Raw genomic sequence first — 113139 nt, 5'->3', positions numbered from 1 at the left:
AAATCTTTACATTTTATCTTAAAAAAAGAAAGAAAGGCAAAAATCTCAGGCAGCAAAATTAGGAAAATCACAATGAGAAGTGCCACCTTAAGACTGTACTTCTATTGAAATTCTAACCACCACAAATTTGTTTTCCATTTATCTGAATCAAGACTGGAAATATTTTCCCAACGTACTAGAATTCTGCATTTCTTTCTTTTTTGTTTTGTTCCTACAGCTTTCAAAGCAAACAGTCCAACTAGATAAATTCTGATACTTTAACAGTCTGTCAAATACAGCAGTTGTGTCACTTACCTTTCAGGCTACTGCATTCATAGGAATTTTTTTTTGTAGCATTATCTCATAAAAATACACATGTAAGTTTAGCACAAACCATAAAAATGTGTTGTACACTTCAGCTAATCTAGTATCTTTCATTTCTAAGGAGGATTTGGGTGGAGGCCAAGTTAATTAAAACCAGAATAGAAATGGGTTCTATTCACATGAGTCATATACCTCTGACTCACAATGGAGCCTGTGCAGCTAATGGGTTAATTTGAACTGATAACAGAAAAAAATAAGCTGGAGGTTATGACTGTTTGGAGTGAGTGCTGGTTTCAGACAGTAGATGTACAAGGTTTTTATGCCATTGAGAACACAGACCTGCTCTAATGATGTCCTTTCTGTCTATTCAAGTGCTGTGACAAACAGTTCAGAAAGATCTGGAGGTACAGAAGGCTCAGAAAAGCAGGACTGACGCCTTCAAAGCTCTATTATTGTAACAATACGCACATGGAAGTGTTTAAGTTACTGTCACAGAGAGGGAAGTCTGAGCCACATGCAAGCAGCTTGTCATGCAGGCAAGAGGCTGATGGCCCTGCAGCACTGCAAGGGGAAGGATTCCTCCCCCAGCCCCCTGGGAAATCCACACACTCACCCACCTCTCCACCACAGAAATGTGGAAATCATCTAAGCTAACAGCTTTCCTACCTCCTCTAGGTCCCCGTGTCCCCAGGGACTGGCACCCACCCCAGCCTCACAGGTCACTTTTTAGCTCTTCGTTTTATACCACAACTTAAAGGTAGAAAAGGGCACTGGGTCCCTAATCCACACCTATTGTTCCTATCATGAGATGGAGAAGTTCACAGCTCTTCTCCTCCTGCATTCCTGCAGGACTGTGGGCCTTTCAAGACAAGTACTTCATCACCATTCCTGTATTCAGGGTATCATTACATATCTACTATGCAGTGTCCTGGCAGAGAGGAGTGAAAGAAGAAGCTCAGCAGGAACCTTGCACTGAAACAGAGGCAAGACAGAGGTCAGTCTGTTTTCTCTTCAAAATTATGTTTGGGAATTTTAACACCTTTTGATTACTGAAATACAGAAGCAGGTCTTACAGGAGGCCCAGAAGACAGGTTCATTCCCCAAATCCTTTTCCACCTTTTCAACAGCTTAATCACCAGCTACACTCCTTCTTCTGCTCTCCTTCTGTCCCAGTTAATGTGGAATTACTCTACACACTGAGTTCAGCTTAGGCATCAACAGTCCCCCCCTCCAACAATAGTAAAAACACTGTTTCACCTTCATTTTATACTGCAGGATTCTAAAAAGGAGGAGGAGTAGCTCCCATGGCTGCAGAAGGATATTAAAGCCAGATATTTTGCTTTCTGTGTGAACAGCAATGAGAAGATTGAGGCAGCCAGACCGTGACCTTTGTGTTCTACTGCAAGGTTTGAAGAAGAGCAAGTCTACTTGTTCTTCTGGACAAAACCCACAAATTCAGCACAAAAGATCCAAGTGCCCATGGTGGGGGTTGAGAATGTGGCTCCTAAGCAAGCAGAATTGCTTCTATCCAGCCCTGAGTAACAGACTGGGATTGAAGACTGGCATTAAAACTCACCCTGTCTTTAGTGCTCCCTGTTGATTAGGCAGCTCTGCTTGGTGGTTTCAGCTTTACAAGCAGACCTAAAGATCAAACACCTGCTTCTGGACTCCAGCCAGTAATTCAGTGGCTATAAATGTCGATCTGGAGCACTTTAGATGCCTATATTTTGGACTGGTTCCAAGCTCCTGCATTAAAGGGTAGCAACAAAAACAAGTTTATACAAAAATAGATCTCAAAATCTTCCTAAATGCAATTATTTTCTGACACAAACAACATAATTTCAATGTTTTGCTAACATTTTGTTAGATTCAAAATTAACAAAATTGCTCTGCAGAGAATTGCATTCTATCCAGCTGGGATATCCCCACTGAAGTTCTCAGCACCACAAAGTTAAAAGTAAAGGTGTTCTTTGCTACTTTGAGTCAGAGACAGCATTTTCCTGACCTGCTGCTGTTAATCATTTCAAACATATGTTTACATGATTGCTTTTGCCAACCCACGTTCAGCTGTCACCAGCCCCCACAGAATATAATAATAAACACCTTGCACACCCACAAAGGGGTTACTGGAAAAGGGCTGGGTGCATGGAGAGGTCTGGAAGTTTCGAGAACACAAAACACACAGCTTTCCTCATTTTTCGTCAGACAACTCATCCTTCGACCCAACAACAACATGCAGTGTTGATTTTCAGGTGCAAATTTTATTGTGGATCATAACAAAAGGTTTCAGGAAAAGCACAGAAAAAAAAGAGTGTGTCTTTTACTTACAGAGTACATATATTCTGTGAAAGCTACTAACTCTGCAGTTGAAGGCAATGCAGCTTAACTTTAACTAATAATTATTAATTTTGGATACATGTTTAGCAAATTTTGAAAACAGTATTTTTTCTCAGTTAGTTTGATACTGAAACTGAGGACTAAATGTTCCAATGACTCTATTTTTGTTGCAGCAGGCATGGTATTAAATTGTTAGACAGAAAAGAAAATCTCATTATTGCAGAAACAATGTCAGACAAAATATTTTTAGAATACATTAAATTAGCCCTTGTAAATGTTGAATGACTCAAAACATCTTTGGAAAAATCCATGGATACTGAGGTATGCCTAATTTTAAAATTTTGGTGGTGCTATGTCAATTTTTCATGTGACAAATCAAAATAAAATATCTTCAGGCAAGCTAATTGTAACTTTTTACAAAGGATTTCTTCAGTCTGTAATTGTACTTTGACTGTGAAGAGAAAGCCCACACTAATTCTTACAATAAAATGACAGAAGCCTTCTACAGGTAACAGTGTAAAAATCTTGTAATTGGTCTTCAAGGCACTGTTTTCTCTTTGGATGCTTGGTCATTAATGAAGGTTGTTTTGAGAGGAAAACAAAAATAACAAAAACTAGACCTAAGGCTGGCATCTAGTATATTAAATATTACATATATATTTTTCTAATGAAATAAACTCTAAAAGCCATTCTGCTTTATAACACCGTGGCTTGCAGTAAGGTGTCTGCTAAAATAATCTGAAACATGAATTTAAAACCATACTTCCAGAATAGTAAGTACAAAAGAACAAGAATAAAATAAAAAGAACAAAAGCCAACCAAGTGCCCCAATCATCATGGTCTGCTTGAATGCAACTTTCCCCAGCACTGCAATGCTCTGTAAGAGAGGCCCTGGTGATTTCCTGCCACTTGTACAATTCACTGCAGTAGATTAGGACCGTATCCAGCTCCTGCTGGTCCACTTGAATTCCTGAGCTATGGAGCTGCAAGGGCTGCTACCCTCTGTAACATGGAGCTACTCCTGACTAGGAAATGTAAAGAACTGCACATTCTGCAGTCAGCACATTTAATAGGAAACTTGGTTTACAAGTGTGTCTTGGGTAAAATTTTGTAAAGGTTCCTTTTTATAGGATTTGTTCTTTATGACAAATAACAGCCAGTCAGCTGAGAAGGAAATCTGAAAGGAGCTGACCTCGAGCTATTAGGATTTTAGGTATTTATTTTCACAACACCTTATTGACACACTATGAAAAATCTGTAGTTCCTCTTTAAAAAAACCCGAACAATAAGTTGTGTTTGAAAGAGCACGCCAGGATCCATCAAGAGGGAAAAGATGCCCATCTCCAGCCACAGAAGAAACCTAGATACCATATTGCTGGATGCAAACGAGTCAGAAGCCACAGAAAATGGTTCTTTTGGGGGTCTCACCATGCCCCAGCAGCAGCCAAGTTCACTGCTTGACTGCTACTCAAGGCAGGCCAAGAACTGGCCACTTTTTGGTGGGCTCAGCTGCCTGTGGGCCTTTGTGTGCCACAGCACAAGAGACAGGCACATTGGTCAGGTGGGTGAGATCCCAAAACCACCACGAGATCCTCAGGAAGGGCCTTGGATTTACCCTAGCTGGCTTTAGGATCCAAAGTGCTGAGACAGCAGCCTTGAGACCACAGGCTCCCTCTGGGACCAGGAGAGGAACTGGCCTCTCCAGGTCTCACATGAGCCAAATCAATCCATTTGGATCCATTTAATCATTTTAAGTAATTATACATAAAGCTGGTTTGACTAAAATTTAAACAACTTCTATCTCGATATAAAGAGTGAGGAGAGTTCTGCTTCCAGCAATATGTCAGGGTGCACTGCTGTGTATCAAGAATAAAAGAAATGTAGGTGTGGCAGAATTTGGCCTAGATAATTTTTCCCTTCCCTGGAGAAAAGGGCTGGCCTACACCAACTGCTGAAAAGCAAGCTGTCTATTCTATAGTAGTATTCTATATTTCTCTTATATTCTGAATCAAAGCAATAAATACTAGATATAATCTCTATATTAGATTTTGTATTTATCTGATAGCTATTTAAATCTATACTGTCAAAAATATAAGCAGTGACCCACTCCTACAAGGCAGCATATACTATTTGTGTGTAAGTGTTAAAAACTATCACATGGATCTATATTTACATAGGACACTGTTGTTTATATAGCAGACTTTAATTTACATAAATTCTTACCATAGGATAGATAATTGTGGAAAGGTTGGATATTGTTTAAATGCTTCTACGGTTCTGCATAACAGCATTTCAGCATGAGGATTTAATAATTCTGTCTCAGTTTTATATGTTTTATAAGGATGGAAATGGAGGCTGACAGATAAATCTCCAATAATGTTATACCAATATAGCACAAGCAATACTTATTTGCAAGCCCAGGCAAAGAAAACTGCTTCAGTGTTCACTTTACCCATACAAATCTCCTCTTTAAAGAAAGTGCACTCCTGAAAATAAAGGCTGTCAAAATCTTTCATCACTGTTGAAATGTAAAAGTGTTGCAGATGAGCATGTTCTGCATAAAAAACATCATTTGTTTTTTAGTTAGCTATTACAATTACTACTAGGTGTGCAAATGAAAAACTTGCACGTTAAACATTAAAATAAGCTGAAATTGCTCCTGATATGTACATGAGAAGTTCTGCCTCAGTTTGCTCAAAAAAAAGTTTGGTTAATTTCTATTGTTTAGCTTCTCAGATACTAAAGCAATAATGAAAATGTTCATTTTCATTGAGGTCAAAATGTCCAGCTATTTCTTCCTGTAAAGGGCAAATAACTGCTGTTTTCTGTACCTCTAGTTTCACAAACTCCGTTAAAAACACACAGGTAAGAAAATATTTTAATAAAGATATTTAGAGTGCTTCTTACAATCAGATAACTTCTGAGATCAGAGAACACCCAGGTATTGTCCTTTGAATTGAATACTGAGACTTTCCCTTGAGAAAGTTTGCATTATTTCTCAGGAAAATAATTTTGCAGGCCCCCCCCCAGCAGAAGTCAGTATCACCTTATCACTAATCATCAGCTGGCGTTTAGCAAAGACAGAAAATAACTGCTGGAGTTCCCTCTGTGCTGATGTTGTACTGGAAAGCTCTACATAAAAGAAAAATAAAAAGTCTGGAAAATGGAAAAATGTAATGCTTTACATCATGAGTAACACCCAGCTGTTACTGAGTGACCTTGCCAGCTCTGCCTTTCTCCTGGTGAGGATTCAAGCACTGACAGATCACTTTTCCTTTGACCTAAGCCAGCTCTGCTGTAATTGGATGGCTGTTAACAAGTCTCCTTCCTGCACTTAAGCACTCCCAAGATTTCTGAAGAGTTATCAAGGAATTTCAGCCTGAGGAATTTTTTTCCTGACTGTGTAAACGAGGATCCCAAGAATTTGTGGTTGCAATGGAACACTTTGTTTCAGAAGTGATCCAGACAGCCTCCACCAGCCTCCTCTGGTGCTTGGTACCAGTCTAAGGGAAGAATCGACTCCTATTTCCTTTTTGTGTCTTTGTTAAAGCTAAAACCAAAGAGATAACAGCTCAATTGGTGGAAACTGAACATAAAAAAAATCTTTGTAGCCATGTAAAGTCACCAAAGAACTTTATACACTAATGGAATCTTTGCAGATGGAAGTAGTTTTGACCATTTCTAGAAAATGAATCTTAATTTTTTGTGTTGAACATTATGCAGCAACATACATTCATTACAAAATCAACCAAAGGGACAATTCTAAATTCTATTTAGCAATCAATCTAAACTTGCAATCTGATAGTCCTATGGTTAAACTGCAAAAATAAAAACAAGCCATTCTTCTACTTTCTAAAATGATGTAATAATACAAATATTATAGAAAAGCTGTATTATACAGGTGTGTCTTCCTGAAAAGTGTTCTTTGCAAAAAAGATCCCTTCCTTGAAAAAAAACAAGTGACAAGCTGCAAAGTGTGGTTCTGTGGAATGCTCAACAGCACATACTGAAGCAGAGTATCACATCACAGTAAGTCTGAAGGAATGAGTAGCCACTTCAGTTTGTACCCACAAAATTAAAGCCTAATAATAGCACTGGAACTATATATTCAGCAGGTTGTTTCTTCTTCTTAGTTGTCATGTGAGCAAGTGTATTTAACTGTTTCTCCCCATTCACATTCCTCACAATTAGAATGGAACTATCTTATCATGGATGGAAAATATTCTTCCCCTTCCCAGATTAAAAAAAGATATAGGTAAAAAATAATTAAGTACTCAGTAAAGAATATTCCTATGATTGGCCCCAAAGGCTGATTTGAATCAAACTTACTACATTTTTTTGCATTGTTGCTTCACCTATTAAAAACAATGCGAAGACAACCAATACATGAATTCTCCCAGAAAATACCCAGATACCTTCCCCAAACCCTTTTTCTTTATAAGTTACATTAGTCTTAAATCTACCGTGAAAATAGCAGTGCCAGAATAATCAACTAATAACCAAAAATTCTTCAGGTAAATGGTTTTGTTCCTTTCAGGACAGAGATGCAGAGGAATACCGACGGAAGATATACAAGTTATGATGTTTTCTTTGTTAACACTGCTTTCTGACTCAAATCAATTCTTCACTCCACATTCCTGTATTTGGAAAACAGATTGTACAGTACTCTCAGCGTGGACTTCAAGTCACAATTTACAATATCTAGAAAAAAGACAAGGGAAGACAAATTAGTTAACTTCATTAGCTCCAAATGTTTTCCAGAGAAAAAGTGCCCATTCTCTACTCCTTTCCCTTGCTCACATTAGTAACTACGAACATTAGATCACAAGGATAGAAAAAAAGAGTAAAAGTATCAGTAAAACACAATTTTCAAACTGGCAACTCAAAACTTGGTGTTTTAACCACTTCTAGTTAGGCATATAAATAGCTATTGCTGCTGCTGACGAAACGTAGCCAAACTCAGATGCTCCTGAGCCAAAGTGTGCCCAGGATTACACATGCTTCTATGACTTCACCTTCACACAGTTGTGGCTGGAAAGCAAAGACTTTGAAAAAAAGTCATCAGTAACCAATGGAACCTTCGTGTTATGTAAGAATTGTAGGACTTGGCACATTGTGGGCTGCAACATCCTTCACTAGGCCTAATTTCAGCAAGATACCTAGAGGCAAGTTTAATTTTCCAGAAGATCTAAGGAAGCTAGGTATACAAGTGCTCCTTGAACAAACATCTGAAAATTCTTTGAGTTAGCTGACATTCATGGCTGAATCAGTCCTCAGAAACTCAACATCTAAAGTAAAGGATTTATATGAAACAAAAAGCTAATGAATACCTTCTGTTTCAAAGAGCAGTTCTTGAGAAAGTCAATATTATTTCACAAGAAATCTATAAAACAAACTGACAAGTACTACTGCAGCAGTCTACACTGAAGTCTACAGTGCTTTACTCAATCTCAAAGAAGGATTCAGAACTGCCCTCAGAAAGAGCAGAGTGGAATCAGAATTGTCCTATCTCTTTCTGCTGAATGCATAGGAACTCAAATTCCTAACTGTGGTTCTTGGAATTGGCCAAAACCTCCAAGTAAGCCCAGTCATCAGAGTTTAGCCATTATACTTATCTACATTAAAGTTTCTCACAGATTGTGAAGGGGTCACATTTAAATAATTAATCAAATAAAACCTATATTTATCTACATTAAAGTTTCTCACAGATTGTGAAGGGGTCACATTTAAATAATTAATCCAATAAATAATATGCATGGTGTCCTAAAGTGGGCTAACTAAAGATATTGAATTTACATCCATGGACAAAGGGTGGAAACACTCAAGGCTAGACTTTATTCTGGGTGTGTGCATGGTCATATAACCAGAGGCAGCATTGATTTGTGGCTCTTGATAAATCATATGAAAAATACTTGGTATAAAATGAAGAGGAAATGCCAAAAGCTGCAGGAAGGGTGCACTGCCACCACAACATCCCACTGCAATCTGTAATACTGTTTGCATGCAACATTGCAAGTTTCCTCTTTCAGGCCAGCAGCAAGGTGCAAAATTATTTTTTTTTCCAAATACAGAACTTCTATTATTAAAGAAGTAACTTTGTTAGGTATTGCAAAGACACCACCAAAAAAAAAAAAAAGATACCACCACCACAGCAAAATCCCACAGAAGGGCTCAAAGTAAAAGAAGCACACTCCCAGAGAAAGATGGATTATTTCCATTGCTACATGGGTTTGACCAACACATGTAACATTTTACTGGTTGTAAGTTTCTAAAAGAGAAACTTGAGTTTGGCTTTGATGTACACATTGCAAGGAGCTCTGAAAAAGCTCAAACTGCAAACGAATTCGTTATAGATTCAGCAGATTAATGTTCCAGCCATTTTTAAAGTAAAAGGTCACAGAAAGCTTTTTAAGACCTTTTTGATTATATTGCAAATAACCCAAATAAACTGTTGACCCCATAAAAATCATTGGTTTTCATACTCATTTATTTAACTGCATTCTTTTTTTTCCACTAAATATGTTTTTCATATTCTAAAGCACTTTTCAGCATATTTTTTCCTCAAGAACCTCAAAGAAACAGTGTAGGAATTCAAAGAGTATTTAGTGTACACATTTAGGTTAAGATCCTTTTCAATACTCTTTTGCTCACTGGAAATTTTAAGTATGGGCATTGTGCCCAATGTAACAACACATAAAACAGATGTGTTTTTCCATTCACTTTGGGCAGGAAGTTTCATATTAAGCATTTCAATAATTGCACAAGAAATGTCTTATATATGCTGAAATATCCTTATGGCTTGATTTATACTGGAAAAATTAGCTGTCCCCTAGAGCAATAAATACCTGAAAAATTAAATGCCATAAGAATTTTAAACCATCCATGGGGAGTAAGGGATCACAGATACTCTGTGTTTTACTTGGATCCCTCCATTTCACTGTTTCCCCATTCTCACTTTGACTGTTTCAGACATAAAGGCTTGTGACACACTCACCAGTGGTACAGTTAAGCATGACTGTGGATAAGAGTTCAAGCAGTCAAAAGAAGTAAAAAACCCAGGCTAGGTAGGTCCAGATTTAATGCACAGGCTCGATCCTGAGATACATTATTTTGTGTGTGTGTGTCTCTGTGGCTGTTATAACCTGGAAGTTGGAAGGGATGGAGAAAGCCCCGAATGGAGCAGAACCTGATTCAGCAACGAGTGCCTGAATTTCCCAGGAGCTCTGACTGTTAGAAGCAACACCCTGACCTGAGCTTATGTCAACTCCTCAGGGAATGACAATCCAATACTGTGGCAGGAAAAGACTGTGTGCACCACAGAATGTAAGCTTGAAATTGGTCTTGAAAAGACACAGCTAGGTTGATTATTGTGGCAGGTAACCAGGAGCCCAGATATCATTCTTGTTGGGAAGAGGGGAAGAGAAGCTGCACACCCAGCTCCTGCAGGGTAAGAAGTAGTAACTCCTCACAGGAGGAGCTACAAGAAATACCCATTACTCTGGTGAGTGTCTCCAGCCTGAAAAGCTGGATTTAAACACTGTATGCGTATGAACAAAGAGGAGTGGAATCCCAATGCTCCTAAAGTCAGCAGCAAAACTTCTAACCTCCCTGAAGCGCATTCTACTGTCAGTCCCCAGCTCCACATCTAATTTAAATATGCATTATTAGGTTCTGCATTCAAAGGCATGCATGGGGACATTTGAAATTCTTCTTCCACAACACTTCCTTCATTTGTGAAAATCTTATAAATTACTGGAATACTCAAGGTTTAGTGTGAAAATGTGAGATGGAGGAAAATTGACCAATTGAAATCTGCCAGTGACACCAATCACAACTGTGTTCCCTTTCTTTCCGGGAATATTGGAGTATTACTGCATATGTTTGGCCAATGAAGAAAGAAAGCATTGCAACCTTTGAAAAAGTGCATTTAAAACACAGAGTTCCTTGAGCACTACAAAATGTACCTTGCCTTTTGCTGCTGGATACCTTCATTTAGCCACCCTGAAACCTTGTAAGATCTGGAGCCAACACAAATTTTTAAGGAGATACAAAAAAGGTAGAATAGGTACCTTCTGGTCTTGGCTTTGGTTTTTCCAATCCACCATCCTGCATTAGCTCAAATGCAAAGGATACATTGACAACCTGGCAATACAACAAAGGCAGTCACTCTTGTGAACTCTGTACAGTGCAAATGGTCAAGACAAGATGTATTTAAAGTTGCAGACCCAGATATTCAGAAGGAAAAAATAGTTAGGGCTCTGTATATCTGGTCTTTGGAATTCAGACAATTCATTGTTTTGCTGATTCTGTGTGATGGTGGTTGCAGAAAGATAAAGGTAATTGAAAGTTAACATGAACTAACACAACCCTCAATAAAATTACTTGCAAGTAAGCACAGCCCACTTTCTACAAGTTCAAAAATTGGAACATGATGGCCCCTGAAGTTCTCTTGTCTTGAACAGACAGATGAATTGCCTGGATAGCTGCAGACACTGATGTAATGTTGGTCTTAAATTGACACATTGTACATATATGCCTTTATGCTTCCAAAACCCATGAAACCTTTCCAACATTAAATTCTTGGATTTTGGACACACAAAAAAAATCAATTCCGTCATCAGTGCCTGTGTGTAATCCTATATACATTAATGAACAGTAGGTCTGTTTATTAACATATAACAATGACAGCACCACACAATGGCTGCCAAAATCTGTTAATACTTGCTAACCACCCCATCATTAATATAATTTTCTGGTTCATTCCAGCTATGTATTAATACTGATAAAATTTAATATACTTTTTTGATACTAAAAAAATCAGTATTAATACTGATTTTTACAATACTTGGAAATGGTTAGCAGTACAGTCCTTTCTTGATTTCAGCTATTAGCATCAAACCTATGCACGAAAGTTTGTGTTATCCTTCTACAACTAGACATAGTTACATGTTTGTTTTTAACAGAAAAATGAAATCTAGTTACCTTTTGCTCAAAACTATCAGGAGTCAAGAAAAAGCTGTGCAGGGGAACAAAATAGCCTTCCAGGAGACCCATTAGCAGGACTAAGTACACTCCATCTGCAAACTGTGAAAAAAATGTTTTTCAGTACATTTTCTGAAAAATAGCTCACCACTTTTCGTATTGAACAACGGAGTCCTGGAACAGGATTGCCCAGGGAAGTGGATGCCCAACCCCTGGAACTGACCAAGGCTGGATGGGGCTCTGAGCAACCTGGTCTGATGTGTCCCTGCAGGAGGGGTGGAACTGGATGTCTTTAAGGTCTCCTCTAACCCAAACCATTCCATGTTTCTTTGGTTTTGTCACAGGCCTCTCACTGTGGCATCAGGTCTATAGCAACCCATCAGCTTCCTGAGGCAGGTGATTTTCTTTCAACTGCTGGAAATACCACCTCTCATTTCAGGGAATGCTGTTTCAGATAAATGCTTAAGGAGTTTCTAGGTACCTTTGAATGTTTCCCCCAAGATAAACAATGCAATGAGCAGAAATAGGGAACGCCCCTTTGAAAGCCTTTACACACAAGTTCCATCTAAATCTTAATTTTACCTTTGAAAAATCTCTATCAGCTTGGTAGGGGTGTAAATAAAGCAGAGATTCTTAATAACATGAATCAAGACATAAAATAAAGCCTGACCTGAAGACACCTGGGGTTTTTTGATAGTGCAGATCCCATCCCTTCCTGCCTGACCCCGTAATTTTCTTATGATAACTGCTGCAATTGTTCACATGGGGAGGTATTAGTACAGCAGGATTAAGCTTTTCTTTTAGCTTCTTTTCAGCCAATTTAGCAGCTGAGAACAAGACAGAAGAGCATGCAGCACATTATTTCTGTGGTGCAATCAAGCCTGCAGCCCAGCTGTACAGCTGCCTGTACACTTGAGCAGCTTTGCTCCCGAGAATCCCCGAATTCCCCCTGAATAGAGGCATTGTGATCCCATGTGGCTGCGTGCTTGGGCAAAGGTAGGCAGGAAACAACTGCTCAGCCTGGCACTGGAGCAAACCAAGTGCACACAATTCCTTCCTGACCAAAACAAGCAGGTCCTCCTTACAGCACTTGGCAGCACCCATTGGGTAATTAATTTTTATGCTAATGGAAGTACAAAACTGTTTTAGATGCTTAATTGGTGAGGGTCTTCTTTTAGAATAGTTAGAAATGAAGGGTTTCCTGCTGAAATAACATCTTAGAGCTCATTCAATAATAATTCAGTGAAATTTCTGGATAAAGCTGAAGGCATAGTGCACAACATAGTGCAACTACCCCTCCCCTTTAAGAAAGGCTATAAAATCCTACCTGTGTGTCCAGTTCAGTCACCTCTAAATTCAATTTATTCAGATGCTTGTTCACAAAGGTGATGAGAGTCTGAAATATGAAAACAGTGCAGTGAAGGCCTACTCAGCAGCGCAGCATTTCAACACCAGCAGTATGAACTCCACTCAGAAGAGAATCCGTGTGAGTAAAGAGACTGCAACACAATCTCCACGTTTTGAAATTGAAATGTGACATTAAAAATTGTTTTAAAATTATTTTTACAAGAATTAAGAACAGAAATAAAATTAATGTGATATATATATATATATACATTGTTAAAACATAGAAAACCCCTAAATTTTTAGCAAACTAGGGAGAGGTGGGTAATTGGACTCCACCCAAATCTGACAGCAGCCAAAATACTCTAGGATCAGACCTCTGGCAGCTGTAAACTGGATATCTCGTTGGCATCAGTAGTCAATGTACCAGTTGGGTTCTACTCAACACACACTTTGTGAGAACTTTCCTGATGGAAACTTTGATAACTATATGTAGTTCCATGTCCCAAAGTTAAGTTTGTGCTGCTGAACATTAAATAAAAAGTAACATTATAATCATGACTTTGTGTATTTAAGCATAAAGCTTAATTGTATTTCATGTATGCAAAGCATGCCAGTTATACATTATATCCACACTCAGCACATCCACACCATCTGATACATGCAAACATGCACATGAACACATTAGGTATTTCAAAAATAAAAAACCTTCCAACCTTTTTCACTACATTGAGCTTGTCTGGGGCATGGTCAAATAAAGTGTCGAATGCATCTCTTTCTGAAAAACATTCAGGGCCATTAATATACTGAGCAGCAGTTGTTCCAGTGCAGAATAAACACTTCCTGAGACACACATTCATTTGAGACAACACAGTCAGCAAAACAGTTCAATATAGTCTCTGTATCCCAAGTACCAAGTAGTTTGCATACTTCTCTCTTTCTGTGAGCTGCTATTGACTTATTCTCTATTGTTCACAAAAAAGCATCATTTTCAGGTGGGATTTGGATCACCTAAAGACCCTGCTTCTCAAAAATGAGCGAAGAATAGCATCCTTATGCATGAGATCTTAAACAGCCAGATAGAGAGAGCCAAGTAACCAAATAATTTTCTGCAGAAGAACATGACTTTACATTAGTCACTATATCTACAGAGGAAGAATTCCCCCAAGGGCCACTGACTGCATTACTAAGCATCTCAAGCAGGTTTATGACTACACATCTGCAATACAATCCTTTGTACAGATGTTTTTGGCCATTCTCAGATGCAATTTAGGGCACTACCAGCAGGACAACCAACCTAAGGTAGCATGACTAGAGTGCTACTGCAGTCACCTTCCAAAGAAAACAGAAAAATAAATTAAAAAGGCACTAGAGCCTTTTCTGAGCAATTTGTGTTTCAACAGCCACCTGAATAACAGCAAATGACTCAACAAACATTCATATTCCTCAATTTAAGAAAAACTCCAAAAGCTAGAGTAGATCCAAAGGCATTTGTAGAAGGCAGACTTTACACCAAGCCAGACTCAGGGGAGTGTTTTCTGTTGGCCAGCCTCAATCCTGGCAGTGAGACACAGGAGGCACAGGACCTTGCATGGCCTGCAGGCCTGCTGAATAATGACTCAACATCTTTTAAGTATAAGTAGGCAATGGATGTAGAATATAAACATTCACCAGCTGGTTCATGATAAGACACCATTTCACATTATGCTGGGAACTCAGGACCATTAATACCACTGCAGTAATGTTCTGGAGGTTAAACCACAAAGCATATGCAAATTAACAGGTGCTGAAAAGCAATGCAATGTATTTTAAAGATGGTCTGAGTGATTTTAATGGTTTTTTTCCTCCCTTTTGTTAACTGCCACAACAACCTGTGGTGCATATTTGCCAGGGCAACTTGAAATCCTTTCCTTTCTTGCCACTTGATCAAAGTGACCATTGGAGAACTCATGTACCCTCTGGCTGCCTCAAGAAAAGAGACAATAATCAAATGAACTTACCATGCCTTCCTGATAATGCCCTGTGGGTTAAAAAAAAAAAAGGAAAATAACAAAACGGTTACATACAATTCACCTGCAGATATTGTGCTGCAACAAAGCTCAGCACACGTGGTAAGATCTTCAGCTTGGTGAATAATGGAGTAGATCCACAGAATTAGGAGAATTTTGTGAATAACTTCACCAAGATAGTCCAGGGTTAGTCTGGAGTCTATCAGTATAATATCTCTTGTCTCCACCAAAGTCTCACAAGAGGCCAGATCTCATATTCCCTACTTTGAACCAAATCAGCACACCTTGCCTGAGTAAAGAAGGCTTTTTCATGTTGATTTTGTGAAAACTTTCCCCTCTGCTTTGAAGATGCATCTACCACACCAACCTCAATAGAAAACCAGCCCAAACAAGGTTTGGGCTGTGGTATGAAGGACTGCAGGATTTTGCTCCAGTTGATCCTTCACATAACTATCACACATAAATCCACACAGATTAATAATAAGTCCGTAGTGCAGCTTCTCTCCATTCAATTAGAAACCTGGATATTCTACTACTGTTCCCTTTTGGTTTGGAATAGCTTTTCTGTTATGAAATGTTCAGTGAGATGGCACATACAAGGCTTACTGCCATCATTTTACACACCTAAAGTCCTGCTTTTAGTTCCCCACCTCTCTATTTCCTCCCCCTTTTGTATTTTTAGATGCTTGTTTGCAGCTCTTGAAAAGGCTAAAATACAGTCACTGGCTGATGCATCATCTTCCCTGGAACCCCAATACTGAAAGCTAAAGATCAGCAAATGTTTGAATTTCTGAGACACATCTGTGTTCAATTACTGAACTGCTGGCAAATGTGGTGTTGACATACTCAGTGTTACCAGTTATTTCCTCTTGGATTTGTCGAGACTGGAGGATTCCTTCTCGTTTCTGGAAAAAGGAAAAAACCGACATTTTTCTCACTAAAGTTTAATGCTTAGGGTACAGTAAAAATTTGTGATCCACAAACATAATTAGATAAGAAACATGCAAAATAAGAACTTCTCTTACACCAACTTTCAGTAATATATCATTTTACCTTGCAAGTATTTCAGAGAACTCTTTTATACATTAGCAAGAAACCTGAAACTCCACCTGTAGAAGGAAGTATTTATTTTCCTTTCTCCATTGTTCTTAATTCACTTTTCTTTTAAAGGTCCCAATTCAGCGAGACATTTGAAACACCCAAACACATATGTAAGTATTTTAGTGGAGATAGGTCTAGGTGAGCCGAATTAAGCCCTGTATTTCAATGAACAGCTTGGCAGATGGTGCCCATGCTTCCCTTTTGCAAAAACCTTGCTCCCAGGCTATTTTTTTTCCTCAAGTGTTTCCTTTCTGTGCAGACAAAGAGCTCTATTGGCTTCTGACAGAAACCAAAATGGAGCTTCCATTCATACTCCTATCCTGGTCCAGCAGTGCTCTGATGTTTGTCAGATGGCAGAAGCCCTTCGTTGCTTTGTCCAGAGGCTGTGCCCAGCATGGCAGAAGCCAACTCCAATCACTGCTGTTTGAGTCAGCTGCAAAATGCAGCACTTGAAGAGTTTGACATTGTTTCAGTTTGCTGATCACACTCATCTAGGGCTGGTGTAAATACCACACATATGTTTTGCCTCTCTTTGTGCTCTCTCTGTCAATTCTGTTTGCTGGTATTACCAAAAATTTGCAGTACACAGAGAAAAGTCAGGCAAATGCTGACAACAGCATTTCAAGTCTAGACATCAGGCAATTACTCATAATTCTTCACTCCCTGTCATACAAGGAAATGAGAAAAATAGATTTATGCAGGTCCTAGATTCATCTTCTCTGTGGAAAAGACAAAAGGAGAATAACCTTTTAGAAAAGTTCTTCATGGCATCTGAATTGGGGCTGCTGCTTTTCCCTTCCTTGGAGAAGACAGCACATCCCTACCTGAAGCAGTCCTCAGTGTGTGATGGGCTGAGGACTGAGACAGGCTTGTCTATTCCTTCCACATGCATTACTAAAATACATTTCTTGATATATTTTTCCTTCTATACTGTATTACTAAAATATATAAAGAAATATATTTTTATTTCTGCAACAAATAAATGGGTCACTCCAGACTGGCACTTGGAGTAATGTGAACTGTCCTTGCAGCTAGATGATAGTTTCAGGGGGTTTCTGTGATATTTTTTAAAGTCCAGCTTCTAAGTATCTTGCACATGGTGAAAAATGCATTCAGGGAGGGCCTTGGAGCACTTAAAAGACAGAGGGTAGTCCAGGGTGCTCCATTGTGGAAGAGGGGGCACAGACCAGCTGCAGAGAGGCATTGCCTGTCACACACCTTCAAAGTCTGGAGAAGAATGACATAGTTTAGGACCAACTCCACTTCCAGCTTGTGCAGACAGCAGTGAGAGCTGTCTCCAGTCCTAACTGAAGCAACTCCAAGTTACTATCTAGTTCATGCTAGCACAACTTGGAATTCCACTCTGTTTGGTATTTTTGTTTATTTTTCCCTTTGCTGCAGGGTGAAAGGAAACCTTTATTTCCTCCTCATGATGACTCTGACATGGCATCGATGCCTTATGCAGCAAGAACCCTGCTGCTCCCATCTCCCACAGGGGCTGAGCACCACAGCAATGCCATCTGTATTTTTCAGTGATCACACTGGGAATAGGAACAGAAAAAGGTTTCTAATGCTCTACTCCTTCTCTCTGCAAGCACACAAAAACTGCCTGAAATATACTCCAGCACTGATATTAAAAATATTTCCTTTTTTTTATAAACTTCAGCTAATATATTAAAATCTAAAAATCTGCACGTTAATCTTGTCGCTGACAACAGCAACAAAAACAAACAAAAAAACCCAAACCAAAATGATCCCAAGCCCTTATTTTGTGTCTGGCACCTGACCACTAACACTGATGGGATTTCCACACTAACTGCCCAAATACAATGTGCATGCCCTGGACACTTATTTGACCAGCACATGTCAAGACAGACTTTCCTGTACTTTTAATTTGTAAAAAACGGGTGAATTCCCAATGGAATGGACCTTAAAACATTGGTCTGAGCACCTTCTCTGAAGGCTTCTTGCTCTTTAAAAACTCTTCACTCAAAATTGACCCTAACACTGATGTCACCTATTGTGAGGTTTGTTTTATACTAGACAGAGAATGACACAATACTCCTGAAAACACAGAGAGGTGCTGCTGAGGACTGAAAGACTGTGCAGCATGTTCCTTAAAGGCAACAGTGGCTAAAATTGAAACAACAAGCCATAAAAATCAACATCAACTATTTGAAAGTCCCTGAGAAAAGAGCTATGAATTAAGATTCCCCATAAAAAAGAAAAGCTGGACATGCATTCCAGTGGTGACAGAAGACCTTAATGAACAGGCTTGGCATTTTCTTCCCTCACAGCTGAAAGACTTCACAGAAGGCCCTGAAGATATTCCTAATCACTTGCCATTTAAAATTGGCAACTCCCTAGAACACAAAAAAAAAAAAAAATAATCTGAAACTAGGGTAGCACATCTGGAAATAGAAAAGATCTCATCTTATCTCCTCTTGTGTCAGCATTTTTATGTAACTGAGGGCCAACTGCTTAATTTCCCCCCAAAGTCCCAGTCTGAAAATCTTGCCATAATTTGGATGGCTTTTTGCCTATGTCTTGTTACAACTCATTTCACCTGGAGGACCATTTTTATAACTGCCCCACCAAAGTGAAATGCAGAATTATTCTGGAGCTTGAAAGAACAAATACATTTGTCAGAGGTCCAGAGAAGATTTCATTGGAACCCGTAGGCAGTGCTGCTCCCAACCATTTCAGACCTTCCCAGGTAGTGGTACCAATGATCTCTGATTAAGGTTGTGATTTACACACTCATCACATCTCAGTAATTTCCTAGCTCTGCCTAAGAGGAGTTTATGCACCCCAGAACTGCTGTCCCAGAACATGCTGAAGCCATTCTGGCTGCTCTGCAAGTGCATTCTTACACTCTCCGATTTCCATCTCCTGGACACAAACAATCTGTCATCTAACAATTCGTGGATGGTAGAAATACATAATTTTTAGGAAGAGGCAAAATGATGACAAGACCCAGCTCTCCAAAAAAGCTCTCAGTCATTTCAGTAGATACGATCAAACAAAGCCTGGGTTTTGTTCAAAGTTATTTATTCTACTGTTATGGCAGGAAAAGAAAATAATAGAGTAGCTACAAAAGGTCCAACTATCACATTTTTTCCTAAATCAGCTTAAACCCAGATTTCATATCACTCTCATTGCTAACAGCTTTTGTACAAAACAGCCAAAGGAAACAAGCTTTCATAAGAACTAGGCTGATTACCTGTTGGACATGAGCACATTTTTTGTTTCACAAATATGTTTTTTTCTATTTCAATAAATGACATCCAGCCAACACAGCAACCCTCACGTTTTACGTGTTTCTATGCCTAACAAAATCATGAAATTAATTAAGGGAGTCTTTCTTAAAAGACTTCATAAAAGTACTTTGTTCTTTTACTTCTGTCTCTCCTGTTCTCTTTATCAAACCATGCACAGCAGAATTTTAAAACAGCTACTGCATATATGGTCTGTTAAGCTTCCCTAGGCTTGATCTTTCTTTACAGGATGCTTTGCATCCTGTAAAGAAAGTGTTTAGAATGTTTAGAACATGAGGTGTGCAAGTCTGGCCACTAAATTAGGCATTAGGATCTGCTGATGGTTGATTAAAACTTTTGTGAGTTCAAAGGGTACACAATGCATGATACAGAATCAGTCCCACAGGATATCAAAGACAGATTTTAAAAAACCAAAAACAAAACAAAAAAAAAAAACAACCCTCACCCACCATAAAATAAAAAAGAGAAATGTCTCAAACAATTACAGTAATTACAATTACAGTAAATATACTGGCCCCCACCCTCTGTTAATAGGAATCAGCAGAGCTCTGGAGTTCCACTGACTGGCTGTCACCAAGGTCAGGGTCTGCAGGACAAAATCTCCTTCAACATTACTTGGAATATTATTCTGGTGCAACTGCTTCCACTGCAAACCACTGGTGCCTGAGCTGCAGCTGTGTAACTAAGAGTGAGCCAGATTCTCCCACTCCTTATTGTTTTAAATTGGTTTATCTCTACTGACTTCAGTGGATTTGCTGTTGAACTACATTAGCCTGTTTAACAAGAGGACAATTATGCCCACTTATTTCAACTTGTCTGGAGGTATGGAATGACAGCAGAGGTTTTGGTTCTTTTTTTAAGGACTGTGTTATTTTTCTTATTTAGTTTTTCATCATAATGATGCCCTGCTCACTGTACTCCAGATTTCTTAAGCTGGTTGTGGTGGAACTTTGAGATAAACCAGTGTAAATAATACATTTATAATAGCCAAAGGAACTATGTTTCTTTGAAGCCTTAGTCATGTTAGTGCAGATTCCCAGAGATTCTCCTTCACCATCTGTAGAGAAACCCATGAAGCAGAATCTGAGCCAATGAGTCACTACCAGACATCAGCGACACATTTACCAGAGACTCTCCTTCAGACTTCTCCCTAAGTAACAAAACTTGTCCTATTTGAATTCTAGAAGAGAGAATGTTTACTTTCTCAGATCTGTCTTGCAGATTTTCAGTCACACAAAACTTGAGCAATAGCTCTTTCACCCAGTTACTTCAGGGTAACATCAGTTAAAAGACATAAATAAAGGCAGTTGCAGTGTGAAAAATAAAGGCAAAGTTAATTGAGAGAAAGAAAAGCAGATTAAATGGGAAGAGGACAAATAAGATAAAGAAAGCACAAGTTCAGCTGAAAGAAAAATGATGAACAGAAAAACATGAATTTGAATGGATGAGGCTCTAATAAGGAAACTGACAAAAGATTTAGTTGATGGGGATTTTTTTGCATGCTTTTGAGAAAACCAACACTATAATCAGACTAAATTAGCATGCACAGAGCTGAAAAAGAAGTTAGTCACCTAACATAAATGTGAATGTAATAAACAGTGACAATTCATCATTCAGTGCCAAGAATAATTTGAATCTCTACACAAGTGAGAAGAGCATCAAAAAATGGGGAAAATAATAATTCTAGCGATCATTCTGGGTGATAAACACATTCCAACAATAATAATTCATATATTTTTACTGTCACAGTCTGGCCACTTCACAGTAAAAGTAAGACATTGTGAGCCACAGCTCAATCTGGGAAAGCACTGGTGCCTTTTTCTGGTGGAAGCATGGACAGCAGGGAAGATGCACGTGTACTCCCTGTCAGCCACAGAGACACACGCGTGCCTGCCCAATGCATCTCTCAAGACACCCCTCAGTCAACTTCACAGCATTACCAAGAGCTGTTTAAGGCCCCTCTTACCTGCACAACAACCACCTGAATGGACACATGGTCAGGGAGTCGGATTGGTGCTCGAAAATACTGAGACAATGCAACCAGAAGGTGAAGGATCGCTACGAGACTTTTAGCATGAACAGCTGAAATACACATTAAAAGCACAGGTTACAAACTGCAAAGTAACTAGGGCAGAGATTTTTACTTCTGTTTAGGATGTAGGGATTATGGGACTCTTTTCCTCTTGCCACCTGGAGCCAGGGGGCACCTTTAAAGCATCCCATCTGTAAGTGGTCTCCTGCAAGATGTGTCAGCACCAATGCACTACTCTTTGCAACATCTGAGTGGCACAGGCTCATGGAGATGGAAATCTAAAACTAATCCAAAAGCCAGATTTTATGTACAACAGTTTAAATGCTGTCTCTTCATTCTCTTTGCCTCTCTTTTATTCTCTTTATTTCAATAAGGATTTATGGACTATCAGAAAGATATTTTTGTACTCATAACATGCACTTATTCATTTTTAAGTGTCACAATGTCTGCAGGATGATAAATGAGCCTGTTTTGGCACAAGCCTTAAGCAATAACTTATTAAACTCAATGACTCAAACATTCCTCATGAAGTTGTTCTAGTTCTGTTATTGAAGCTTTTTTGCAGAAGGTTTCATATATGGGTAGTTAACACTAACACAACTTAAAAGACATCAAAAGCCAAACTGTAGGAAATCCTTGATCAAGTATCAAATCACTGCCATGCATGTGGATAATTTCCAATCCTTATTATTCCCTTTCTTCTTCTATTTTGTTTTTGCACCCCCAAAGTAGTATTCCTAAAAGATCTTTGACACTGCCGCGCACTTAGGTTTTTGTACTTGAACTGATCATTAAGTACTACCTTACTGCACTGCTGAAACATGATCAGATTCACACAATACCCTTCCTCATAATCTCACAGTGCAAGTCTCAGCTATGCCATGCAGATACACATTCATAGAAAACGTGGCATTGCTGGCAAACGCTGTGGTCAGGGATGAGGTGTTTTAGCAGAACACTACAAAAGATGTCTGTCTGCCTATTCATAGAAAGTGTGGCATTGCTGGCAAATGCTGCTGGAGTACCTGTGGTCAGGGATGAGGTGTTTTAGCAGAACACTACAAAAGATGTCTGTCTGCCTACCACCAGTGTGTGCTACAGCTGGACACAGCTGCTGCTCTCTATCTCTACTCCAGCTCTAAAACACATGTAAAACATTAAATTAAAAGTAGGAGTTAAATTGTCAGGCCACTCCAAACACCCCACCTCCAGCTGCATAACAGAGAATGGAAAGAAAACTCGGGGCAGGTTGAAAAAGGAAGGGGACAAAAAATTCAGTAGGATTACAGAAAGGGGAAAGTCAAATGGCCAAATGTTCACTCTTCCTCCCTTGAGAGATTTCTCTCCTTCTAACTAATTTGTTGTGAATGGAACAGGATACAAAACTGCTCAGCACAAGTCAGGTACAGGAAACAGGGAAAATGTACTGGTCAAGGTATTCACCAGCATGAAATGATTCTGAAAACCAAACTTAAAACAGATTAAGAGGCCTAATTTTCCTAAAACTGATAATCTGCTTTCTGCAATACATATCCACTGAAGTGTCTCGTGTTGGGCCACTGAAGACATTTCTGTTAGATACTTTTATGTTCATTCTTAATATGATAGAACAGGAAGGGCGCAGAATTAGTCTTGATTAGAGTTTTGTAAGCAAAACTAATGTTCAGACTTTGCCCAAAATGATCAGAAATATTATTGATATCTATGTCATAAATTTCACAGAGAGTTCTAGGACCTAACTGTCCTTATGTCCATCTACTGCATTTCTGCAGGTACTTGTCTGTTTCAACAAACCCATTTACCAATACAAAACTTAAGTTGGCATGAGCCAGCAAAGCCACCACACTTGGACAGACTCTGAGAAGACACCTAACTGAAACTGAAGGCTGAGCACCACTAAAGAGGACAGAGTGGCACATCTGGAAGTGTCTCTCAGAGCAGGTCCTACCATAAATCCCAGGTTTCAGCCCTCCCTTACCAATGGATATTTCAGAACCCCAGATGGCACCTACAACCTCCCAGCTGTCAACAAATGAGAACAGTATAGCAAACACAAAACTTACAGTCAACATTCCACTTAATGCTTCTTGGAGGGAGTTTAAGGGTTTCATTGATCTTTTCAAGCACGGTCTGTAGCTTCTGTTTCTGAGCAATTTCAGACTGAGTAACTTCTGCAACATTCAGCTTCTCACTTTCAAGCTTCTCTGAAGTGATAGAAGAAGGAACAGAGGAAAAAAAATTGTCAGCTCCATGAAGAACACAAAAGACATTCCATACACCCAGAGCTACATTCAGAAGACATCAGACTTCCTAATTTTGTATCTAAGTTTTTTCCAGAGCCACTTTCCCTCCACACTTCGGAGCTTCTAAAGATAAATTCACATTTTGCCTTTAGTTACACACTGACAAGGAGAGGGCCAAGTACTGCTCTATGCCGCACCACTGGCTAACAAACATTTACTGCAACTCCCTTTAGGGAGCACCAGACTTGAAGATAAGGCAAATTACTTCTGTTGCTTCTTCTTGAAGGTTATTCTGCCTGCAAGTGGCTTGTACAGCAGACCATCAAACCTAGGAAACAGACACCAACTTTATTTCATCAGTCTCAGCTTCCCAGCTTCTACCTCAGATACAGGAGATAAAAATTTTACTTGGCCTAGTAGTTATAAAACGGAAGTGATTCCCTATTCATAGAGCAGAGGATGCATCAAAGAAAGGCAAACAAGTTTTCATGAAAACAACTAAAACCTCAGGCAATTTCTCTCCATGAAACCACAGCCATTTTCTGCACTCAAAATTTGCAGTAGATTTTAGAATACTTAATGAATTGGTTTGTTACAATTAGTATAGTTACTATGTATATACATACATGGTTTATTGTTTACCCTTAAAGAGTAAGCAAAGAAAATATAGCATCTCCCTGGTGACAACACCAGAAACAAAATGCTTGGTCACTTATCAACCTACTTCTACAAGAGTATCTTGTTAAGATTTACCTTATCTGGTAAGAGCTGATCTTGCTCCCATCCAAGCCAGCTGAATATCTTCCCAAAGCGAGTGAGCCTAAACCACCATCCTAAGAGACTGCTAACCCCTAATCCTACCTAAGAGACTGCTATCTCCCAGTCCTGCCTAAGAGACTGCTATCTCCCAATCCTGCCTAAGAGCTGCTATCTCCATAGGTTTCTCGCACCTCCTCAGAAATCAGTTTGTGCATAGTCTCACCACAAGACTGAAGATTTAGTAAGCAGAGACCTGATCCACAAGGAATTAAGGGTAATGGAAAAGATTCCTCTGAAATCAGTAAGTGCTAGATCAGTGTATGCATATTTACAGTCAAGCTGCACCTGATACACATTTTTTGAATTTTAGGTGAAGTCACTGGAGGTCTGCCCATGACAATCCAATTGCTCAGTCTGGGCATATCCAGTCCATTGCAATATATTCAACAGCTTAACCATTCATAGAAGGGAATAGTCTGTGAAGTCTTTATTAGAAGTGCTCACATGATGTTTCAAGATTCATTTAGGATACTGGAAAGAAATTTACTGGAGACTTTATGAGCTGTAATAACTACAAAAATGGCTTTCAAGCCAACAGTGTAAAAAGCACGTGCCAACTCTGCATTAGCAGTTTCTTTTCTCTATCTGTTTCTCAGCTGAAGCTCAGATTGCAGTCCACTGGGCACCATTACCTCAGTCATGTTAAAAGCCAGACATCAAACCAGAAAGAAATTCCAACTTTCCAGAGGAACCTTGCGATGAAGAAACTATAGCACGGAACGAGCAGAGATTAAAAACATCCACCATGGTACTGAGACTGCCCTTGCCTTCAAACTTACTTTCCACTTGTAACATGGTGAAGTTTGTGCAGCCCATATGCAGGTAATAAATTTAATAGGAGTGAAAACTGTTGCCAAGACAAGAGCCCTCCCTCTGCAGCAGCCCAGGTAAGCTTTGTGCTGTTCTCATCAGCTGCAGAGCACCACGCGTTGCACTGCAGCCACGAGGGCTGTGCATACAGCCCATTGCTCAGGAGTCTCATAACACAACGCTATTTTTGTATCACTTAGTGGCATAAATGTAAGATGATACCAAGGCTCCTGGGCAGGAACAAGAGATCCACTTCTTGACAAAGTGCCTCAACACTGTGCACGTGTATTTTTTCTTACCAAATAATTTCTGCAATACTTGTCCATCATACAGGTCTTCAGCCAAGTCTTTCACAATAATCCTCTCTCCTACCAACACATCATTAATCCAGTCAATTAATACCTATGTGGGAAACACGAATTTGGCAGTATTATACACTATTCATTTGCAATTTAAACCACATGTCATTTTTCTTAGCAGAAAGAATACCAAAGCTGCAGTGGCTCAAAATACAGTTTGACCTACCTTCAGGAGCAAACAGGAAAGACTCAGGAAGGACTCACCTGAGGTGGCTGTGCCAATGCACCACAAGGTCTACATAAACACTAATTGATGCAGTATTTTCTGGAGTGAAATCATTCTCTTGCTTTCAGTAGCATTTCAACATCTTATTGTGAAGCAAAAGGTGCTGAAGTTGATTTTAATGAAGCATCCTGCTGCAGTTCTAGCTCCAAGAATCAGACAAGGGAAGATCAGCATGATCTTTGATTGGGGGTGGGATGGAACTGAGAGTCTGGACTCAGGATTTTAATAGAAGTTTTTAAGTGTCCCTGTGTCACATCTAGAGAAAGATACTGCCACAAATTACCTCCCCATTTCACTGGGATGCACGCACCACATGGTTCCAACTAATTAATATCTAACTAGTGCTTCCAAGTGTTCAAGTGAAAGAGGCAGGGATGGCATTAAAAATAGTTCCACTTTCCTGACAGTGTTTACATGCTTTCATTACCTTCATTAGTTCTTGCAATTTTGGATCATTTCTTGAATTTGGATCCACCATTGTTCGGACTTCATTTTCCTCTGGAAGGTTTAAAAGAAAAACATTAGAAACTATCCCAGGCACAACACTTCATTTTACATCAAGATTTCATGTTGAGATGTAAAACTTTTGTGAATTACCTAGCATAGTGTCCTCGGGGTCTAGTTCGAATGGAATGGGACTGAGAGGTAAGTTAATGGCATTTATTCCTTCTTCCTGTAATTCAGACACTAGGAAATAAAAAAAGAAAAGCTTGGTCAAAATTCAATTTAATTTTACTTACCATTTCACTCTCACTACAAGTAGCATTAATTGTCTTAGTTTCTTTATAAGAACATGACTCTATTAGATAAGCCACTGCGTGTAATTACAGAAATAAAGTAAAGCTAACAAAAATGGGAGGCCCAGCCAACAAACCTTTACTTGTATGAATACATTTTTCATGGATAATGGCGCTAGAACCAACACAATTACCTCAAATCTCTTCCAGGACATGGCCCATTGTCCTCAAATTTTTAAAAGGCTCACTTGCATGTTAATGGTCCTGACATTTTAACACTAATGAATCATTTCAGCTGAGGGAGATAGTTATTGCTCTCAGTACACCACTGTGGCTCTGGAGATCCTTCAAGTTTAGCTCCTTGGGAAGAGCTGGTGTGGCTGTGCACCCACCCAGGAGTCACCAGGCTGAGGAACTGTTCTGGGCTGAAGGTGTAGCTGCAGCACATTCCAATGTCCAGGATGCTGATGGGTCTGCACTGGAGCAGGCTGCAGGATGCTTCTGGCCTGTGTTCCTGGCCTTTCCTCAGCAGAAATCACAGCAGCAAGACACAGTGCAGGATGATGAACCCACAGAAGGGTTCCCTTAGTGGGCAGTTGAGGTTGAAAAAGAAGTTCACAGAGGAATGGGGAATTGATCTGAGACCCCACAGTCTGGAGATGTTCTCAGGAAATATGGACAAGGTCTTACTCAGCTATAGTCCCCAGATTCTGCAAAAATCAATGTTCTTGAGAAGAAAATACGAGAAAGATTCAGAGAAGTGGTGTAAAGAGAAGCCTGTCACTTGTTCTGTACCCAGTACTTTGTTCATTCCTCTGGGTGACCCAGACTTTAACAGGTTGCAAAGACAAACCCCCCCCTTCACTGCCCAAACATGCCTCCCTAACAGAGGGCAAGAAATACCAAGAGGCCAACACACCATCCTGTGCTGGGCAAGGACTGCCAGCACTGAGCAGGGAGGGAACCAGAGCGGGATCACACGAGTTTGTACCTTGCTTTGTGAACAGTGCAAAGCTGATTTACCAAACCAGGAAAGGGGCTCACTGTCTCATCCATGACCAGGAAGTAATGCTGCTTTGACCACTCAACTTCCAGTGCACACACCCTAAACAGCACCGGTTGTGAGCTCATCTGCTCCAGTCAGAGTTTAAACTTAAATAACTTAATCCAACAATCCCACACATGGCCTGAAGATTCAGGCAGTTGTCCACAGCTTCTGACATGTACTGAATTATCTGACTTATGTGCAGATGCAAGATTCACCATCCAACAATTCAGATTTACCAGCTGATGCTTTCCTCAGTTTATTCTGAAAATCACAGAGACAATTTGGTTTCTAAGAAAACAGAGAACCACTCTAAAGATCTGTTTTGTCTCTGCCCTCATGGCTGCATCATAAGTTAGCTTTACTTCCTTGGTGCAGTAAGTATAGCTAAATTCACATGAACACTGTGATCATCAGTCAGCTGGGGCAATAACAGGACTTAGAAATTTGCAAGTGTTTTCTATGCTTCATGAAATGTTTTGTGGCTGATGAAATGTTTCTATGCATGCTTCAAGGACCTGTGTAGCTGTATTCAAGCATCTATGTAAGACTCACAGCAATAATGGCTGCTAGAATGTTTATTACTTTTAATGGTACAAAAATAATTCTGAAAAATCCACTACCTTCAACACTGACCCCATAACTTCACTCCATACACTCACCCTGCTTATGTATCTGTAACAGACAAATACTGAGCAGCTCTGAAGAGTCATAAACTGATGCTGACAATAATAGTTCCCTCGATTGTTGTATATTCTCTAAAACTGATGGCTGAAAGCTATAGACAAATTAATCCCTCATGTAACTCCACTGAGTTCTGAGGAGTTATAGCAAGGATGAAGTTGGTCTAGCATGTACAATCTCGGGAACTGCTTGCACATTAAGTAATGGCAATTGTTGAAACTGCTAGCACTCCTTAGAGAAAATCACTGTTGGTTTCTTGCTTTCATTAACCTCTTTGATTTTTTTGGGGGGGGGTTCAAAATGATTATGGGCAAATGTCAGCGGGTAGAAAAACTTCCCTGTGGAGGTCCTTCTGCTCTGAAATGTTTAGCTCATGGAGGACTACACACAAAGCTTCCTAGGCAGAAAACGTGGGATTTTTTCACATCAGTCCCAAGGGGGAACATAGTAAGTAAAATCTATTCAAGCTAACTGCCTCCACTGAGCTCTCCTGTCCCAAAGGGCTGGATGCTCTGCTTGGGTGAGACACACTGGGAAAAGCAGCCAGCTCATTTTCCAAGTGAAGGACAGTAGTGAAAGCTTTTGGTTTCTCTCTCCTGCAGGCAGAGCTTGCTGACAATTCTCCGAGGACACTGAGTGGACCTTTCAAGGTGGAAGGTTATGTAAGGAATTCTTTACAAGGCCCACTGAACCTTGCCATACCTGTCCTCTAACATGCACAACATTCTACCTTGAATAACACGACCTCAAACACATTCTCAGAGAAAATAAGAGAAAGCAAACAAACTCCTGCCACATCTTTGCGTGAAAAGTGAACATAAAATACAAACACGACAGTAAGAAATATACATGGGGAACTGAAACATTGACGTGTTCCAGAATGCAAGTGTTCTATTTACTGCCCAGCAGGGGCTCAGCTCTGCTTTCTGTACACAGCTGTAAGCACAGATATTCTGCACACCTGCCAGAGCCATTTGCAGAACCTACCCACCACATCTCCAGATGATCCCAAGAGCCCAAATGGATCCAGTTTTTAGAGAGGACAGCTCCTCATCACCTTTGCTTTCTGCAGTGAACAACCCATGCCCCAGGCTGGTATTAGTCCCATAATAAAGGCTCCCCCTGCCCTCCTGTCCCCCAGGAGCAGAAAACAGGATGGAGAAACCCTGAGACTAACATCATCTTTTTCATTTCTTTCCCAATACTGAAGAGCAGAGAACTGCAGATTAGTAATACTACTAAACAGAGCAGGTAAGCACATGCATTATATCAAGCTGTATGTAAACTGAGAGAAAATGTGTTATGTACTATAGCCTCACTTTCTAAGACTTTAAATCAAGAAAATACCATGACAAATCACTGCTATACACTTAGGTGTTTATAGAGCAACCACAAATATGTGATTGAGGTTAAGAGTTTGCATACCACAGTTTCAGTAGAGGAGTCCATTTTTCAGCTGCTTTTCATTAATTTGTTTTAATTAATTTTCACGGAAATCACTTCAGCAACTTAGTATTTTACTAAAAAGAAAGAACACAGTATTGGGGCAATTTTTGCAGCAGCAGCAATTAACATAACATAATCTAATTTCTTGAACTACTTTGAGAAGTGGCTTTGGAGCATCATTAAGATCTGCACTCCAAGCCTTACAATGTAAGGCACCAGGAAGGGAGGAGGGGATGGGATGTACATGCAGCAGCATGTGGTAGGATGTACCTCTACCACACAGGCTGCCAGGAGCCAGAGCAGTGCACTGGGAGCTGTGGCAATTCCTGTGAAGGACAGCATCCAGAGCTGTGTGCTGGACACAGGGTGTGCTTGGCCACTGGACAAGGCCAGCAATTGGAGCTCAGACCCCCCTGTGTTCCCACCCTCTGCTGTGACTCAGACCCAGCCCAGTTCACCAGCTACCAAGGGGCTTATGCTCATTGTGCTGCCATTGGGAAGATTAGGAACCTCATCCCTTTGGGCATGACAGCAAAATCCAGTCCTTCAGGGCTTTTTTTCAGTCACCATGCTGAGTGGAACTGGGGGAATGCACTTTTAAAGCAAGACCCTGAAAAGCAAGAGCAACATCTGGTCCAGACAAATCTCTGTGGATTGGCAATGTGGAAGTCCCAGTTTTAACTCTGGATGAGGAATGGACATTTCTGCTCAGACTTCTGATTCAGATCCATGTGCCAAATTTCTTATGATGTAATCAAGTGCAACACCACTGCTATCAGCTGTCAACAGACTTCCTCCCATCATGCCAGCACCAAATTTGGCCCCAGAGCCAGGGAGCCCTCGAGCCTGTATCAACAGCAACTACAGCAGCTATTTTAAGCTGGATGGAATTCTTACTGTTTTAGATGCTCTAGGATTACGAGGTCATAAACCTATGCTATCAAATCCAGGCGTGTGCTCCGAGCCAGAGCCTGCCCTGTGATGTGTGCATCCAACTGCCATTGGAGCTGCACATCTGAGAGTGCAGCACTGCCCATACGGCTCAAATTGCCTTAATTCCTCCAGTACATGCAGCCTGTTGCTCCACATTGTATTTATTAGACAGTTTCATTTGGGTTTTTTACTCATTTATTTTGTGTGCTTGAAGGCTTTTTGCTGCCCTATTTAGTATTCAGGGCTTAGAGTTATTCTGATTTGAATGAAACACATCTCATTATTTAACTGAGCTCAGCAATGCCACATCACCCAGTGCACTCTGTGGTTTAGATGTATTTCATATCCATCAGAAGAATCATGAAACAAATACAGCAAGATGCAGAGTAAAACAGCCTCTCCTCTGAGTGCTGCAGCCATGTCTTCCCCATGTAACTGATTCTGTACTTACAAAATTAAAATTACTGAAGTGCTACTTTCAGGAATGGATGAATCCTGAAATCATGCAATTCACTAGAACCAAACCATCATTTTGGAGGAGCACAATGCCACCCTGCTTCTAACCTCAATCTTTCAAATCCAGGACATTTAGATAGGTGCATATACACCTACAGACATATATACATGCGTAACATTTCTGCAGGTCTTCAACTGCCTTTCTTTCTCTAGGTTTAGATAGATGCATATACACCTACAGACATATATATATATGCATAATATTTCTGCAGGTCTTCAACTGCCTTTCTTTCTCTAGCATAAGGGTTTTCCATTCAAATTCCCCAGCATTTTAAGGTTTCACGTACATTGGGTTGGGGGTTTTTCTGTTTTGGTTTGGTTGTTGGTTTGGGTTTTTTTTGGTGGAAGCTGAGATTTGCTGACACTCACATGACTCCAAGAGTTTAAGCTTTCTATAAGAAAGTCAAAATCTCCCTGATATTTTAAACTGCTACAGCAGACAGCAGCTTTACATGTCATCTTAAGCTATTTTTTCCTGGAACAAGCACCTTTTGGAAGGCTAGCTGCAGACACCATATTGCCAGAATAACCCCAGATATTTGTATGTAAGCCCACATTCAAACATGCATGCCTATGCTACATACATTTAGATATGTAGCCAGAAATTACAGCCAGTTTAGAAAAATACTGATTTTCAGTACGAAATGTCTTTACTGCTCTTGTATAAGACAAACAATTATAGCTGAGCCAAATTTAGATGAATCAGGCTTTGGTTTCACATTGCCTTTATTGGGTGCAAATTTCTGGTAAATACCCATGACCTCGATGGTTTGCTTTTGTAACCACTCGTGCACAACAGCAGCTTTAGTTCTACTGCCTTGATAGCCTGTAATGCAGACTTGAGTGTAAATGACTGTATCCACACAGATCTCAGTGGATTTGTGCTGATTTATACCAGCTCACTGGCTCAGCATGACTCCTGTTCCCTCTCACATAATCCAGTTCTATAAACTGATATAATTCCAGTGGGGTAATTCTGGATTTGTACTGGTAAATTAGAAAACTGACCAAAATTACTTAAGACAGCTAGAGAATGAGCGGGGAAAAAAAACAAAACAAAACCATTTTCAAAACGTCATAGTTCAGGCTTCTATAGAATTATATTATTTAGTCAAGCAAACTTACATAATTGCTTTCTGGGCCATCAATCCAAAATGTTAATTTCTAATACCTGTGCATGTGCATCCAATATGTACACAAAGGGAAAAGAAAATATTAATCTAAAATAGTACTGACTAATTTTCTGCAATACATAATTCATTAAACATGGATTCTGGCAGCTCAACTTTAACTCTGAAACAAAAGAAATCCACACAAAAGACAATAAATCTGCATTACACATGGTACTAAAATGATCCAATGGATTTATAGATGTTTACAAGTTTGCAGAGTGTGACACAGCGTCCACCAGAAATTTGATATTCACAGCACAAAACATCATAAACATATGTCTGCAACTACAAAAGGGCCTTTTTATGTGGGGATCATTGTTAAAATTGTCTTCAGAACATAAACCTTAAGTTGTAAATGCTACTCCCCATTTATTCTCCAAGACATAACAAATGAGGGAAGAAAAGCAGAGATATGTTTGTAATTGAAAATGTTTCTCAGGAAATGATCTGTACAGGAACATCATTCTCATTCCATTAACTGCTGACTCCAAGCCAACCATTTGTAAAAGTAAATAAATATGCAAACTGGCTGACAACAATGTGCCTGCCTTTAATGTTTCTGCATTAGTACTCAGTCTCCAAAAAAGAATCTATTTTCTTTTCTCATTTCTCCATTAAACCAAACATGGCATGCACACAAAAGGAACAGGAGTAATGCTGTTCACAATAAAAGATGGGAGAAATGCTATGATTTGATTTTCATGTATGCAAAACAAATTAAATGCCTTTTGCCTTGAACTTTCTCTGAAGTCCAAAGCCACGCTCAAGTACCTCACTGACTAGTTTGCTGTTCCTTTATTTTTTTTGCAATTGGCAGGGGAAAAAAAACCTCCACAGACAGACAGATGTCTGGTTTGGGTAGGTAAAAAACAATGAACCAGGAAGCAAACTCAGTCCTTTTTCAAAAGAGTACATGTGATTCTCTTTTGCCAGCTTCATTAAGCCTTCCATGCTTTCTCATTTCATTTGGGATGAAGGCTCTTTCTCAGAATGTCCCTCTAGCTTCTAAGAGGTAATAAGCAGTGAAGTGCCAAGCTAACACAGATGCCAATCATTCCATTCATTCCTTCTACATATCCTCTCAACACATCTTTTAAAATACCTAAGCAGTATCTGCAGACATTTTGAAAATCCTGTTACCCTACAGGAGTGTTTAAGACCCTACTGAAAAATCCCAAAAGGCAATTTTGGGAACAAATACAGACAAGAGTTCAATTGATGCTGATTCTTATTCCCACTGAAGAACAAACCATGCATATGAGAAATGCTGAGACCATTCCAAGTTCTTATCAAAATGTGCTGTGTGGAATCTGATCCCAAAACAAACTCCAAAGAGCATCAGATACTTTGGCAGGGTGTTTGTGCAACAGAAACATGCAGGTTGTTAGCTGGTCTGCACGTGGTATCCCTACATGGAAAATACTTTATTGAAACATATCCTTTGACAGCAAAGTACTGTTTCCATCAAAATCCAAAAAGGATTTGATGGAAACAAATCTCCTGACAGCCAAGATTTCCAGCTTACTGAGATAGGTACGGAGAGATCTCTGAACTGATTTACTGAGGGATCTCAGAATAACACAGAGTACTTGGGGCCATACAGAGAAGAAGGGAAAGCATTTGTATCCTCCTCACTGACATCTTGATATTCCTCAAGTTACAACAAATCTGCAGGTAGCAATACCCAGAAGAGAAGCAGACAGACCTCTTGGTGCAAGTGGAGGCAATGGCTCTTCTGCCATGCTCACCAGCTTGCTGCAACAATTTTTTCCAAACATTATGGAGTGGAGAAGCAGATTTTACAGGGCTGACTTGCCTCATTTTGTGAATCACCAACCAGCTAAGAGCAGCTATTCCAACATCAACAAGAAACATTCATGCAGAGAAGACAAAACCAAGGATCTGTTCCAAGAAGTCTTTCCCAGCTCAACAAGTTCTAGCTATTCCTAAGGGAAAACCCAAAAATAGTTCTCAGGAATGTGAGGGCACACTAGTAGCAGGCTGAGGATTTCCTGAATTTCTTGCTCTTTTCTTCTTGTGTATATAAGCCTGGTTTCTGAAGGAGAAAAAGTTAAGAGAGACCCACTGCATCTCAGTGATCTAGATTTCTTGAAAGAAATGGAAAAAAGACTACTTTTACTGGAAAGTTAAAGCTCCTTCTCAGAGACTAGAAACTGGTTTATGGGTCACACATTGTCCCCATTTTCAAACTGCAGTTACTAGAACTACTTGTGTTTTGAGATAGGCATCTCATCATCTTCAAGGAAAGACTCTGTAACAAAGGACTGAAAGATTTTTAATAAGTGGTCAAGCATTTCTACATCTCAGAAGGAAAAAAACCCAAAACCATGTTAGTATCTTATGAGAGCTTCTCATGCTTCAAGACCTTTCTTTACTATCAAAATCAACCAGGATGAAGTCTGGGGTTGACTCCAAGGCAAAGCAGCAAACACAAGAAAGACGGGATAAGAGTCACCTGAAGAAATTAAAATAATAATGAATTCAAATATGTAGATATATTACTTATTTGCATAACTGGTAGTTTGCAGTCGACTTTTTGCTACCTTCTGTGTCAGTCCTGAGTATCTAACTGTGGTTCTCAGATTCAGCAGCAGAATTGACTTGCAACATCTAATTCTGTTTTTCCCCTTGACTTTAAAGATTTTGAATTGCCTGCTATGTTTAATATTTGTGCCTAACACACAGATTGTTTCTTAAAGTCTCTGCAGTATGTCCTAGGGAATTGGAGTTTATAGTCAAGGACAGAATCAGGATCTAATTTGGGAATTGGGATCTACAGGCAGGCCTTCAACATGGCAAAAACAGGCTGTGGCTTTGGCTGGATCAACAGAAACCCAGCTACATTCTGAAAGAGAAAGGGGTGGATTTGGTAAAAGATTGCAAAATGAAACCTTAAAATGGAAGAAATGTATCTTCTAGCATCCTGAAGGCTAAACTGCCCTTCAGGGCTCTCTGGGCCAATGTAGAGGTTAACATGCCCTTGACAGCAGAAAAGCTTCAGGCTTTGACTGCTACAGCAAGGACCTGAGAAAAGGGAAACTTCCTTATCTCACATGAGTGTGCATTGTCAGGCTGCACACTCATGTGTGGAGCCCCTCTGCTTTTCCCAGCCATACAGCACTAAGAGCTAGTTCAGGGATGAGAAGGATATATTAGGGCTGTCTGTGGAAATCCCTGGCTAGAGGGAGGACTTTGGTCAGCTGGCATAAATCACAGTGTGGTGTGATCAATAGTGTGGCTGTCCTATCCTCCTAAAACACATTTACACAAAAGTGTAAGATGATGATGCAAGACAGGACTTTGGTAGCACAAACTAGAAATTGGGTTGGGCTTAGGAAAGCAGAATTTGTTCTCAATTTGCACAGGAAATAAATCAACACTTTCCAGCCTAGGTTTTCAAATCCCTTAATCAGAATTAATTCATTTAACACAAGAAAACAGCAGTATCCTCATTCTGCTGCATAGGAAAAAACCACAATTCTAGTTTAAGGAATACATCTACATGTTTCCTTTCTGGAAACAAATTGCACTTGTAAAATGGTAGCCTAGCACTTAAAATACAGCCTTAAAAGCTCATCTGTAATGTTACACTAGCTTGACAGAGCAGACAGGAATACCTGTACCTTTTGCTTTCCAAACCCCTGTCATGGCAAAGAAAACACCCTTTTTTCCCTATAAACCTGTAGTAATGACTTTCATCCAGCCCTGTGGCTTGCCCTTCATGGCCCTGCCTGGTACCCTCTGTGCATTCCTAATTTTGCTTATTTCCTTATAAAATCAAAGCTGCTCCAACTTCCAAATGCCCTGTCTAAAACAAACCACCTGCCTGAACTGTCCATCTGATTGAGGTGTTCCTGTGAAGATCAGCATCCTAAGGGTAAAGCCCCAGCTCTGAACTGCACATGCACTGCCACTGTCTGCTCCCAGAGATCTCAAACACACGGGAATTTCGGAGCAGCGCCTGGTACACCTGTCAAGAGCTGTCAGAAAGGGAAACATCCCTGTGTGAACTCCTACCTGCTGCATGCATTTCCTGGGTTGCTGTCATTGTCAGTGTATCAATTTCATCACGAGGAACAATCACAGCAACAGTACCTGTGGCTGTATTTCCTGTCCCACTTTGCAGGTGGGCATACCTAAACCTGCAGCTCAATCATCAACATAAATAACCTCAAATGGGTTTTACTGTACGGCACTAACACATTTGGAGCTTCCCCAAAATAATCTGCAGCCTTCAGCTTTGATGTTGTGAGTTTGTGCTCCTGTTCCTCTTAGAATGTGCATAGTACCATGAAGTTTTCATTTTAATAAGCATGAATATTAAAACTTACTGACTGCATAACACATAGTCCGTTTGAAAATTTCTATCCCAAGCATGCTTTTGACTACAAATGACACCTCGCCCTGAGTGGAAATTCAGCTGATAAAAATCACTATTTTCACATTGGAGCCAGTGTTACCCAAAGAGAGTATTTGTACCAAACCAAAGCTAATAGAAACACATAATCTTATGAAACACCACAGGATGAAACAGCTAATTCTATTTTATATTGCAGAAATACTTTCATGGAATAACATTAAATATTAACAGACTGCTGTATTTTCTTCTTCCTTTACCCAGGAAAAACAAAGTCTGACGCGAGTAAGAAGAAAATAAACTCTCATTCTTATCTTCAAAATATTGCAAACCAAAAATAACTACCATTGTAAAAATACAGGTCAGAAAGCAATAACCAGAAAAGCAAAACAAGCAGATGAGTCGGTCTGGGCTCCTACCTTTAGGGCAAAATGCTCCACAGCCCATCGTAGGGTCGCTGGGCCACCCTCATAGTGCATCCCAGGGGGAACTGCAGTCCTTGAGGTGCTGGAAGCCCCTGGCAGGGCCCTGGGCTGCTGCTCTTCAGAGGAGCTGGTTCACTTTCGAGCCTGTTTTCCACCAGAATGGTCCAAGCACATCACAACTCCTGGCTCAGAGCATCGCTTCAGAACAAGCGACTGACTGCCTATATAATTTAATATGATGCCACATGAGACTCATAGACCATCTGCAAAAGAAACTAAATCTGCTTTTTGCAGCTTGGTGAGTTGCGTTCTGAAGGCTGGGATGCAGTTTTGATTGTGTGCTTTTGTTATCAGTCATACAACTAAACAAAGTGCTCAAAGGGCAAGTGCAAAACACACGTTTTTAGCAATCCCAGTCTGTTTCTGTTCTGGGTAACTTGTACCTTTTCCCCTTGTAACTGAATAAAGTCACAGGTCCCCTCAAAGCACAGGAAAAATCTACGCATAGACACTGCAACATTGGATGGGAATTTCTTTATCTTTTTTTTTGTTTTTGTTTGTTTTGTTTAGTTTTCGTTGTTGTGAAACAAAGTCTGATCAACAGGAGTTACTTGAACCCTGTTGTCTGAATTGAGATGCACATATGATATTACCAAATATTACCAAATTCAGATCCTGATCACAGTATTCTTTTCTCTACAAATAATTCCCTACTGAAATAATTAGCAACACTCACATGGAACAAGGACTAAGCCCTGAAACAAATGAAAACATATAAAAAAAGCTAAAAAGCAGAGGAAAGGAGAGGTATGAGCCATCAAAAAAATAATAAACTACTGGTAAGAAATAAACTAGTTTTATGGTCTATGGGCTCTTCCAAAGGGGGACAGTAATGAAAATATAATCTAAAGCAATTACTTACTTGGGCTAAAAATCAAATTCCTATGAAATTTTCTACAGACTAAAACTTTTCAGAAGATATAAAATGTCTAAGTGCTTGTTTCAACTTGGAGCACAAGGAGGGAACTGACACATCCCTGGCTCATTTCTAAGTCATGGAAAGTAGTTACCTTTCTAATTTCCAATGGAACTCCATTTAAAATACCTGTGCTAAAAGACAAGTATGTTGAATGGAGTGGTGTTTACTGTTTAGGGTTATTCAGCTGTGCTACACAACATTCCTCCCCCAGGTTTCCTATCAGATGTGACTCCTTGCAGAAAAAGTCTCAGAGCTCTCATCAGTGTTCTGACAGCACATTCCTTGCCAGTTTGAAGGAGTCTCTGATACACACTGGTCTGAAGCTTTTGGGTCACTCCGAAAAGCAGCTTTCCCTTCCAACATTTCTATTTCATGCTGCACTCACAAGTAGTAATGGGGCTCTCCATTCTCACTCCTGGAGTCCCATTGCCTTCTGGCACTGAAAACCTGCATTGCTGGACTGCTGAATAACAGCTTTCAGTTACAGACAATACTGAGCTGGCAGTTCTTTACCAAGCTTTCCTTTCCTTAATTTCTGAATAGAATCATAAGTGTCCCACATACTTTATTATGGCAATCCTCTTTGGGACACAAGTACAGCTAAAGGAAAACAATGCTTCACTTGAAATGTCAAGAAGGATGCTGAAAATTATTATATATTAAGAAAACTGATGAAGTCTGAAGTCACAGCCACCTGCATCATCAATTAAATAACTTATTTTATAAGTGATTATTTACATCTGTTCATAAAATAGTATTTTTTTGCATGCACAGAAGTAGTTATTTTACAAAAAATAGTAAATGAAATTTGTTTCTTTTATGCTGAGTTTTTATACCTACAGAAGCAGACAAAAGATCATGCCCAGGAAGTAGGGGAGGTTACAGCAGGGTAAGAAGGCTGCAAATTAGCTAAAGCAGAGCTCTTTCCTCAGAGGGTATAACATGGCAAGAAGCTGAAAACTTCAGCAGGTCTGAAGTGCACAGCCCGGGGACCCAGTAGAGGAATTTCTATTCCTTCTCTCTGTAATTCATTTTCACTTGCCACAAACATAAACTCAAGCAGGGCTTGATTTCTAATTCCTGTAATACAACAACAACAACATCACCTTTCAAAAAGCCTGTGCACTTCTCCCTTCCTTTAGCAGAGACCACTGCAGGGAGAAAACCCAGCACACTGGCAAGACGCTTTGGGCCTAGAGTTTCCCAAACTGTTCCTAAGGGCTCATTCTCAACCCTGCAATTTTCAGCTTTGTAAAAACAGAAATACAGCCAGGGAGGACTAAAGTCTTATTCAAGCCGTTTTGGCCATCAATACAGGAAACAATTCAAAGGCAACATGACACTGATAGCTTAATTTGTGAAAATGGATAAATACTGGATCTGCCACATAGCACATTAACCCATGTAACAAATAAATACAGAAATAGCACTGCAATACTTGGTTAAAAGGTTTTGGTTCACAGAGGAGGAAATTCAATTAAAGCATGTAATGTCAATTACTGTCATTTGTAATTTTATTTTGCTTCCCTAGAAACAATACAGATGCAGGATTCTAAAGTTACCTGCATGTTTGATGCAAATGGGATAAAATTATCTAGGTTCTGAGAAAATCCAGATAGTAGTAGGGAAAAAACCCACAGTTTTACCTAACCTCACTCGTGGATCTTCTTCAGAGTGCTGGCCACATGAGAACTGACAAGCCTTCCATTTAAACACATAAGCCAACAACCCAGACCTGAAACAGGACTTTTATATTTCAAAAATGAGGTTAAGTCATCAGAAAGGCTGGGAGGAGAGCAGCTGCTTAATTCTCAGCTACTGCAAAGGGGCACAGCCTTACTAAAGGGTACAGAAGAGCACTGACTGATATCAGAGAGAATTCACCTTACTGTTTACACTGATTGATTCCAATTGGAAGATTACAGGCTCACGTCCTTAATGTTTCTGTCTCCTTCACTCTGCTCTGTGTAAAAGTGACAAAGACTAAAAGCCACGTGGAAGACTCCAAGCATCTCACCAGCACAGAAACAAACACTGCCAAATCTCATCAGTCCCTTTTTCCCTTTGCCACAGGAAATGTGCTGCAGCCTCAGCACCCAGTTCTATTTCACACCAACAGCTGTGCAGCAGCAGAGCTCAGTGCTGCACAGGAGCATCCTACCCACAGCACATTCTGCTGAAGTCAGGAAAGAACATAAAAAATTAATTAATTAAAGTAATGTTGGTGAAATAAATGCCAGGCGTCTTTCTACCTTGCAAATGATGATATGAGCTACACCAGAACTAGCAGAAAATCTGCTGTAAAGACCTCCAAGCCATTTTCCTTCAAGCATCCCTGCTTCTAAATATGGAAGCATCCTACCTTTGAAAACCCATACCTTCCTCAATAGTGTAATGCTACAGTAAAATGATGATTAGAATGATAGGAAAGAGCTAACAAAAGAAAGACGAAATCAATCAGATGCTTTCTTATGCCTCTAAATGATACACATAAATCGTGTCTATCAGGTTTCCCCAGGCTATTTCAGGAGCAAGCAGAACACAAAATGATGCAGATTCATTACAAAAAGTCTAAGTCTAATCTACCTGAATTTAAAATGCCAGGAATCATGTAAATGGAAGAAAAGATGACAGACCTTGCATGTTATACATAAGCAGAAACAAGAGTCATATGAACTGGGAGTCACACAAAGTACTCATTTACCAAGAAATGACAGGTGAGATCCCTGGCAGTGTCAACATCTACTGGTGTAACTGCAGTGAGAACAGACGTGTCTCCAAACTGCCCTTGTGCCTTCCCATACCTTCCAGAGCATGCCATGACCCTGGCACTTGGGACTTCAGGGGTGGCACGGAGGGTATGGGTGACATTTAACCTCCCCTCTCCACTCACCAGGTAAAATCCAAAAGAGAAGAATTCCAGCACAGGCTGTGTGATGCAAAGAGAGCAGGTAGATACCAGAGTTATGTTTTTGGACATAAATTAAAACTGTGTTCTTCCCAAATAACACATACATGCTGACAAAAGTAATTTAAAAGGGTCAATCCCAACTAGATCTAGGTGGCAAATGCAAGAAAATGAGACTCTTGAAAAATAAAATGCTCCTGATGTGACACAGTTAACCTCTAATATAACTGACATATGGCAAAAAATGCATTGACAAGAACCTGAGGAACCCCAGCTTTCCCAGAATGTTAATATTATTTGCAATGCACCTTGCAAGGTCCAAGTGTTACTCAACACAGGCAGGCCCATTGCCTTTTTCCCTAAACACACAGGAGAGTGATGTTATACCTATAAATACACACACTATTCTGTGCCTCGTATCATAAACAAAATCTTTACAACAGCCATACATGCACACAAAATTGGATCATTTGGAACACTCCGTGGTACAGCCTCTCTCTCCTAAAAGGCCAGGCTCATTCCCTGCCATTAAATCAAGACACATTCAGGTCTAAAACCTTCACCTGGAGCCAACTTCTTGACTTGCCATGTGCTGACATTTTAAACTGAATGCAGGAATATCTCTCCTCTCATTTTCTAAGCTATGCTGGATCAAAATCTAAACATCAGCAACACTCCTGAAAATACAATAAGAACCTCAAAGTCAACAGAATCTCAGCAGCATAAACCCAGTACGCAGATCAGACCTAAATCATAACTCCTGCAGATTTCTCTTGTGGCACAAAAATATTACTCAGCAACAGGCAACAGAATTGATTACCAAATAGTTTACTCAGTTTTATGTCATTATTTCTCAAGTGGAAAAAGTACTGACTTTCAGGGATGCACTAAATTGGCTCAAAGTTTGTGCTAGAGCAAGAGGAAAAAACCCTTGATTTATAGACCTGCACATTAACAAGTGCCTCTTTCTTGTTACTCTCTCTGCCTTCCATTTAGAGTTCAAGTTACTGGAGTTGGATTTCCTCTAGGCCTGGGCCCTATTCAGTGCCTGCATTACTACCCCAATTCCACTGGAGATTCCATTTCCAGAATCCTGCCAAGCTGGCAATATGGTTCCTGAGAGACTACTTTGCCTGACATGCAGTAAGCTATTTATTGACACACCACTGTTCCCATTCAGCTCTGCACCTAAGCACTGAACTGGATAGCAGTTCCATATGTTGGATCTGTTACACTTCTCTGGAAAATTATATTACTTTGGGTAAATAAAAAGCTAAGAGCAGCAGGAAAAATATCATAAAAATGCAGCCGAATTTGTTTCATCCTGCCTCCATCAGCAAATTTGGTCTATGACCTCTGCATATGAGTCATGCAAGTGCTTTAAAACTTGCAGTGATTTATATTTTCAGGATAGGAAGTTCAAGGCTTATATTTCTGCTCCCCTACCATACATTATTATTCTTTATACACAATTTCTTGATAATTATCTATCTAAAATATATAAGCATCTTTTTTTCCTACTTTGTGGTGCACATTAACCAAAACCATTCATCTCAATAACCAGTCTCTGGGTTCTTGGCAGAGCAGAGCTGAATGTGTAGGTTATTCCTGGAACCATTCTAGGCTGATGCTCTCATCACAGTTTTAGTCATGGAAACAGGCATCCACCGAGACAGGCATTGTTTGTTAAAAAGGAAATTCCTGGCATATCTGTGAGAAATGAGGAGTCATACCAGTTAAAAATATAATATTTGCATAGGGGTGTTCATTAGAAGGAAGGCTTCAGTCTGCTCTACAATTCAGGTGATGCTTTTTGGAGATTTGGGCTCGTGTCCTGCTGAAAGGCCACTCTGTATTCACAGTCACTCTGCAGCACAGCTTTGGTCCATGAAACTTCCCTTCATACAAGAGCAACAAGTTCTCTTCAAGCTTTGAGGAGATCTAGTAAAAGAGCTGACTTTCCAGTTTCTCTAAGCATTTTTAGTGGGGCTTTTGGATCCACAAATCTGCATTTTCTACAGCCCATTTGACCTTTACCACAACATTTGCGAGGTTATGAGGAGGGTCTCACTGCCTTGAAAGGGATAACTTGCTCTCCTTGTGATTCAGCCCCATGAGAAGCACAGTGCAGCTCTAGCCATGGATATGTGACTTCACCATGAGGGACCAACTCTGAATTGCTGTAGTGGTGAGCTGCCACTTATCAAGCACTCTTTGCCTGACTTCCTGTAAAATTCAGCAAAGAGTCCCTTCACTCAATAACAATGTAAAAATCAATCTCCACAGATAAATTTTTTGCAGCTCTGTGTCTTCAGCACTTGCCTCTGTAGGATATTTCAAGACAGCAAAAGCAAAGTGTCTCACTCTTCAGAGTCTGGGGAGTTTGTGTGACAATGGTGTTTATCCTCTTTGCTCTCGTGGATTGGTCCTGCCCAGACAATGAAAACCTTTTCATCTCATCTCTCTGGAGTACTAACAGAGATCAATAATTCTGCTTTATCAAATGGAAAATCTCTGGGGTCTTGTGAATCATGTGCTGGCAGCTTTATTTAGATGGAAATCTATGTTCATCCCTGGGAAGCCTTGCTTTATAAAACGATTTTCTGTAACATTCAGACTTCAGTTGATCTTTCAAATAATTTCTAGGCTGAATGAGTTAAAACACAGGTGAAGTTTCCCTGCTGAATGATCAGCTCAAGCACAAAACCTGACCTGACAGATCTGGATCAGTTTTAGAAGTCGGCTGCAAAATGTTACATCAGTGAGCAAGTTAATCCTAACGCAGGACCTGAAAGCTTCTGTTTTTCTTCAAATGTTTCCATTTTCATTAGTACTACAGGGCATGTCAGGCGAATCCTGCCCTTTGTTACTTGTGCAGCCCGATTGCAATTAAGCTAACAAGTCTGCCGTAGTACAGGATGGTGTCCAAACCCTTTTCATAGCTGTGGTAGCTCAGGAAGAAGAAAGCAAACCCTTAATTTGTCACTGAGGTAAGCATTTATCGACTGTGGGACCAAAGCAAGGTCAACACATCTCTGCTGTTTCAGAACTACAATGGCACTTTAAGCCTCCTGATACCACTTTGATGCACACAATGGCCATTATCACTATTTCATGAATATGAGAACGGACACAAAGAAAAAAAATGAAAGAGAATTTGCATGCAGCCTCAGAGCAGAACAGGATTAGTGCTCAGAGGCTGCTGCTCCCAGGCACGGGCTCAGTCCCCACATCCATCACTCTCACCCACATCCCTCTCCCCTCACCCACTGTCCTGATTCAAGTTGATCACCTCCTCAACGCTGCTCTCCCCTCCCAAGGCCCGTGTTTGTTATCTCCTTTCCAATCTCCCACTCTGGTGCTGCTCCTGCCACTTCATCCCCACGGCTTCCCCCTTCTGCACCCTGCAGCTGCAGGCATAGAGCCAGAGCTGTTATGTCCAAGTGATCTTGTTTTCCAGACCCCACAGGGAGCAGAACCAGATAGGTAAATGATGAAAAACAGTGCCCCATGTTGCCAATCTAATTTATCATATTTTGAATGCAGGTATTAAAAATATGAAAATTATCACTGACTCCCTCTTGTCCCATTTAGTGGCACCTTAGACTGGTCATTTGAACTTTGCCTTAGAAATCTGTTTCCAGAGTTAACTGCTGATTTTACATTACATCCTAGATTGAGTATTTCTCACCATTATCTCCAGCCCTCTCTGTTCCCTGTGAAACATTGCTTCCTGTCAGTTTCTGAAAAGTCTTTAAACAATATTATGAAGATAATCTGATAGTCTGTGCTTCTAGAAACCAGTGTAGGCAGAACCAAATTCAAAAGCACTCCACAGGCACAAAAAAAAAAAAAAAAAAAATTAAATTCCTGGATCAATCAAAGCTTAGTTCAAGAAAGGGAAGATGCTGCCTTCAGTAGTGAGAGGAATCTAGCACCTTGTGAAAGAGCACGGGGCAGGCAAGCCGTGCTGCAGAGCAAAGAGGAGATTCTCAGCTCCCATCCAGGTTTATACAATTGCAGCCCAGGGCAGGGGAGGCCAGGGCTGTGCCCCACCACAGAGCACCTGCATGCAAATGCAGCAGCCCCAGCTCAGGGGCTCCAAGGGAACCACTTGCCGTAAGTAAATGCACTTTGACAGCAGCTCCTAATAAGAGGAAGGAAATGAGGGAGAGAAAGAAAAGTGATAGGAGACAAAAGGACTTCATAAAACAGGGCTTTATTGCTTTCATTTGCAGCATTTTCCCTTTGTTCTGTTGAGCCTTCCAATTCCAGATACTGCACAAAAGAGATACCTGTCTAAAAAAGTTTATTTCAATCTGAAACTGACTTGTAAGATGCTTCACTAATTCAACAGCCCATTATCAGGAGTAACAATGAGCTACCTCTAATTAATTTGGTGCATCCTTTGCTTCTGATACCAATCAAATCAATATTAATGGGGAGTTTGTGCTCTCTCATTACAGCACAAAAAGGGCACCAATCTTCTCATGAAGATTTTTTGGACCATAAACTGTGTTTGAGGTCAGCATAGCTGGCTTCTTCCCACACCCTTTTTTTCAACCAGGATGGAAAAAATATATAATGACGTGCTATTTAGTACCTGGATAAAAATCTACACTCAGGCTGCCTACACCAAAAGACTGAAACCAGTTCAATATGAAGAAATCTCAGTCTAAGAAAATAAAGACTTTAGTAGCTCGCAGAGCTCAAATTAAACACTTAAATAGGTAACACTAGATATTTCTCATGCTGCCTCACATTTCTCTATTTATTTTTATCTGCAGGATCAGGCGTGTTAGAGAGGGAGCCTGGTAAGAATTGCCTCAGCCATCATTCTTGGTTACTTACATCTGTGGTCAATTTTCCACACTTTCTTCCATAAAAGGTAAACGAGGCACTGTACTTGCAACAGGATAATCTAAACAATATGAACAATGTTACTGTTGAAGACCATCTGGCTCATCAAGCACAGCTCCAGACTTTTAACTCCTTGAATAAAGTGTGGAACCCCGCAGTGGTTTGATTTTTTTTTATCCAAAATTCATTTTTAAAATGGTAAAAGTTGAGGTCCTGGGGACATGAGGGATTCGGACAGGGAGAAAATTTCAGTTTCTGGTTTTATCCTTTTTGTATCTATGTATGTTGCAATCCAGGCTACATAGAAACACTCAGACGTCAAATTTTTTTATTAAAAAAGCCCTCCACGAGTAACTGGTATGTGTGCGGTTGGTGTTTCAGAGGGGAGGCAAGAGGGTTAAGTATTTCATAATTCACTTCAACTTAATGGCCTGATTCTACCACTTCTTAAAAGGTAATAAAAGTCAAAGAAGGGTCACCAGGAATTAGAGGAAAACAGGGGGGAGGGGTAAGGGTGAATGCGACCAAAGAAGGCTTTTGCTAATTGTACACACGATTTCTTATCTGTAGATAAATTAACAAGTGGCTGCTCTCTGGGAGAAGAAGGAGACAGCAGCGTAGGAACAAAACAACCTGGAGGAGGGCGAGCCAGCAGGGAGAACACAGCGATCCCCAAGGTCCAAAGAGCAGAAGAAGCACTGCAGCTGGCTGTGCCCCATCCTCCAGGGGCCAGCCATGGCTCTGTGCCTCAGTTTCCCCAGGCAGACACTCCCAGGGGAGCAGTGCCAGGGCTCAGCTCTGGGAAGGGCAGCCAGCTCGTGGCTTACAGCACAACAGACACACAGGAGTTAAATATACTTACACTGCCAAAAGGCCACAGACTTCAAAACACGCTTGGTTTTCAACCGAGCAACAGAAAGAATTAGATTTTGTCGTGGGCCTCTGCTCAGTTTTTGCCTAGCTCCCTCATTTCTCAATTCTGTGATTTCTCTGTGCACAGAGTGGGTTAAAAAGCCCTGTAAGTGTTGGCTGTAACAGGGCAGGGCTTTGGTCCTCAAGAGGGTTGTTATCCTCCAAAGAAGTTTTAACGGCATTATAAAAACCAAAACAAAACAAAACAATAAAAACATCCAAAACAAAACCAAAAATCCACAACCAACTGGTTGTTGAAATACTTCAATGCTTTTTATTTAATTTCTAAACATATTTTTGGAAAGGAAAGCAAAGAAAATGAATTAGACCATAGTTGGATTTTTTTTCCTTTTGGTAAACACAAAAATTAATTTTCATATTCAGCAGTTTCTTGCTTTAAATTCTGCATCTTGCTTTAACTAGAAACACCAGCCTATCTGATTTCTAGGTAGAGCATACACAGGGCTGAACCTTCCCCTACAGTAAGTTCCTCCAGCCACTCCCAAAAACATGTGCCCACAACCCTTTTTCAAAGTCTACTCTAATTTAGATCTAATTTTCATTGAAGCTAATATATCATAAGCCCACTGCAATATGTACTGACATACATATGTTGAATTCTTGACTTACAAAATAATTTTAAGATGCAAGAAGGACTTTTAAAAATTATTTTTAAAGAAATTGTATTTAATATATGCTCATGACTCATCAATTGAAAAGAAAAAGCAATGTTACAGTAAGCAAGATCAGGCAGTTTTATGATTAATGGGGTCAAAAAGTTAGAATTCATGTTTAAAACTTTGGTTACTCACACTGAAACAATTAACCCTATCTACAGAGCATCAGGCCCCAAAAAACAAAGCAAAATTTCAGAAAGAACACCACTTATTTTGGTGTGTGCTCCTTCCCTTCAAAAACAGAGCAACAGATTTCACCCATTTATCCAGAGATTCTCTGGGTGTAACTCTTCCAAAACAAACGTTGCATGGAAGCCCGAGTGTTCGAGTACAATGTGGAAACTAGGCTTGCCCCAATGGCTATTTTGCTGCAAAAGCATCCTGTTTTCTGCGGTCCCAACTGGAAGTCCCTTTCCTCCTACCTGAGCTAATATTAGGATTTGAAAAATGAAAACAGAAGTCAATTGACCAACGAGGAATCTGCTGCCGAAACCTCCCGTGCGCCGGTTACAAAAGCGCCTGCCAACTGCGTCGTAGCACAGAGGAAAATCATTCCTTTCAATTTATTTTGCTGCTTACTCGACCGAGTGCTCATGATAGCGAGCATCAAATGCACTGTAAGCAGCTCCTGGATTTTAATTAAGAGCATTCCACAGGAATAATGCTAACACGTGCTGAGTGATAAACATATAAGCACTAATACTGTTCTGTAAAGCCTTAAATTGTACGCTCCGCTGCGCTGGATTTAAATCCTAGAAGACACTGGCACCAATTGCTGGGATTACAACTTTCAATTAAACCTAGAACTAAATTACTGGATTTCAAACCATTTCTTTAATCCACACCTGTCTGCTAAGCCTTTCACCACATTCACACTTAATAACCCTTAACATTTTTCATCAAGAATGCTCAAAGGTCCTTCCAAATTTAATCCCCATCACCGCTCCACTTCACACATCTGGAAACTGAGGCACACAATAATTAAATATCCCAAACTAATGCAGGAACCTGTGCCATGACCACTGCTTTTGAAAGGGGCAACTGCACCTTGTTCCAAACTTGTTGATCAATCTCACTCCCACATGATCACCATCTCTTGTGCAAGTATTCACGTGGCCTTATGGCAAATAATGCCAGGAAAGAGCTTCAGATTAAAACTGAGGGATAAAAGGAGTTACATGCATGTAACTGAACACAGCTAAGTCTGTAGCCATTATTTATGAGGCACCTCTAGGCTAGGTGGGCACCTTTCTAGACTTTTTCTAGACCTTTCTATATTGACTCAGCACAATGAGAGCCTACAGCTGCCTTTGAAAATCTCAGTCATGTTCCCATCTATTTGAAAAGAGATAAAAGAAGAAAACAAAACCAAAATATTTTTCCTCCTGATTCAGGACTGTTCTCTATTTGAAAAAGTAGTTAATTGCTTTTCTAAATAATGTTAAGGTTACTCAATCTCATCAAGAAGCATTTAGCCAACATATGAATTTCATATAGCAAAATACTCAGATTTTCTTAAAACCTCATGCCCATACTCTTGTCCACACCACAGCTGAAGAGCTGCATGGATGCTGTGCATGGTGGAAAACTATGACACTGGGGAGAACTTTGCACCTGCATTTCCACACCTAGAGTGCTGTGCCCAGTTCTGGGCCACAAAGGTGCTTAGGGACCTGGAGCATCTCTCGTGAGGATGAGACCCAAAAGTCCCAAAGCTCTGGTGCACTCAGAGATTCTCCAACTCAGACATGTTGAGATTATTGAGAGAACTGGAGAACAGAAGCACAGAACAGGACAAAGAATCTGCTCAGCCATGCATACCCTCAACTATTCTCTACATGCACAGACATCAAATAACTAATTCAAATTAAAGAAATCTAAGCCAGATGCACATACACAAACACCTCATTCCTTTCCTGCACTCCTACTAGATTCATTTAGTAGCCTGGTAAAAAGTAGTCAATTGAACAAATATGCTCTGGGCATAAGACCTGTCACAAATCAAAACTATTGAGAATGATTCTGTCTTTATCCCGATGTTTGATATATTTAATTAGGTTGAAATCCTTGTAAACACCAGGAAGTAAATGGCCCGAGTATTTTGAGAAGTGTGAAGCTAACATGCATCACTTCTGAGGAAAAAAATTATCCTCTCCTTTTCTGGTTGTCATTACAAAGTAGCTAGTAGTTTCTTGCAGGTGAAATCCCTGAAACTGCATACTCTAGACTACTACTCTGTAGTAACTGCTTTGAAGCAAAAATAAAAATTCTTGGGTTGCAGCTTCTTGTGCTAAGGTTTCCATATCAGTAACAATGTATGTAACACTTTTAAAGCCTGATGAACTGGAAGACAAGGAGGACTCTGCTAGCAAACACAATATCCCTTACAGTGCCTGGATAAGACAACTGAAGAAAACCACTGCAGCTGCTTATACTGTCTCTAGGTTTTGGCATTCATTATTTAAGTTCAGTGGAAACTGTTCAGCCTTGAAGTAGACTGACTCATGCACTTTAACTTCCAATTTCCTGCAAACAATCCATTAGTTTTTGGCAAGTTTCATACTGCACAGTACTTCCCTGAAAAGGGCAGCTCCCAAACTCTTCTGATTTCAGCAGCGTTTTTTCAGCTTAATGAAAGTAAAATTTGTACTTGTGCCCTCACAATACTGAGTATGATCCCCACCTGAGCATGTCTCACACACTTATCAAAGGCAGATGAATGAGTTTGCTCAGAAAGATTCTTTTCAAATGTACTTGCATAAATCCTACTGGGCTGTACTGATGGGCATTTCTCAGAGCTTAAATGTGCACTGTTAATTTTTACCTGACAAGGAAAGCAAAAGAAATATTTTCACACTACCTACACCTCTCCCAGAAGTGCACTACCTACTCTTACACTTCTCTGCTTTTATAACAGCTGAAATGAGCTACTTGATAAGTAATGCTAATTCTATCATTTGTAGCTACAAGGGTTTTAAAATTTACCATTTCCTTCAAATATTTTGTCCCCAAGTAATATCTGAAATATGTCAGTAACTCAGAATGGAAAATAACTGTGGTATCTCCATCGCCACCAGTTGGTAACTGTATATAAATGTGGTCTAGTAAGCAGGGACTAGTAAAATAATTCTTCCATCCCCAGGATGCAATTATTTAAAAATGAGAAAAGAGATGAAAGAATTAACATAAATACATGTGCATACAGCTTTCAAAGTACTCAGTGGGATTCCAAATCTCCAGTTTAGCTGACACAGTAGAAGAGCTTTCCGTGTTAAAATTAAGTTTTTTTACTCTGTGCACCTTGCAGAGTGTGGTGCTAGAACCTTGCATTTATCCACATTCTAAAAAAGCTACAGTAAACAGCAGCACAGATTTTCTCACCTCAGCATATCAAATCTCCATCTACACAAGGCAAACATAAATAGGCTGCACAGTTCCATAGGTTTCATGTACATTCAGGTCCTCAGCCCTCTCTCCTGGGACTGTCAGCAAGCACAATTTAATAACTGAGATGTGCAAACTGCTCCACTCTTTATAAGAACCGACCCCAGCTCATCCATGGGATTTCACTTCAGTGACACAACCATCAAACGGGGAGTGGCCATCGCGGGAAAGTCCATACGCAACAATCTAGGCAAGGCGGCCTAGTGACAAAAAAGTTTGCCAAATGTAGAAGTGAGCTCTAGAATGTTTTGAAAGGTTTGTTTGTAAGTGTTTAAAAACACATTGTGACTACCAGATTTTACATATTGTGGGAACTTAAGTGGCTATGGCTGTGGAATTTAAGCACCTAGATCTGCCGTGTTATTTGAGTGTTCAAAAAATACCTACCAGTTAAAAATGAACAAGACAATAAAGCTCTACAGGTGCCAGCATTCCAGCTGAGAAAGTCCAACAGGTATTTCATTCCCTACTGCAGTACATGAGCACAGGCATACACCTGACTCAAACAGCAGGAGCTTATTTGCCAGCTTCCTTTCCCCAGCTAGACTATGCACAGGTATTGCCACTGTAAATAAGATACACAAAGATGGCAGACAAAAGTTGTAATAATTATTACTTACTGCTGAGGATACCTTCTTTTCTGCACAATTATGTGATGCTTCATAGGAACTCTAAGTTTGTATTATTTCTTGGTACGTGTGTTGCTATCCTCCACCTCTGAAAGAACACTCTCCTACCTTGCTGAAGCCTCTGGGAAGTAGCCCCAAAGACTGGTTAAGAGCTCAGACAACTAGCAAAAGCCTAATCTCTCCTTCCTTCCTTTCTCTCCTTCCTTCCTTTCTCTCCTTCCTTTCTCTCCTTCCTTTCTCTCCTTCCTTCCTTCCTTCCTTCCTTCCTTCCTTCCTTCCTTCCTTCCTTCCTTCCTTCCTTCCTTCCTTCCTTCCTTTTTTGTAATAGACTCTCATTTCCCCTCTTTTAAACAGATGCAATTTCTTGCAGCTTTCCTTAAGGCTGTCTGATAGATCCATTCCCTCTTTGCACTACATTTCCAAGCCTTAGCAGAGAATGTGCCTGATTTAGTCCTTAAGCTCTGCCTACTCTGACATGATGCATGTATGCACCTCTGTGAGCCATGAATGGTTCTTTGACTTGCATCCTTGACTGTCTCCTCGCACGCTCATTGTCAGGGAGGGAATTAAGTGGTTTGTCAGACTGATCCCAAGTGCTCAGCATCTGAACAGCGTGAAGTTTTACTCCACTGAGTAAGAAAACATTTCCCAGAACTTCATCCCTCTAGCCATGATAAGTGCCACTTCCCTGACAAACGAATAAAATTTACAGACATTCTGATCTCCCTGGGATTTATTATTGGAACTGGAGACTGATGGTTTGAACTGGGGAAGAAAATGAAGCAGAGCTGGTACGCCAGTCATGCAGGGGTTAAGCTAATTTGTTAGTGCCCTTGCTGTTTTTTGCTGTCAGCCACAGTGCATCCACTCTTTAAATTTTGAAAAGAACACCGACCTTTAATCTGTGGTATTAGTTCCTTTGACAAAATGGAAGATTATGTCTTTCTCCCACAAGCCTTCATGTGAAGCTTAGCCAGCTTCCATCTGGTCTGGCTAATTAAATGTAAGTTAACATTAAGTTAAGAGCCAGCTCCAGCCCACAGACCCTCTATTCTGCAACGGCAGATTTATTAATTGCCCAAACTATTTGAGTATTTAATACCAATTTTTGATTACTTCTATTTTCTTTGCTCTCTCACGAAAACAGGGAAATGTTTTTGAAGACATATTTGCATAATTTCAGTGCAGAAACAGAAAACACCGAGACGTGCTAATAAGATTCTGAGCAGCCGTAACACTGTCAGGTTTTTTTCTTCTGTATTTGACATGTTAATAAAGTACCATCATAACAGTGTGAAGGATCTGCCTATTATGCACAAGATGTGGAATCACTGGAGCTGTACATTTAAAGCTGGCCCTGACCCACAATCTGGCCCTACATGTACTAAAGCTACAGTCAGTTGTTGTATTCCTTATTCAGTCAAAACTTTCTTTGACCCTAATGGGCGTTCTGTCTGAATGAAGAACAAAGGGATTACATCTAATATGGGGAGCTAGTAATTAGAATCATGCCCACAGCTAACTTTTGATTAAAATTAATTTGTAAAGATGAAAATACAAAGAATGTACAAATTCAAAATTGTGGTTTGCACTGTTTTAACATTAACTCTATGTAGGTCTGGTACCTAATCTATTTCACTCTATTTAACATTAGCTGTCAGAGAAAAAAACTATACACTTCAAGAATTTTAAAATAAATAATACAAGGAAGATAGATTTATAATTTTTTTAAACACCTGATATTACTTTGAGAAAGACTGTTATTAAGTAAAACATCTTAAACCTCTTAACCAAGCCTGCCTTCTTTGGGACAGAGTCAAAGATCACACTAAGAAATGTTATTTCTTCATATATCTATTTAATATAATTCCTGCTGCTACTGTATGTAAAGCATATTTAAAAATTCAAACCCCAGGAAACTTCTATGTACTTCACATATAAAAACCAACCCACAAACAAAGAAACCCAACTGGTAAAAGTTCAGTTTCACATAAAAATCTAAACTGTATCAGGACTCACATCAGAGAGTTCAAAAACCAACAAAAACTGTGAATGGCACAAAGCTGCCTAATGGAGCAAGACTAAACACAGAAATGAGGAGACCACTGCTTCCTTCCACTTCTTTGCCTGCAGAAGATCACATGAGTAAATCAATTCACCTTTTCTGCCTCAGTTGCCCAAGCAGATGGTGCAGGGAGAACAAACATTTCTCATTTTCTGATCTCACCTTAAAATTCTCAGGTGTTTCAGTCAGATGAAGACGTTCTGTGTAAGGCCAGGCTGTTAGCAGCTACTATGTTGGAAATAGCAACGGGCAAGCAATTGCTTCTAAGAGACTCTGAAAACAAAACTGCTATTTTACAGGGTGCAAGGTCAACAACAGACACAAAGCACTTCTGATAGTGTCTGTTTATAATATGGGGTTTTCTTATCGACTTATTCTGTACGCTCATCTCTCCATTAAATTATAATGACCTGTTGCCAAAAAGCCCCAAATCAAAAAGCCTCAATCCCTTCTCATTAAGCTTTCATTCTCTATTTTCTTACTTTACATCTGTGTTCTCACTGTGTACACCAACCCTGTTTATTTCAACAGCTTACCCTGGGAATGCTGCTCTGCACAGAATTGTTACCTTTTACACGGGCAAAAGGAGAATGTCTGATAAAATCCACTGAGGGAACTCCTTCAGAAACGAAATACAAGACCCCAAGTGCAATCTGAATGTACTGCGCTGACTCTAAGGCCAGACACGGCTTTCTGCTAAAGGCCATTAAGAGCCAGCTCATTTTCAGAGTAGCAGGCGCGCACACAGGCTCTGCTGAGCTCCATTCTGACACAGCAGCAGCCGATTCCTCTGCACTCATTGCTGGCACCCGGGCTGCTCACGCCAGCTTTCCTCGTCAGCTGGAGCCACCTTGTGCCCTACAGAGCACCTGCACCCAGCTGAGGAAAAACTGTTCACATGCTGGCTTCTTTTGCATGAGACAGCAACTCCTAAAAAACATTTATTCGGATTCTGCATAAACCATTTCATTTGGGAGTAACCGTATCAAATCGGTGAAAGATGATTTATTTGCGGGTAACTATTTCAAGTCAGTTAAAAATGAACAGGATAATAAAGCTGCAGATCAACTGGATGCTGATTATTTTTCTCCAATTCAACCCACCACTGCAGTAAGGATTTAAGAGTCATGCAAGACATTAAGTCACTTGGAACACTTGTGGTACAATGAGGAATACCACCACTGTTTTCCAGTTTATTACGTGTCCTTAGGTACGATCGAGAATTATAACAAAGCAGTGACAAGAATGCGAGACCACGAGCTGCTCTGCTGCCAGCTCTACTTTGCACTCAAACAGCAAAGTCTCTTCCTCTGCAGTAATGAATTTGAGTGCACAGCATAAGAATGTTTAAAAGTGCTGCAATTCAGATTTGGCCTCTAGCCATAAAATTCTAATGCAGCTTTCAAACACGCCTGAAGTCAGAGTTGAATTTTTTTGGTCTCATTATAAAATAGGGATCTCATGAATCAAATAGTTCTGGACAAACTTCCAGCGGCTACAGGGGCAAAGTCTGACCTGGGGCCAAATCTACCATATTCCTGTTCTTTTATTCTGACAGGATCAATATCAAATGTGTTGAGGATCTGAGGATACAGAGCCAATAGATAACTCCTTTCCTTCTCAAAGCAACAGTGATATTCTTTATTCCAAGTGGGCAGGACAGATGTGATCATACCTTCTAATAAAATTAATACTTATCATTTAAACACATGAGACTTGACATTTCTTCTTAAACCTGAAAGCATAGGCCACAAAAACCCCCAAATAAACCACAAAATCCAAACTCCTGAACTACACAGTTACAACAAAAAGTGTTCTGACCTTTTACCATTCTTCTTCTTCATGCACTCTGACGACAAGTCAGGCATATCATCTTTTGAATTCAGCTCTGCAATACATTATACTGCATTTACTCTGAGCACTCTGACATTATCATTATCTTCTTTTGTGCCCAACAGCAACTGCAGCTCCTATAATGCCATTATTGTAATTAAGAACAATCTGAACCATTGACAGCATTGCCTCGTTTGCTCTAGAATCCCCTGTGCATTAGTGTTCTTCTAAACCAATATTTCACTATTAATAGTTTGCTACTTTAGAACTGCCTAAGGTTAAAAAAAAAAAAATTAGGCCTCATCCTAACTCAGTGGCCAAAGAAAAAAACTGCTAAGAAAAAATAAATGAAAGGCTGTGCACCGGCAAACTGTTACACTTTTCTTTACATGTGCTGAAAATGGATTCACACCCTGCCAACCTATTCAGGCTGTTACCCAGGTGAGGAAGCTTATTTTGGCTTGCTTCAAAAGGACCACCTGTACAGATAGAAAAGAAAACATCTCTTCTCCCACTAAATGTACCCAAAGTCTAAACTCTAAATGTACTCTGTCTAAACTCTCCCTTTCATTAATCCAGCTCTCAGTTGGATAAGTAGGGCACGGCAATTTAGGCATTCTTGTCTGGGAAATTCTGACCTTAACTCCCAGCCCTGCAGCACACGTGCTGTGCAGGCTGCCTGCACCCTGTCCATGTGTTTGCTGAGGGTGACACCTGCCTGTCCCTGGGCCAGGACAGTGCTCAGCCACAGCCCTGTGATCACCTAACTAACACCCAGCCTTGCACTACTGCAATTCCAGGGAAACCACCAAGCGTGGGCTAAGTGGCCAGGACAGCACTGACACATTAACATGCACCTCCCACAACCCAGAAAGCCCAGAAATGGCACCGTCATCAGGAGCTACTTCAATTTTCCCTCCACAGGACCCAGCCTTGCACTACTGCAGTTCCAGGGAAACCACCAAGCGTGGGCTAAAGCTGCAGGTGCAGTGGCCAGGACAGCACTGACACATTAACATGCACCTCCCACAACCCAGAAAGCCCAGAAATGGCACCGTCATCAGGAGCTACTTCAATTTTCCCTCCACAGTAAACGAGAAGCTAGAGTGCTGAATTCTATCAGAAAAGAACCCAGCAATCATTATCTGCATGCTGTCTGAAAAGGGACCATTGCTGGTAACGTGGAGTTTTAGGTATTTTTAGCAGACGTAACACAGGAAAGCACAGTATGAAAATGACCAAAGAAACATGGCTAGTGGAAAAGAGCTGGTAACTCCCAAGGAGATTTAGACAGATGGGGTGGCAGACTTTTTCTTCTTGTGAACACATATTCCATTAAAAAATTATCAGCCTTATGTTAAAGGAATATTCAGGAAATTATAATGTTTAGGATACATTTGCAATTTTTTATTCTTTCAAAGATTTTGCAGTGTAAGACTGTATTTTTATGTGCGGGAAATCACTACTGGGCTGGAGCTGCTTCTCTCCCCACCACACCCTTCAACTTCTGCCCAGAGCTTCTGATGGGGAACAGTGCTCACTGGCAATTGTTGCAGCCCCTCTCCTCCTAAAGTCCCTTTTACCAAGTGGGATTTCATAGGTTTCACTATGAATAAAGGCTAATATCACCTATCACTAGATCAGTGGCACAGACTGCTCTACCACTCCACTGGAAGGTCAAAGAACAGGAGCAACTCTATGCTAAGCAGGAATAAGAGAAGCCAGAGGGACTTAACCATAACTGCAACTACTACAAATGACACACAGAAATTCATATTCCAGGTGTTTTCTGTCACAAAAATAATTATCTAAGAAAAAGTAACATATTGTCAACCACAGTACACTGTGTGCTGCTTGACACAAAGATCAGTAAGAAGTCAGGAAGAGAAGTGCAAAGATTAAAAAGGAAAGCAGGATTGCTGAGTCGGGACCTTTTGGATTAAATCCACATATATGATCAGAACATTTCATAGCACCACATGCAATTATTTCCCATGGACTACTACAAAACTGAAAGGAAACCAGAGCATTTGGAAGACTGTAGAGCCTTGTTATTTCAGCCTGCAATTCTTTAATATTTTGAGAAAGATCACTGCTTGATGAACAGTGGCACAGTCTAGAGCCAGGTGCAGGATTTGGGTGAACAGATGGCGGCTAATCTTCCTAATACAGCTCTGCCAGCACAACTCACTCTTGACCAGTCACATCCCTAGGTTTTTTCTGGCCCCTGGTTTTCTCTGGCCTGAGCACAGCTTTCCAAGGGGTAGTTGCAGAGTAGACTAAGGATTCACAAAAGGCTATTGATCTGATTTTGCTTTTGGTCCAAGACATCTTTTGTTTGTATTTCAGTTTGGTCACTAAAGTGAATTAACTCACTGGTGCACTCAACACACACACACACCCACCCAATTCCAACAGGGACAAGGGTATTCAAGCCAAATAATGTTATCTATCAGTAAGTATTAGCACACCAAGCAGAAAATGCATGATGATACATGTAGAGAGCAAGGCTTTGCTACTCAGTGCTCCAACACAGCCACACACACAAGAGCAGCACAGGAACTCCTACGAGCTGGAGAAGGAACACAGAACACACAGAGAGCAAGCTACACCTTCAGCCCCAGCCCAGCCCCACATTTGGAAGAGCTGCAAGTGAAAATGTGAAGCACTGCAAAATATCCTGCCTCGCAGCTCGTCCTCTCTCAAGCAAAATGGAATAACATTGCTTCCAGCACAGCACTGACTGCACCACCTGTAGTGTCAGCTGGCCTCTCAGGATGTCTTCCTGTGGGCTTGCCTGCAGCTTCGCTGATAGAACAGCTTATTGTTGGGGATACAACAACTGTATTTGAATTGGAACTGGTGTGGGGAGGAAAAGGAACAGGACAGAAGAGTAGATGGAAAAGCAACACGATTTCAGGTACACCTCAAACACTGATTTTCTAAAATTTCACTTAATGAAGAACTATGTCCCTGCAACTGCTGATTTCACCCTCAGCAACACCAGCATTTTGCTGAAAAAGACTGCAGAGCTCTGGATTAAGTTATTAGGAAGCACTCGATCTCAGATGTAGTGACATAACAAACAAACTGGACTGTCCTTATCTTAATCTCTGTGAAAAAGGCAGAGAGGGCAGTACTAAACTATTTGTTCTGCAGGGAGGGCATCATTTAATGGTTGTGAAAGGCATAAAAGAAAGAAAATAAAAATTAGGATACATCCCAGAGATTCTGTCCAAAGCACAGACCTGTATGTACTTACAGGAAGCTGCCTTTAAGGTGAGGGGTTTCAGAAGATGTAAATCCAGTGAGAAATTTTCTCTTGGCCACCTCGGCCTCTAGGCCTTCTCTTACCTTCAGGGTGGATTCCTTTAAATGCTAAGGGAAACATCAGAGTTCTAAAACTCCAGATGCTCTTGACAGCTCACTCCCTTCACTGAGGATGAAAACTTCATCCTCAGTTGAGTACCTCGCATTTATTCTGCAGCATTACTCCATTATATCCACCTTCACTCTTCACTCAGACTGGATATGTTTTTATGAGGATGATCTAAGGGAATGCATGTTTGAAATCTGGAGAGGTAAAGGAAAAATTAGCACTGAAACAAAAGTGCATCAATCTGAGCTGGTCCCTAGCTGGTTTTGGTTTGGCTTTTTTTTTTTCTTTTTCATGGCTCCATCCTGTAATCTGAAAGCACTGGAGGCTCTTCAACCAATTGCTCAATGCATGTTTATTTTTAACTGAAACCTCAGCTCAGATGATGAAGGAATTATTTAAATGGGAGAAAGTCAGGAAATAAAAGGCATACTTCTACAGCAGCTGACTTGCCCACATAATTTAGGCTTTTGCAAGAGAAATGCAAAGACAGAGTTCAATGGCTCTGCTGCCCTCATGCAGGTAGTCAGAGAACAGTAGAATTCATGGCTGCTCTGGGTCACAACAGGGGATCAAAGCCCAGGGCCCTGGTACCTGGCAGAAATGCCTTCTTTACAATACTAACAGGAAAGGGCAAACCAACTGAATTTGGTATAAGCTTCATAACAGCTTCATAATGCTAACAGATGTCACAACAGGTATTTTATCATTTCTGAACACAATGGCACTGGAGACATGTAAGATCCACTCAGACTCACTTTTAGCCCCCACCCCCCATTCCTTTTAAAAAACATTTCTGGCATCCAAAACACCCCACAGCACTATTTCAGAAAATAATCATTCACAATGTGGCCCTGTGCTCCATTCACACACATCCCCTCCCTGCATGGCTCCTCCTGCCTCCAGCGAGCCACCACCACGGGCTCCTTTGCCTCCTCCCTGGCACTGCTGTGCTTTGTTCATCTCAGCACTGCCAGCACAGTGTTCACCTGTGTGATCCAGCCCCTCTGCACCTGCTGGGAGGCACTCACACTCAGCTCTACCATGACAGCCTAACTCTGGATATACACTCCATAACCTGTCTGGCAAAAAAGCTGGCACCTGGGACTCACATGTTCCTGCAGAGCTGTACGTGAAACACACGGACTGAGCATAACTGGACTGGGCCCTGCACGAATATTTGGTTGAAACAATGAAATTTAAGAATAATTTTAGGATTATCTTTTACTTCTGAGATTCAGAAACACATTCACAATATTTTCATGTCTTTCTCTGAACCAACTGGAGCCAAATGCTATTATAAAAGGGGGAACAAAGAAAGCTCCACCGGGGCAGAGCCTGGCTGGACAGATGCTGAACAGCCTGAAGCAGGGCAGAGCTGTCATCCACATTTATCCCTGGGAGCTGCATCTGCAGGACCACTGCCATCCCAGCCCAAGCAACAGGAGGGTGTTCAGCTTTCAGAGGTAATTCTCTTCCTTCCCACTGAATCAGTGAAGTGACAACAAACAAAGCAAGTGGACCTCCCCTCTATTTTTCTGTTTGTTGTAGGTCTGCTCCTTCCACAGAACAGAAGTATTTTATCTACTTAAGAGACCCTGCTCCAAGGCAGTAATTCCTTCAATGGTGATGCTAATAGGTTTTGCCCACCATCACTGGGGACACGGAAATGTGTGGCACAGAGTACAGGGCAAAGACTCTGAGCACATTCCAGTTGCTGTGCAGCGAGGTTGGTGGAGAAACACGTTCATGTCAGACAGCAAAACCAGCTGCTCAGCCACTCTGATGGCACTGGAAGGCCTGGGGGTGAGGTACTGTCAAAGGCAGAATGGCAGAAGCATTAATAAGAGTGACAGTAAAGCCTTTCCCATGTCTCCCTTTTCACAGGAGACACCACATGCCATCCTCTAAACACCAGTATGAAACTAGCACCCAGTGGTTCATTTTCATCATTCATGCCCTACATCAGCAAACACAGATCGGTTCTTCTAGCACGTGCTTTTAAATACAGCATCAGGGAAGAGCAGAGGAAAAGAAAAGCCTGCAGAGTGTTTCAGCCAGCCTGGAATCTCTCACACAAGAAACAGACGAGCACAAACATCTACCGACACAAAAACAAGTCATTTGCAATTGCTGTGCAGTAAGTTGCAGAAACAGGTCCGAAGAAAATGAGTGAATTAAAATCCAGCAGAACACTTCTTCTATATCAAGAAATAAATTTATTTCATTGGAAAAGGCCCAGAGCAAGACCAAGGTATGATCTTTCTCTCAGTGAGCCACAGAGCAAACCATTTTACTCATGGATTGCAGAAAGACAAACATTTTACGTGAAGCACCTGAAAAGCTTTCATCAGCCTACACTTACTCTTACTTTGTATTCTTAGATTTTTCTGATTTCATATTATTACATAAAATACATGAAGTAAAGATGAAGAAAGTTAAGGTTATTATCAAAACCCACCAGAATTTACATTATTTTACACTGCTAACATATTCTTCCCTGAGGCACACAGAGAGGCACACTGCCTACCCCACATACCAAAATTAAGTCAAAACCAAAACAAGACAAACACAAAAAGAAGAAATATCATAAGTGGAGGACAGCAGAAAATTCATTCTTTCTCCTGCCCATCAACCCCAAATAAAGTAGGCAGAAGAGCAGTCAAATTACCGAAATTGATGTCACATCAATTGGAAAACTGACTGAGCCCATACAATTGCTCTCCACCAAATTCACGGGTTCAAGCTGTCTGCTTCCCATCTGCTCCTCTGCAATTTAAGTAATTCTGAACTTCACTCTCTATACCCAAATGTGTCACAGATTTATCAGCATGTCAGGGGCCAATTCTTTACATTCTACACTAAGGTAAGCTATTAGGGGGAGCAATTTTTCTGTGTTTATAATTGCCAGGCCAGGAAAATTCAAGGGGGACAATCACACACGACCTTACTAAATCCACCATGAAAAATTCATTAGATAACACAGTCCCCCACCCCGCCATCTTTTTTAAAAAGGCCATTTTGTTCTATTTTTACATGTGTTTAAAGACATGTTTAGTACACATTACAGAATACTGTAACAAGCTTACAAAAAAAATCTAATTTGTGGGGTTTTTTTTGCTTATATGATGAGCTCCATCATACATCTGAACTCCTGATAGACAGGGACTGGGATCCTTCACCAGCATATAATGGGGTGGCCAGTCTTTAAATGCTTTTCAGCAATGAAGGGGATGGAACCTTATTAAAAACCACAAACAACTTCTGCACACCGCAGTTCAGTTTGCAGACCGGCTGTCAAGTATTCTAGTCTTTGTTCACAATTCTCTCACTGCCTAAAAAGCTAATTTAATTAATTCCAAACATACTTAATTTGTAATTTTGCTACCTTAACAGAATGTATGCTCCATCTCAAGATGCAGCTGCAGATGCTGTCACAGGGAAGACCAAAGTACAATGTTCTCATCCTGAAATTACACCACTGGTGATGAGATGTTGTAAATGAAAACCAGACTATGGCTCTACATGACAGACAACAACATAAACAAATCTGAGCTCCAAATTCCAGATTTTATCAAATACTCTTTAATATTTAATGGCAACGTATTTGCCATATTAACCTATGTCTTACAGTATGACTAATCCCTGCTTACATCATGTGTGATATCTCAAGTAGCTCAGGTTATTCTTTGTTTTGGTCAATAAATTGTACTCTGATATTAGAGAATTCATTTCACTTGTCTGGACTACCCTCCCCTCTTCCACTGGTGGACCTCTTACCATTGCCAAGAACTTTGAAATGTATAAGCAAAGGTTTGCTATATTTTATATATATATATATTTATGCATATAAATTAATGTCAATACTGATATTGCATTTTATGTTGTATTAGAAACTATTTTTGCTACACCTAAAACTACATAAACTTTCTTCACATATAATCTGCATTACTCTTCATCATAAAGTCACTTCAGATCCTAAAGGATTTTCATTTGGTGAAGCATTTTGGCACTGTCTCTGTTGTTGGAATATACAAAAATGCAGTTTTGACAACAATCAAAACACCTGTTGATGACAAAAATACAAAACTCGCAGATGTGTAATTGTGTATCACCTACAACAGTTAACTACATATATAGCAGAGATGGTACTAAAGTGAAACCAGCATAGTCCCTACAAGAGATAAAACATTTTTTTGCATTATTAAAAACCAGTTCTTAGCCCTTGTGGTAGAACCCTGGAGTAAATCAGTATTCTTCTGTCCTCTCTGTAACAGCAGAACTTACACCAACTGAAAGACATGGAAATTTTCAGTTGTCCCTCTTTTATCCTGACTTACACTGAACATTTTCCTACACATCCTGTGTGTAAGCAGGTGAATAACCACGTGCACTTCTATGACCAAGACCCACCTCCATAGGAAACCTGCCATAGGTTGGTTAAAGCAGAAAAAAAAACCACACCAAAGCTCAGATCCTAGATGAACAAGCAATCTGACCTCTGAAATTCCTAGCTAGGCTTCAAAAACACTTGGAGCCCTACAAAAAATAATCAGCACGACTTAAGATGGAACCTACGTGGGCCACAGCCAGCAAGGAACAATGCTCATTAATAGTTTGCAAGCTTATATTTATTTTTAGCAGAGAAAAAATTAGGAAGTAAGCAAGAGGACAGGCTTCACAGTAAGCCTGAAGCCACCTGAATGTGTTAAAACCCATAAATCAATAAAGATAAGATAGCATACTATCAGTTTCACCTCTATATATGCTTCCACCAGAGAAATGTCACTAATACACACTCAAGTAAAAAGGATACTAAGGTGAATTTAACACAATACATTTTTGTCCACCAGCAAGTAACAGTCCTTACCAAGTTAATATAAAAAACCCCAGCTCTCTAAACCAGTTACTTTTAGATAGACCTTAGAAAATTGGGAAACACAAAAGACATGGACAACGCAGTTTCAAAATTTCAAAAGGACAGACAATATGAAATGGCAGGTGCAGGTTTTTATCAATAAATGTAATACATTAATGAGAAGTATACAGAATACAGATTTTTGGAAGATTGCAAGGCAGTGGACAAAAGTAACTGCTGCCTCTAACAGTTTGCTGGAGATTTGTGACTTCAGACATCTGTCACTAAGGAATAAAGCATTTAATAGCAGAAACAGCACTAACAATATAATGGACATACCCAAAGTGCCACAAATAGGCTCACTTAAAGATCTCCAAACATACCTACAATCAGAACTCATCAAAGAAGATTGTTGCTAGTTCCATGTTGCTAATAGTCACAAATACTCTTAACAGCATAAGAAGTAGGTAATTAATGGAGCTGTCATTCTTTACCATTTCATCTGGTCCATCTACAATGACCAGAAAAAGCCAAATAATGTGAGCACAATCGTGCAGCATGGTTTTACTTGAAAAGCAAGGCTGTACATCACAGCAAGATGACGTGAGGGTTACAGAACGAGGAGCTGTGCTCTCCCAAGTGGCGTCATCCGTGTCCGCAGCACTGGAGCTGCTCTGAAACACTGCGTGCCTGGCTCCAGCGCCAGTGCACGCCAGGAGCAAGGGACTGCTGAGCCTCATACCCTTCTTCACACTCACAAGCAATGAATTTTGCTTGAAAAACTCTTTTGAAGTGACTGTTACGCTGGCTCTATTTGCATCATATTTTAATTAAGCTCAGCTGTGAAAACGATGGGTGAGCGAGGTGAAACTCCAATTCTCTCTCAACTCATGGGATTGCACACAGGAAAATTCAGCGGGGGGTGGGTATTAATTCACACGTACGGACAAAGAACCAGACTGTTGCACATGCTAGGCGTTCCGTAAAGGTTCGCTGCCGGGACGCAAAACTCTTTTGCCCAGCAGAAGGACAAACTGCGTTCCGAGCCGCTGAGGAGCGACCGCTGCTATGAATTCGTGTCAGGGGAATGCATTACAGAGCGCTGCGTGCTGACCCACACTCCGCGCTGTGGCCCACACAGCACGGCACCGCGCTCTGGGGTCCGCCCCAGCTGCGGAGGCAAATCCCGCTGAGGGGAAAAAAATCCCCGGGCGCTCCCAGGCCTGCGGGGCCCGCCGGCCGCCCGGCCCGCGGCGGGCAGCGCTCCTGCCTTCCTTCCGTCCTTCCGCGGCCGGGCCGGCAGACGGACCGCGGAGCGGCCCCGCACACACACACTGCCCGCACACCCGGGAGCGGCCCGCACACACACACTGCCCGCACACCCGGGAGCGGCCCGCACACACACACTGCCCGCACACCCGGGAGCGGCCCGCACACACACACTGCCCGCACACCCGGGAGCGGCCCGCACACACACACTGCCCGCACACCCGGGAGCGGCCCGCACACACACACTGCCCGCACACCCGGGAGCGGCCCGCACACACACACTGCCCGCACACCCGGGAGCGGCCCGCACACACACACTGCCCGCACACCCGGGAGCGGCCCGCACACACACACTGCCCGCACACCCGGGAGCGGCCCGCACACACACACTGCCCGCACACCCGGGAGCGGCCCGCACACACACACTGCCCGCACACCCGGGAGCGGCCCGCACAGAAGGCCCCGGAGCGGCCCCCGCGCGGTGCCGGCGCAGCGGCGGGGCCGGGGCGGCTCCTCCCTCGCCGCTCGCCTGCCCACCCCACCCCGCACGTCCTTCCCCGCCAGCCCCTTCCTCCCGCTCCCCAGAGCCTTTTCCTCTCCCCCTGTCTCCTCCCTCCCTCCCCCCACAGTAAGGTAACTCCCAGGAAATATGCAAACTTGTTAATTTTTACCTTCTTTGGCTTTTTTCCTCCTGGCCAGCGTGCCGCCGAGCTTGCCCAGGAAGGAGTCATCCTTCTTTCTGGAGGGGGGAGATTTCGGGGTGGGGGACTTGGGGGAAGAAGGGGATTTCTGCGGGGAGGTTGCCATGCTGGGCCAGCCGCCGGCGGCTGAGGGACGGAGCAGTCGGCTCCGAGGCCGCGGTGCCGTGGGAGGCTGTTCCCGGCTCTGAACGGAAGCGGAATTATTTCAAGCATTTGAGGCAGCTCCTGCTCCGCTCTCCCGGCTCTCCCGCTCCTTCCCTCCCTCCTCCCGCCCTCCCTCCCGCCGGGGAGGGCCCGCTCGCCTCGCTCGGCTGCCGGTGGCCCCGGGCGGTGCGGGAGCCGCTCCGCCGCCGGCTGGGGCCCGGCTGGAGCCGGGGGCACGGGGCAGCGCCTCGGCCCTGCCCTCGCCGAGGGGCCGGGCACATCGGGGGCTGGCTGGGTAGGTGACCCAGGGCAGGGTGATGCAGGAGGGTGCCAGTAACGTGGGTGCCCGAAGGTGGAGGTAGGTGTGCACACAGTGTCACAGCGCTCAGCTCATCCTCAGCTGACCCACGGTGAAGGGCCTGAAGGGTAGGAGGGTCACAGCTGCCAGCAGATGTTTCTACATCCTGTGCGCAGCACCGATAGAAAAACAGAATCACGGTCACGGTTGGAAGGGGGCTTAAAGATGTTCTAGTTTCCAACACATTGCCATGGGCAGGGACACCTTCAATTAGACTTGGTTGTTCAAAGCCCCATTTAACCTGGCCTTGAACACTTCCATGGATGGAGTGTCCAGAGCTGCTCTGGAGAGCTTGTTCCAGAGCCTCACCACCCTCCCAATAAAGAGTTTTTCCTAATACCTTGTCTAAACCTACACTTCTTCAGCTTAAGGCTATTTCCCCTTTTTCTGTCACTACCTGACCTGACGTCCCTGTCCAGCTGTCCTGTGACCCCCCCTTTAGGAACTGTAAGGCTGCTAGGTGCTCCTGAAGCATTCTCCAGGCTGAACAACCCCAGCTTTCTCAACCTGTATTCATGGAGAGGTGCTCCAGCCCTCTGAGCACCTTGGTGATCTCCTCTGGACATGCTCCATCAAGTGTCCCTCTCCAGCTGTCCTGTGACCCCCCCCCTTTAGGAACTGTAAGGCTGCTAGGTGCTCCTGAAGCATTCTCCAGGCTGAACAACCCCAGCTTTCTCAACCTGTATTCATGGAGAGGTGCTCCAGCCCTCTGAGCACCTTGGTGATCTCCTCTGGACATGCTCCATCAAGTTCATCTCCCTTGTGTTGGAGGTCCCAGATCTGGACACACAAAAGAACTTAGGAAGTAATAAAGTGTCCCTAAATATTTTCCTGCAAGTTAAAGTCCAAGCTTACTACAGACATTCCAGTCTGGATAAGATTTTGCAAAGCTCTTCTGCCTGCAGTTTTCAGCTGTGTCTGTGGTGAGAAGCAGCGGGCATCGTCATATCCACTTCTACAAAGCAAAACAACTCTTGTAGTCAGACCAGTATAAAAAGCCTGTGGAAGGAAAGGTGACTGAACATGATAGATTGCCTATACCAACCCTGCTTTGATTTGCAGATGAGCAGCTTAAGGGAGGTTTAAAACAGATAATTTGCTGTGACTGGTTCAGCAGGCATCCAGGAGTGGAACAGCATTAATGTCATCTGGATGCACTACTTTCACTTACCACTTAATCACTTGATTAACAATTCAGGCAAAAAGCCACACACACTTCATGCAAATATCCAGCTATCCATTAGGCATAATAAGTGAAATGAAATTACCGTGAGGATATTTCTAAATCAGCTAATAATTGTTGTGTTTTTACAAGCTGGTAACATTGGTTAGCTGATGAGGATAGATATCAATGTCTATTTGTTGCATGCAGTTAGTATGTGCCCTGGAAAAAAACCTCTATTCGTCCATCCTGCCAGCAGTTATAAGCAAGAATGAGCCCAAGGCTTAGCACAATCCTTTCCTTATATTTGCTCTCTGGTTCTAGCACCAGTTATTGTCTGGGGCCTCTCGTCTACGAATTTCAGCCCAAATTTCACGCATAATTCTCTTTTTGCAGAAGTGCTGCTTATACAGTGTATGTCTCATTTTAAAGAACATAATAAAAGACAGTTTCAAAAGGAGAAATACACACATCAAGCACTTTTAAAAACATGCCTGTAAATCTGTGGTATTTACAGACAGAGCAGTGACCCAGCTGAATCTCCATTTGGAGCCAAATGACTATACATGGATGTCAGAATAGGATTTTGTGGGCACAGCAGAAGAGAGAACATTTTGGTAAGCACAAGTACACTTGCCTTTGTACCACTGTGTTTGTGGTGAATACAGAAGGAAGAAGCCAGATGCCTCACAAAGAGCAACAGGTGCTGGGCTGTGCAGTACAGGCTAGTCAGAATTCAACATGCATTTGCCAACTCCCTCACAAAACTATTTCTCAACACTCAATATATGTAAATGAATGATAAATACAGTATTACTTATTTGATAGCCTCGTGAACTATGGGAGTTGGACATCACAAGAGGAAAAAAATTAAATGAAACAATGTGTTTAAGATGAACTTTGTCAGATCTGGAAACTCCAATACTGCGTGCTTTAAGTAATGATTCTAAAGCAACAGCGTGATCCTAAGTTTACCGTTTTGATTTTGGGATTTCTTTCAGGATTTATGTGCAGTTCTTTGTGTGTAACATTACTGCAGTATTTTTCCAGTTGTGTTGTTTCTCTTTGAGGACAGTTAAAACATTTTTCCCCTGTATCTCAAATTTAGAATTACATATGCTACCTTTTTTTTTTCTTTTTATGTAAGAATATATATGAACATACAGCCTTAAACTAATACTGTATTCATCACAAAAGGCTTTATAGATATTCACAAGGTCTAAGTTATGGCCTTAAATTAAGATTGCATTCATCACTAAAGGCTTTATAGGTATTCACAAGGTATGTATGCTATGGGCATGGAGCTTGCTTTGCTCTATATTTGACAATAGAATACTTCCAGGATCCTGCTCCACAAGCCCAGCACAGGACACAGCAGTCAGCAGGCCGCTGTTCAGGCTGGCCCTGCTGCACCTGGCATAGAAAAACGTGGAGCAGACCATGAGAGCTCTCACCACGCTCCCTGTCAGCGCCTTGTTCAGCCAGATGAGCCAAACATTACATCAAATTAATTGTATCCTGCTCACATGTGTACTTTTGCCAGGCAATAAAAGGTGGCTAAGTCCCCTCCCCTCCACCCTTCAAATAATTCTCAATCACCTGCATGTCTGTCCATGCACAGCTGGTTTTTATTTCTTTTAATATGAGACTCAGGATGCTCAGGAGCAGTTTTGCTTCCCCAAAGAAACAGAAGAAGCAAGGTATATAATATCCCAACCACGGGCTAGGCTAGCAAGAAAGAGCAGCCAGGATGGTTAAGGCTGTGCAATAAATCATCCCCTTGCCTTTGAGTATTCCCCTGTCATTCTTCTTCTAGGTGTAGCTCTGCTCCAGCCTTTTGACCATTTGGTCATTTAAAGAATGGAAGTGGAATTTTTTAAATGATTTATCAACTTGCTGCTACTGCTGTGCTTGCCTACAGGAACACCCTTTGCTGACTCCAGGAGCAGGAGAGCTAGACCAAAGTCTACACGTTTTATTTTCCTGAGCACTTGCAGCCAGCCTTGTGCTGGCCTGCCAGCTCTGTGTGGTGAACGTGCCCACCCCTCCCTGAGTTAATAGCGCAGTAAAGGGGCCTGCTGAGCAGAGAAGGTGATTCCACACCATCGCAGTGTGGCTGCCTTGGAACAGCAGAAAGCATCATGTCAAGGATAAAAGGGCTCCAAATTTTCATTGCCAGCATCACCTGAAACTCACACTTGAGGATAAATTTCCAGCTGACAAGGTGAGATTAAGATTGGACATATTTTTGTATGCTGGATTGTAAAGCACAGCTGTGATTTCTGCTCTAACTTCTTTGGTAAAAGAATATTCTCTTTAAATAATATAACAAAAAAAGATTGTTTTATAAAAGTAAGAGAGTATTTCCAAATAGATTCTTAAAACATGCAATGAATTTTTGTTGTGTATCAAGGAGCAAAACAGATAGACTAAGATGTGATGAGGAGAAACGTACATGAAAGATAAAAGAGAACATGTTGTATACAGTCACAGAAGTGAATAATTTGAAAGCTTCAGAGGAAAGAAAGTGGGTTTAAAACTTTTTGGTAAAATGGGAATGTCATCCTGGTATTCCCTACTTTTGGTAACATGTTGTTATATCAATTAGTTATTTACAAAAACTGGGCCAAGTTTACTTGCATTTACAACTGTTCTTCTTGAGACAGTTTTAGGAAAAAATCAGTCTTATGATTTGTTTTTTCTTAAGAAGTTTCGGTTGTACCCTTTGTTTGGGTCTGTAGTTACGTGCCGGTGTGTTACACGAATATTCCAGCAAGCACAATACTGGCATGCAGGGCTATCAGGTCTCTGCATTGCTCATTGGAAGCAACAGAAGAAACCCCAATTTTTCTCATAAACATCAGGCAAAGAAGTCTGGGTGAAATCCAGCAAATACCTTGCCCATCATGAAGTGTTTGCCGGGCCCCAGGCTCCTGAGATGTGGCTGCCACGAAGACTGAAGGAACAGTATTTGCATGCTACCATGGCAAACCCATTGTGCTAAACAATGCCAAAATGTGCAGTCCGTGCAAAGCCCAGCAGGGACAGCTCTGGATCTTAACAGCAGCAAAGTGGTAAAAGATACACAGAGTCTCCCGTCTGCTATGCCACATCCTGTGACTTGCTCAAGTGTATCTTTCTGGAAATTACTAATGTGAAAATCTCAGTTGAAATCAGACCTGCATTGGGCTACAAAGCAGAAGTTTCAAGGCACAAGACCTCTAAATTTGTTTCCTATGGTCAAACACACTGCAAATCAGTCAGGTGTCCCTTTACCTTGGAGGCTGATGGATTGGTCTTGATTCAAACAATGATTTACAAAATTGTTTTCCCAAGATTTTTGTAGAATCACAGAATTGTTTACGTTTGAAAAGACCTTTAAGATCAAGTCCAGCTATTTAGCCAGTACTGCCAAATCCACACTAAACCACATCCTTAAACACTGAGTTTCTTTGGACCTGTGATCTTTTGAAGAGGGGACAAGGAGGGTGTGTGCATGCACTGTGATTAGAAGAGCCTCAGTAAATTCCTGTGGTGGCATTTCTATTCTGCTCCTGGGACAGAAAAGTCCACAAGATGGAAGGGAAAGGACATGACAGTGAAAGGAAAATCTCAGTTCAAAGCTGCCAGAAATTACATTGACCTCTGAAGAGAAGCAGCTATCCTGTGAGGAGGAGAGACCTATCAATCAGTCCAGAGTCATTGAGGAGGGGACAATCACGCTGGCCCCAGGCTTGCTTGTCCTCTTCTCTCCTCTGGGCAGCACATTGTCTTGGTCAGTAAGACTTTCCCACTGATAGAAAACAACAAAATTAGATGACCTGATAGAGGGAAAATTAGTGGCATTTGAAAATTGACAGTTAATGGGCAAGTATGATTTTGATCACCATTTTAACACTTTTCCTTTGATTCTTCAAGGAGCTGTTATAATTTGTGTGTCAAGCCCAAGGAAATCATCTGGTGAATTCCTGTGTAAGCATGTGTGGAGGTTGTTGGTCTCCTGAGGTTTGTAATCTCTTCTGTTAGAGATGCCCCCTAACCTCAGAGTATCATTATTTCTGAACTGCAAAAGGAATCTGTGCACTGCAAGATGCTGTGATTTACTTACCAGTACATGAGTTCAGAAGATGATTTAATTTCTTAGCTAAAGATCTGTCCTCATCACACATTATTGCGCTGTCGGTGTCAGTGGAAAGAAATTTCTATGAAATTATCTGGGGACTTCAAGAGTGAGCCCGGATTTTATTCTTTCAAATAGATAATTTCTCACAACCAACCCATTTAGACACAGTCAGTACATTCCAGCACATCACATTATACCCCAAAATAACAGTGCCATGAACTTAAAAATGAATAAAACTGTTATAAATTAGTGAGCCAAGTTACAGAAAATATTGAGCAGCAAGAAAACTGATAACCAAACCAGTGTTTAAATACATTTCTAGTAGAAGCCAACCATATGAAATTGACCTGAGAACAGTGCACATAGCTTTTCTCTTTTTTTAACCCCCTTCTCTACTCTCACAATACACAAAGACCTGCTTTAAATGACTTAGGCGTTTATGATTTTCTAAATCACTTGCACAGTTTATTTTTGGATTTAATCTTGTGAGGTACTTAATATCAGGCAGGGCAGCAGTAGCCTGACAGGTTTTTCCACCCAAGAGCAGCCAGTTTTGGGCAGAACATGTGTAACAACCACAGGGCATCCAGAAAAGTGCTTCTTTAGCAAAGAATATTTTTTGATGTCCATAAAGTTCTGATGGCCCTCAGCTTCTGTAGACTCTGATACTCTCAAGAATGCAAATCTTTGAAGCTCTAGGGAAAGCACCCTTTGGAGTTTGGTTTTAGAGCTGAACAGGTATCCATCTGCTGTAAACTGAAATCTCAGGGCTTATTTGCAACAGCAACACTATTGTGAATGGACTTCTTAATTGTAAAAGTGAGATGAGAAAACCAATCTTTGATATAACTGGAGATTTCTGCAGAATTCTGTGCAAAGGTCTAAGAATTTTGCTTTCAAACTTCTTAAAAATACCTTGAAATCATTATGACTTTCACAGAAAACTATGACATTTCCTAGGCTGTCTTTTTCTACAGGACTGCATGAGGGAGGATTGGGGACAGTGATAAAACCCAGAAATTTCCTCTGCCATACTGGAAATACCAGCAGATCTCAACAGAGAAAATTAAGATATTTATTTCTGCTCTGCCTCTCCTACTTTGTGTCAGTCTTAAGTAATAGAGTTTTAGTTTAAAAAATCAATCACTGCAATCCATCTCAGTAAAAATGTCATCTGAAGATCAGGTATGCTTAGCCTATGAATGAGAGGGGGGGGAAAAAAGTCTGGTGCTTATTTTGTAACATATTTAAGGATTTCTTCTATGTCTTTTCGCTGTGATGGAAGACAAAATATAAGTTAAAGCCCTGAATGCTGTGTTTTAAAGGTATCCCTTCAAGTTACGGTCACTGAGAATATTGTTTAAAATCTTAATTCATATTTTATTGCTAATTAAGTACCAAATCTATAAAGCTGTCTACTCCACAATGCACAGTCTTGCTGTACACAGCTGTTAGAAATATACATTTTTCAATCAAAATCAGAGAACATCCAAACTGTAAAATGTAACCAGACACTCTTACCCTCTCTAAACAGTCTAATAAATAGATATAAATAAATATTGCAGAGCAATAGTATAAAGCTTGAACCAACAGAGGTATATTATTTATCTGTGACCAATAGCAAAAACTTGCTTTTACCTTTAGAAAGGGTATTTCAAATTTCTTCCAATACAGAAACAAAAAAACCAAAAACAAAAAACCCCAACAAAACAACAACAAACCAACTCTGAAGATAACTCAAAAATTATTGTGACAGGACCCAGTGTGTCTGTTACTTTACCAGTACTCACTAAGAGGTTTTTCAGTTTAAAGCTTTTTTGACAGGAATGCTTCCATCTTTGGCTGTACCACAGGCAGATGCTGCAAATTAGCACCATTCACAAAATAATGAGAACATCAAATCTTTTCAGAGCATGAGGTAAAATTATATTCAAAAAAACCCCAAAAACCCAGTTTTTCAGTTTCCCCTTGTTTTTTTCCAGTTTGAAAATCTAGTGCATCACACATACAGTTGGGAATATTACCAATCTTAAATTGCAGAATTATCTCAGATTTAAGAAGTTACTTAAATTAGGAGAATATCTGCATGCTTTTTTGCCAATATCTACAAATGAATCTACAAAAAAGATAGGAGATGGTCCCTTTAGGCAAAAAAAAGGCATATATTCTCAAGCAGCAGGATAAATGTAATTTAAATACACTCACAATATTTTCCATTGAATGTTGATATTAACAACTCAGCATTTTTTGCAGTCCTTTTATGGGATGATTGTTGGGGAGGTCTTTAACTGCTATACCATTTATCACACCCAACAATACAATTTGTGATGTATTTTATGAAGAAATTGTAAAGTATGCCCTAGTAAAGTCTGCCCTATAGTCCAGTTGGGTCTGAATTACTACTTTTAAATGATCTTTTATCTTATTTTAAAGACCTTAATCTCTGATAAACAGAAACTTTTTTGAGCATGTAACAGCTGTAAGGATAGTCACCCTTTGATAATCCCTTACCATTTTACAAAATGCAGGGATTTAATATTGCTTTAAATTCTTGTTCAAAAATACACAGTGCAATAAAACTCATAAATACCTGAAAAATTAATTTCTGACATTGCATTTACAGTAGTTTTAGTAAGTGCTTATATGTAGTTATTAGTAAAACGACTCTTCCTCCACCAGAAATAACAACTAACCCTATTTTCATGAGATGCTCATTTTCTGACTTTTCTATAGCTGACCATGGCTCGGCTGTGCCAAAATATTAACAAAGCCACACAGAGATCCAGACAAACAGATGGAAAGTAAGGCTGTCTCAGAAATACTAAATGATGTCATCATGTTCCTCAGAAATTCTACTCTCAGCATTAAAATAAAATTCCAAGAGAATAATGGAGCTCTGATTTCCCTTTCACAGACCCTGGTGCCTGTCAGACAGGCACATTCAGTCCAAATCTGTATCCCAGTGATCCTTTGAGCTGACAGTGAAATAACTGTCTCTGGTCTAAGCAAAAGACCTGCTTTAAAGCTTTTGATAACAAAATGACCTGCTTCCCAAATAAGTTGATTTTAAATTTGAATTCCTTCATTTTCCAGAAGAGTGTATCTCCGTGACAGGGAATACTGCTGAAAGGATGTTTATTTGCATGTGGCTGTTTAAATCCTGCTCAGCTGATAACCTGTAGATAAAATAAGGCTTTCAAAGTGCTGGTCTTCTGCTCTTTCTTTCACTCTCTGCTCTTCTAAGGCACATACGAGTCTGTCCCTTTCTTCAACCACTCTCATCATCTCCGTAAAAATTTCATCTTCCTCGTTCAGATCCATCTCATCTTTAAGGCTGTCTAAAAGGTCACAAAAAAGAGCTTAAGAACCAGATCACTGTTTGCATTTTAACTGTTAGTGCACAGCTTGAATTAACATTATCATCAATGACAAATGCAGTCAACAGCAGTTAGTATTGTTAAAGTTACAGTTCAGGGAAATTTTCTCCTGGATTTCTCCCATTTGAAGTTGGCCATTAGGGTTCCTAGGGTCTAGAGTAAATTTTATACAAAATTTAGACTGGAAGGGATAGGAAAAGCACTACTTAATTATAGAAGCAATTAAGCTGTAGTTTAAATTTAGCTTATAAGGTAAAAATCCCAACATGAAATGTAGTACCTGTAAGGAAATGGAAAGCATTTTTCAGAAAATGTACTGAAAACTGCCGTCACTTGCAATCCACATGCCTAGAACACAACAGGATATTTTGGGTTGCTCAGTGCTATGGAATCACTCTTCTCCCTACACTGCTCCTCCCCATGCTCCTTTTCAAATCCCAAATGAAAGGACAAGTCCAAGCTGCAATCCCAAGTACCTCAAAGGAATCCCAAAATACTGTGGTAACCAGCAATGCTGCACAAGAGCAGACAACCTCTTCTGTTTAGGGGACTGAAGAAGTTACTTTCCATTGCTGTCCATCATCAGCTGGACACTGCTGCCTGGAGAGCACAATTAGTGTAATTACACCTGCAGTGCTTCCGATCCAGGTCGGTGTAGAACTGGCCAGGTCAGCTCAGCTGTCTTCACCAGCAGTCAGAGGAGAAGATCTCACATTTTGCTGGCTGAGCTGTGCTCAGAGGGAGCACAGGAGCCTCAGCCACCCTGGTTCTTTTTGGAGCAAACGGGGCTGGCACAGTCTGTCCCTGTGGGCTGGAGCACACTGTCCCCTTTGACTTACCATCAATGGCCATTTTCTCCCTCAGCTTTTGTTCCAGCCTGCTTTGGTGGTCCTCCAATTCCAGCTCTTGGGCTCTGGGTGCAGCAAAAAGTATGTTAAAGAGCAGCTTTTCTCAATGAAGATCTATGTGTTAACATGATTTCAATTACGAGATCCTGTGTTCTGCTTATCTGGTATTTTCTCTTATTGGGCTGCCACAGCTAAAAGGTTTGCCTGTGCCAACATCTCCAGAGCAGCTCCAGGAGTACCACTGTCACCTTTTACATTATGTATGGGGTTAAACTCCCCCATACACAGCAATGCTTAAGGCTTTGGACCATCTGTGCCTTGCTGGTGGCACCCACATTGCAATTCTGCACAGGGCTGAGCCCACACATGAAGGGCCTCACCAGGCCTTCTGCACAGGAGCAGGTCCTGAGGCAAAGGAATTAACACGTGAACACATCCAGACAACAACATTTTGTGTCCTGCAGTGCTAAAAGCAGCCCACTGTTGCCTTTTTAACTCTCAGACAGTGTGAGAAAAGCACTGCTGCCACCAGTGACAAGGAGAGGGGCAAGAAAGGGCCAGCCCTGGCAGCACCAGCACAGCTGGGCAGAAACTGGGGTGCAGGGCCAGGCTGAGTGATATGGGAATGAGAAATGGCAATGAGCAGCCTGCACAGGAGGGAAACCCAGCGGGGAGTGGGGACTGCTGAGGCTCCCATCACATTCCCACATTGCCCACGAGCATGGAGAAAAGAGCTGAGAGTCACCTCTGCCTGTCTCGAGGGTGTCTGCAGGTGAGGGAGCTACAGCAAACATTGATTCCATCAGCCACAACAGTGGCATCTGAGGTGGGTTTTATTTGCTTCTTGTGTTGGTGTATCTGTTTGTTTCATGGCTGTAGTGAATTTCTAGGTCCTTTTTTCCTATGTCCAATAAAACCAGATGGATTTGTCAGACTGTTTTTCTTCCCAGGAGAAGGTGTTCATTAGACCACATTATGTAAAGGCAGAGCATCTCTGTGCCACATTGGCTCAGAGTATCATACAGAATTGAAATGTTTGAGCCACTGCGAGAGGGAAGGATGAGGAGGCTTCAGCTGCAAATCTGTGTTCAAAACAGGCTGTAGCTGCCCTGAATTTTGTTCCTCAGCTGTCTCAAATGCAGCACACAGGAAGGTGTTCAGGTGTATTGTGGGTTGTGAGTACATTTTTTCCCTCTCCCCTCCCCATCTTTAATACTTATGCTTGTTCTTACTTACATAATCAGGAGCTCAGACTCATAACGCATTAATTTATTCTTCTCCATGACCAGCTCAAACCATTCATGTAGCATCTGATTTTCATCCTTTGTGCCTGAATCTGTGTGAAATAGGAGACTTCAGTGTGCTTCACCAGCTTTCTTTCCAATGCTTTTGGCAACTAAGTTGTCCTTCAATAGTCCTCCTGTGTAAGCCCACGTGGCTTCAAATGGAGATGGTTTTGCTGTATGTGACTTACCAAAGTAATGGCTGAGTACAACAGATAGGACATTTTTGTCTATTTTTGGTTGAAAGTTGTGGCTTATTGCCGCTAAAGATGTAATTTTAAAACACTTTTGTCCTGAAGTTTTTCCTTTCAAATAATCACACAGACTTTATTGGGCACTATTCCTGTCTCATAGCTTTGTCTTATCACCTCTGATAAGATTGTGGCTCTGTTGAAACTGGGTTTCAGAGCTGAACTGCGTCTAAGTGGATATTCCATTAACACCATCAGCCTTCAGGATGCACACACTGGCAAGGGGCAGCTTAATTCCTGCTTCCAGTGGACATCAGACACACCACCAAATCCTCTGCAAATTTCCCTTCACTTGTCAACTGGCCTCTAAATCTGCATCTGCTTTGAATGACAAATCTGTGATAAGTGGGTGGTTTTATAACACTTTGGGCCAGGGCATCACTGATAGACAGCCTTTCTCCCAAAGAGCTCACAGCTTGACTCTGCCTTGCTGAAGAAAAGGGTGGATCTCTTTCATCAGGTAAGGACCTTTACTCTCCCAAAATACCATCTGTGCAAGCCTCTTTGGCAATGAAGAACCCCTGGGTGTTTTCAAATGGCAAGTCAGGGCACATATGTATTTCTTTTCCTTGCTGTCCTTTTTAACATCCTCATGACTTCACATTTTCCATTCATTTTTTTCACAAAACAAAGCCACCCCACCTCCCTTCGATGGAGAATTACAGCAACACTGATGGCTCTGCCAACACACCTCCCACATCTGTTCTGCCCATTCCTGCCTGCTGCCACAAAATGGTCATCACTTGTAGGAAGCAAATATCTTACACTACTGCAGGCTGAGGCTACAATCCAAATGACACTCTGGCACCTTCAGAAGCATAAAGCCAACAGCCAGGCCGTGCTCCCGCCCCAGCCCATGGTATTTCACTCCCCATCACACATGGAAGCAGTGATAGCCAGATTTAGGATGAAGAAAAAGAAGTACTGCCAGCAGGCAGGGAAACAAGCTCTCTCCTCCTCAGTCCTTACATCACAATGCTAGATAACCAGGAATAAAATCCCCACAAACCAGCCTGGATGTTTTCTGTGGATGGAAGAAATGATGAAATGATATCTTCTACTTGATGATTATATGATGATTATATGATCTACTAAATGATTATATGATTTCTTCTACTTTAAGAGAAACTGCACCTTTATTTCATATGTCTGAGAGCACTGAAACTTAACCCAAAAGATCTTTGGTTAAAGCTGCAGAGATACCAATTACAAGAGTATCATTAAACTGGATTACCAAGGGGAGAGACAGCCAGAGTCCTGGGCAGTTCAGCAGTGTTCCTGATGCTTTTCTGTTGTTATTTTGAAATGTGCTTCAGCGAGTTACCCTCTTGTCTCTGCAGCTCCAGCTGCCCCTCCCTCTAAGGTCAGAGCCAGGGTCTGACTCCACTCAGAGCAGCAGTCCAAAGCCCACCTCCTTGAGGCAGCAGTGGTATCACCCAGTGGAGCCCTTCAGCCATCTGCCTAAGCCAAGGGGCATTGCTGGGTGTTTGGGATCACCAGCCCCTTGCATGCCTTCACCAGACACCGTCATTCCAGGGAGCCCAGGTCACCTCCTGCCAGCACCAGAGCAGTTACCTGGGCCCCAGCCAAGGACAGCAGTCACGCTGGCAGTTTGTCATCAGGACTTGACCCCAACTGGAAATTACCATGAAACAGGAGGATAAACAGTAGGAGAAGGCAGAGAAAGCACTCTTCAATTCCTGCCTGATTCCATTAAAACTTGGCAGTAATGGATGTGTTCCTGTGGGATCTTCCAGGTCAGCAAGTGGTGATAAAAAGTGTCTTCCCAGAGTGAGTGCAGGAGTGCTCCTTGATGGAACATGCCAGCTTCTCACCAGTCCAATTCAGGGATGCAGCATAAGTATTCAGAGCCTTTGATCTTTGAACACCACCATAAGAAATGGTGGCTTCATCAAAATTTGATCTATTTTACTGTCAGTAGAAGCACTGCAATTGCTGCTATGCATATGTGCTGCACAGACACAAAAGGTTACTGTTCCATTTTTGTTGTTTCCTTGTTTAGGCAAAAATATTCCTTCTTTTAACGATTCCCCTTTACACTTTAAAAACTCTGTATCTCTAATAAAAGACTGTGTGTTGTAAGTTGATTGAGGTAAGCAAAGATAATGCACTTTGCAAAGAAACATTCATTTTCACAGAATCCACAAAAAGATGAAATAAAAGTAGCCCTTGTTTTGCCTCCTCCTCCATCCCACAGAATGCCCCCTTAGTGTTCCCAGTGGCATTTTTTCCTTGAGCTTTTCAAATGTTTGTTACTAGCAATGTTATCAGACTTATTTAAGTCTGATGGAGTGCTTGATGCCTTCCAAGGGCAGAACAAACCAGAGAAGCATTTTGGACTAAGCAGCTTGGAAGATTTTTTTAATAGGTTAGAGGGAAAACAGTTTGTGAGTTTGTATTGTGAGCCATCTTTGCTTTCCCCTACAGTATTGCAAAACCTGTCCTCCTGGTTTACCCAAGTCTCCTCTGACTGAGATCCATTTGAAAGTCAAACATTCTTCTAATTACATCATAGGTATTTCTATTTTCATCACTTTTGAGGGAATTGTATAGGCTGTTGAGGAGTATTTACTGAACACTCTTTTCAAAACCTGAACCTTCTCAGATGGATGCTTCACTGTCCCTTCTTACAGTCATCACACAGTACAGGGATCTTGGCCAGTTTGCATCTCTTTAGGTACAGTTAAACCTCATATTCCTTATTTCTACAGGCTTGCAACTGATTTCTTTTGACTCTGTTGAAAATTCCAAGACACCTCAGATATTTTTTTTTGTGAAATCAAAAACTATCTACAACATGTGCAGATATTTATTCACCTTTCAAAGCATGGAGACATTTCCTAACGTTCTCTCAATGTAGGTTTTCTTCTTTACCATCATTGTTCATGACTTGTTTAGTCAACTGAGGCCTTATGCTAATTTCAGTGGAAAATGTGTTTTGAGATTTTTATTTCTGTATTTTCTTGTAGGCAGAAGCTCTCCATAAGCCTTTACAAATGTCAGTGGAAAACAAAGCAACGGTACATCAGTGATTTATTATTTGGTATTTTGAAGCAGAATAAAGGAAATAACCACCATGAGAAATTATTCATAGGACTGATATTATTTCTTCTCATTTTTTGGGGTGTTTTTTGGGGGGTTTGTGGGTTTTTTCCTAATGCATGAATTGTTGTCACTACAATTACAAGACCATCAAAACCTCATTTTGCTCATCAGTCTTCATGGCAGTTGTTTCGCACCCACGCATGTTCTCTTGTAATTCAGTTGAGGAGCTAATGAATAACTCCCCCTAACAAAGAGGCCATTCATCCCAGGCTTACAGAATTATTAGAGGAGAGTTGCGTAAATGTCACTGAAAACTGGTGTTTGCAGGCCTGCCTCTAAATTTGGTTATTCACAACCTTTGCAGCTCAATATTATTGCTGAACTGTGATCGTTTTCTAATTACCTTAATAATACCTATTAAATCACTTGAATTGCATAAGCGCAGACCTGCTTAAATACAACTTAACCTAATAAACACTGGTCATTCATTAAAAAGTAATGCTCATTATTTTTAGGAAGCTTGAACAGAATATTAAACTCACTAATTCCTGCATCATTACACATATGTTATTGCGAGCAGCAAAGCACTCACATTTTGTCTGGGAAGCTCACGGCTTCGTGCTTTTGCACCAGAAGAGTTATTGAGAGACAGTAACATCCTACATTTCAGTATCTGCCCTATTTGTAACTGGCCACCTACACACAAACAATCAACAGGGAGAAAAAAACAGTACTTTCACCTTAATGAGGGCAATCCAATTACCAGGGATGGTAAGAGAATGAGAAGCATCGATCTCTTGGCAGGCAGCCTTCTTTAGGAAATGCGATTGTCAAAACAGCAACAACAAGAAGTGGCTCTAGGCCATTTATCCTGGTATTCAGTGTCTACCCCAAGAGCTAGAAGCTTCTCGTCCCTCTATATGTTTGAGGTTTACAAAAAACAACCACCTTTATACAAATCAGAAGAAAAAAGCTCTAAACTCTCTAAATTCTCGCAGCCTTTTAAGCAGCCTTTCTCATGGGCAGTAAAGGGGGGTGCTGTTTGACAAAGGGTTATGATTTCATTTAAGAAAAATAGATTATAAAATTTAAAATAAAATTTGGAATAGGCTGACACGATCAATTCTAGGAAATTAGTTAATAAATATAAAAGGTTGGGTGACTGCTCTCTTGCTGAACTGATTAGTGCAGTGTCAGAATAGGGGTGAGAGCTGCTATGAAATGTGGCATTAAAAAGGCCAGCATGGAGGGGTTGGACTGGATTGCCTGGTTAAGACAACATCAAGATCAGGTGCCAAAACATATCTGGGTTTTCCATGTTGTACAACTGCCTGTCAGGAAAACACAAGGCTCAGTTTTCTAAAGCGGAGGTAAATAAAGACACATTTGCATTCAGGCTGTCAGTCCCTGCAGCACAGACCCACAGCCCCCTCTGAAGTCCCTTATGGCACAGCTCACACTCCCATCCCACTGTGAGCCTGGCAGGAGCCCCCGGGGCTCCTGTCCCTCTGCTTCACCCCTTGTGTGCTGGGAAGCAGTGCCAAGGCTGGGCCAGGCGCAGGATCCCACAGCCCTGGGGGCTTGGGAGTGCTGGCTCAGGTGAGGGGAAACCTTTCCTCTGGCTGGGGCCAGGGGGACACCTCTGTCATCATCTGCCCACTGGGGAAAACAACGTGCTGTCGGGGTCTGTGTGTGTGCTGCAGGCTGCTGTTGCTATAGCATGGCCACTGGCTCTAATCATATTAATGGCATTTCACACTCCAGGAAAGTCATTAAAGACTCTGTTACTAGGCACAGGCTGCTGCTGGCTTGGTAACTGAGATACAGCTCCTGGAAACCTCTCTGGTTCCCTCCACAAGATGAAATTAAGCTCTGGATGGGACTTAAATTTAAAAAAAAAAGGGGGCGGGGTGTGGTGTTGGGGGAAATGTAAATTCACGTTCAACAGCATTGTCAATAATTCCAAATCTGTGATAACCAACAGAAAATTTAAAGCATTCAACGTAAAGGTGCTTGAGCTAACAGAGAGTTTGAGAAAATGGTTTATCAATCATTTTTGTCCTGCCAGTTATTGTTCCTTTTCAGATTTTGCACCAAACTATTTCCATGACAACCATTAAAACCCTCTGCTTTGGAACAGGTTAAAAATCCCACCACTAAACAAGCAAACTGCTTGTGTACCTGCTTCTCCTCTTAGTTCTTTCTCCAGTTTGACACCAAAAATCTCCAAAGTTCTTTGTCTTTCCTCCAGTTCTTCTAGCTGGCGCTGGATTGCCTGCAAAAATGTAATGATAGGAAAGCTACAGACAAAAAATTCAGAGACAAAAGATGGTCTCAGTGCTTAGAGAAACAGCTTGGAAAGGTCTTGAAGGAGTCATGGCTCTTGCCAACTCATTGAGTGTACCAGGCACCTAAGCAATTTAAAAATGCCACTAGGTGTCTATGACAATTTTATGTAAGTATCACAGGCACCAAAAGAACCTCAGTTTTTTCTGAGTTTTAGCTCTACCATTGTAAAAAAAAGAGATCATAACGTTTCTGTGTCTCACAAGGTGCAAAAAGCTAATACTTTCATATTCAGAGACATATATTCTGAGATATTACATTAGTAAAGCTCATATAAATAGGGAAGGTTTACAGCTAGAAAGCTCTGCTAGCTATTTTATTTTCCATGGGATTTTGTTTGGTTTGTTTTCACTTTTCACCAGCTTTTGACCGAGAAAGAAAAGGGTCTAATAGCTGTGACAATTCAGTGGCACTTCAGGAAGGATTTCTACATCCATTGTCCATTCCCTTTGAAACAGAGGTGTGGTGGGGATAAAAAGCATGAAACACCTTAAAAGGTTGAAATGTCAAAGACAGATGCTCAGCAGTTCCCATTTCAGGCTGTGTTAGGGCATTCCAAGCCAAGCCCTCAGCAACAGCCTGACAAATACAAAAGATCATTCCAAAAGTTTGGGCTTCATTGTCTCCACAAAGTATTAAAACAAGAGTAGTCACATATGCATCTAATGTTACCTGGAGATAATTTACAATTCTCAGATAAAAACCTAAAAATAGCTTCTCTTCCTGTGCATTAAGTAGGATACATCTGAGATCAAATTGTGCAGAAGTGCATTTACAAATCTTAAACTGTAATTGGAAATAATAACACACCAGTAGAGTCCAGAGCTTTCCTAGCATTTTCTGAATAGCAGGGCCTGTATAAAATGAAGTGGCTTTCCATCATTAAGGGGAAAAAATGATTCACTTTCATTGTTGTAAGCAGGGAGAGAACAAAAGCCATCACTGTATTTTTGTATCCTCCTGTAATGCACAGAGGTAATGGCTGAGTTTCTTACATTCTACAGGGTTGATGTTGTTTCCCCTTTCTGTCTCTTTCCCTCTTCAGTTCTTTTCTCTTATTGCCAGTCACTATTCCCTCTTGTTCTTCATGCACATTTACAAAATTATGATGGTAATTGTGATGATCTCCAGGGACTGACATGGGTTTGTCCCCCAGAGAGATGCAGGGCCCTGGCACACGTACTGGCTGTGGGGATTTCAGCACAGAGGGCAGTGAGCCACACTGAGGAGTGAGGGGAGGTGCAGAGCCCGTTTTGGGTACCCCCATCCTCACAAGTCACTCTTGGGAGACAAAGGGGACATCTGGGAGCTACATTTTCACCTGTGCTTTGTGAAGCCTCTTCAGCTCCTCTTGTTTAATCAACTGCTTTGTCTCCTTCTCCAGCTTCCTTCTCCTTCTGAGAGCCCTTTTTGCCTATAAAAGACACAGAGGGAAAGAAAAAGGCAATCAAAGCACAAGTATGCCATTGCAGCTTTCCTCAAAGCTCCCCCAGAACCACGGAGCCATTGAGATTGGGACTGACCCCTGGGGACACTCTGACCCCATCCCCTGCCCAGAGCAGGGTGAGCTACTGCAGGTGCTCAGGGCAGAAGGGAAATGGCCATGCAGGAACATTTACATGCATTTGCTATGCTGGCTTTAAAGCATCACAAGCTCCTAAGGTGGCCCTAAATGGGTGTCAATAAAACATTTCCAAATCACAAAGCTGACTGTGTACAACATGCCACTATACACGGCCATACAGAGGCTGGGAAAAGCACCCATTTAAGGAAATTCAACCCATTTCCACTGCTATAGCTGTAAAGTGGTAAATTCACATCATGGGACACTACCTGAAGCCCTATGAAACCTTCCCTAATGCCATTTCTGTGCTGCATTACAGAGATTTTTGCTTTTCCCCTGGGCACTTGTTGCTGCTGTCGGGAGACCAGGACAGCACATGCTGCAGGGCTGGGCAGGGAATCACCTCCCATTTCTCCATCTTGCCTTTGACCCAAGCTGTCCTGAATTCCTTCAAGGCTGTGCTGTTCCCATTTTTGAGGAGGCAGGATACCTGAGCACCATAGACCAGACAAAATTAAAAAATTAACCAGCCAGGAAGTCACTAAAATTTTTCCCACCAAGTTTTGCCAGATACAAATGGTGGCACTGGCAAAATAGCTGGCATGAAAAGGGATGGTAGGAGGCAGCTGAAAGAAGCACCCCAAGAGGGGAATGTGCATCAAAACTGAATCACTGCTAATGCCCATGTGCAACAGCTGATCCTTCTTCCCATTTCTGGCAGCCTTCCTGGAGCTCTGCCTTCTCCCTGCCTGGTCCTGCCCTCCCTGTGACTGCCTGAACTGCTGGGGTCACTTCTATCCAGTTTGCTCCCATGTCTCCCTTCTTTTATCTGTTTTATTTAAACTTTTTTTTTAAATTCACCATAACATTATTGTACTACAGATTGTCTTTCCTGTAACAGGAAAGATGAATGAAGAATCCTGCCATCTCAGCACATCCTGACACAGAGCCACTGGGGACAAGTGCTGCCACACATCGCTGTGCTTTGGCTTCTCTTTTTCCACTCAAATCGCACTTGGCTTTCATATTTTTCAGTCTTTCTCAGTACTTTGCTTTCCTTCCTCTTCCCCCCACCCCCAAAGGCAGCAAATCAAAAGGCCCCCTCATACTGTAAATCACATTTACTGATACTCTGCACAGGAAAGAGAGAAACACATTTCTGAGGAGCTATTCAGACAACAAAAGCTGTTTCCTCACGTCAGAGCTGGGTGTGGAGGGTTCAGGGTGCTGTAGCCCCCCAGCTCCTGCTGTCAGCCCTTTTGGGGTACAGGGCCTGGGTGTGATTTTATCCCAATTAGCACAAGTGTGTGAGCCACAAACAGAGTGTTTTCCAGGCAAGCTGCCTGCAGCACTTCTCCAACAAATCCGTATTCCCCCAAAGGAAATCTGCATCTGTTTGGTTTACTTTTTTCAATAGTTTGCTTGTTGGGCTACATATTAAGGCCACTTAAGAATCATCTTCAAAGTGGTTTCAGTGAAACATTTCTGTTTGTCAGATTAAGACCTCCTCTGTCAGCACTGGTATGACCAGGGGAAATTAAAGGTCCAAAGAGAAAACAGAATTGTTGATGTTCATCTGTCCTAATGTATTTTCTCTCCATGGCATGTAACCTCCTATGTTCCAATCCCCACTTGGAGGAATTGCTGCATGTTTTAGATCAAAATCATATGATGAATTTTAAATACAGCCCAACTAAGGAAATATCTTTCTGTTTCCAACTCAAATTACCTTGTGTGTTAATGAAGGCTTGGATTCAAATTCCTCATCAGAGGATGAAGTAGAATACTCAGTACCTTGTTTTCTGACAGGTAGGTGTTCATATCCTAAAACACAATAACAAAATGGTCAGTGAAGCAAAAAATACTGTTCTTTAACTTAAACAGACAGTTTGCACCTGCCCTGAGTTCTAATCAGCAGCACCTAGAGCAATTTGGAAATTCAGCTGACAACATTAATTAACATTTTTATCCCTGTCAAAAACTGTCTGGCTATATATTTTATTTTCTTTTTTTCCAGGTACTACGAACAAATAAATTAATTCCTTGAGCTCCCTGCATGTAGCACGCTGTTCTGAATGCACTCAACATTCATTAAAATGTATATCTGAAGTTAGCCATATTACCCAAATGATTGTATAAGGCTCAATATACAGTGTAATTGAATGCACAAAGTCTGAGCCAGCTCTTAAACAAATTACCCTTATGTGGCTTGTAGCATCTGGCACCCATTTTTACTACATGACATCTGCTCAGTGTAAAATAGTTGGCGTCAGAATGTCTGGTCATATAAAAAAATCACAAATGTAATCAGAAGCAAATGGACTAAGAGAACAGGGCTTTATCACACAGCCTCATGCAACATAAATATTTCATTAATTATGTCTAAACAAATGTCACTTATTTTTCTGCTTTAGGAATATTATCACATCATTGGGCTGTTGATTAAAATGCCATAAGAAGTCAGGAAAATCTGTACATCACAACAATACACTCCATAAGGGAAACTCAAAGTCTGCCTTTGGAAGAAACATGCTTTCAGAATTATAAATTAAATTACATTTAATTGCAGCAATTTTATCATGCCTGTTTTTCCAGCATCTTGTTTCAACTGGGTGTAAATATTTGAATTTCTTCTTAATTTGTCTAATGCGTAGCTTCATTCTCTTTAATTCAGAAAATAAAACCTCTTTTGGAACATCTGTCTCTCTGCTTCAACCTGCTACAGGGTTAATGATTAACAGCTGGGCATCTTGGAAATGTACATAATTTAAAGCTAACAGTGTTAGTTTTTCTTTGTATCTACAAGGCAACAGTTGGCTTTCTAGGTGTATTCAGATTAAAGTCTCCTCCCCTTCTCCCAGTGTAGATGTTTCTTCTTAGCCTTGCTCTGGGTCCCAGGGCTGAAGTAGGACTTTTGCCTCCAGCCCTAATTTAAGCTCAGGATGCATGAAACATGTTCATCCCAGACAGGAAAGCAATAAAAGCAAATCCAAGAAATTTGAGGAAGAAATTCTGATTTTTTTTTTTTCCCAGTGATCTCAATTTTAGCAGCACCCAGTCCTTGTTCTCAGTGAAGCTGCAAGCTCAGAGGGCTCAATGGAGCAGACTTGGGTCCTGCCATCCTTTTTGGGTGCAGGTCCTTGGGCAGGGAGGTGCAGCAGCCCTCCAGGTGGGTCTCACAGGTCCTGCCCAATATTTATATTTATATATTATCTTGTAGATATTTTTTTTATTTATTTATTTATATGTTTTTACACTGCACATTTCTTCCTTCAAAAAGATACATTTCTCTCCAGTTATCTAAACAAATATAAAGGCTGAAAGTCTATATATTTATTATTTATATATATTATATATATGTATTTTTATATTATAGATTTTAAAAATATATTTTATATATTTACACTACACATTTCTTCCTTCAAAAAGATACATTTCTCTCCAGTTATCTAAACAAATATAAAGGCTGAAAGTCTATATATTTATTATTTATATATATTATATATATATGTATTTTTATATTATAGATTTTAAAAATATATTTTATATATTTACACTACACATTTCTTCCTTCAAAAAGATTCATCTATCTCTAGTTATCTAAGCAAATACATGGGCTCCCTTCCCAGGTGTGGGGAGCATCAGCCACTGCTTCTTTTGCTGAGGAAACTCCCCCACCTTGCTTTTCCCTGTGCAACCAGAAGTTGGAGTAACTACCCTGTGGTACCAGTAACTACCCCGTGGTCAGCCCCCCAGAGAAACCAAATTCCACAACAGGCAGAGGGCAAACCTTGCAGCCTGGCAGGGCTGGAAACATGAGCAATTACACACTCCCCTTCTTCTCTCAGCTGGGCAGGGAATAAGTGAGTGCTCCCTCTGTCCTTCCCTTTGGGTGATACCCATAATTTAGGATGTGTTACAAGGTCTGGAGGAGAAGCAGCCTGCTCCATACAATAAGACAAACAAACAACAAAAACCCCAAAACAAAACCCAAAAAACCCCTCAAACCAAACAGGGTGGGATAGGCAGAACTGAGCCAACAGCTGTGAGAATTTGGACAAAACAAACACAACAATGTTCAAACTTAGGGACTTCACTGAGTCATTGAAATCTGAAATTTAGGACTGCAGTACCAAAGTCAGATGATAATCATTTGCCTCCAAATATGACAAGCCTTAAAGCTTGAGCTGCTGCAGAAGTGATCTCAAAAACACAGGTTCTTTTCCAAACACTAACTCAAGTCTTCTAGTCTTGGGCTTTCACTTTCCAGGCATCTCATTCCTTCAGACTGGGAGTTATTTACTACATATTTCTCATTTCCTAAGTACTGTAGCATCTCCCTCATTTCTAAATTAGCATATATTAGACTAGAGCTTTCCCTCCCCATGGGACTGGATCTCAGATGAAAGTGCAATGCTTTTGAGAACCTCTCCCTTAACATGAACATCCAAGGTACTTGGATGTACTCATTTTCCCAGGAAACCTGAGGTTCTCTGGAAAACAAGGGAGGTGTGAAGAGGGTAAGGCGCTTCCTTGTGTTAGATGTGGGAGCACCACTGATTGTCCTGGAGATTCCTAGGGAAAGCCCTGGTGCCAATCTGCCTGTCACAGCTCACTTCCCTTGCTTTCCTGGGGTGTTTTTGTGTCATGCAGTTACTGCAGCCTAAATACAGAGAATGCCTTGGAGCAGGAGCTGTTCTGATAACATAATGCCGTATTAATCTCTTGGCTTCCTCCATAACTCTCCAAGATTGCATATTTTTGTAAAGTCATGGGATTAATCCTGACCACTGTAAGAACTTCAGTGTTTTACAAAAGAGAGAGATAAAGTTACGCATATCTCCTGGGGCACTGGTGTCCAAATGAGATGGAAGCTGGTAGGAAATGGAAATGGAAAGGAAATGGAAAGAATGGCCAGTAGAAATCCAGAAGAATGATCAGCAGGAACAGAGGACTTGGCTGTTTGGTTTCACATCTCTGCTTCTCCACAGATTTCTCATGTGGTCTTATGCAAGTAATTAATTTTCTGGTGCCTCAGCTCCCCTTCTAAAATACAAAATCAGTGCAAAAGCAGTGTCCTCACTGAGACTCTGCTGCAAACACACACTTTCTGGGGCACAACAATGCAGTATTGGGAACCTGAAACATTTACAAGAAGTCCCTTCCCAGTCTGAGGGTGCACAAAATCAGCAAAGTGAGTTCACAGCACGTTAAATTTTCTCATCAGCTGAATTGGTTATCCTGCTTAAAGTATCAGTAATTAACATGGCACTTCGGCATTTTTTTGAATTTCAAAATGTCAAGTAGGCTTAGGAGAGAACAGATTGAACATCATCTGATTGAACAATTTTATTGATCAGTTTTTTGGGGGGAATTTTACTGCAGGTTGAAACACAAAGGAAGCATCAGAGAAAAAAGACTTAAAGATATTTGTACAGTAAACCAAAAATCTGGAATAGCACTTAGGAAGTCCAGCATGGTTACTTGTGGACAGTTGTATATCCTACAGGCAAACTTTGGATTTATTTTTTTTTAACTAGTCTGTGACTGAAAAGTTTGCATGAACCTCCATTAATTCAGTGAGCTTTCTCTAGGTCTTACACAAGCAGTCTGTGCAGCTGGATTTCTGCACAGCCCCAAATTTCCAAGTGTCTCTGAGGACCAGCTGTCATGAAACAGAGGGGAAGTGTTAGGCAGAAAGCCTTGAAATCAGGACATGGGAAACTGGAATGAGCCATATGGAAGGTGCCACTGCAGGTGTAGGTTTGAACCACAGGCAATCTGCTGCTAGGATTCTTCATTTTTGTGAAGATTGCTTCTCCATGCTGAGCTTCAGCTGGGGGCTGAGCACGTGGCAGGAAGGGATGGGAGGACAGAACATATTAAATATCAGAAGTGGTTTCTAAGTATTTGGTTACTCCCCGAGGGGTTTTCTCTGTGATGAGCTGGCCCAGGCTCATCTCAAGCCCATGGACTTTTATCACCCAGCTCATTCTCTGGATCCACAAGCCACTGAGGGAGAAAACACCAGTGCAATGCAATACCTACCATCCCTGCACAGAGCAAGTTTGACCCCAAACAGGATAGGAAAGCCCTACTGCAAAGAACAAAGAGAAGTATTAGAAGGAGTCTCATTAAATTGGTTTCTGCAAGGTGCCAGGAGTATTTTTTTCCCTTAAAGAAATTTTCTGAAATTTGTAGTAAATTTCAAGAGAGGAAAATAATAACAAGAAATGTGGACTAAAGCTTGTCATCACTTCATGACTAAAGTTTGCCAAGCCTGGGCCTCTGACAAGTGCCTGTATGAGACAGAAATGCCATTTCTGAGAGTCAAACAGGACTCAGCTCTTTACTAGCTTTACTATATATAGATTTACTCAAATATGAATGTTTTTAAAACTTCAGAGAGCTACAATGTTCAAGAAGAAGATAACAGATTACTGGGCAAATGACTAAATTAGAGCTTTTTAAATTTTTTTTTCTAAACAGACTTTGCATTGCCTATATTCAATAATTGTAATAATTTAATAATTTCTCTTCTGGCTTGCACAGCAGAGGAATGCAACACGTTACACCAGCATGTTATTTCAAAATATTTTCAGCATAAATAAAGAAGAGCATTATTCAATCTTGCAAGAACTTTTCCCATTTCAGTATGAGCACAACATACCAATTACTGCAATGCATTTAGTTAAGAGCAAGTCAGCTTGGCTTAGTTGATGGGGAGTGATGAGGTACAGACTCTGAAAAGGCCTCCCATTTAAGAACACAGTGAGATGTGTGAACTCTCTGTGGCTTCAGTGCAGTCCTCAACATCTTCTGGCTCAATGGGAGTGCCTGGTTTTGTCAGTTGTTGGATAAAGGATGCTCTAAGGATCCAATCCAAAAACTCAGGAATGAGAGCAGGAGTTATTCTATCAGTTTGAATGAGCTCCAGATCCAGTGGCTTACCTACTGTATCTTTCTCACCGTGTGGCAGCTCTGAAGCAGCAGGGATGCAAAAGGGTCTGGCAGCTCACTGGGAACATTTCAGTGACCCCACATTCTACCTACAGGTTTTATTGCTGAGGCACAGCAGCAATTTTGGGGTTACAGTTTGGGTTGCAATTTCATAAAGCAAAAGACAAACAGGTGTGTTGACAAAATTCAATAGTTAAGTTCAATAGTTTAGCAATTCAATAGTTTAGTTAAATAACTGAGACTTTCTGCAGTGGGAAGATGGATCACAGAGAAAGACAGGTGGGTGCAGCTCTCATGCCTCATATTTCACACCTGAATCTGTGCTGCACTTAATTCCTTCTGAGCCTATGCTCAGATCACTCAGATTGCTCTTGGTCTGGCATCAATATTTCTTGGACTTGTCTGCAGTTTTAATACTAACCTTGCTCTTGCAAGCAAACGAGAAAATTGATGCCTTTTAATCACTGCCCAGATAGACTCACAAATGGGTCAGAGGAGGTCAATAAGGTGCTCTCTCCTCTCAAATTGAACAACAAGGGGATATTAATGACACTGCAAAGCTCCCAAAAGAATGTCCACAGCGTGGTCAGTTTGACAGCAGAGCTGAGGAGACACGTGCTGAGGAAGCACAAACACAGAGCAAAGCTTCTTGCTGCTGCAACCATACTGCTTCAGTCTCTGGTTCTTCATGGAGGGAAAACAAATGCACTCTGCACTGCAAAAACTGGAGTTTTTGGTGCTTGTCCTTCTGCTTGCCTGCTCTAGTCCCCCTTCCACAACTCAGTGTCACTGCAGAAGCTGCTCTGCCCAGCATGCCACTCTGCCTTGCCACCCCTTCCACCTCTTGAGGGCAATTCCCTGACCCAAACATGTCCCAACAACAGCCAGCAGCAAACCAAACTTCAGTCCAGCAAGCTGGTTCTGCTTGCAAATCCACTCCACTCCTTCAAATCTGTAGCAACTCCTAAGCTTTAGCCACAAAATGTATTTATTAAATCTCCTTTTGTAGAAAATAACTAGAAATTAAACACAACATACCACAAGACACTCACAGGTCTTTTAAAGGTTAAGTGCTATTACACAATAATAATAGCAATAGTAAAAATAATAGTGATGATTAAAGCAGTAATAATAATAACAAAGTTATTATTAAATAATAACAAATAATAATAAAAACAAAATTCCACTGTGGTCCTCACCTGTGAAAGGATAACACAACCTCTCTGGAGAATGGTCCTTAATGACAGGCAGAGATGACACCAAGGAATTCCGTTCCCTTTCATGAGCTTTGCTTCTCAGTCTATTGAAGAGTGACCCTTTCTGTGCAGAGTCCTTCACACTGTCCTTGGGCTCTGGAGATGAAAGAAGAGTGGACTTTTTCTCATGAATATATATTTCATCCATGGGAGTCCCTAGAGGACTGTCTTCAAAGGTAAACTTTTCTAGGAGTCCTGGGACTTCCTCCATCCTAGTGCAAGCTGATTTCTGAGGCACATGGGCTGTCTTGGAAGGCCTGTGGGGTGTGAAGGATACCTCCTCCCTGTAATCCCTTAGAGATGTCCCTTCTGAACCCACAGAAGAATGAGATTGATTTGCGTAAGGGCTCCCATCTCCTACATATTTTCCTGCCCACTCCGTTATTTTAGGGTCCTGTGACTGAGTGTTATTGTTGTTCCTGTTCCTTTGGCTCAGGGAATACCCAGGAGTGCTGGGGAAGCTGAAGAAGGCTTGTTCTGAGGAGGCTTTGACTTTGCTGTCCAAGTCCTGCTTTAATCCTTCTGGAGCTGAGGTTAGAGGCTCCCAAATGGACCTTTTGATAGCATTGGCTATGAGCCTCAGCGGGGACTTTGGCTGGGTGGTTGCATGCTCCCTGGAAACCACATCTGGAATCCTCAGAGCACCCTTTGTGTCCACTGGTGAAGCTGGTGGAGCACCACCTGCAAATGAGAGAGGCCCAGGACAAGCAGAGTGTTTGAACCCTTCTTCCCTCCAGCCAGCATCCTTTTTCTTCAGAGCCCACGGGGCTCTGCTGTTTCCACACCCTGCACTGCTCCCACCTGGCTCTGACCTGTTAGAGCCATGCAAGGGCTGCTGCTGAGTACGAAGCCCCAGCCTCTGTTTTGCCTCCTTTAATTCTTGCTCAAGCTTTTCTTCTGGGTGCCTGGTATTTTTGCCATCTTTCTCTTTCGAATCCAGAGATGACAGTGCTTTTGCCTTCCTGTTAAAGTGCTCTGGTTCAGAGGTGTGTCTTCGTGTTTTGTCCTTCCAGTCCCAGGCTGAGCATGTCCCAGTGTCACTGTCTGTGTCTTCAGGCTCATAAAAATCAGCATTCCCAAGAGGGGCCTGTGGAGAACCCGTGGTGCTGCTCTGAAAAGGACAGTGGGGAACATAGCAATGTGTGTCTTCAGGATTCTCCCTGGCTCTTTCTTTTCTTTGAAATACTGGGCTGCAGGGTTTGCAATGTCCTCTTGGAATTTCTGGTGGCTTGTTGTAAGAGGCCAACTGTGAAGTGCATTAAAAAATATATATTTTAGGGATATAAAAACACTGGTTTCTGTAGCTTCTATTTCATAAAATATTTTATTCCATTTTAATCTTAACATAATAGTGATGAACATATTTAATTTATACAAATACACATGTAGATGATAATGTGAGAAAAGCTTTTCTCCTAAAGGGCTAATATTTCTTTAGGAGTAGAGATCTAATACTACTGGAAATTTTAATAGTCTGAAAATAATGTTATTCATGCCAAGAATCTGTCATATCTTTATGAATTACCTTTAATATTTTCTTTAGAAATAAACAGTCCTATCTCTAGGAAAACAGAAGAGCAGATCTGCTCTATTCCCTGTGTGTTCCAGTTGCATCACCTTAGGTTTTGAGCAAGCAAAAGAGACCATAATCCATCCTCTCCAAATGTTTTTTTAATATTGCATGTTTATGTAGCACAGGTAGGAACAGAAGTAGTGACCCAGGAAAGATTATAAAATGCAAAATTGTAGTTTTAAACAATTAAATTTGTTTCCTCTCGTGATTATTTTTCCTTTGGTAAGGGTTTAAATTTATTACTCCAGCCACCAAAATCTTCTGCTGAAGATAGTAACAGGGATAAATACCCACTTTATGTAGCCAGCAGAACAAAACTAGAGTCCTTCCTTCCTTCCTTCTTGAAAGGGAGGCATTTTATCATCAGCGCTATGTGATAATGGATGGTGTGAAGATTGAATTCCTGCTTCCACTTATGTGCCAGATACCCAAATTCACATGGGTGAAGCCATTAATCTGTCTGATTTTTCATTTCCCAGAAGCATCAGAAGTAAGGCAATAATGATTGCACTTTGTTTCACACTTCTGTTTGATGACTAAAGTTGTTACTGGCCAGGATCTTGGATTAAAAAAAAAAAATAAATAAAAGAAACACAATAAACAAATAAACACCCTCTGAATCCTTGCTTTTCAGAGTGAGAAAAAGGCCTCTGAGCAGTGCTGGTAGAGCAGGAGCTGAATGGAGTGGCCTCTCCTCGTGGGCAGGCAGTGCTGTGCAGCTCTGCTCCCCTGGGATGTTCCCTTTCCTGCCCCATTGTCCTGCACCGGATTTCAGCCACCACCGTCGATGTGCAAGAGTGGATTTTTTTCCCAGAACAGGCCCAGAGGTCAAGTACTTTTAGTCAAGTTTAACCCAAGGGTGAGGACAACTGTCCAGGGCATGGAGGATGTGGGCTGGTCCCTGCTCCACCTGGCTCCAGGGACGTGCTGCTCTTTGCTCAGGATGGTCAGCCACGACTCCACTGCTGCACTCATGGCAGGCCCACCCTTCCTCATTCTTAAAAAATCTAAAAATAAAATCCTTCAGAAAATACCATGGAAATCCGAGGTCCTGAAGGACACAGAAGACGCTCCTGAGCAGTGGGAGATATGAAATCCTTTTCCAGCCTAAACTATTCTGTGATTTTATGACTGATGCAACAGATTAGTGGCTAACTGCTCGTGATTGAGGCCTGAGTCTCACAGACACTGGATTTGGGAATGATTACATCAAATCCAAGTCTCTTCCCTACATACAGCACAAGTCTAACTCCATCCTCAGTGTTACTGTGAGGACCCAAACTATTTAAAGGAGCAGAGACAGCCTGCTGAGAACAGACACGGCCCAGCAGCAGTCACAGTCACTCTGCTCTGCACAATTCTCCTTCGTACCTGTGTTTGGGAGTGCTCCTCTGCAGCACCACTCTGGCAGCTGCCTGAGCTGTCCTTCCCGTGTAGCCCAGGTTTCTTGCTTGACAGCAGAGGAAAGCCTGCAAAAGACACAACTTTTACCTTCCCATTGGTATTGGCTCTGTCTAAAATGAAGTCTGCAATTGAAGAAGAAGAGTAGAGGATTAAACAGCCTCCTGAGTAGATTAAAGCTGCAGAGCTGACCTGCAGCATTGAAGTTGATGGCCTCGCTCACATATGTGTGTGTGTGCTGTGCCAAACACAGGCTAATATTGTCAGCAGTGGAGCTGAACTGCTTCCACCTCTGGGCTGGATGTAGTGAAGCAGCTTTTGAGTTGCAGGACGCTTTCTGGAAAGCCAGTCCTCTTTAGAGGGCCTTCAGGCCTCAGAAGCAGAGGCAGTCATACAACCTGTGACTTTTGAACTTTGGGTAATTCCAAGAAATTAAGAAAAAGGATGACTTCTGAGAGGGCTGTCCATCAGAATGGGGACAAAGTGGGAATGCATCCACCTGCAGGCAGTAAGGACAGAAAAAAGTCTCCCAAGCCAGGACAACAGGCAGCATGAGGGGGCTCTCCTAGGATGAGGCAAGGTAATTAATTACTAAAGGAGGCAACTTGCACCTGATGGGAGGCAGGAGAACCTTCCACTACTTGTGCCTATGGGAATTTTACATAACAAATAATCTTTGGACAAACAAAAGTATCCCTGATCCAAGATATTATCATGTCCAGCTGTAACACAAGTATATTTACAGCTCAGTTATTAACTGCCAAACCCAACCATTAGTTCTGAAATCCATGCAAACTTTGGTTCTTCTACATGGGGATTAAAAGGTGCATAAGGACAAAAGCAACACGCCAGAGACAGAGAGGAGAGCTGCTGCATGTGGACTTCAGCAAAGCCAGGGAGGGAGGCTGAGTTTCCTCTGGTTGTCTCACTTATTTGTATCCAATCTTGATGCAACTTGTTATGTTTGATCAAGACTGGAGAGACACACTGTGCTGGAGCCTGTTAAGGAGCTCCTGCAGGGATGGCAGCCAGGGGCCGACCTTTATATTCTGTAATTGAGCTACAGGAAAACATGAGAATGCACAATTAGGATAAAAAAGCCACTACCACCACCACCTGCATGAGTGAGCTAGGGGGCTTCAGCCTGATCCACTAAAGCCTTGAACCTCTTGGCAGGAGCAAACGTCATGGTTCAGGACACTGAGAGGAAATGCAAGTGCTGCAGCAGCGACAGCCAGAACACTGATGAGGGCACAAAACCCCCAGCCCAGGGGTCTGCTCATGCCCGTGGGGAGAATTTCTGTCCACCCCAGCTCTCGTGGGCAGGCTTACAAGGACAGGCCTGCACACGTGAGAACATCGCTCCACACAAAGCCACAGCTCCCCATCTGTCACAGGGAAAACAGTCTCATTCCCACCAAGATGCTGAACCTGTATTTTCAGCTTTGCTTTCAAAACAGGATTTAAAAAAAAAAAAAAAAAAAGTTCCCTAGGGCGCTATCACGATCTTCTTGGCCCAAAATCCCAAGATAAATTAAGAGCACGGTGTTCCCTGTGGCCGTGCGATGGGGATTAAAGGTTTTGAAAGGTAATATCCTGCTCTGAGCCTTTCAGCCAATATAGCCATGACACTGATTTCCTCTCCTTGGCTGCCTACCCTGTGCTGTTTATGAAACATATGTGTTTGGGGAAATATGTCTGAAAAGGAGACAGAGGTTTTTTTCATGTGACTGATGATCATATGAATTCCTTTAATCAAATTGGATTAAATATAGAAACTATGATTTACAGTCTTCCTCCAGAGAGTAAAAAAGCTTTTATTCTGCTCCCAGTGTATGCTGACTGTGCTTTACACCTCATTTTAACAGCATACTTGAGGTTCAGGCAGACTCATGCTCATTGCTTCCCTCTCAAAGGCTTTTAGCTCCCTCTAGAGCCCTTGAGGTACACAGAAGATTTTAACAATATTATAGAAAAATTACTTGGCAAACCACTAAGTAATGTCCCTGCTGAGAACAAGCTGAAAATCAGTCAGAATTAAGAGGGACACCCTCTCCAGTCTTCTCTGCTTTCCTCTCTAACAATCTTTCTTAGCCCACATGGAAACCTGGATCAAGAATCATTATTGATTAATCTTTTAAAAACTGAGATCAATTAAGGCAAGACTTTAAATCCAAGCCTTTGGTGGAGCCAAACTCTGATGTCTGTGCCAATTCCCACACATTTACAGTACCCAAGAGGCAGAGCCAAGGCTGACAGGGATGCCAGGAGGCTTGGAGGACACCCTGTTCCACCTTGTCATCCCAGGCATGGGGGAGCCCCCCCTGGGTGGGACACCCCAGGCAGCCTCCCAGAGCATGGCAAAGCCTCACGGCTCCTGGTGCAGGGAATCCCAGGGAATGCAGCCCTGTCCTGCCTGTCTGTCTGCCATAGCTGCCTCTCCAGGGACAGACCCTCACAGAGCTTGGTGGAGGCCTCCTCTCAGGAGCATGAACTAGCCCTGTGTGTGCTCTACTGAGATTTATCCCACATGTGAGGCACCCGGGGCCTCCAGGGGACTGTGGGTGGGCAGTGACAGTGCTCGTGTGCACCTGACTTGAAGGCAAGGCTGATGCGTGGAAGGAGGAGGAAATACATCTTATCTCATCACTTGAGATATAAAAATTCATCCCACAGTGGGTACTCGCAAAAAATCTCAAAGCTTTCTTGTGCATTCAAAGCAAGCAAGCTGAAATGCCTCTGCTTGAGCACTGGTCCCCTCATGTTTCAGAAGCAGAGCCATAACTCCGCTGAAGGCAGCTGGGACACTGAGCAGCAGCAGAAATGTCCCTTGCTGCAGAGGGCAGCTTAGGGCAGGGTTAAAGAGCAGCTTTCCCCACCATTCCCAAATCCTGCTGTCTCTGTGCCCAGAAACTGTGGCCCTCAGTCCCCTGCTGCTGCTGTGCACCCAGGTTCACACTCCAGTGTGCCAACACCCCGGCTCCCAGACACAAGTGCACTTCTGGCAGAGCTCTGAGGGGCTCTGGGGCTGCTGAGCTCCCCCAGCCCCAATGCTGAGGCCAGTCCCAGCAGGAACCTGCCAGTCCTTAGGGCACAGGCAGGAAAGTGTGTGCCCTTGCTGAGGCTGTGCAGGCAGGAGGGAGATCCAGTCCCAAGCAGCAGGGGTGAACCTGGCTCGGTGTCCTGCCTGGGGACCCCAGCCCATGAGGAAGGTTACCCGTGCAGCCTCAGGTGAGAGGGGTGACCACACTGTGCTTCAGAAGTGAATAGAGCACAATCTATCAAAATCACTGCATTCCTGTGGGACTTCCACAGGGAAAGACAGGGCAGCCCAAACCAAGGGAAACTGCTAGAGGACAAGAACCACTAACACTTATTTTTACCACGTCACCTCTTGGGATTGGCTTTCTCCCTTTCACCAACCCAGAAATATCACCTGGGGGGTTTTTTGGTGTATGGTTTTTTTGTTTGTTTGTTTGTTTTGGTTTTTGGTTTTGTTTTTTTTTTTTTCTGGCTGGGTGTCCTGCCTGGGGACCCCAGCCCAGGAGGAAGGTTACCCATGCAGCCTCAGGTGACAGGGGTGACCACACTGTGCTTCAGAAGTGAATAGAGCACAATCTATCAAAATCACTGCATTCCTGTGGGACTTCCACAGGGAAAGACAGGGCAGCCCAAACCAAGGGAAACTGCTAGAGGACAAGAACCACTAACACTTATTTTTACCACGTCACCTCTTGGGATTGGCTTTCTCCCTTTCACCAACCCAGAAATATCACCTGGGGGGTTTTTTTGGTGGTTTTTTTTGGTGTATGGTTTTTTGTGGTTTTTTTCCCCAACAGAAAAGAGGTGACAGCACCAGTGGGAGTGTGCCAACAGGCACTTCCAGGAGCACCAGGTCAGACCCAGAGTCCCACCTGATCAAAAGCAATCAGTGCAGGTGGGCTAGAGACAAAATATCTGGGACAGGAGTGTGCGTTCCCATCTGGAGAGCTGAAGTGGACACCACCTGCTGATGGGTATAGCTACACAGAGAACAGTCACACAGAAAGGGAGCTGGATCTTTTGATAAGAAAATGGAAAGAAACATTTGGTGTGTTTTCGACCTCTGTTTTCTCAACTAGTGACTCAAAATATGAAACTAGTAGGGACTAGTGACTCAAAAATACAAAAATTCTAAAGGAAAGGAGAGAAAACAGACAACTGAAAGACAGGAAAACAGCATGAATAGAAGATACTTCACTTCTCAGGCTCTACTCACTGGTTTGGATTTTTCTCCTCCAATTCTGATATTTATTTAACGCCGTGGACTGAAAACTGTTGGCTCTCTGGAGTGCTGGGCAGAAACAGAAGGGACACAGGGTCAGCTAATGCAGCAAAAGCCAGAGAGCAAAAGTGGAGCTGGGGAAAACAGAGGAGTGGAGGGACAGAAGCTCAGTTTCCCAGCGGCAGGGCTCCGTTTTCCCAGCAGCCTGCAGCCGGAAGAGGGCAGCGCGCACCCGGGATGCGGGAGCAGCTCAGGACCCTGCCACTGATCCCAAACACGGGGCATGGTGGCAGGAACACACCTCGGCAGCCAGGGATGGGGCAGCGTGAAACTGCGGAAGAAAAGGGATGAAATCCTTCAGTGGCTACATGGCTGGGCACGTTTTGGGGTCTGCTGCTGTCCTTTTGCCTTAAACAAGGGCTCTGTTATTCAAGAATTGATTAAAATTGCTGTAAAAAATCCCCTCTTTTCTGCTTGGATTAAAAATGCATATATGGGTGTGGGGGTGGTGGGAAATGGGAAGAAAAGAATGCTGGTGGCCTTTTATTTTCTGCAGAACCATGTCTTTGGCTGTTTTTAGCACATCTTTTAGTTCTGACCAGCTGCAGAAAAAGAGTTTCTTTCCATTTGAAGGCAGATTGTTCCCAAGCCTCTCCCCACCTCCCTGCTAGCTATAGCCTTTCCTCCCTGTGCTTTCACTGGCTACAGAACCATGCAGTAGCTCCCTGTGCAAACCCAAATTGTTGCAAGCAGGGCTCTCTAGTGATTGCCAGCCTCGCCCTTGCCCAGGCAGTGCTGCAGATATGGCATTGCCTAACACCATCCTGACACTTTACTGGTGGGAAAACATTCACCCCACTCCTGCAAGCCAAGCACGAGACACAACTCCTCCAGGTTACCCTGCACTATGGAAATGGGGCTTGAGTCACAGCACCAAAAAGGCAGAAAACCCCCCAAAAAGACAACCTGGCCACACTGCAGGGAACACCCTCCACTTTGAAAGGTCTCCCCCAGCCCTACCTGCACCCTGAGAGAAGCTGCTGGAGCACCCCCAGGTCAGGATACTGCTTACCATCAGCGACTTTGGATGTTCTGGAGCTTTCCTCGGGCACCACGGGGCTCCTGAGGAGCGATGCCCACCTCTGGATGGGGCTGGAGCAGGCGGGCGGCGCCGGCAGCCAGCTCTGGCCTTCGCTCGCCTCCGAGTTCGAGGAGTCCCCGTTGAACTCAGACTCCAGCTCAGAGCTACAGGGAAAAGGCAAGATGGAAGTGGGACATTTCAGGGGGTGCACGAGCCCTGACAGCAGTGTGGGTGTTTCAGAGGAAGAGGTGCCTGGCAGCCAAAGCTGATGTCCTCTTTTTCCTTCTTTCATCAACACTATGACAGGACTGTGGTTTGCTGTAGGTGCTACCCAGCTGAGCTATCCCCATTCCCATCAGAGTCTGGATTTGCACGCACAGCCACAACGTTCAGCACCTGGAACCAAAGCTCTGCTGAGAGGGACTCGGGGTGAAACCTCTCAAACAATGCACAAGGGTCAGAACTCTACACTTTTCATATTTTTCCTGCAGATTTGTGAAAAGAAAAGGAGAAGGGAGCCTGCAGGAGAGGCATGAGGACAGCCACAGGCCCAGCAAGTAAGGCTGAGCCAAGAAGCTGGAGAAATTGTAAGCATAAGTCTAGAGAGAGAGGATTGAGTGAAGCTACCCAAGCAGCCTTCAAATGTGCAAAAGGTGTCTGTAGGAAAGAAGGAAACAAACTCTCCTCATTCCTAGGAGCCACTGGGCCAGCCCATGTAACACTGAGCAGTGCAGGGAGGCACCTGAGCTGCTCACAGAGGCAGATAATGGCATGTCTTTGTGTAAATGTAATTAAAAATACACCACACAAACACCAGTGTGGATGATATGCACATCCTGACCTTGCCTCAGGGCACAACGACTGTTTGAGGTGATTATTAGCCCTTTTTCTAGTATTCAGGCCATTTCTTTCATCTCTGAAGTCCAGGCTGTAGGAAATAGACACCGTCAGCCCTTCTGATGTGACCACATTCCCACTGCCACACACGAGTGCAGCAGGATCCCACTCAGCCTCTTTTGCATGCAAACAATACTGCCAACCTAATTCTTAGATTTACTGTGATGATGAGCAGCTGTGCCTCAAAAGAAGAGGGGCTCACACCGTCAGCAGTCCTGCTGGCATGGCAGGAGAACGCTGCTCTGTGTTTACACAGAAGAAAGCAGGGTTTTGTTGTCACAGCCCAGGGCACAACCCAGGAGGAAGAAGGGGAAAGGAGAGGCTGCAGGCCTGTATAAAGGCACACTTTTGGGTAGCACCCACCAGTCCTGGCCCCCAGCTTCACCCAGATCCAACCAGCAGTACTGGGAGGCCAGGGCAGGCAGGACAGCAGGGAAGTGAGCACCTCTCCAGGTGCACTGCTCTGTCAGCAGGCTGAATCAGACTGGCCTTGAATTTCATGCTAAAACACACTTTTTAAGCTTTCAAGCAATGTCAACCATACAGATAGATGTAGCCATATATATGTAAAAGTATAAATACATGAAGGCTTTGATAGCTGAGACCCTGTGTGGATGGAGAGACACCACACTGAGATTGGGCAGAACGCCACACCAAAGGAAAAGAAAAAGCCCTGCCATGAACATTGATTGATATCTTTCTGTTTTAAAGAGCAAAACACGTATTTTCCTTGGCCAGCAAAGAGGTAAGTGCTCTAGTATGAGGTTTCTCCTCTTGTCTCTGCTGGAAAGGGGGTCATTATTCACAGTACCTAAAGCCTGAACTGCAAAGCTGTGTCACCGAGCTGGTAATTTTCCCAGTCCCACAGAGCTCCCTGCAGCCAGCTCAGCAGTGCCATTTGGCACTTGCTGTTTCTCTTTTCCCCCCTTTCAGGCAGGGACTGTCCTGCCAGAGCAGTCCAAGGCAGAGGGGGCAGTGGGACGTTCCCCTGGGAGCCACTGGCACCCGCTGTGCTGTCACCCCCTGTGTCACTGGCACCCACTGTGCCACGTCCTGCTGGCAGGGAGCCAGGGGCACTGCTGTCCAGCCCCAGGGGAAGGAGCTGATCCCTCAGATCAGGGGGATTAGCTGCCTCTCATCACTGCCTGGACACCAGGAGCTGCAGGGTGTTAGCAGGGGATGCGAGCACATGCTCTGCAGGGGCGCTGTCAAACAGGCAGGAAACCTTTCCCTGTGCTCTCCATTTCCTCATGGACAGGTTCATCCTTCCCTGTAAGAGCACACAGCACTCACAGAGCACAAACCCCACTTACAGCCACCTCAGGGAATAGCAGAAAGTTGCATTTCTCAGAGCCAGGTTGCTCTCCAAAAGCTGCACACAGCACCACAAGTGGGTGTTTAGAGGATGTCAGGGATCTGAATGAGCTTCCCTGCAGAGCAGCAGTGTTTGCAACAGCTGGTCTCTTGGGTTTGCCTTTTTTTCCTTTTTGTTTTTCACTTCCCCTCTTACTGTTTAGTTGTCAGTAAGGCAAAGTGCTTTAGTCAGAGGATACCAATGTAATCTTTAGATGGAACAAACTGCCACAGAACCCTGCCCAAAAGCAAATATATTCTTGTGAGTATGTAGAATTGGGCTTCCTCTGACAGCTCCCCAAGGTTCATAAAATTTCAGATTTCTCAGGGATGGGCAGGCTCTCAAAACCCAGGAGAGGCCCAGGGTGTGGAGCTGCAGGATGAGGCCCAGGGTGGGAGGTGGCCACATCATAGGATGCACCTTTTGCCACAACACACCCATTGCCCAAATCCTCGTGTAACAAAAACTGTCCATTCCAAGAGCTGACCCCAAGCTGATCACAGCAATGTTTATCCCTCTGATTCAGGCCCCTGTGTGGGATGGGAATGCTTGAACATTTCCTGCAAAGTGATTCATGTGCCTTGTGGGGATTTATGGCTGCGGTTAAGAACAACTGTTCTTCTGAGCATTTGTGGGGGGGGTTTTGTTTGTACATCCCCCCCCCCCCCAAGCTGTACACACATCCAGCACTATATTTTGTCATGATTTTCTTTAGCATTCCAGAGAAAAGCAAGCTGCTCTTGTGGGTTCAGCTGCATTTCAAGTACCTGCTGGCATCGCTGGTGACCATGACTCGAACGGCGAGGAGGTTGTGCTCGGCCATCTCCTCCTCGGGGATCACCCTCACGATGGCCCACTCGGGGGAAGGGGGTGACAACCAGCGCTCCAGCTCCTGCTGCTCAGGGGTGCTCCTCGCCTTCTTGGGGGAGCTGGGCTCACCAGCCACGGGCAGGCAGCAGCCTGGGGAGGCACAAAGGTGACAGCAGGCTGTTAGGGGAGGAGGGAGTCCATGGGGCACCTCGCCCCTGCGCTTGAGTGGTCCTTGCTGGTGGTTTCTGCCTGGGGTCCTGTGCTGTCCCCAAAGGCACAGGCAAAGCGTGTGCACTGGCAGCCTGGCATGGCAGAAACACTCCTCCAGCCCAGTACAGCCCTGTCAGGGCTCCTCAGCTTGGATCCAGAGAGAAGGAACCTCCATGAGCAGCCTCAGCTTCTGCAGCTGCGGGTCCTGGTGCTGCTCAGTGGGATGGGCATCAGCCTGGTGCCTGGTGGCAGCAGTGCCACACGTGCCAGCCACACAAATAGGGATTTATGTGCTCTTTTCCAGCCCCTTATGGTTCTGTGTGTGTGGCAGGAGGCAGATGAACCAACCGTGCTTAGATGGCTGAACTTTCAGCCTCACACTGCAAGTTTAGGTCAGTTTAGGACAGCGGGAGTGAGCAAAACAAAAACAGACCCTTCAGGTTATTTTTGATTGGGTACAGCAAATACAGACTCTGATTTGTGAAAAGAAGGAGCATTCCAGCAGTTGAACAGCGCTATCCCTGAACTTCACATTCAGGCAGGGGAAACAAAGAATAAAGCCATGTTTCCCTGGCTCACTCCAAGTGATTAAGACAGGCGATCATTTCTCCCTGTGAAATCCTTCATTTCTGAGCAACCTTATCTGCCCACAATCTCCCACTCAAGCAGATAGACACAAACATATCAGCTGCAAAGTTCCCTGGGGCTGGGTGCAGAAGGGCCAAATGACAAGCTCCAGGAGAGTGGCTGTGCTTGGTTCACTGCCCATATGTGGTGCTTTACCTGCATCCAATTCAACACTGGTGCTTCTAATTTACACCTGGGGGGAAATATCAAACTTGGGACATGGCTTATTTTCTGATCTGCTGGTGCAAACCATCTAGTTAACATCAATTAAACTCCTATTTAACTTGCAGTGCCTCCATTTATTGCAGGAGTGCACTCACCCCACTCCCTCTGAGGAGTGCACTCCCTTTGCAGGAGTTTTTAGCTTCAACATGCTCAGGCCCTGCATCCAGCTCAATTGAGGCACCACAGCAGCCACGTGTTTCTTGACTGCAGAGGTTTCATTTCCTCTGGGAGATGGGAAGAAATTCATACCTCTCTGATTTTTATGTCTGACTTCTATTTTGGCCCAACCAGGCCACCCACCCAAAGATGCTGTAGTTTCCAGCAGCTAAGTAAAATTGAGTGTTTTGAGCCTATTTGTAAACCCCAAATCCTTCAGCTCAACTTTCTCCTTAAAAGATGGTGCATTTTACATGAAAATCAGAGCAAGCACATGCAAATAATAGTTTGCCAGCTCTTTCTATAAATTCTGTACCTATGTTGGCAATAAACACTATCCAAGGTCACTTCAGGTGCTGCTAAAGAAAGTCAGTTTTGCCACTGGCTTGCACATTCATTGTGTTTTTTCCCGCCTCACTCACTATGCTTTCCCTGCCACGCTCTCAGGAAAGAGGAGAAAACATGTTTATGACTAACAGACACACAGCTGGAGACCATCAAAACCCACAGACAGACAACCTACAGTGATTCCTAGCATGGTTCCTGAATGTGAACACATTTCCAGTCAACATGTCCCTCTGCAATAGCTTGCTGCACATCCAGTTCCCAACCATTAGGGACATGTAACAGAGCTGGTGAGGGACCTCAGGGTGCCATCCAGGACACCAGATGACAGTGATGGATGGCACCATTACCTCTCTAGAGAGGTACATTTCTGTGCTTGCTTTTTTATTTTGTAAATTTCTTTCTGGCATCGCAATCCCTCCCCTTCTTGAACTCTGCACCCAGGAGCTGACCCCCTCAGAAGGCTGTTAAAACAGCAAAGTCCTTTCTGAGCAAGTTTAGTTTACATCCACAGTAATACCAACCAGGTTCAAGACCAGCGCTCTTGCCCATGGCAGGGGGTTGGACTAGTTCTCTGTAGGTCCCTTCCCACCCAAACCACTCTAGGATTTGAAGGCAAACCCACTCCTTACTGACATATTTTATCAGTATTTTAGTGAGACATATAAATTGAATAAATTATGTTGCACTCAGCTCCATAAAAGCAGAGACTGGACCATCTTGGTGTTTCAGTGCATGGGACACCCACATGGGCACATGAACTCCAGCACTGCCTTACACATTCTGCAGGGCATTTGGAAAGTTTAACGGCAGAACCTCTGTCCCTCATCAGAGGGCTGTACCTTGGCTAACAGGCTCAAACAGAAAGCAGAGATGCCCCAGATGTCCCACATCACGGGGTTTTTTTGTAGGCTCTGAGGATGCTTCACCACCTCCTAAGAAGCAGGAGAGTTTTCAATCCCTGAGGACAGCAGGGGTCCGGAGGAGCGAGTTCAGGCAGCAGGGATGTGCTGCTGCCAGCCTTGTGTAAGCACCATGGGGGGAGAGTGTGGCCAATCCAAGCAAAAGCCCAGAGCTCCACAGGCCTGGATCCCCCTGGCAGTCATCACCTGCTCCCCCACAGCAGTGCAGACACATCCAGCCAGCCACCCTGCGACTGTGCCACGGGCCAGCGCTGCCACATTTGAGGAGGATCCAGAAGCAGAAGTTATGTTCTGATACAAACAATGCATCCAAAAAGAAATCTGGGACTTCTTTACAGCTCCTATTTAGCAGTTACAGAAGGGCTGTGAACTAATTTCTGTTGAATGAGCCCAAAGGCTGAGTACTTACACAAAGGTGAGGCACACATTTATGCTCCTGGACAGATGATAGGCTAAATTAGAAGCAGATCATTCAGAAAGTTTCAGCCTCACAGCACTCCCTGAATCCTGAACAGACACCCATCCTTGCAGCACCAGCAAGGTCCTCAGTGAGATGTCAGCACAGCAAGGCTGAGCAGGAGGACCCTGATTTTCTGGAATTCTGACTTTAGGGTGGAAACCAGACTGTAAACCTCAGTGCTCTGGTTCCCATCATAGTGCAGGTTGAGACTGCCAGGACCTCAGAATGCTAGTGAAGGACTTCAGGCTGCTGCTGCTGCTTGAGTCCTTTCCTAGGTCTGTGCCTGGTTCTTGAGTATCTCCAGTGAGGGACACTCCACACCCTCTCTGGGCAACCTGTCCCTCTGCACAGCCACTGCACAGTGAAGAAGTTCTTCTTCATGTTCAGGTGGAACCTCCTGTGCACCAGTTTCTGTCCATTGCCTCTTGTCCTAGTGCTCAGCACCACTGAGCAGAGCCAGACTCTGGCCTCTTTTCACCCTCCCTTCAGACACTGATAGACTTTGATGAGGTCCCCTCTCAGTCATCTCTTCTCAAGGCCCAAATCTCTCAGCCTGTCCTCATGAGAGAGATGCTCCAGCACCCTAATTATTTCCTCCCCAGGACAGGAGATTTTTGACTAGAAGCTAAGAGACTGAGTCAGAGGAAGTGAGCTTTATAAAAAGTAAAAGCTGCAGAGGTATCCCGTGTGCAGGATGGAAAAGGCACAGCCCCGTTTCCTGCCTGTGCAGAGTGGTGCCATGCCGCTGACCTCTGCGCGGGGCCTTATCAGAGGAAAGCCCAGGCCTCAGGAAGCAGTGCCTCAAAATAGCATTTGCGTAAGGCCTTACTTCATTTCCATCGTGCTCGCTCCACGCTTCCTACTCCCTGGGCCTCAGCACGCTGAAGACTTCCAGCAGGGAACCTGCCTGCTCCACAGCACACTTTGGCCTGGAGGCCCGGCTAATCCTGGGCCAAAAGACTCAAGTGGCCCGCGGGAGGGGGCTGGAGCAGCAGGACAAGGCTCGCGTGGGAAGGTGCCAGCGCTGTGTCGCGGTCAGAGCAGCTCTGGCACCAGCACACCCCACCAGTCCCTCAGCAGTGGCTCAAGTGAAACCTCCTGACAGCGAGTGCTGTGCCCTTTCTGGATGCTGGAGCTCGCCGAGCCAGCCGGGGAGAGCAGAGTGCGCTAATTCCCAAATCCTGGCTCTGCTTTGGGACTGTGGGGTGCAGGGCTGAGCCTGGGGCTCTGCCTGGCCAGAGCTGCAGCTGCTGAGCCAGCACAGCTCGGGGTGCTCGTGCTGCTTTAGGGGCTGCGTGTACACAGCTCCAGCTTGCTGATAGCATTAAAGGAATTTATGTTTTCCTTTCCTTCAGCTGTTGTCAACTCCCACCTTACTGTGCTTACATGTGATGATCCTTCTCATCCATAACATTATCCACAATTGCCCCAGTCTTTGACTTGCATATTCCTTCAGCTGTGGTTAACTCCCACCTTACTGTGCTGTTACCCACATATGATGATCCTTCTCATCCATAACATAATCCACAATTGCCCCAGTCTTTGACTTGCATTTAGAGCAAAGAACATGGCTTTAGAGTTTGTGGGGGTTTTTCGTTTGTTTTTTTGCTTGTTTGTTTGGTGGTTGGGGTTTTAATATTTTTTTTTATGCAAGCAGTGAAGCTTAGCTGCCTTCAGCTACTTAAGAGCAGCAACACAGCCAGTGAATTTAACAGAACAATCACATATTCATCTGGCCTTCCCACTCAAACACAATGAAAAATGGGGATAAAAACAATTTCTCCTTTGTCTGCATTTCAAAACTCACCTCACCCTCCTCACATGGGCAGAGAAATGACTGTTTTCCTTACAGGGCAAGGATTTAGCTAAGCCCTGTGGTAACTGAGAAGTATTCCTAAGGCTTCAGCTTGCAGGGCTTCTACCTGGGTTGGCTCTCACCCAGAGGTCAGGGCCAGTCAAAACTCACTCCAACCCATGGGCATGGCCAAAGAGCCCCTGCAGACTCCAAGGACAGATACAGATACAAGCCCCTTTCCTTTAAAACATAGTTTTTCTCTCCATTAAGTGTCATGCCTAGTGTTTTAATTCAACGTTGTGCCAGCTCACCTTTGCATTTGAGACAGAAATGTCTGCACCAGGCCTTGAATTAGTCAGAGATGCAGCAGTGAGGGACAAAGACATTATAAAACACCTTTCCCTCCATCTCTCTGGAGATGCTTTCCCTGGCTGAGCCCTTCAGGAAGCTCATGGGCACAAGGCATTGTCTTGCTAACCAAAAGCAGGCAAATTCAGCATGGCTCTTCTGCTCACTCAAAGTTCAGTGCAACCCTGATTCTCTCAGTGACAGGCTTGTAAAATTCACATTGTTTACAGAGTGATAATCCACCATAACCTAAAAAGTATTTTTACCATTTTTCTTTTTTAAATAACTTTTTGTAACGGCAACCTCAGTCTGTATGCATTTCAGCATCTAACAGGACCTTTATGCAGCATCACTGTCCTGCAAAGGCTCAGTGCCCAAGGCAGGAACATGGCAGTGAAACCTGATGTCCCCACAGATGTTGCCTTTTCTAATGGAAATTCTTCTGAAACCGTGCCTTGGATCAACCCATTTGCAGAGCCAAAGTCATCCCAAGGTCCAGAAACAAGAATGGAGAAATCTCCTGGGATGTGGGATCAGGGACTCTGGGATCTCAAGAGGTTTTGCTAATACTTTGGGTTGCCTTTCTTCCTCAGCTACCAGAGCAAAGCTGACAGTGCAGCACAGCAGTGGGGAGATCTTTCTTGTCTGTATCATGCTGCCTGTTACAGACACGAGCTACATGGATATTCCTACAGCCCTGGAAGCTTGCAGTGACACCGTGCTCAGAGGTGAGATTACAATGGCTTTTGCTGAGCTGATGAAAAAACCCCAGGAGTCCCTGGCACGGGTCCCCTTCAGAAACGTGCCCAGCAGCAGCAGCATGCCACTGTAGCTGTGCCAAAGAAGCAGCCCTCTCCAAGGGGCTTAGCTCTACCCACTGGGACACCTCTGATTGCCATGTGTCAGGCGTTGATGGCTGCAGCATCCCAGTGCCCCAGCCTGAGCGCCAGGGCCGGCACCAGGCACGAGCAGGAGATGCTGTTTGTGCATGGATGTGACAGCCTGGTCACAGAACAAGAAAACTAGATAAGTTTTCCCAGAATCATCTTGTGAGACTTTAGGGAGTTGAAGATAAACGATGACAGCTTATTATCACAAAAAACCTGCAGGTGCTGTTTTCCTACTCTCTGTTTTCTTGTTTTTCTCAAGGACTGTTTATAAGAAAGGTGTCTTGTTAATTAGCCAATCAGGTGAAATGTATTGATTAATTGACCAAGCAGGTCTATCTGTATTGGAACAATGTATAAAAGAGGATCCCAAGTGAAGACGCACGCTCGATGCAAGCCAGCCTTCTGGTGAGTCTGTGTCATTTCTCACTCAACAACAACATTCGTGCAGCCAGTCCTGCCCCACGAGGCAGCCTGACTCCAGCCGGGCTGCTGCTGCTGCTCCTGACTCATCTGCCAAGGCAGATCACACTGCTGTGACCTGGCACGGAGGTGACACGGCCTTGGGAACCCGCCAGCTTCGGGCAGAGCCAAGCTCCTGCTGGGGCAGCTGGACCGGGTCAGCCGCTTCCTCCCCACCTCAGGCAGAGCACGTGCTGCCCACAATGGCACAAAGCCTGGCCTCTGCCAAAAAACATTCCCCTCCCCACCAGCAGAGCCGTGCCAGGCGGCTCGGACACCAGCTGGCCCAGGGCAGCTGGCTTTGATCAGCTCCTCTCAGGAGTGGCTGCTCCCCACGTGCCTCTCTGCATGGACAAAAATGGTCAAAGATGCTCCACTGAAAATCCCCAACCAAGGCAGCTGCAGCCAGCTCCCCATCAAATCGATGCTGCTGGGCCACAAACAGCAGGAAGTGTTCACATTTCTCCTCCCTCCACCTCTTTAGCTGGTTTTAAGTCATGTGATGGGAATTCATTTTTAAGCAAATCCTGTGGGATTTCTTGGCTAAAGTGAGTCAGACCAAATGGGAGCCCCACATAACAAGAAAGGGGGAGTGAACCTTGCCAAGTCAACCAAAGTATGAAAACTCACACAAACCCAAAGAACATCCCTGAAGGCAGATGAAAAGCATGAACAGAGCCAGAAAACAACAAATTAAAAAATTGTATCTTTCTTCTTTGGCTTACAACACACTCAAGGTAGTGGTGGTCAGGAACAAAGTATTTGTGGGAAGGGTGGTCCAGAAAACAACTCCAGTAACTCCTGATCTGCCCAGGCTGGGGGTCCCCACACACCAAACACAAGGTCTGGTGGCTGACCAGGTGGAGACACCCAGCAGGGCCCTCAGAGGGGACAAGAAATTATCCCTCCCTGCTGCTGGCAGTGCAAGGGGACCCTGCCACAGCTGCCCTGCCCCAAGGGCAGACAGCTCCACCCCTGCTCCACAGCTATGGAAGAGCAGACAAGAAACAATTCCTGGTGGGCCCTGTTTGGGGGATAGGGAGGAAGAATGAAACCTCCTGCAGTCAGTTGTCCCAACCTGCAGCGAGCATGTGATGTTTTGCCACTTCTGGCACAGCCTGGGGGCTGTGAAGCAGGAACAGTACAACAGTACTTACCCAAAACAGCCCCAGCCACTCAGGACTGGCACAGGGCTTTCTGGTGAAAGGCACCACCAAAATCCAGAGTGCTGCTCTGGTCAGCGGGGTGTGGGTGCCTGGCACCCAGGGCTGGCAGAGGGCTCACCCTCCCTGCTGTGCAGCTGCCCCACACAGCACAGGGCCCCCATTCAAGGCTCCAGCCCAACTGGCATGCTGCATTCCCGGCTGGCAATCCTGAGGCTCTTGGCCTGCCATGACACTGTGTCACCTCATCACTCATTCACAGGGCGAGTGCACCCTGCCTGGCCTTGTATGGAGCTGCTGACTCAGGCTCTGACAGCAGTGGGCAGCTCCAAAGTGGAGTTACTCACAAACGTGGGCAGCTCTGATGGTGAAAGCAAACACCAGCTGGCATCAAAAACCAGCATTAGGAAACTCAGCAGACCACAAATTGATCTGTAGCACACCCAGCCCGCTTTACTGCCTGACTTCTTACTGTGCAACAAAAGAAAAACCAATCTGAGCCCAGCTTACAAAACAGCAGTGCTTCAGGAAAGCTGCGGGGACAGAAGGAAGGTGTGGTAACACCAGACCTGTGCAAGCACAGCTGAAATGAACCCGCTGAGCTCAGGGGTGACATCCCGAGCAGAAAGCACTGTCCAGGAAAGCACAGCCCATGTCAGACCGGCAGAGGGGATGGGAAAACACCTCCAGCTTGGTTAGACCTTGGTGCTGCTGAAATACAGGGCTCAGCAGCCCACACGAGTGAAACCCAAGCTCAGACCTGTCAGAGCCTCAGTTGCATCCTGCAGCCTGAGCTCAAAACACACGAGGCTGCATGGGAGCACTGCCTGTGTCAGAGCTGGAAACTGAATGAAGACATCCCACTGAGGTATCCCACAGATCTGCCTTAGGAGCCTATCAGGCTTCCAGCAGCATTCCCAAACTGATGTCCTGTCCCAGCATTGACTTTTCATCTCACCTGAGATACCACCAGGTAGGTTTTTGCCCTTGGAAAAGGATTCCTACAAAAGGAATGATGGCTGACATTTCACAGATTTTAGTTCTTGCCACATCTCCCCTTCTTCCTCCTCACACTTCTAACAGAAGCAATTTCCACTTTGTTGTGGCTAACGTGTGGCAGACACTGAAGGGAATTGCTGCTCCCATTATCCATGGAATGGCACGAGCTTCCTGGGGCAGCAGGACCGGATCACCTGCCTGGCTTCCAACCACCACTGCCTACAAGGCTTTCCTGCCACCTCTTCTCCATCCCTGATGCAGGGATGAGCCCCGTCCTCCTGTCCCCGTGCCAGGAGACCATCTCCTCCCACTCTCCTGTGACCCATGCCAGCACCTACACAAGTTCTTTAGCAGCAAAACACGTTCTCCAAGTCTCCATCACCTACTTTGTAAACAAACACTTCTGAATTCTGGCACAAAATAAAACCATGGAATATGAAGCTCTCAAAGCCAGCCAGAGACTTCCATGATTTTTTAATGGATCTGAGGGGACAGTGCACATTTATGTGCTAAGACAAACTGAACAAAAATTAACAAAGGAGAAAAAAAAGAAACTTAGAGGAAGCCTATTAGATATACTGAATATGTGCCTTTAAGAAAAATTGATTCTCAAACAAAACCTGCTATGATAGCACACTACTTCTATCATTTGAGAGTAAATATATATTTAATTAGAGCAATCTGTGTTAGTCTGGTATATTAAGGCATGTATTAACTATGATTTTGGAGTG

The 113139-nt window shown here is 42.6% G+C and overlaps 2 protein-coding genes across 3 annotated transcripts; both read right to left on the bottom strand.

The window, feature by feature from the left end:
* Positions 1-2544: 2544 nt before the first annotated feature.
* On the bottom strand, positions 2545-65983 carry PARVA (parvin alpha). Of its 2 annotated transcripts, none has more exons than XM_039725006.1 (13): positions 65661-65983; positions 26441-26530; positions 26271-26341; positions 25558-25660; positions 23450-23590; positions 21321-21436; positions 15822-15880; positions 14967-14986; positions 13683-13744; positions 12950-13018; positions 11623-11724; positions 10710-10782; positions 2545-7341 (listed from the first exon to the last, which is right to left on the bottom strand). In XM_039725006.1, the coding sequence occupies exons 1-13, from the start codon at positions 65794-65796 to the stop codon at positions 7265-7267; spliced, it is 1119 nt and encodes a 372-aa protein (XP_039580940.1). In that variant the 5' UTR covers positions 65797-65983; the 3' UTR covers positions 2545-7264. The 2 variants fall into 2 exon arrangements, with proteins under 2 accessions (XP_039580940.1, XP_039580941.1); XM_039725007.1 differs by lacking the exon at positions 65661-65983 and adding an exon at positions 37174-37511.
* Positions 65984-71593: 5610 nt separating this feature from the next.
* MICALCL (MICAL C-terminal like) lies at positions 71594-111541 on the bottom strand. Its single transcript, XM_039725149.1, has 12 exons — positions 111404-111541; positions 103766-103958; positions 100739-100911; positions 99661-99735; positions 95373-95470; positions 92372-93674; positions 85942-86036; positions 83970-84062; positions 82484-82577; positions 76939-77038; positions 75694-75767; positions 71594-74815 (listed from the first exon to the last, which is right to left on the bottom strand). The coding sequence occupies exons 2-12, from the start codon at positions 103819-103821 to the stop codon at positions 74631-74633; spliced, it is 2346 nt and encodes a 781-aa protein (XP_039581083.1). The 5' UTR covers positions 103822-103958; positions 111404-111541; the 3' UTR covers positions 71594-74630.
* Positions 111542-113139: the final 1598 nt, after the last annotated feature.

The sequence above is a fragment of the Passer montanus genome, unplaced genomic scaffold, assembly GCF_014805655.1.
Source record: "Passer montanus isolate IOZ18808 unplaced genomic scaffold, ASM1480565v1 scaffold54, whole genome shotgun sequence".
Classification (NCBI taxonomy): domain Eukaryota; kingdom Metazoa; phylum Chordata; class Aves; order Passeriformes; family Passeridae; genus Passer; species Passer montanus.
Note: the sequence above shows the minus strand (reverse complement) of the source record. Positions and strands in the feature narration are given on the sequence as shown.

Coding starts and splice junctions, on each gene's coding strand:
- MICALCL (XM_039725149.1), bottom strand. CDS start 103,821: ATGGCCGAGCACAACCTCCTCGCCGTTCGAGTCATGGTCACCAGCGAT. Junction 93,675..95,372: donor AGGAGCACTCCCAAACACAG/GTACGAAGGAGA, acceptor TGCACTTCACAG/TTGGCCTCTTACAACAAGCC. Junction 82,578..83,969: donor AGAGGCTTCACAAAGCACAG/GTGAAAATGTAG, acceptor ACATTTTTGCAG/GCAATCCAGCGCCAGCTAGA.
- PARVA (XM_039725006.1), bottom strand. CDS start 65,796: ATGGCAACCTCCCCGCAGAAATCCCCTTCTTCCCCCAAGTCCCCCACC. Junction 13,745..14,966: donor GGCATTATCAGGAAGGCATG/GTAAGTTCATTT, acceptor AATGTTTTTCAG/AAAGAGATGCATTCGACACT. Junction 13,019..13,682: donor AGCTCAATGTAGTGAAAAAG/GTTGGAAGGTTT, acceptor TTCATATTTCAG/ACTCTCATCACCTTTGTGAA.